The sequence below is a fragment of the Carassius auratus genome, unplaced genomic scaffold, assembly GCF_003368295.1.
Source record: "Carassius auratus strain Wakin unplaced genomic scaffold, ASM336829v1 scaf_tig00214714_1_2670353, whole genome shotgun sequence".
Lineage (NCBI taxonomy): Eukaryota > Metazoa > Chordata > Actinopteri > Cypriniformes > Cyprinidae > Carassius > Carassius auratus.
The window spans coordinates 2,430,260-2,574,438 of record NW_020527778.1 but is presented as its reverse complement, the minus strand read 5'-3'; the positions used below and the strand labels follow the sequence as shown (position 1 = coordinate 2,574,438).

The 144,179-nt window shown below is 35.5% G+C and overlaps 3 protein-coding genes across 5 annotated transcripts; 1 reads left to right on the top strand and 2 right to left on the bottom strand.

Moving 5' to 3' along the window:
• Positions 1-11,841: 11,841 nt before the first annotated feature.
• Positions 11,842-18,171, bottom strand: LOC113092650 (carbonic anhydrase 2-like). Its single transcript, XM_026258328.1, has 7 exons — positions 18,026-18,171; positions 17,022-17,219; positions 16,151-16,269; positions 15,966-16,058; positions 15,477-15,539; positions 15,215-15,370; positions 11,842-13,608 (listed from the first exon to the last, which is right to left on the bottom strand). Exons 1-7 carry the CDS (start codon positions 18,057-18,059, stop codon positions 13,489-13,491), a joined length of 783 nt encoding a protein of 260 aa, XP_026114113.1. The 5' UTR covers positions 18,060-18,171; the 3' UTR covers positions 11,842-13,488.
• A 1,251-nt stretch (positions 18,172-19,422) lies between these two features.
• Positions 19,423-20,544, top strand: LOC113092800 (uncharacterized protein C8orf59 homolog). Its single transcript, XM_026258538.1, has 3 exons — positions 19,423-19,789; positions 19,874-19,990; positions 20,213-20,544. Exons 1-3 carry the CDS (start codon positions 19,679-19,681, stop codon positions 20,279-20,281), a joined length of 297 nt encoding a protein of 98 aa, XP_026114323.1. The 5' UTR covers positions 19,423-19,678; the 3' UTR covers positions 20,282-20,544.
• A 6,414-nt stretch (positions 20,545-26,958) lies between these two features.
• Positions 26,959-128,861, bottom strand: LOC113092795 (RNA-binding Raly-like protein). Of its 3 annotated transcripts, XM_026258534.1 has the most exons (10): positions 128,593-128,861; positions 127,886-127,991; positions 71,846-72,108; positions 40,657-40,732; positions 37,896-37,943; positions 37,051-37,229; positions 31,383-31,496; positions 29,819-29,988; positions 28,465-28,500; positions 26,959-28,334 (listed from the first exon to the last, which is right to left on the bottom strand). In XM_026258534.1, exons 3-9 carry the CDS (start codon positions 72,099-72,101, stop codon positions 28,468-28,470), a joined length of 876 nt encoding a protein of 291 aa, XP_026114319.1. In that variant the 5' UTR covers positions 72,102-72,108; positions 127,886-127,991; positions 128,593-128,861; the 3' UTR covers positions 26,959-28,334; positions 28,465-28,467. The 3 variants fall into 3 exon arrangements, with proteins under 3 accessions (XP_026114319.1, XP_026114318.1, XP_026114321.1); XM_026258533.1 differs by lacking the exon at positions 127,886-127,991; XM_026258536.1 differs by lacking the exons at positions 37,896-37,943; positions 127,886-127,991.
• Between the last annotated feature and the right edge of the window lie 15,318 nt (positions 128,862-144,179).

Sequence of the window (144,179 nt, the reverse complement as noted above, 5' to 3'; positions counted from 1 at the left end):
AACATTTCAATTTTTCTAATAGTAATTTATGATCCAGTACATCAAATGCGGAGCTAAAATCCAACAACACTGTTCCTATTAAATTATTATCATCAATCGATACTAAACAATCATCTGTTATCTGTGTTAATGCTGTTCCAGTAGAAGATTATTCTGAAAGAAGAAAGTCACATACACTTACAGTAGGATGCTTCAAGGGTGAGTAGAAGATTTTAATTCTCAGGTGAACTAACCCTTTAATTTGTCCAGGAATGAGGATTTGGGCTATTTTGGAAATAATCCTTATACAAAGATTGATTTTTATCATTTCAGAATCCCCTCATTTCAGTGTCTCCATGTGTGTGATGAATGCACAGCATATGTCTTGCATGTGCCATGCATGTATTTTCTTGTATGTACAGATGTGGTTACTTATGTGGAAAATCTGAAATGATACTCTCCCCACTGATCTTTGAGGTGCAGGTCAGATGACTGCCAACAGGTGGTAATTTGAGGAACTTGAACCCCAAGCTTGTAAAGAGACTCTAGCATTGCATATCTTGGGCATATCTGAGTACAGACACTTGCTCTGTCTTGCAACATGCTGAAGAGAAGATAATAAGGTAGAAAAAAGATTAAAGACTGGGAAAGAATGAGAAAGGGAGATCTGAATGCATAATTTATCTTCATTAAGGGAATAGTTCACCCAAAAATAATTATTCTGTCATTTTTAATCAGCCTTGTTTCATTCCCAACATGTGTGACATACTTTCTTCTTAGGATTTTCTGGTAACACTGTGAAACACTATTCACAATTAACCAGTTGTTTATTAGCATGCATATTACTAGCACTTTGGTTGTTTTCAGTTCTTTTAAAGCCCATGATAATGCCCTTTTCTGCATGATAATATTTCAGATCCCTTAAAGGGGGGGTGAAATGCTCGTTTTCACTCAATATCCTGTTAATCTTGAGTACCTATAGAGTAGTACTGCATCCTTCATAACTCCAAAAAGTCTTTAGTTTTATTATATTCATAAGAGAAAGATAGTCTGTACCGATTTTTCCCGGAAAAACACGACCAGCTGGAGGCGTGACGTGTGGGCGGAGCTAAAGAATCACGAGCTAAAGAATCACGATGTTTACTTGATGTGCTTACGCGCCGATAGCTAAGTTAACAACACAGAGATATTTGAAGCAGTTTTACTCGTGCAGTTTGATGACAACATCGCATGTTGTTTACTTGATGTGCTTACACGCCGATAGCTAAGTTAGCAACACAGAGATATTTGAAGCAGTTTTACTCACCGCCTGCGGTTCCAACACACGATCGTGACCCTTTTCCGTTGGGACTGCATTATCCTTAAGAAATAAACAATGTGCAAATCCGGCATCAAACTGGGCCTTGTTTGTAAAACAAGCATCTTCGAAATGCAGGGGAACAAACTCAAACACTTGCACAACTCCGTTGATGCTCTGTAAAAATAAACTCCATCCACTGGTCCCTTAATGCTGTTTCTCTTTTGGTAATCTGTGCAGGGTTGTCTTGCCCTGGCAACCAAAAACATTTCGCGACATTTTGTGACATTTCGCGACGCTCTAGCTCTGATCAGTGAAGTCTGTTGTGCTCTCAGTGCTCTGCTATACGGGAGCGCACGCTCTTCCGGCAGACGTGCCCTCAGGACCCATATAAGGAAATTCCGCTCCATCTAACGTCACACAGAGCCATACTCGAAAAAAACTTTCCAAAACTTGTGACAAACCGGAAGGAGTATTTTTGGAACAGAAATACTCCTTCAAACGTACAACTTAATTTTTGAAACTTTGTCCATGTTTAGCATGGGAATCCAACTCTTTAACAGTGTAAAAAACTCAGTATGCATGAAATAGCATTTCACCCCCCCCCCCCCCTTAACCCTACCCAATGCCTAAACATAACTCCTACAACAACTAACTTGCTTACTATCTCTAAGCAGGAAAATAGGATCTTATTGAAGCTAAACTCTTAGTTATTGTTCCCTAATCTGAAGTGTTGCAAATTTAATAACAGTGATCCTTAGCAACTTATTTCACGTATTCTGAAGCCATGTGAGAGCTTTGTGTGATTTTCAATGAATAATGTATTTCAGACAAAAACAGATTAAAAGGGCATTATATATATATATATATATATATATATGTGTGTGTGTGTGTGTGTGTGTGTGTGTGTGTGTGTGTGTGTGTGTGTGTATATATATATATATATATATATATATATATATATATATATATATATATATATATATATATATATATATGTGTGTGTGTGTATATATGTATATATATATATATATATATATATATATATATATGTGTGTGTGTGTGTGTGTGTGTGTGTGTGTGTGTATATATATGTTTATGTGTGTCTGTGTATATACGATGGGTACAGAAAATAATCACATTTTTTTGCTTTGAGGCCAAAATGAAGACGTACACCATTTTTGTTTAATCCAGTTATATTTATATATATTTATCCAAATTATAACACCCAAGTGAAAGATATAACACCAACATACCATAACAAACAGTCAACAGCAACCAATAAATATAAAGTAAAACAAAAAAAACATCACAAGATTAAAATCCAACATCCAAAGGATAAGTAAAAACTTTCAGAATAAACAGTTGTACTAATTATAAGAAAATTACCTTTAAAAATAGAGTACCGGTATGTATTCTAGTTTAAATCTACTGATGCAAATACATAAAGAACAATAAAATAAACACTTATAATGGTGCTTACCACTGGTCTGAAACAGCAACAAATAGCAGGGTTTTTCCCACTAGTGTCTTGCTTTTGTGTGACACAGGTACTAATGCTCTGAATATACTGCATGACTCATGCAGGCCACTTTTATTAAACCTCTGCATTGCTATTTTTATCATTTATTTATTTCTTTGTAATTTTGTAGCTTGACAGCCCCAGTTCTTGTTCACTTCCATTATATTGAACATGTTACACAAAATCAGCTTTTGTGTTCTGCAGAAGAGAGTTTTTTCATATTTGATGCCACAAAGGATGAGTAAATAATGAAAGAATTGTCATTAATTTATGAACTTTTTTGTGTTCTATTTCATCTGCCTATATTCATTTTAGATTATGTGTTTGCGGTAACCTGCAGTCAGGAGCTGTGCGTTCATCTGTTTAGGGAAGGTGAGCAGTTACTAGGTGATCCATTTGCAGAGTGAACTGTAGTGTCTCAGGTGACACACTCTCCTCCTGTCACACTAACGCCTCTGTGCTCTTGCCAGGATGGATGGAGAGAGTGTCTGCTGAAACCCAAGCTCACATAATAACAAAAAGTAGGAAAGAGAAAGCTTGGCTGGTCTAGTTACACTGGCTGTCTGAGCTGATTTATCTTTATACTCAGAAAGAAGTTTCAAATTATCTAAATATTTAAATGAACATCCAAGGTTCCATGCAAGTCTGCTTATTAAAACAATTCCTTCACAGGAGATGATCCAACTGTAACTGTGTCACATCCACACAAGGAGAGGAGAAGACGGGTAAGTACTTTCGTGAAGCTTTATTAACATGGGATTTCAACAGAGCTGGTAAGTGTGGTCACAGACGGTGAATCTTCAAGCACTGATCAATAGGTGAGTTCAAGTACAAAGCTAGGCCTGACAACAAAGAGTCACTTCCCTTAATCGCTGTATCTGAATCTCCACAGAGTCACAATACGGTCCACAAGAAGCAGGCAGAAGATCCACAACGAGCGTCCATGTAATCTTGATTCCAGCCGGTGAGTGAATGAGTGAGGTGAGTATTTAAAGGTGTGGTGATTGCTGGTACAGGTGCAGGTAATCAGTATTCAGGTGACGGTTCACGTGAGCGGTGCATGGGAGATTGAGTGGATGGTGACTGGCAATGGTGACTGGGGCTAAGGGAACGAGCTGAGGGTGTGACACTACCCCCCGCCCCACGGGTGACTCCAGGCATCCTAGAGCGGCGACGGGGACGACCACGACCTCTGGGAGCCGGGCGGTCCGGGTGTTGTCGGTGGAAATCTTCGAGGAGAGCCGGATCCAGGATGTCATTGCGTGGTATCCACGACCTCTCCTCGGGACCGAACCCCTCCCAATCTATGAGGTATTCCAGGTGGCCGTTCCGCCGCCGGGAGTCGAGGATCTCTTGGACCTGGTAGATGTTGTCTCCGAGGATTTCGGGTTGGTCTGGAGAGGGAGGCGGTTCTGGTTCTGTGGAGGAAGGAGAAACTGGATCAGTGTGACGTTTTAGCAGTGAGACGTGAAACGTGGGTGAGATCCGGTAGTGTGGTGGTAGGTCCAGGCGGTAGGTGACGGGATTTATCTGAGAATGGATGGTGAACGGCCCTATGTAGCGGGGACTCAGCTTTCTGCAGGGCAGTCGGAGGCGGATATCCCGAGTGGAGAGCCAAACCTTGTCTCCAGGTAGATAGACGGGATTAGGCGATCTGCGTCGGTTAGCGGTCTCTGTATGCCTCCGAACTGCCCGCTGGAGATGGACGTGAGCTGAGTCCCACACCCTCTCGCTCTCCTGGAACCAGTGATCTACCGCGGGCACTTCAGAGACTTCTCCTGACCAGGGAAACAGCGGTGGTTGATAGCCTAAAACACATTGAAAAGGGGTTAAGCCTGTAGTGGTTTGGCGAAGGGAGTTTTGGGCATACTCAGCCCACGGCAGATACTGGCTCCAGGTATCCTGGTGTTGGGAGCAGTAAGTACGGAGGTACCGTGAGATCTCTTGAATCTTCCGCTCGGTCTGGCCGTTGGTCTGAGGGTGATATCCAGAAGATAAACTGACGGATGTTCCGAGGAGTTGGAAGAACGCTCGCCAGACCCTGGAGATAAACTGAGGTCCTCTGTCCGAGACAATGTCCTCTGGAGTGCCATAATTCCGGAACACGTTGGTGAAGAGGGCTTCGGCGGTCTCGAACGCTGTGGGAAGACCCTTTAATGGGATTAGTTTGCAGAATTTAGAAAAACGATCAACAACAACTAGAATGGTAGTGTACCCCCTTGAGGGGGGAAGGTCAGTGGCGAAATCCACCCCTAGATGGGTCCAGGGTCGGCGAGGAATGGGTAGTGGTTGTAATTTACCCACGGGAAGTTGACGAGGTGTGGTGGTAACGGCGCAGACCGAGCATCCGAGGATGTACCGGGTAACGTCACGAACCATGTTAGGCCACCAGTACTTCTGCTGGATGAGCGAGAGGGTTCGCCTGCTGCCAGGGTGTCCTGAGCCAGGTGACGTGTGCGTACTTTCCAGTAGGGGGAGTCGCTGGTTGGTGGGCACGTACATTAGACCCGTGGGTACCTCCGGAGGTGCAGGCTCCTCGAGGGTGGCGGCTCGAATTTCCTCGTCGATCTGCCAGAGGATAGGCACGAGGAAAACGGAGGGTGGTAGAATTGAATCAGGCTTGTTGGTGTCTGGATCTGGTGAGTACATACGGGACAGAGCATCTGCTTTAGTGTTCTTGTGACCGGGTTGATACGTGATCTGGAAATTAAAGCGAGCAAAGAAGAGTGACCACCGAGCCTGACGAGCATTGAGTCTTTTGGCATTCTGCAGATATTGGAGATTTTTGTGGTCGGTGACAACAGTGAATGGGAACTGAGCTCCCTCTAGCCAGTGCCGCCACTCCTCAAGGGCAAGTTTAATGGCCAACAACTCACGGTCTCCGATTCCATAATTGCATTCGGCAGGAGAGAGTTTTTTAGAGAAGTACGCACACGGATGGAGTGAGCAAGGTTCACCAGACCTTTGAGACAACACGGCTCCAATGCCGTGATTGGCCGCATCAACCTCTACGACGAACGGCTTGGACGGGTCAGGATGTCGAAGAATGGGTGCCGAGGTGAAGAGGTGTTTAAGATGGCTGAAGGCCTCTCGAGCTTGGGGTGTCCAGCGCAGCCGGCGTTGACCTCCTTTTAGAAGGGATGTTAGAGGGGCCGAGTGCAGGCTGTAGTTCTTGATAAAGCGCCGATAGAAATTGGCAAAGCCAAGGAAACGCTGGAGTTCTTTCACCGTTGTGGGCTCCGCCCAGTTGGCCACAGCATCTACCTTGGCTGACTCCATCTGAACTCCCTCCGCAGAGATCACGTATCCGAGGAAGGAGACGGTAGTGCAGTGGAACTCACACTTCTCAGCTTTTAGGTAGAGGTGGTGGTCTCGGAGTCGTTGTAAGACGTGGTGGACATGAGTTTGGTGTTCTTCTATGTTCCGGGAGTAGATCAGGATATCGTCTATGTAGACAATGACGAATTGGTGGAGATAATCACGGAATATTTCGTTCATGAAACTCTGGAAGATGGATGGACTGTTAGCAAGCCCATAGGGCATGACCTGATATTCGTAGTGCCCGGCAGGGGTGATGAAAGCAGTCTTCCACTCGTCTCCCTCTCGGATACGGATCAGATTGTAGGCACTGCGGAGGTCGAGTTTGGTGAACACCTTGGCTTCACGCAGTTCCTCCAGAGCCGCCGGAACGAGTGGTAATGGGTAGGCGAACTTGACGGTGGCGTCATTTAGCACTCGATAGTCGATGCATGGTCGAAGTCCGCCATCTTTTTTGGGGACGAAGAAGAAACTGGACGCAGCTGGAGATGTGGACGGTCTGATGAACCCCTGATCGAGAGCCTCCTGGATGTATTCCTCCATCGCCACCTGCTCAGGACGGGAGAGTGGATATATTTTCCCATGTGGTAGCTTGGCACCTGGCAGCAGGTCGATACAACAGTCCCAGGGCCGATGTGGTGGTAAGCGGGTGGCTTGTTCCTTGCTGAACACATCGGAGTAGGAGGAGTAAAGAGCAGGTCTTCCTATGGAGGTGGAGTGCAATTGAAGGTGCGGTGGCTCGGACTGTGAACTCTGGATAGGTGAACGGTGAATGTGACTCTGGCATCTCGGATCCCATGCCTGGATCTCCCCTGTGCTCCAGTTGATTTGTGGGTTATGTTGGGCCAGCCACGGCCTACCCAGGACGACGTCAACGGTAGCGCGAGGAAGTACGAGGAGGGCCAGTTGTTCCCGGTGTCCGTGGGGCAGAACGAGTTCCAGCTCGTGTGTCCTTCTAGTTATTTTGCCTCCCCCTAACGGTGATCCTTGGATGGTAGTGATACGGTAGGTGGTCTCATTCTGGGTGATGGGTATACGGTGCTTGGTTACGAAGTGAGATGAGATGAAGTTGCTTGCGGCTCCGGAATCCACCAGGACATGGATGGAAAGATTACGTGAGTTAATTGTTATCTGGGCTTTGATATGAGGTATGTGAGATACAGATGGGGTAATGGAAACTGTACTCACCATTGGGCGAGGCGGACGGACTGGGCAGGCGTGGATCAGGTGAGTGGCCTCGCCACAGTATAAACACAGCCGCAGCTGGATGCGGCGTCTCCGTTCAGAGGCATCTAGGCGGTAGGAGTCGGTGATCATGGGCTCCTCCTGGTTTCGTTGAGGCGAGGGCGTTCTGGCTGATGGAGAGATGGTATATGAAGCCGGGGAGGCACAAGCCGAGAGGTGCTGAGCAACATTTATAGTTTTTCTGATGAATGTCTCGAGATTGACATTATCGTCGTAAATGACCATTTGCTTTCTGATCTGGGGCTTTAAACCTTTACGGTATGCAGCTAGCAGGGCAGTTTGGTTCCAACCACTGGTGGCGGCTAATGTCCGGAAACGGAGAGTGTAGTCGTGAACTTCCGTGGCTCCCTGGCGGAGATTTAAGAGTTCATCATGGGTTGAAAGAGGAGTTAGAGCCATCCCGAACACTTCCTGGAGGTGGGTGGTGAAGGCATCGAATGAGGATAGAACCGGACTCTGGGAGTTCCAAAGAGCCTCCGCCCATTGTAGCGCTCGTCCGGTGAGGAGAGAGATCACAAAGGCGACTTTGGTGGCCTCATTGGGGAATTTACTGGTATTCGCGTTGACGAACAGTGAGCACTGCAGTATAAACCCACTGCAGCCACTCGGTTCACCCGCATAGCACGCGGGACGTGCAAGGGGCGTGCTGTTGGTGGTGGTAGCACTAGTTTCGGTGGGTGGTGAAACTGACTGTAATACTTGGCGGAGAGCAGTCACCATTTCGGTGAACGGGTCCGAAGCCGCTCCCTGAGCAGCAGCGTTAACATCCATGGGAGACATGAAGTTCTGTTTTCCGGGGCTGGAATCCTGTCACATCCACACAAGGAGAGGAGAAGACGGGTAAGTACTTTCGTGAAGCTTTATTAACATGGGATTTCAACAGAGCTGGTAAGTGTGGTCACAGACGGTGAATCTTCAAGCACTGATCAATAGGTGAGTTCAAGTACAAAGCTAGGCCTGACAACAAAGAGTCACTTCCCTTAATCGCTGTATCTGAATCTCCACAGAGTCACAATACGGTCCACAAGAAGCAGGCAGAAGATCCACAACGAGCGTCCATGTAATCTTGATTCCAGCCGGTGAGTGAATGAGTGAGGTGAGTATTTAAAGGTGTGGTGATTGCTGGTGCAGGTGCAGGTAATCAGTATTCAGGTGACGGTTCACGTGAGCGGTGCATGGGAGATTGAGTGGATGGTGACTGGCAATGGTGACTGGGGCTAAGGGAACGAGCTGAGGGTGTGACAAACTGATTCTAAAACTCTTAGATTATGAATTAAGAAAACTGGTTTTGGGTTTATGGAAATTGACAAACATATTAATGTCTACTCAACTGAAAGTAGGAGTTAGAGAAGTGTGAGGTGGGAAGAACCTATATATATATATTTAAACTTAAAGGTGCCAAGTGGGCTGACCAAAGTAGATCTCTCTAGATAAAGGAAGGTTTATGTGCCATATTTAGAAGATGAAAAGTGTCACAGTTATGATATGATATCCTATACCAAAAATTATTGAGAAAAACATTTCCATCAGATAACACATTCAGTGAGAAATTTCTTCCTTGTATGCTGCTATTTTTAAGGTCCAGTGCATTCACAGGCAGTATTATTGATTCACTGAACATGTATACTACTAAATAAGATAAAAAACAAGATATTTACATCAGCAACAGATGCAATGCTTGCAAAATATCTATCATGTGTCATATTTTATTATATTCTATAGTTTTCATTTTAATATAATTTTTAGTAATTTTGTTATATGTTTTTGTCCTTTTTATTACTTTTTGTTATTTAATATATAATATTATTTAGATTTTTTTGGTAATAATATTTATGCTTTAACTTACATTTATTTAATTTGACATTTCTCCTTTTTTATATTTATATTTATATTTATATTTATATTTATATTTATATTTATATTTATATTTATATTTATATTTATATTTATATTTGTTCAGATATTTTTACAGGAAAACCAGCCTGATATACTGATTCAGAACAGGAGGATTTGCACTGCACATTACAATTTCAATAGACCTGCTAGTTTGGTCTTCACGGTGTCCTCGAACCTTGTGGGCTGGTGCCATGTGAACCCCTTAGAGCAAATTTTCCCAAGCTCTCCATGACAGATTTATTGAGCAATTTACAGTATAGAGAGCCATAAAAACATCAAATGTGTTCTCACAGAAGACCTCTAGCCCAATTAAGAGGATTTACATTAGGCATCACAGTACACATTAACTACAGACAGTGAAATTCATTAAGTGCAACAGTAACAGCAACTACGTCTTTAAATATATTTCTTAATGTGCAATGATACGCCTGCTCTCTCTGAATCGGATTAGCATGAAATTAGCCTGCGGACATGGCTGTTCCTGTCTGAAACTGTGTGTGTGTACGTCCTTGACTGTAGGTCATGTTCCATGCCGCACTGCTGTGCACATGCCAGGATGCTCTTTGAGATTTACTGCAGTATAGATTAGCTGCTTGTTGGCGTGTTTGTGAGTGAGAGATTTATGCTGTTATTCTCATAGTGTACATAGTGTTCTTATGTAATCCAGCAATTCCTGGGATCCTGTGTCTGATGCCTTGTCATGAAAGCAGTGTGTGTCATAGTGACGTCATTAACATAATCTTGTTCCTTGTCTCTCACTGTGAACTTTAATGTCAGTGTGTGATGCCGCACCGGCAGGTAAATCAATGTTAATGTAAAATGAGATTGAATTATGATGCCCTAATGCTTGTGAATTAAAGAGTCCCCTGACTCCCAGCCCTGACTGTACCAATATACATTTCTGATATGGTGGATAAACACTGAGGATGGCATGGCATATTTGGTTTTACTAATGGCTTTATGATCCACTGGGAGTGAAACAATGTAATTAAATCATTAAAGGTGCTGTAAGCAGTCTCCAAATCCCAGGCCTTCAAAAAATATATGAGCAAACTAGCTATTTCATTGTTAAGTTATTTTACTATTATTTTTATTTGAGTATTTACTTGTTTTAGTATTATTTATATATTTTATCATTTTAATATTATATTAGAAATTTGTTTCTATTAATAATGTATTGTTATTTTTTTAAATGTATATTAGTAATAATTATATTAGTAATTCTTTTGGTAGTTTTGTTATGGGCTTTTGCCTTTTTTGTTATTTTTAAATATTACTATTTAAATTTAGTTTTTATTCATTTCCAGGTTGTAATTTTAGTGCTTCAACTTGAATTTCATGTAGTCGACAAGCTAGCATTTCAAAATTTCGTTTAGTTAAATTTTTCATATATTTACATTCACGTTTTTTATTTCAACTGTTTCATTTAATAAAAAAAAAAAAACGTTTTTTAATTGTTTTAGTTTTAAAGATAATAACTATGCAGCAAATCTGATGTTGCACACATGTAACCTGATGTGGCAGATCGCGTAAAATGATTTGTGATTGGTTAGAAATGTGTAGGCTGCTCTTCTGGCTCCTTTTCTACTGTTTACATAGCCTAGGGCTGTCATGATATCTGACCCTAAATATATTTTATTGTGATATTCCCAACATAAATCACTTACAGAGCCTATAAACTTAGCGATAACTCAGCATAGTTGCTAATCATTAGCTAGTCAGATAAAAAAAAGGTCAACGTCCTAGACTGCACTAGAATGGAAATGTTTCACAGGAGTGTAGGTTTTATTCAAGTTGTAGCCTCTATCAAAGTAAGTGGCTATTAATCTATCTATTAGCCTGTGCTTTAAATGTTACAGATATTTTACATATATAGCATTTGAATGACAATGAATTTGCGTTTCTTGTTTACAGCTGCGTGATAATGTCATCAATATCACGGTCATCATGGATTGCATTCGGGAGTGATCATTTGTGTAGCTAATTTCATTTAAATTGTGTCCTTTGTGCCAAATAGCAGTGATATGAATAGAACTTTTGGGCCAATTCATATTCAGAAAAAAATCATCTATATTATCTCTTTATTATAAATATTGATCCTTCACTGGGAGTTTGATTGACAGGCGATTGACTTTCTGTGGTTGAAACAAGATACCTTCTGATGTTCATTCATGTTTATTTTGTGCTATAATTATAAAGGGAAGAGACAATCTCTCACGACACATTAAAGAGCCACAAAACAGTATTCATTGTTTTAATTTCTTTCAGAAATTTGAAGCAGTCCTCTTTGCTCAACCATGTATTTTTCACTGCGTTCGAACATGATGTGTGGCATTATATGCCATGGCTTGTCGGACGAAATAACACTAACTAATTGAATCAGCATTGAACTTAATAATAACACTGTTGTCTTTTGTGGAGGGGCTTTATAGCAGAAATTGAGAGTATTATTTTCAAGTTTATGAAACTGCTTTGTATAAAACTTTGTATTGTGCTGTATAAATACATAGCTTGATGAGAATTAAGCTATATGCATTCCTGAAAAAATATTTTGGCTAGGATGCTTGGAGAAAACACATACTTATTCAATCACTGCATAGCACCTTTTTATTGCTGAAATTACATCATGTTCCCATATTAAAACAATTATCTTTCACATAGGTCATTAGTAAATCATCACAAAAACACAACACAGAATAAGCATAAAATATCTATACTTAAAATATCCTCTTTGAAAATAGCATGACAGAAAATGGCTGAACAATATTGCTTAACGAAGCACTCAAACTCAAGTAAAGTACAATAACAAGTGACACAACATATTTCAAACCTGTTGTCTTTACAAACACATAACTTAAGACTTGGTCCCAGTGCTTCAGATGAACTGATGGTGACCTCCTTGCTTAACCTGCAAGATTTGTCTTATTGGCATGTTGGCTTTTATTAAGACTCACTGTGTTACTTGTGCATCGCTTTGCAATACAGCTGAAGAGGTGAATTACTTGTAGTCCAAGATTAAAGCATAACAAAACTAAACAAAAAATTGCACATTAAGGAATTACATGCAGTTATTGCTACTGTTTTTAAACTGAAATCTTGTGCATGTTAATTGCTATAAATGACATCTTTCAGAAACACATGCAGAGAAATGCAATTACAATCTGAGGCAGAAACTCCAAATTAAAGCTGCTCTGATTGTACAGTATGTGCTAGATTTAGTGCGTGACTTCCATGCTTGCCGACATGGAAGTTTTGCCACGTGTGTTCATTTATCATAGGGGATTTTCTAGATCTTACAGCCTGATAGCAGTGTGCATTGGGTTTCCTCAAGCTTCAACACTGCTGAGACAGCCAGAGATTACAGCCTGGCAGGGAAGGACAGCAGCACAGATGGTATCTGTTCAGGAATCTACCGATCTGATTTACCTTTGTGTTTTAATCTGAGATGCTGGTCTAGGCTCTAGAGCAGAGGTGCTCAAACTTTCATACAAAGGACCAGAAATCAAACTTCATATATTGGCCAGAAGTAAAGATTATATTAAACACAACTATACAGAATAATAATAATAATAATAATTGGTGAGAAAACTATTTTTTCATAGATATTGCTACTGAATTTCCCAAATAAAAATGTCCTCAATTTATTTATTTTTTTAAGTAGAAAGAATGAAGTAGTATTTTCTGGTTTACAGTGTATATTATTTTATATAATTGTTTCATTGTAATCATTTTTTTTTTATTAAATTCACTACAGCATTTTATACCATGAATGCAATGTTAGTAATTTTGGATAAAAACATCTGCCAAATGCATACATGTAAGTATATAATATGGAGGGCCAAATCAAAGGTCGTCATGAGACAAATGGGTCCAAATTTGGGCATCTCTGCTCTAGAGCAATACAAATAATCCATTTACATATTAAATACCCCATTCATCTTTCTGTCTGTTTGTATATCACATGTACATCAGAGCATCATAAAAAGTTGCCACCATATTCTAAATCCAAATTATTTCAAGCATTTGCACTAATGAAGTAAAGAAAAAGAAAGAAAGAGTGATGAACAGTATAAATAAGTTTCCCTGCATAGCCTCTTTACTCTCCAAACAGAACATCATCACTGCAAGGAGGGTGAAGGTGCTTTGAGGCCCTTGTCCTGGGACCCTGCTTGCATATACTGCTAAAGAAGGGAGGGAAGGGGAGAAACAGGGGTTTGGGGGGGGGGGTCCTTCATTTGAAAGATGCACGGACCCCACGACCTTTCAGAGGCTGAGGAGGGCGATAGTTGTTCACCATGCAGCAGGCCTTCTCATTCTCTGCAGTAAAAAGCAGAGATCTGAATTTTTTCATCTGCAGAGGAAGAGATTGAAAGAGAAGCAATGAGTTTTCAGCATCTGCTACAATTTATTTAATAGAACTGACACTGAACTGACTAACATAGAACTGACTCGGGCTGAATTGAACTGAACTGATTCAACACTGAACTGACTCGGGCTGAATTGAACTGAACTGAATCAACACTGAACTGACTCAAGATTAATTGAACTGAACTGAATCAACACTGACCTGACTCAAGATTAATTGAACTGAACTGAATCAACACTGAACTGACTCGAGATTAATTGAATTGAACTGAATCCACATAGAACTGACTTGAGCTGCATTGAACTGAGCTGAATCAACATTGAACTGACTCAGGCTGAATAATAACATTCTGTAGAGGTGCTTAGCACATTCTGTAGAGGTGCTTGTTTCACAGTTGAAGAACTACACAGTAAATGAACTGAAATAAATCAAAACTAAACTGAGTTGAGCTGAAAAACTATTTCTTTTTAGTGCTGCTTTACAGCAGAATTTTAATAATTGATATTGTCCTCTATTACTGTAAAGCTGCTTTGAATATTTTTGTATTCATGAAGTCAATAATTCAGCAGGCAACTATGAAATGTGCCATGAGGTTATGTGCACATTTTAACCTTGAAGCAGTGTTCCTATGCAAACATTCGACAGGGTCATGTTCATTTTCACATAAGGGCTGGATGCCACAGAGGTTGAATGGAGAAAAAAAAACAACTGACTATGAATAGGTTTTGTATATTTGTTTACTATTTCTTCAGATGACAGCAAATGTTTAGCTGGTTTTGAAAGTGGAAAGCCTAAAGACTAAATAAACTAATAATAATGTAAATCATAATTGGATGTTTTTTGCTAGACTGCATGCATATAGGTAGGTTACATGATGTTCTAAGTAGTGATTGCATTATATAAATACAGTTTATATATATATATATATATATATATATATATATATATATATATTGATTCATATTAATTGAAATTAATTAATGCAGTTTCTAAACTTAAACTTAAAAAGTTGTATTGGTGCTAAAAAAATGTAATATATTTTAAATATTTTTTTAAATATTTCAACATACTTAATCATAAATCCTTCTAATATGCTGATTTGCTGCTCAAGAAACATTTATTATTATTACTGCTTAAGATTTTTTAGATTTTTTAGGATGCTTTAATTAAATAGAAATTTCAAAAGAATTTTTTGTAAAAAGCACTTTTGTAAAAATTGTTAGTCACTTTTGACCAATTCATTTGTTCTTTGCTAAATAGCAGTATACTGTAGATTAAAGAAAAAAATAGATAAAATCTTGCTGACCCCAAACTTTCGAACAGTAGTGTATTTGAAAGTTATGTACAATTTGAACCTAAAAATACTTACATTTTTAAGTTAAAAATGTGAAATAAAATTTTATGTTCACATTTTTTTTACTTTAACAAGCCTGTATTTTTTGAGTCAACAAGGTGTTCTTTGCTCTGCTTTAGAATGAATAAAATGCTCATCCAAATCTCTACTATGTGAAATACCATACTTCACTATTATGCACTTGACTTATAAATTCCACATCTATGCTTGTATTACTGGTATAAATTGTGTCAGGACCTGCTCTGCGCTGACACTGATTGGCTGCTTGCAGACGATCCATGTGACACTCTCGTGCAGAGGAGGGGTGGTCAGAGACCCCAGGTATGTCCAGTAATCCAGAGACTTCGGGAGAAGGACTGTTGGGTCAAAGTTTGTGAATGAGTCCTGCTTTCCCTACAAGATTACATACACAAATCGATCATGAATGAAGCAGAATTGATTTCAATATTTGGCATGAAGTAAAAATGACAACAAAATGTAAATTAATTGGTAGACATGCCTTGAACTTGATAGCATCCACAGCATCCAGAATCTTTTGAAGATTAGGATTTTTTGCTCCATTCTAAAAAAAAATAAAAAAAATCCTAAATATTTTTTTTTCTTCAGTCTAACTTTGTTCTTCAGTTCTAATTTGCAGGATGAATGTGACTAAAGTACATTATTTTATTTTAATTATTACAAAATATAATGAGAAAAACTGATGAAACAATTTTTAAAAAAGGCCTAAAATGAAAGACTTAATCATACAAATTTTAAAAGACTGTAAGTGAGGCACAATATTTTTTATTTTATTATATTTTACTTTGTTTTTGCGCAAAAACGTCATAAGCAAAAGTGATGCAACTATTTAATGACAAAGTGATTAGTAAATAGGTCTTAAAAATAGAATACTTCATTCTAATTTGAATTTTTAGTGAATTTGCCCAGTGTTTGCTTACAAATAGGCCCAAAAAACAAATAGGCCCTAAAAATGTACAACTGCACAGACCTCTAGAAAAACTCCGACCACAGCAAGACCATCGGGTTTACTGACTGCTTCCGCAATGCTGGGATATTTTGTGTTCCAGTGGACCAGATGGAGCTAAAGATGAAATGATCAGAAACATGAATGCTTAATTATAAAGAAAACATCTCACGTCTTAATTTTCCCAGCATGCTCAGAGAGCATAATACCTCAGCTGGGTAGCGTTTCCCATCGACTGTGTGCTCCGAGCCCTTGTCGTCACTGGCTCCCCAGTGGAAGTGGAACTGCTTGAGTCTGTATTTGCCTGAGATCGGGCCTTCCGTCAGAGCTAACGTGGACAAACAAAGATAAAAATAATACATATGATGTCAAAGTCTTACATTCTGTGTATACAGGTTACTATTGTTAAACGGGCTAAACATGGTAAAACTTGCTACACAAGTTACACACTGATCCTGTCAAAGTTCACATGAATGACACTTGTAACAAACCATTGACTTCTTAGCAGCTTAAGTTTATTTTGTGTGTATGTGTGTGTGTGTGTGTGTGTGTGTGTGTGTGCGTGTGTGTGTGATTTCTCACAATTTTAAGCGAAAGTAGCTGTGTCTCAGAGGACGAGATAGCTGAAGGGTCAAAGTGTTGCACTGATATTTTAACACATTCAATAAATTTTAGGCTTTCCACCTGCTTAGACATACATTACAATAATCTATAACCTATAAATAAACATAATCTATAAAAACTGTGCTAACTATCTATTTAAAGACTTTTAAACACTCTAGGACAGCATATTGTAAATTAATTTGTAACTATGTAGTTAGAAACCAAAAGCCAACTTTTGAAATGCTTTCCAACGCTTCTCGAAAAAGCATGTTCAGTAGTATGAAGTGATATTCATGATTAATAACGTGGGATTGCATTTTAGTCAGATGCAGCCTCAATATTCAATAACTTTTATTTCTAATTATTATCAACGTTAACACTTCAGTCGTTTCAAGAACCCTCTGCCTAAGTAAAGCTAATGATTAATACAAGAGTAGACGTAGCTTATTATAAAATATTAACAAAGAGGTCACAAACTTGAGCTGTCGACATCATCGGCGAAATTCACTTGGATAGAGTGTCCATTATTTAGGATGTCCAGTGAAGTGGAGGGGTCATACTGCAGTTTAAGCGGTTTTAGTGATTCGTCATAAGATGCTCCACTGGTTTGAATGTCTATTGGAGACTGGCGAGGTCCATTAGCAATCTCATAGTCTTTATACCATTTGTCGGGTCCTGCAGTGGAAGGTGATACAGAGGGTAAACAATATGTATCTGGGACAAAAATGCTTTTACAGGACATTAACTTTTATTTTAAAAACCAAATTCTGCACATTTAAGCAGGGCTATAACTAGCATAGACATCCCTCCAATATACAACAGTTGCTTAATATCCCTACATCCTTGCCTTCAAGGCAAAATAAAATAAAATAAAATATGTAAAAACTATTTGTAAAAGAGAGAGAGAGAGACAGAGAGAGAAACTAATGATATCTTTTTTCAAATAAATAATATAAAAATATATTTATGTGAATTTAAATTGCAGTGTCCAATGTTTTTTCTGCATTTCGGATTAAATAAAAATCCACAATTATGTGAAGAAGAAAAAATATCCTTACATCACTGCCTTTAACAATAATAATAATTATTAATATATGAAATATTTCATGTGCAATTTTAGAGCAAGAAAAATATATATATATTAATTGCACAGTCTACACAGTGTCTATTGCACAGGTATTTTCTGTATTTGGTATGAAATAGAAATCCATATTTGTGTGAAAAAATATTATCCAACACTAAAATCCTTATTTATATGCATAGTTATGCATATGATATACATAATATACGTACAATCTGTACATATTGCACTTGTCATTGATAGTGCTGGCTGTGCAGCAGCCAAGGTGAACATGTCTTGTCAAAGAGGGCAAAGCAGATAACGAGGCAAAAAAGACAGAATCTGTTATACATTTTATATTTACATAGTCTATGAAATCACACATGAATTATTAAAATCATAATTACATGGGAGGTCATACCGTTATGATCTGAATATCCCCATCCTTTATGCATTATGACAGATGCGCAGCAAGACTCTTCAAGTGTTCTGAAGCAAGTGTCAGTGTTCCTCTCACAGATGAGCTGGAGGTTTATATAGCGGCTTTCTGGACGCTGTTTGCCCACATGACCGTGTACTAAGTGTGATCAGCAGCAGGAGGAGCTACAGAGAGATCAATAATGCTCTCTCTCTCTCTCTCTCTCTCTCTCTCTCTCTCTCTGTCTCGGAATGCTGGATCTCTTCTGCTTTGATCTACTTACGTATTCTTGTCGTTCTATGATTGCATAAATAGATACTTGTGGCACTGGTTTTAATGGCAATAGTGCATCAATGATTCATCCTTCTGCAGAGCGAATGAATGGTGGTTTTGCGCAACCCTTGGCTGACACTTAAAAAAAAAAAAAAAAAAAGATATCATGACTTCAGACATATATATGCAAATATGTTGTTGTTTTTTTAAACGGGCTACCTTACTCAAAGGATGAGTGTAGTTCTGTCAAAATATTGCATTTAGTCTGCACGTGTGTAGCTTTATCACAAACGCCCACAGACAGGCTAATAATAGCGTAATTTGTGTAAAGTTGTTATTAAAAGCATATTACAATTATGATAACTGTCCATTATGCTCAAGAATAAACATATTACATTTTAAAATGTAACTAAAATGTATTCATTTTTAATATTAATATGGAAGACTACAGTGAAAATAGCTTGCAATTTCTGTAAATATTGACAATAATGCTATTTAATTTAAGTTAAGTGTATTATTTTAGTGTTTAATTAGCGTGTGTATTATTTGTAAATACATACATTTATTAATGTTCTAGATTTGTAAAGCTCTTCATCAATGTACTTGAATCTGAACTTGCAATATAAAATGATTGCCATCTGGTGGCCAAAAGTCGAAACTACTCTCAACCACGATATTTCTAATATATGAACAAACAAATGAGAACATGCATAAAGAAGGTCAAATGTAGCATGTATATTTGTCTTGTAAGTATATGTGTAGACCAAATATTAATGTATGTATTTTTTTTATGTAGGCTATGCATTATTCTTATAAATAATACATCCATATTAATTTATTCTAGATATTTTTGAACTGTATATATATATATATCGGAACCTTGATTGGAATCTTAAACGTATGTAAATGTATGTATGAATTCACTAATGCTTGAGTTGAATGGACAAATGAAGTGCAAATTCTCGATACTTCGTTCCAACATTTTTATCTCAATAAGTAGTGACCAGTGATCTATAATAGAGAATATTTGTAAAGCCTAGATCATAGATCGTTGGTCGTGACCACAGTTTATGGTCGTGACCTAATTTCAAGATTTTGTCTACTCTCCACATCACTAGATGGCGCTGATGAACTTGTGCGGTGAAGGAAAAGCAGCACAGTAGTCACAGCAGACACGTGGATGTGGAAAAGAGCTGTTGATAGTTGAAACTACGCTTTTCTATTTTTTTGTAATAGATGCAAGGATTTATATGTTGGCGTATTTTTTTTTTTTTTTTTTAGACACTATTAATTTATAATCGAGTGTAATCAAAGCGTCATCTCGCCATCTGTCGATGTTCAACGTCCACTTTGAATTGTCATCAGAAAGTCTACACGACAAATATGGCCAAAAATAAACAGAGAGGTAAAAAGCAGCAGAATGTATTTCAGGTTGCGAACAAACAGTCGAAACCCAAGACCAAAGCGAAACCAGTCAAGACCTCGCTGAAACACGTGAGTTCAGGTTTTCTTTAATTAAAGCCAGTGATCACAGTTTTAGAGGTTTTAAATACAAATAAGCTGATGTTCTTCCCACAGATAAACACTCTGAAAAATGAAAAAGTGGAAAGTTTAAATCAGATGTTCACAGAAGTGCAGCGAGATGTAAAAAGTATATCAAAATCAACATCCAGTGAACCCAAAAAACAACAGAAAGTGAGTGTTTTTTTCTTGCATTTTCCACTTTATTTGTAGCTTTAATTTTGAGGACTAGACATTCTGTAAATGTACTTTTTGTAAAATGTTTTTCATAAAGTCTTTTTGTGCTTCGTATCTAAATCTCACTGTCATGTTTTGTGATTAAGTGCAATGACATTTCATGTCTAAATCTATTTTGTAATCTATTTTGTCATATCTCACACAAACTATATATTTCAGGTGGCCAGAGAAGCTCCACGCGAAGCTGTCAATGTGGACAATGCTGCACAGCTTTTCTCTCAACTGTAGAAGACCATTTTAACATACAGACAATCCTCTAACAAAAACATTCATAATGATAAAAAATGATCTAATTATCAAAATCAACCTCATGATTTCTATTGCCCTCATTGGGCTGCTTTGTATGCAGTTTATTCTAATCACCCAACTAAGCTTTGTGTCCAGAAAATACATTAGAAGATGTCCTTGAGCACTGCATTTTGGGTTTTGAATATGATTTACGTTTGCTGAAGCATAGAGAATAAAGTCATTACAGACTGAATTCTAACAGAGATGTTTGGAAATGAGTGTTTCTTCTGTTATATTGAGCTGTAACAGGCTTTATACTCTTTGGATCAATGTTTGAACTTATGACCTAGTGGAAATAGAGATGCTACTCAAGTTTCTGAAACTGAGATCATTAGCTGGTGTTTTATTTCGTTTATAGAGGTGAGGGCTGAAGAAGTGGGCTCCCTTTTTTGCAGTTCTCAGCACTAAAGCAGGGCTTCAAAGAATCTCTTCAGAGCTTCATCATGACTCTGCTTACAGACAGTCTTGGGAAGGTTACTCTGGAAATGTAATAGGTTACAGATTACAAGTTAACCTATTTAAAATGTAATGAGTAGTGTAGCTGTTTCAGTTATTCTATTAATGTAATTGATTACTTCTTTAAATCTCTAATGTTTTCAGCTGTTAATCATTTCGATACATTTAAAGCAGGCTGGTTTATCCTTAACATTACTGCTCAACATTGGTTCCTCTCAGACTTTAATAATAGTTACACTTTAATAATAAAATACACAAACCCAAATAGGAAATAAAACAGATATCAAATAAACGTGCTATTCTGTGTCCTAAACTCCTGAATCATTGGTGTCTCATATTTCAGGGCAGTCAGTAAATATTCAGTTGTAACCCAATTTGTGATCTTTAACCTTTTCAGAAGTAAATAATTAAATTACTTAATTTTTATTTATTTTTGTAATAGATTACAGTTAAATGTATTAAATTATGTAGTAATTCTATGATGTATAAGTAGTTATTTGGAAACCCAACATGGTAGTTCTTACCCAAAATTTACTTATCCTTAGAACGCATGATTAAAATGGAATTCATTTTTATTTTCTAGCAATGGTTCTCCTTCAATTCCTAAATTTCGTTTTTGTGTCCTTCATTGTGCTGGATTATGATCACAGAAAAAAAAAATGAGTTTGAGAACAAATAAAATTGATGATCGATGTTCTATAGATTGTGAATTAGTAACTAAAATAAAAATGTATACCTTTGTTCAGCAAGGATGCATTACATTTATTAAAAGTAAAGATCTTTATAAAAGATTTCTGTTTTGTATAAATGTGGTTTTAAACTTTGTAAAAAAAAAATCCTAAATAAAATTTTCATAGTTTTCCACAAAAGTATGAAGCAGCACAATTGTTTTCAATAATAAGAAAAAAATTCTGTAACACCAAATCAGCATATTATACTGATATCAGAAGAATCATGTGACAATGAAGACTGGATGATGCTGCAAATTTAGCTTATAGAAAACTGAAAACGATTATTTAAAAGTGTAGAAGTGTTCTTTATTTCCGATATGCTGTGACAACAGCTCAAGACCACTAGAGGCCATACATTTATTATAATAGCACTTACTTGACAAATACTTATATTTTTCCTAAATATATATACACTTACACTTATATATACACTTATATAAAAGTTATTTATTGGCATCGATGGTTCCATGAAGAACCTTTAACATCCATTGAACCCTTCCGTTCCACAAGGTAGTGGGAAAAGGTTATTTAGATTATGTATTCTGTACACTAAGAAAAAAAAATGTTCTTTTTAGAACTGTTCACTTAAAGGTTCTTCATTGGCATCACTTCGAGACCCCTTTGGATAACCTTCATTTTTTGGAGTGTGGGTTTACACTAACATTTTTTTGTTTAAACCTTTCTCCAGTCCGAGAGAATGAGAGAAGTGTGAGAGTTCACTGGTGCATAAATGCCTTCCTGACAGTATCAGGGTTTAAGCAGAACATTTGAGGGTGTAGAGAATAAATCCATCTGCCATTGAGCTTTTAACTGAAAACTGGAATTCATAAACATAACAAAGAAGGATGAAAATAATGAACTGCTTTCTCGTTGTGTTATATTATTATCCACAGTAGCAAAATACCTCACTATTAAGAAAGTAAGCTTAATATCCATAGCTAATGCAAAGCAAATCATTTTCTCTTTTAAATTAAAAACAGAGTGTGTGCAAAAGGCTTTTTTGGACATACTTTTATGAATGATAAAAGTCTGCAGGCACTGATTTGTGAATATTAAGCTGTCAATATATGTCTCATGTCACTCAAAATTGAGTCACCATTTTTTATGTGCTAGGATCCATATTTTGTGCTTGGCTTTTTCAGCAGCTCTTTAGTTGTCTCTTGGAGCAGCTAGGCAGTGAAAAGCATACATGTATAATTTGACTGGTAAATCAGCAGCATCTCTTCAATGCATGTTCATTTTTTGCAAAGTCAGTTCCGCAGAAAAGCAGACGATTGCTTTCTAAGCACAATAACAAACAGTTGTCGAGCACTGGGTGGCCATATCTTCCTCAAACAGGAAATGGGGATTTGCTCTGAGGGTCAGGTAAGGAGTTAGTTGTGTGTGAGTTGAGGTGAAAATCCACACACAAACGGTCTGATGCTTTGCAGTGAGATTCTGAGCTCTGCACAATCTAGCGCAGCATAAAACTCGAGTCTGTCACACTCAAACACGCTCACAGTTCACAGAACTAATGTGTTAAGACTGTTCTTTGCCTCAGTCTTGTGTTCATTTGTCACATACCCACAGATGATGTCATTTCCAGAAGCCTGTTTTTAATGCGGGAAAGTGAAAAGATCTTTACATACAGACATTACTTATCGAAGGGAGCTGTCAACAATTTGGCTCTGCATTAGTGTAGTGAAGCTCAGCATTATCTAGGTCTCTCTGGTAATTTCATCATTACTGGTGCTGTGTGATGGAAAGCACCATGCACCACTGTTATTGCTGTCTGCGAAACCTTGTAGAGTTCTTCAGAACAGGTCAGATCAGCCACAAACAGCGAGATCGAGCTTGTATTGACGCAGTCCCCTAGAAACCAGAGCTGGATAAAGAGTCAATCAATGTTAATTCCTCAATAGTGCTTTGAAGTGCCCTGCATTGGCAATGAGATACACGTCCAGTTCTGGTGTAGCAGATGTAAATACTTGTATTTATGTCAGATAATTTGTGATCTTAAAGATGTCTTTCAGATGTTTGCACACAGCAGCTGCTTTCCAGATGAAGCAATCTTTAACAGACATCTTGCAGACATACCTGTGCTAATGGAAATTTCCAAAACTACACAGCACGAGACACTTAACCGGCCAGTAGAGATTGTTTGAGAAGCCTGAGGTAGAGCGCAGCTCACCGTGTGCATTTCAAGCTCTTATAGGCCTGAGTTGAGCTCATTTCACACACCAGCGACTCACTGCTCACCACAGACATTCATAATTATAGACCGTCTGGTGATTAACCCCACACCTCGTTATGCCCTGAATGCCACCAAGATGAAAAAAGGTGCTGCTTTTATTCACATTAAGACAAATTGATTTAGCTGCTCCAGAGCTCGTAAAGAAAAGTGTTTTTAATCTAAACCAGGGGTCTCTAAACTCCAGGATGGCAAGTGTCCTGCAGAGTTTCGCTCCAACATGCCACAACACACCTGCCAGAAAGTATATACCTACAGTAGTAAGACTTTGAAAAGTTGGTTCAGGTTCAAAGATACAGTAAACTCTGCAGGACACTGGCCCTCAGGGCAGAGTTTGGTGACCCCCGTATCTAAACCATAGCTGAAGTGAAGTGAGAACCTCATGTTCTCTTTTGTTTTTTGAACCTGAATTACCTGTACTACATACAAGCGTCTTTTTTTGGAATGCCTAATGCAAATAGTCTTAGATTTTATGAGCATACCGCTAATTAGATTGCATTTTCATAATCATCTTTCATAATCATGAAAAAAAAAAATTCATAGGATTTGAAATAGACTATACCGTTGGTAACTACCGTTGCTTTAATTATTCTTATTAAAATTATAATTATTTATACAAAGATCATTTAAACCGTTTTTAATAATAAAAATGGTTAGTGTTTTATTATTATTATTATTATTATTATTATTATTATTATTATTATTATTATTAATAATAATAAAAAAGTTAATCAGGATTAAAAATTATATATATATATATATATATATATATATATATATATATATATATATATATATATATATTCAGTTATTTCCATCCAAAGCTTTTGAACATCATGGGTCAACAGCTTTTATTCCTCAGATAATAGTAATTAAACTACTTATCCTGAAGAGTTGCATTAATAGTTGCATTAATAAATTTAAATGAATGGAGATTTAGATGGTAAGTGGAAAGACTTAAAAATTTAAGTTTATGTCTAACAACATTCTTTGTGTCTTTGGCTTTAAATTGCAGTTCACTTTAACTTACTGTAAATGAAACTTAAGTTAGCTTTAAAGGTTTACTAATACATTGAAAAAAGTCTAATATTTACACTCAGAAATTGCTATCGCTATATTTCGCAAATAATTACAAAGAGACGACAAGTAAGTTGAATTAAACATTATATTATGAAGTAGAAAAACTGAAATAGTATTTTCTTGTAAAACACACAAATAATCTGTTATATTTTAAACATTGAAATTATTTTTTACTGTGTACTTCAATAAAATCAAAAGTTATAGTTAATGTTAACAGAGATTACCAAATACTAACACATGTATTTCATGAGGATTAAATAACGGTAATTAATGACCTTACTGTGAAGTGTTACACTTAATAAATAAATAAATAAATAAATACAAAAATTAAGTTAAACAGATTATCGGAGTATATTTTACAAGAAAATACTATTTCAGTTTTTCTACTTCAAAATTGAAATGCTGCTTGTCACTTCTTTGTTAATGTAAAACTGAACAGCAGTTTCTGAGTGAAAGTTGTTTTTACATCTTATTCCAGAGATTAAGTTACACCTGAACCATTAATTTCTGAAGAAGGCCTTGACTTGTTTATCTGTTCCTCATTTTTCATTATAAGCTGCTCATGAGTGTGCAAAGATCATTTGATTAATTGAGCTTTAATTAATTTAAACTTTAATTTATAAATGAATAAATGTAATAGTTTAATTTCATATTTAGCTCTAATTGACCTTTCAAAACCCATTATTTATTTATATTTTTACATGGCAGTGAGAGTCATTAGAAAACTTTGCATATTATTGTCATAACAAACAAATTCATTTGAATATTTTTCAAATAAGGCCTGTAGAAAAAAGTGCATATCCAGCCCTGAGGTAATATAATATAAATGTTAATGAAGATTTGTGCAGTGAGCTGGGAGATCAGTATTATAATGCAGCAAAACCACTTTAACTTTTGGATATGAAATTCCATATTGGATTCCTTTTTTTGGCAGGAGGATATAGTAACACAGCTGACTGTAAAATAAATTAGACTGAGTAATGAACAACTTTGACTACTTGGCGAATTCCTATCAGTTTAAGGTGGTATGAATTCTGAAACCTATATAATTGTTTTCAGTCTTATTTGAGAATAGAAATGTGACTGGAATCCATCCAAATGCAAATGTTTCCCTCATTCATAATGCATCCATGTATAAAATCATGATAATTGGATTCGGAAACATATTTTGTAAACAACAATTTCTCATGCGATGTTGTGATTTCGTTTATGATATGAGAGATGAAGTCATTGCATATAAAAAATGTTGCTATACTTTTTCTTCGCTCAAGAGTTGTCTGCAAATATGACTGTCAAATATGCAATATGACAACATAAGGGTTTGTTTGGTTATTTTCTCCATTTATATTAATACAATAAATCAAATTAGTGCTTTCTAAACAGCTTCTTTCATTTTAGTGGTAATTGTCTCATGAATACTGCTGAAAATGAGATCTGGAAGAAGTTAATACAATGAACTGATTCCATGTGAAGTGGCCAGTGGCCCTAATTAACCCAAACATTTGGTTTTGATGTTGATGAATTGAGTGTGTTTGATTCACCATCTGCTACAGCTGCGCTCAGGTGCATCCAAACCCACGACAGGTGCTACGATCCCTCCTCCACCAACCTCACATACTGTATACACAATACCAGTACCACCTTAAGAAGATTCTATAGGCTTAATGTTACTCAAAAGTGATTAGATTTGATATTAATATATTAATTGACAGGCTGGAGTCGTGTGGATTACTTGTTGATTATTGTGATGTTTTTATCAGCTGTTTGAACTCTTATTCTGACGGCACCCATTCACAGCAAAGGATCCATTATAGAGCAAGTGATGTAATGTTAAATTTATCCAAATGTGTTCTAATAGAAAAAAAAAAAAAAAAAAACTAACTAACTCATGTACATCTTAGATGACCTGTGGGTGAGAATTTCACCATAATTTCATTTTTGGGTGAACTATTTCTTCAAGAAAACTTTTTTTTTTTTTTTTTTTTATTATTCTCCAATTTATTTACAAACGCGTCATCATCGTAATTTTCTAATTTCGTTCGACTATTTATTTAAAACCAATGCATTTAGGCTGAACTTGAATTATCGCATTTGGGTCTGCTCCACAATAAACACATAAGAAGAAAAAAAACATTTTTATTTTTTGCTAATTTTATATAGTGATTGTAATGGCAGTATTTTCTTAAACCACAATAGCCAGATAACAAATTAAACAACTGAAAATACATTAAAATAATTAACATGCCAATCATAAAAATATCTTTACAATAGTTTACATTTCTATACAATATTAAGCAATTCAGTTAAATTACTAGGTCTCTGAGCTGAGCTGTGAGACCAGCGACCTAAACCATATACACTTGTTTTTTTCTCAAACATGACACTGATTTCAAAATGTAAAAAAGAATAATCACATTTTTCCAATAGATCCATTTTCCATCAATCTTTTCTTTTTTTAAGCTATACACATCTTTACGCATTCTTTTTTAAACCAACAAATTATTTACAGTAGCAGAATGAAAATGTCAGCAGAACAAATATGAATATTCTGAAGCTGTTTCTGTAAATCTGCCATATAAAAATAGAGCTCATTATGACACACTCCATACTGAATGACATCATCGAGAACAGAAACAGTGACTACTACATGTCGCTCTGATTTACACACAGCTATGGATGATAAAAACTAAATACAGTGACAATGCACATACAATATCTTCTTTACAGTATTATTACAAATTATGACACGTTAAGACATACTGTAATTCGTTTTGTAGTGTTACAGTGGTCTGACAATATTCCAATCATTCAGAAGTGTGCAAGTATAAGGAGTCTGATGAAGCTGATGTGGCAGTACGGAGCTAAAATGCTTTCATTAAACCAAGTACTTAACTAGTTGATTTACATGATTTAGTCTGGGAATCAAAAAATGATATCTATTTTGATCACAATCAGATTTAACACAGAAAACATACTTTAAGAAAATGGGGAATGCAGACGCAAGAATTTTAAAACAATGAAACGTTCTAATGAAACGTTCATCGTCAGACCTCACATTTTTAAATATTTAAAATTCTAGAATTGTTTTTTTTTTTTTTTTTATTCTCTGTTGATGCTGAAGGTTTCAAACATGCCATGTTACATTTTTCTGACATTTAAGGCTCATTTTCCATACACGGACTGTAAAAAACCTTTTATATTTGCTTGAGGAAAGTTATCCTTGAGGGAAAAACCAAACTATAGTGTTTGCATGATAAACTTCTAAATTAAACATGAACTTACTTGCCTTTTACAGCCGTTATGCAAATCATGATTGAATGTGCCAGATGATATTAAATGAAAAACTGTGATATTGATTAGCAGATGCTAAATATTTTCTCTGTCTAATCAGCCAATCGAGATCCTTCATGTCCTCTTTAAGAAGAGACGTCCGTCTTCACAGAGTTTCATGTCTTCTGTTCAGTGCAGAGCTGATTTCATCTCAGAACGCAGAACTCTAAAAACAAGACTGCACTGCACTTACTGCATTCTATGATCAGTATATTTCATTAAAATGATTCAGTGAATAAATGCATTAAGAATACATACATCTATGAAATAAAATATACAGAACAGAACCTACTTACCTTTTAGTTGTCGATATCAGACACATGATTCTCCATCTGAAACACAAATAAAAAAGGAAATCATTTTAGGAATACAGAATAGCTCAGCAAAATCTGAACTCTCAAATCAAAAATGCACTTTTACAGACCCAATTTGAATAAAATGCTATCAGCAGTTTGTCTCTCATAACCATACCAGAATATAAATAAAGAATTATGTGCAGTAAATGAATTATATTCTTTTGAACTATTAAGCAGCACAACTGTTTCAAGATTGATAATAATAAGAAATGTTTCTTGAGCAGTAAATTATGAATGACTAAATGAAGACTGGAGTAACTGAAATTCAGCTTGGTCTTCACTGGAATAAATTTCACTTTACAATATATTACAATAGAAAACAGTCATTTTAAATTTTAAGAATATTTCACAATATTACTGCTTTTACTGTATTTTTGATCAATTAGATACAGCCTAACATAAGAAACTTCTTTTAAAATCGCACCAATTCCAAACCTTTGAGCGCGTAATTGTTTAGAATAGGAACTATTTCTCCACAGATGATATTATAGTGAAATATTACATTTTACATTCTGATAATTTGCAGTTTAGACCCATTTATGGCTTTTTTGTGCATAGAATTATTCAGTTTATGCCCAGAAACATTTTCTTCTAATAGAGGTACAGTATCTAACTTAATATTGAATGAATATTAACAAAAGCTGCAAAGCAGATGCATAATGATAGTCAAGGTCATCTTCATCTACTGAGAAAGAGCAGCTCAGGGTCTCAAAAGACCTTGAGATTTACTCGTTCAGTACTCACATTCAACATAATATATAAACAACCCTGTGACCTCAAGTTAGAAACATATTCCAGCTCCAAAATCACTTCTCTAGAGTTTGTTTTAAAAAGTCTAGCCGATTTTTATTTGGGTTGCTTGGGTATCTGCTAAACCCAGCTGTGCTGGAGTTCACGCTCTGACCTGAAATGTCTGAAACATGCTGTTGGGAATCTTTCCAGCGGGATTTTGCCTTGACGTTTCCCTCCAGTTTAAGAAATGTAGGAGCTCATTAAAATACAGTCAGCCCGTCTCCTCAGTGGGAAGCACATCCTAAATCTTAATTTGTCTTTGCTGTTGGTCGCGGTGCTACTGGACCTCAGTGTCTCCAGAGGTTCTGACTCGGTTTTAATTACAGAGATTGACAGGTGAGGGTTAAGAGAGCAGAAAGCAGCCCAGCGGAACCCTGTCAGCTTCTGCTCTCCCAGCCCTGCGTCTCATGTCGGCAGCCGTGAATAAATCTGCAGAATTAGCTTCAACGGGTCATTCAGAGCCTTTGCTGCCAGTAAGGCCCGCGGGGTGGGGGCAACGTACCAGACCAGTGCTTCCTTCCTCGTCGTAGTCATCCTCACCACCATCCGTCATTTCTCCCGCCTCCGCGTCCATCTGTCCATCTCCTCCCTCCTCTCCGGAGTTGTCTGCCGTCTCTGATATCGACCCCTCGTGCAAAGAGTCGCAGTTGTCCTCATATTTCCTGTGAGGCTCTGAAGGAATGACACGGAAATATTATAAGGATTATGCATTATACCACAAATATCAGTCATTACTTTTTTGCATAAGAGGAAAATTAGATATTTTTTACCCCAAAATGTTTTTTTTTTTTCAAAGAAAAATTTAAAAGCTGCCATTTAAAAATGTTTGTCATTGTAAACCCGTTCTAAACTAGACTTTCTCAAGAGTATGAGCAGAATGTTATATGCAAATATGATGCATTAATCCTTTAAAGCCTGACATATATAATAGTCGTAATAATTTAGTTTTTTTTTTAAACAGAACAGGTTTACTGAACTTTTAGAAATGCTGTACATTTAAAAAAAAATGCATGTTTTCTTTTTAGAGTATTATATTTAATACATCAGGTTGTTATTGCTCATACAGTTTAATGCAGTAAAGGAGGAAAAAGCACCTGTTTTCCCAAACGTACTGAAAATAAGCAATTTGGTGCTGTTGCTGATATTTCTATATGGCCAAAAAGTACACGGTAAAAAATATTTTTCAGAGTTGTAAATAATAATAAAAAAAAAAGTTTATCGGAGAATGTTTTAAAAGAAAATATTATTTCAGTGTTTCTACTTCATAATTTCACATTTCATTCTTACTGTTTCATTTATTAATCAATATGATCTTTACAAAAGTAATAAACAACGGTCATAAAATGTATATAAATCAGTTTTCAATCTATATCTCCTAATAATGTCTTACTATTATGGTATTTAAATGCTTAGTTTTATGATCAAAGCTCTATAGTTTTAAAAAAAATGATGCAATGCAATGACGATTTAAATGATCATATTTGAAACATTTTATGTATATTATATTATATATATATGTGTGTGTGTGTGTGTGTGTGTGTGTGTGTGTGTGTGTGTGTGTGTATGTATATATGGATAAAATAATGAATCTTAAATTGTTTCAGTCCAGTAAGTGTCTATATTGAAATTTCTAAAAATATACAAATTATTCTTACATTTACTTTATTAAAATAAGAAAGTTTTCATATTAAAGTCAGTCATATGGGTTTGGAATGACATGAGGGTGAATAAATTATAGATTTTCTTTTTCTTGAATCTGTATGGATTAATGAAATAGACGTAAAGTTTGACTTGTGAATGTGAGACGTTATGGCGTTCCTCAGCATGCCTGCTAGATGAAAACAGTTCTCTCATCTACTGGCGAACATAGCAAAATGGGATTTGCTATAGTAAAAGACTGCCTGTATAACAGTCCTGACAAATTGGCTGCTGTCTCCTCGCCGGTCACAGAGATGGATTGCGCGTATACACTCCCAAGGTTTTTTTCCGTACAGCCGATGTTTGCAACCCTGTCCCACTGGACTGGATTTTATTCCTGCTCTCTTCTAGTTCTCTGTCTGTCTCACCACACTCAGATCTCTGCTGTTTCTCGATCTTCTCCAGGCGGCCCAGAAGAGAGTCGATCTTCATCTTTATCTGAGTCAGTTCACGTTTGATAGTCTGGAGTTGATCGGACTTCACTGCAAGAGAAGAAAATGCAATAAACACACACATGAGACACGATCTGAGGAGATGGCAGCGTATCCATTATCATCCAATATATATGACCACAGATAGTTCATCTCTCTAAACTGAGAGTTTGTACTGCTGTTTTTAATTTACCTTTATCTCTAATCTCATTCAGACACACTGCTTGATATCAGCCATTGCAAGTAAGACTGCTTCTTGACGTGCTTTCATAGATACGGCCTTTATCAACTTAACAAGACCTGGTTTTAGCCTGATGGAAATACAAATGATCAAGTTTGAACTTTTTTTTTTTTTTTTTGCTGATAATTTACTTATTAAAAGAGTGCTTCTTTTGGAGTTATATTTGCATGCTGTGTATTGCATACTGGTAAATATATATTGAATATTTCACATACCATTTAAACAAAAATTTCAAATATTTGAAAAGTAATAAAAGACACACACACACAGAGTAAAAAAATATATACGGTATATATATTTGAAGTTGTAAATAAAGATTATAAGAGTATGTTTTATAAGAAACTACTGTTCCAAGTCATTAATCAAAATATATGCTATGTATAGAGAAAATGCAAGATCTTTCATTTATTTTTAAGTTTAAACATTTTACAATGATAAACTTTAATTAGCTTAGTAAAACATACTATTTGCTTTCTTTACAACTTTGAAAAAAAAAAAAAATCAGTTTAGATTGTTTGTCTTTAGTGGTAGCAGACCAGATCTCTAGCCAGGTTACAACTGAAGTCGTAGTTCAGCCCTAAATAAGAACTAGGCAGACAAAAACCCTACATTATAACCATTGAGTCATTTTAACCACTGGTCACCCTGAAAGACTCTCTCCAGCGATGAATCCACTACATCACATGGGATGAAAAATCCTGCTGGCTTAAAGCATGCTGCTAATTTTTGTGAATATTCATTGCTTTAAATAGGTCCACTGCTTTTTTTTTTTTTTTTTTTTTTTTTTTTTTAGATATGACAGCTGTCAGATTAATGTCCTTCAGATGACTACACCACTGAACGCACACTGAATCTAATAATCAGCAGGCCTCTCTGGGCAGACCAGAATGACCTTGGTCATAAATGAAAACCTAAATAGGCCAACATTGGATCACTTTAAAAATATGGAAATGGTTTTAGACATCTTTCAGAATTACTTAATGTAACTTCAGACGCATGTGGGTGGAATGTCCTGCTTTCATGTGGTTTGAAATCATAAAACATCACGTTATGTAGATCAGTTTGTATGACTCTTTGTTACACTTATAAGTGGTGGCTAGTGAGTCAAGGAATCATTCATCCAAATGACTTAATAAAAATGCTTATTAATTTTGTTTTAAGAAGGTGTCACTTCGATTCACTAATTCAACTCAAATTCAGTAGCAAAACATTGAATAATTAATTAAATTAACCGATCCATTCAAAAACTTTGAATTATTTGTTAACTAAACAACAGACTGTATGAGTGAATAAGTCGAGAATGAATTTAAGAATAATCTTTCATTCAACAGATTAATTCAAAAACAATAATTAATTCAGGTACTAAACAAGCGACTGTCTTTATGATTAAGTCATTGAATCATTCAATTGATCTGTTCAAAAGCATTCAGAAACTAAACAACACTTTTTTTTCTGAATGAGTCATCGAATCATTCATTCAAACAATTTGTTAAAAAATACTCATTCATGCAGGAACTAAACAAGTAGCTTTATGAACGAGTCCTTCAATCATTCATTCGATGGATTAATTAATTTTTCATTCAAGAGATTAATTCAAAAACTCAAGCGACTGTTTTTATGATTAAGCATTTGAATCATTTAATCGATCTATTAAAAAACCATCCTGTTTCATTCCTAAACCAAACAGTCATTGAATCATTCAAGCAATTTGTAAAAAAAAAAAAAAAAAGCGAATTAATTTGAAACAGCAGGTTGTCTTTAGGAGTCACTAGTTTGTTTAAAAATACCAATTCATGCAGGAACTAAACTTCTTTATGAATGAACCTTTGAATCACTCATTTAATGAATCTAGTTAAATACCTTTATTCATTCATAAACAAAACAACAGAGTGAAGAACATGAGTGAATCACTGAATCATTCAACAAATTAGTTTGAAGGAACACAACAAGTGACAGTCAGTCTTTATGAATTAGTTATTTTGTTTCACAAAACAATGAATCATTCAGGAACTATTTTCATTGATGCAAAAACTGACAAAAGTATACCTGTCATTTTTGTTTCTTACATCGAAAGTTACTGCTTTAATATAATGACACTAGAAAATTATTAGACAATGCAGTGTGGGTTGAATGGACCTCTATAAAAGACCTTCAGCAGCACCTCTTGACACGGAAAAACCTGCTTCTTCATGATACTTGGAGCTCTAGGATACATTTAAATGCTTGGTTGAAAAATTCATTAGTTTGTATTTTCCAGTATTTTTCAAGCCATTGCTCTCCTTGAGTAAGCTGAAGCTTGTGGTTTAGCTGTCACCGCCTTCAGCCCTGATAACACAGCGTGACCCAGCACTGCTGTCACACCGCTGCCAGCTTTTCCACTACCTCGCAAAATGGTGTCGCCTGCCATCACCCGCCCGAGGCAGAAAGCTCTGCTTGTGTAGGTGTTTAGTTGACAGTGTCGTATCTACTGAAATTCAATGAACATGTCTGTGTGCAACCATTCAAATTGCTCCAAAGCTCCAAATACAACACGTGTCCAGAAACTGCCTTCAAGCTTCGAACTCAATTCTGAAGGAGTTGTAATCTGGGCAACCTACAAAAAACTAAAATTAAAATGTAATGGAAAGTCTAGGGGAGACTGGGGCTAGTTGTCACAAGCTATATCTCAGTAATTTTAAGGTCTTTACTTCTAAGCCCTCTTAATTATAGCATTTTTTTTTGTGAATTCTGCCCTAATATCATATCTTTGTGTAAATGCTGGGTAAATAAGTGAACACAATGAAACACCCCCAACATATATTCAGAAGAAAAGTCAACTATATAGTGAAGGCAGACTTTAACCAAAAGGTTCAATTGTTTTTTCAGAACAAAAGCATTTTTCTAGAAATGTCAGGTTGGGGTAAGTCACATGAATTTTAAATGTTTTTTTTTTTTTTGTTGTTGTTGTTTTTTTTTTTTTTTTTTCAAAAAATGAGTTCTTTCCTTCATCAAGGATGCATTAAATTGATCAAAAGTGACAGTAGAGATTTATAATTTCAAGACTAAAAATAAATGTCATTAAGCAAAATTAAAAAAAAATTCATTAAGAATACTAAGTATTTAGATGTCAAGAAACATTAAGTTAACTGTTTTCAACATTGATAATTATAAGAATTGAAAAGCAGCAAATCAGCATATCAGAATGATTTCCGAAGGATCATGTGACACTGAAGACTGTAGTAATGTTGCTGAAAATTCAGCTTTGCATCACAGGAATGAGTGACATTCTAAAATATATAAACTTAGAAAAAATGTAATTTTAAATGGTAAGAAAATCACAATATCAGTGTTTTTTTTTTTTTTTACTGTACATTTGATCAGATAAATGCAGTCTTGGTGTGCATAAGATACTTCTTTCAAAAACATTTTAAAAAAATCTTACAGACAGAAATTAAACAGCATTGTTCTTACCCTGAGAATTATGCAGTGTAGTAAAATGTTTGACCACTAGCCCTGGTCAAACCTGGTCTATATCTTAGGTCCTGTACCTGGTTTTTCATGATTCTGAATTATATTTTTGCTAGCACTTCAGTTTAAGTGTTCTTTATAGAGTGACAAGTTAAAAAGTCCAAACATTCATGCAGGCTCATGGCAGTAATATGAGGCCACAAAAGCTTCATGCATAACAGAATTAGCAAAATCCTATTTAAAATATTGAGGTTACACTTCAGCAAGTCAAATTCACAATATTATTTCACAGCTATAGGCAAATAAAACAGGTTTTGCTATTCACGTCACACTAGTTTGGTGCTGACCTTTATTTGGGACAAAAATTGCAGTGTTTTCAGGTTTCCTCTACTATGTACAGTAGCAATCATTATGAAAAAACATCCCAATTATCATTTTAAACAGAGAACAGCTGCATTTTCATCAGCAAAACATGAAGCAGTTTTGAGAAAAACAGTCAAAGTAAACTTTTGGAACCTAATTAAAAGCTTCTTTTTTTGTAGTATAAAGCTAATCTCTATTTTGCACTGTGAAGAGAATTGAGAACTCTGATAAACAGTAGCACTTGTGTGTACATGCCACGGATATTTTTACTCGTGACTTGCACTGATATAGGAAAAGCCCCCGGAGAGGCCACAGCACTAGAGCTAAGAGCATTAGTGTCAGGGACCACGGCTAATCTCGCCTTCTGAGCTCCACGCTCGGAGGAGACGGCGGGATGCTGACAGATGCTGTGAAAGCTGCTACTTGTGGGTTAGAGATCAAATCTGAATTAGTGTTATGAATTCTAATTTACAAACATGACCACATGACGTTCTGTCTTGCCGTTAGGATCGCATTCATAGAACTAAAGTCTCAGTATACTCTGTGGTTACAAAAATCAATATGTTCTTGATTTCTTTTTGCTCCTATGAAATATAAAAGGTCTATTTTTCACTCTGTGACCTGTACGAGAGAGCTACTGACAATAAACCAGCAGTTGCCAGGGAGGCAATGCAAATTTATTTGTAAAGCGCTTTTCACATAGTTACATAGCAGCCTTACAGCTTTTCATGATTTTGTTAATGTTAATGGAATCTTAATACCTTCATGTCTTATAGTTGCATTTAGCAGATTAGAGCAGGGCGATAATAAAGTTTTCATTTTGCAATACAAACAATCAAGCAGTTGAGAAACTTCTATGTAATCGTGTTCCTGTTTGCAATAGTGCTACTGTGCTATAACAGTGTGAAAAATGACGCTACCCTCTTGTTCAAACAATCAAGCAGCTGAGATTTGCTAGATAAAATATATTGCTTTACGTGAGTATGAGTATACAGTATTTATGCAGACCAAACTGGACATACTCACATATCTAACTTTATATAAAGAGCAATGCAATAATATACTTACATTTTGTAAAAAATTATTTTATAATAAAATCAGGCAGTTAATAATACACAATATTAATTGTATATATTAATATTAATATATTATATATCAAACAATATAAATATATATTTGGATACCTGTACAATCAGAGTCCATATAAAGTATTGGACAGTTATTATATTATTTAAATACTGCAAATTTGTTAATTGCATTTTCTGCTCTTTTTAATGCCGTTTAAGAAAATTGAATATTTTGTTTCTGTACAGTTACCTGAAGTAGTGTTTGTTTATAACTGCATGTACTGTGATATTGGTTTCTGTGCTTTCAGACCGGCTGAGAGGAGAACAGGACAGAGTGTACTATTGTGAAGAGAGCGGCGCAGAATGTCTGCGAGAAATCTAAAATTGGATCTAAAGTGTTTACTAAATAAAATAATGAAATATATTGCAGTTATATGTTTTATTCTATAGACAGCAAGTTATTTTGTGAAATTGTAAGCCAGCTTACATTTCAGCCCAAAAGAGAAGGACGATGATGATGATGGGGGTCTTGAGGAAGAAGAGGATGAGGTTTTAACAGGGAATGAAGTCTTCCCGCGTCGAGTGGATGGAAGCACCACTCGTGAACGCTTCAGAGGAATCACTGCCCTCGGAGGAGGAGCCACCCGTCCGTGATAGTCAAACAGCCTAACCAGATAAAAGAACCAAAGTTTAGAACAACATTAAGACTCAAAACCAGGCTTTTGATTCTGAATTATATGGCTTTCCAAAGGTTTTACACCCTTGAAAACATTTCTGACTCCTGGTTTCTGGTTTCCTTGCAATTAGCAGAGCTACTTTTGAAATTCATCATCATGGCAGGCAAATTATTCAAAAGAATTTAGAGAAAAGAAAGGAGGTTCAAGAAAATGTCAAACAAAGGCACATGCCCTTGCTCTCGCATCAATCTCCCAAGGTTATCCACAGCTCTCCACCCAGCTGACATTTAGCAAATGTCTCTGCTAATGAAAGATGAGATTAAAAGAAGGAAATAAAACGAGGGAAATAAAACAGGGCTTTTTAGAAATTTAGCTTGTGAATTTGTATCTGCTTTCTCTTAAATTCTTTTCAAGGACAAATTGTAGGTGGTGTTTAAGATAAACGAAATGATTGATTCCTGGTGATGTCACATTTAATTGCTTTCATGTATTTGTACGCATCTTTTCACCAAAAACATAGATAAAAATTATACACAGATATTTGAGAAAGCTTCAAATAATGCTATTTGAAACCAAGAAAGATCATGCACAAACAACTGCTGAAGCCTTTCAAAATGTGTGCAATCAGATTAATGGTAAATAAATGCATACATACCTATTGTAGAAATCATCCCTGTAGTAATCATAATCAAATTCATAACCACTGAAAAAGACAAAACAAAGGCACAGTGTAAAGTGCAATTTGCTATGTCAGGATTTAAAGGAGAGCAAATTAGTCCTTTAATTTAGACTTATATTTACAGCTCAATTGATCTGAAGGAAATTTTAAACTTTGAACACTAATCAATTTATACAAGAGATTTAAATGTGTATAGAAACTAGTCAGACATGTGCATCTCAGATAATCTGATAAGAATCCCATCCATCAATGCGTTATTTCAAAATCCTGCTAACGGCCAAATCAATAATATCTTCAGCCTGCAGACAGCATGCAGATCTCCCATAAACACAGTTTCTCGTCAGAAATCAAGCAAACAGCTACGTTTAATAATTACAGTGAGAAAACTCCCGGAGTTAGACTTGGGCTTATTTTAGGTCCTGACAGTGAGAAAGACAATCTCCAGTTTGTGTGTGTGAACCCTTCAGAGCACCAGCAGCACCAAACATCTCTTTCAGAAGCCTTATAATAATAACTGACAAGGTAAGCAACAGGGATGTATTTTCAGTCATTTTTATTTCATGTACAGTGGAGTGCAATTGAAAATGCGATTTAGAATTCTTTTAGGGTTTATATTTTCAGCTTGACAATTTGAGCCGTAAGTTGGACTGAAAATCAATATGAATTTCAGAATGTCTTTGTATATATCATTTGTAAACAGCAGCACTGGAACCAACATGAAAAAACGAATTCCGTAGAATGATTTGAAAATGTTAAGAAGAGCATCGTGTGCTTCAGAAAGTCATAAAGGAGTTCATATGATAAGCTTATTTGATTAGCCAGAAATAGTGTTGTTGAAACGTACATATTTGCTTTTTACTGCATTTTTTTGTGCTATAGGCCGGCTGAGGTTAAACAGAAGTTTGCATGCTCTCCAGTGTTATTTACTGTAAATCAGTCTCTCATGAGAATCACTGCACAGTGCACACACTATCTATTCTTAGTCGTTTTATCAATCAAACTTCCAGGCATCTAAAATCACTTAAACCAGTCACAATCGCAATACTGTACAACTCTATACCTGACATATCATGGGACTTTGAAAACTTGCAGAGTTTGAAAAACCTCTCCCTGGTGGTTATAGCATGAATAAAATATATGAATATCGTACATACCATGAATAAATTCATGAACCAACTTAAGTTTTCCCCTTCTCCCCATACTATCTTCTCAACATTCCTCACACATACACATTTATCCACATATACATTAATATCTGTCAAACCATATACAAAATTATACATCCATCTCTGTCAGATCATTCAAAGCCATTATAAACATGTACATTAATTTCTGTCAAATCATTCCTTACACCTGAGGACTAAACCTGTCCCACATCTTCATCATCTTAGCTTACAAACATAACCCTTTAGCTCTCGTCCATCACACTCTCTTACATTACTCACAAATAAAAATAAAACATATTTATTATTTCAGTACATAAAATAAAATCGAACGAATATAAAGTGTTAAAGTGCTGATATATAAAAAAAAAAAAAAAAAAAAAAAAAAACGGTAAATATGTATAATTAAACAAAGTATAAAAATGTATTACTCTTAAGTTAATGTTGATGTTAATTTATAAATATATGATTTGTTCATTTATGTTTTTCTATTTTACTTTTTATAGAGGATAACATGCATGCACTAATGATTAATTATGTACAACAACATCAGGACAACAATTAGGGATATGAAAAAGGTCAAACTTAATGCATTTGTGTATTTTAATATATGCCGTGCATATTATGAATATCCTGTCAACTAAAGAAACTATTTCGGAACATCTAACTTATATTCCATTATGGACATCTCCTCATTTCCTTGACAATTTCATTCCAAACTAATTAGCATTTAAAGCTCTTCTTTGTTGTACTCTCCTAATTAAGCCTACCTCAGATTACATAATGGATTGGTTTGAATTAAAAATATAATGAGACCAAGAAATAAAGAATAAAAAATTAGCTCAAGTAAAATATAATCATATAACACAAAACAAAGAAAGAAAATAAAGCCCTTGGATAGACACTCTTTCAGGCTCATAGTAATTGAATGATTTTATTATTCTTTGCTAAGTGCAAATAAAAATGGAAAAAATCTATTTCCGTTACATTTATGGACAAAAACAATCAGCACTAATCCAGTGATTGTTTCACAGTCCAGTCACTATTTATTTTGCATTAGTATTTATTGTTTGTTATAAAAAGTTATTAATCTCTATAAAAGCTTGTCAATAAAGGAGTAAATGCCTATTACCCTTTCAAACATAGATTGTTCACTCATTTTCCGCTTGGTTAGTTTTCACTGATGTGTCTGGAGAGCTTTTTGCTTCCTGTAAGAGTTCACCCATCTAACCGAACCTGTGAGACACAACTGCAACTTCAGCAACTGAACAAATGTGCTGATAATTGCAGACCGCGGCCTGTTCTGTTATCTAACCCTGATAATATGACAAATGTGCTGACGGCTTCACTCAGCCACACCAATCAGACTTTAATCCGGTCTACCTCAGCTCTCCTAACAAGATGAAGAAAAGTAAAAGCATTTCATTTACACATGCAGTATTTTATCTGAGGTAAAATGCACAGTCAGAATGAGCAAACCATTTGTAGGCTATGTATAGTACATATAAATTTAAGTACAATGCCATGTTGTTTTTATCTACAATATATAACAGCATTTAACAGGAAACACGCACCTGTAGACAGCAGTCAGGGGTCGTTTGGATCCTGGTTTAGGCCTGTATGGCTTCGGCTCTCCGGCCATGTTAATATCTGCAGAAAAATAGAAGAATTCAGAATCAAACACCTGTAGTAATGAGTTCTTGTTGCATACTGAGGTTGTCGGTTTTGGTTTTCAAATCACACCCGGGCAAATAAATCCATGCTACTTCTCTCTGAATCAGCCTTTAATGACTCGAGTGTGGTAGGTAGAACAATGTGGTGCCTGTTTGATGTTCAGCAAATAATTTGTAGCACTGGGATTGTAAAACAGACACGTACATTAAAAAAAAAAAAAAAAAAAAAAACATATTCTGTATTCTAAAAATATAGCAGAACTTTGTTTTCCCAAATATTTGTTCTCTAAAACTGATTTTGTGCAATCTGATTCTTGAATAACAACAGAATCTAGGAGAAATGCAGTCCATTGTAAACACAATACACATATAGCAAACAGAATTTTTTAGAACTGAACATTCTAAACATTCATTGCATGCAAATTGTTGATAGTAGCAAGCCTTTAATGGTGCAGTGCTAGGTTAGGTTAATGTGGTGCAACTGTGTAGTGAATTTGTGTCATAATGTTTTAAACAATTCCAAATATATATATAAATATATATATAACAAAAAATGCCACTCGGTTTTGTATTTTGTTAACCAATGCAATGGCATTCATATATTTTTAAATGAACAGTTCACCCAAAAAGGACTGAATAAAGCATCATGATTAAAGAAATCCAAAAACAATGGTTTGAATTTAAATGTCTGAATGATTGTTTCTTACAAACAGGCAGCTTTTCACTTCACAAGATTACTTATTGTAATGTTTTTATCAGCCGTTTGGACTCTCATTCTGATGGCACCCATTCACTACAGAAGATCCATTCACACAATTGATTTAATGCTAAATTTCTCCAAATCTGTTCCAATTAAAAAAAAAAAAAAAAAAAGCTCATCTACATCTCGGATGGCTTGAGTGTGAGTAAATTGTAGTAAATTTTCATTTCTGGTGAATTATTCCTTTAAGTGTGGCTTACCTATTCAAATACTTTTTGTGGTTTAATTTCAATCAATTTTTTGCACTGTGTATGTCTTTCAAAGAACTACAGATGAAAACCTGTACTAAAACAAATGAATTTCACTGCTGCAGCAAAAGAAAGGGAAGGGATGAATAGGAAGATAAGGACTGCTGAAGCACTTGACCTTGATGCATCTATATACACATTAAAGCATTTTTTTTTTAATCAAACCATCATCCTTGAGCGATGGTACAAAGGACAGAACATCTGTGAGACTTATCTCAACTATCTGACCCCCAGCACACCTGTCTGCAGCATTAATCACAAAAACACTCCTTGCTGCAATTCAAGGGAATTCAGAGTGGAAACTCTGCTATAGAACAGCTTTAAGAAAAATGTGACATGGTTATAGTTTCATTTTATACTGCAGCTCTGAAATCTCACACTGATGGTTAGTAAAGGTTAAGCTGTGAAAATTATGCATCACTTGCTCACCAATGGAATCCTCTGCTGTGAATGGGTGCCATCAGTATGAGAGTCCAAACATCAAATAAAAACATCACAATAATCCACAAGTAATCCACACCACTCTAGTCCATCAATAGACATCTTGTGAAGTGTAAGCTTTAAATCATTGCCTCTGGCCAAAATACTAGACTATATTCCAATAATAACACTTCTTACAGAGAAAAAGTCGATCCCTCTGTTGTCCTCTCACTTCAAAATCCAACAATATATATGTCTGGAAATGTTTTGGCCAGTTTTCGCTTGTAAATGGTGCTTGATCTGTGCATATATCTCTCCAGATTCAATATTATGGATAGAGGACTTGTATTTTTGCTGGAAGCAAGATAAAATATTTTAATAATGGATTTTTTTTCTTACAAACACAGGTTTTCACTTCACAAGACATTGATTGATGGATTGGAATCATATGGATTACTTGTTGAGTAATGAGTATTATGATGTTTTTATCTGTTTTAGCTGTTTGGACATTCTGACGCCACCCATTCACTGCTGATGATTTATTGGTGAGTAAGTGATACATTTATCCAAATCTGTTCCAATACAGAAAAAAATATTTTTTGGCTGAACTACAAATACACTGAGAGAGAAAAAAAAAAAAAAAAAAAAACGTGGATGTTTTGTCATGTTTACAAAGCTTCTTGCAGGATCAAAATGAGAGGATAACATTTTACAGAAAACATGAAGCCTTTTCAGAAAGCATCTCCTTATTTATGCTGATCTGAGGAAAATGTTCAAGCACATCGGCTCACTAAATGACTCAGGCATGGTCTAGCCAACTTCACTTCTTCAAACAGCATGCTTTATGAGAAATCAGGTTCTGATTACCATTCAATAAAACATTTGTTTGCTTGCTTCAGATGTACTGTACGCAGTACCCATGCAAGGGCATCTGTCCAATAAAGTAGAGAGATGCAAGAGAGTGATGTCTATTTTTCATTTTTCACTGACTGATGGTAGGCACAGAGGGGATATAGCTCTGGCCACAAGGGAAAAAATTCATTTATTTGCATCTATTCGCTGGACTTCTAATGGTTGCCTGGAGACAGGCTGAGCAGAGAGGAGCTCTCCGTGGTCCTGAACCCAGCGCTGGATGAGGGGGGGAGTGGATCTCTTTCACTGTTTGGATCGTAGCACCATGAAAGCTTTCCATTGAGACGGGCACTCACAAAGAGACATGTGCGGCATCTGAAACAAGCCCTATTCAAGTCCTTATTCACAAACATTTGTTATTTAACATAAGAAGCATTACAGTGGTTCCAAAAAGTATTTGGATATCTCAAAATGACGCAGATAGCATGACATTCGATAAAGTTTTCAAACTGAGAGTTATGTTTTTTAAAGAAAGATATGGACAGTTTTCCAGCATTTGATAATAAAAATAGACATACTGTTGAAGGCAAAAAGCATCTGGTTGTCAAACGTTAGTGGAACAAGTCCAAAGATAATGTGAGGAAACTGTCTCCAGTGCAATCATTTTAATCTGACAGGCGACAACCCTCGAGAAGGAAAAGCTGCTTTTGATTTATTGTTTTGTTTTTGTATATCATGCTCCTTTTTTCTTTGTATAAAGAACAAACTCCATCTTACAGCACCTTGTCTGATCTCTTATCAGTTTGACCTTCCAAATAAACCACAAACATGGTGGTGTACATGCATTAAAAATAAATAAATGATAGAAGAAACTAGCACAGCATATCCAGTGAACACTGTCAGTTATTTCACATTTGTCTATATATATATATATATATATATATATATATATATATATATATATATATATATATATATATATATATATATATATATATATATATATATATATAAACATTCACACACAACTCAGCTGGGTGCTGATTTATCTTCAGTTGCCATCTGTTTTACTGCTTGCTAAACAGAAGAGCAAGCAGACTGCTGCTTTCAGCCAACCCTTCATTTTCTTCCACTTAGCACACTGTCACGTCTGAAAGTCACAAGCGTAAGGTACACACTCACAAACCTTAATATGGCGCACACACAAACACACTCTCTACCAGCTATACATATATGTCCATGTGGCGTCTATTTAAACCTGAAATTCAGCAGGTACACTGACAATTATGTTGATGCATCTGACAATATTACATGAAACGTAGCATCCATGTCCATCTTTCCTAGTGTTACCACCAGCAAAACACAGTATCTCATTCTTTAACTCATCTACTTTTAAGGTGCTATTTGGAAATATAACAAAGGATTTATGTTGTAAAAAACATGAAGGTGAGTAAATGATGATAGTTACATTTTTGCATGAACTAGACTATTCTTTTAGCACAACATGAAAGAGTCCATGGAGAGATTTTCCGTGGCTTTCTTATGCAAATTCCTTTACTGACCTAATTAAATATGGCATATTTGGCAACACTCATCTACACTTTACTTCTTGAAGTTGTACAGTTGCATCTACATAAGTTGGTCAGTGAAATGTTAAACCTCAGCACTGCAGGGACTTCCGACTGGCCTCATCACATCATCATACGAAGCCCTAACTCTTCTGCAGACAATATGATGGTACGATGTAAAGTTAAGACTTCAAGCATAAGCTTTTTTTAAATGAGTAAATAATGAAGCACTGCAGGCGCCTGAGGGATCAGGGTGTTAGCGGGCTTACTGTATATCCGGTAATCAGACGCATGCGGCGAGATGTGAGCAGCTAAAGCAAACATAAACATCTCCAGTGCGAGTTGGCTCTGATAATCCAGCAGTATGAAGCGATCATGCCTTTTGATGATAATCTGGCAGAATAATTTTTCTTTGCACTAAATTAGCTATGGCAAAGTACTCATTTAAAAAAATCCTGTTACCACAATTTGAACCACAGTTCAGCGAGAGGTTTTGGAATGAAACCACAGCACACATAGTCCAGCTAGGATTTAAAGACTCTGAAGTTATGATCGTGAGCTGGTTAGCAGTTATGCTGGTTTATGATGTGACACATAAGAAAAAAAAAGAAAGAAAAAAATATAAAAATGTTACCGTAAAAACATGCTAAATATTTTACTATGAAATGAACATATGCAAGAAAAGTATATTTGTAAAAAAAAAGTAATAATGATAATAATAAAATCACCATATAATTGATGGTGGAAATCTCTGTTATAATTATAAAGATAATCCTCTATAAGACAATACATGTACTTTTACAGTAAAAAAATGTCACCTTACAAAATTAAACACAATAAAAAAGATATCTACAGAAGGACTTGCATCAGTGTTGTTATTGTTAACTAAAACTCTTAAAAAGATTTTTTGGTAAGTGTAATAAAGTAAAAATAAAAATAAAATAAAACATAAATATAAGATTGAAAAAACTTTGTTTGCTTTGTTAGCTAGCTGAAGTACTAAATTACCAAAACTAAAATTGAAATAATAAAATATATATTTTTAATATATTACAAAACAGCATAATTACTAAAATGTAATTTAAAATTAAAATTAAAACTGAAAATTTAAAAGCTAATCTAAAATATTAATAAATATTGTAAATAGTATAGTATGAATAATAATAAAAGAATACCAACCTGCATATTAAATCACATTTGATTATTTAATATTTAAATACTTTAAACAATATGGTACGCATATTTGAGTTGTTAAGTTAGCTTGGCATTCAAATCAGTTAATGTAAATGATATATCAGATAAACCCCAGCTGCCAGTTTTTAATGTAACTGTAACTGAATTTTGTGGAAGTGCACAACGTTTTATAACGGTGTAATTTAGTTCATTAAAAAAAAAAAGAAAAACATGTATTTGAACTACAAATAAAATCAAGGGCCCTTGCATTGTACCTGTTGCTCTAAATAGCCTACATTCTGATTGGCTGGGATTACCACAAAATTAAGAGAAAGAATTGCAGAAACAATTAAGAGAAAGTCTTTGTCTTGGGAGAATTCTTTCTTTTAACATTTATAAACCAGGGGATACTTCATTTTTTTAGTGGATGTCTCATAAAGCTTTTCCACTCATTCTGTGTCTCCTAAGAAATGGTCTTTGTTTTCCTGTCACTACTGAAATAATCCATCTGATGTATCACTACAAGACATCTGCCATACACCCATCTGAAATTTAATGGCACCAAAAGGTATAACAGCTGGGCTTTGGGAATTTACAAGACTAGAGCAGGACACGATGAATTACATGATTAAGTGATGATGACAGATCTAATATAACTCAGTTTATGATGCAGCTCTGTGCTTAGATGAAAAAAAAAAAAAAAACACACAAACAACAATTAACTAGCAAGAACATCCAGTTTAGTCGGGATTAAACAAAATATACTTGATGAATACAAGCATTACTTTCCCATGCAATTTTGACTCTGTTTATATAATTTTCATTTGAGGCCAGAGGACATGCGCCTAGAAGGAATTCTTGTGAAATTTAAGCAGCGTTTGGGACCAAGTCCACATTCATCACTGTCACACTCACAGCCCAGTGGGATGACCAGGTCAAATCCATCCATCAGATGTGCACTGTGGATCTGAGATCTACGTATAAACTTGCAGTGACAGGGTTATCATAGACGACAGCCCAGAAGGAACTGTTATTCTGAACTGAGAGGTATCATATGCTTTTCTATTAAAAAATAGCACAAAAAAAATCTTTGTTCTTAGTTACTGAGCAATAACAACAATAGTCTTCAGTTTAGATCGTTTTCTTTATATGCATTTCTCCTTCTCCTCCTACTGCACATCTGAATGTCAAGAGGGATGTAAAGCAGTGTGGGGATGTTCATAAATTCAGACATTTCTACTTTTAGAATGTGCTAGTTTTAAGAGGCTTATGGGTGCTGTAGATCTCGAGATACAGATATGTATAGTGTCTGTTCAAAATAAGGTTTGCATAGATGATGCCTGGCTATATTCACACAGCAGCAGCAGAATACGGTTGTCATTCTGTTATCAGATGTTAAATATGGTCGCATTAACTCATTCAAACAGTCTTGCTTAAATTAAGGTACTACTCTGTAAAAAAATTAGTATTATCACAGGATCATATATTCAAATATACACTGTAAAAGAAAAATTCAAATTCGTAAATACATAATATTTTCAGAGTATGTTTTACAAGAAAATACTTTTTCTTCAAGAAAATATCCTTGCACTTCACAATTTTACATTTAATTAAATGTGTTTCTGGCTGTTTCTTTGTAAATAATTGTGAAATCTACTGGCGATTTCTTTTTGAAAATTGTTTTACCACCAATTTCTTTTTCAGTGTATATGAATATAGAAGATCTTTGATCGTTTTCTTTGATGATTTTTGATAGTTTATTTTAAATGGCCCCAAAGTGTGACAGGTTTTTAAGGTTTGAGTGTAAATGCTGAATGTAGTTTTTAAATTAACATGAGATCATTAAAGCTTCATGCTTAAAACATTACTGTAAAAAATCATAAATGTAAAAAAAAAAAAAAAGAATGAACATTAGGAACCAGCTATTTCTTAATCAAAATATAAGCAGACTATCCTCATAAACCAGTGTTATTTTATCAGTGATATAGAATTATAGATTGTATTATTTTTTTCAGTTAACATTTATTCTATTTTAGATAATAAAAAAATAATAATGATTTTAGTTTTAGTTTAATACAATAGCCCTGCTCATAACATATTTTATGGGCACAATATCATTGTGCAACATGCATCTAAAGAGGTTTAGTCGCAGCTAATGGATTACCTGCACCGATCTATCATTATGATGAGGAGGAGGAGGAGGAGGAGGAGGAGGAGGAAGAAGAGGAGCAGGACAATGAAAAGTACCATTAAGAGAAATCTCTTTCTGATGGACAAGTTTATCAATTGATTCTGGCTCAGAGTAACATTAGAGGAGAATCATGACACTGATCACACTCATGTTAGCTACGGAATGGCCAAGAATAACAAAAACCATCATACTGCAATAACACATAACAGAGTTGCCAAGGGATTCAATAGGAAGCAAATTCACATATCAGACCACTTCAAACATGTATTCAGCATTATGAGGATGTCTTAACTTTCATAAATAGAGCCTGGAGTCATGTGTAATGTGTATCACCACTCATGCAAAATACTGACAATTTGCCTACATGCAGCTGAACTGAACAGTTGAGACTGACAGAAAGGACATGCAAAAGATACAAACATTTATACCGTCCTTTACTATTACTATGTTTTCTATGACTAATTGCGAGCTTATGCAAATAATGCGAAAATGCACTGAATGCAAAAAAAAAAAAAACAGATTCTCAAAGTTACACCGACAGTCGTAAACTCACACCGGTGATTTCGACGTTTCCCTTTAAACATGGTCATTCTGTACGGCTCCAGTTTGACGGCTTGAGAATCCTGCTCGCGCGCAGGAAGAAGAGAAAGAACCACCGAACCTCAGCCGCGATTCGCACAAAGATCTGTTTTTCCGAAGGTGAGGAAACGAGACTCACTGTCACAGCAGACGCTACCAATACCGGTCTAGAAAGGGGCGCTTTTCTAGATTAGATACTGCTCCAACTACGGTAAAGGTTTTTTAATTAATATGTATGATCCAGCTGCTGCGCGTCGTCAGCACTTAATGCTTAATATTATAATAAGATAAAAGATCTTTGTCATTGGAAGGTTACTACGGAACGTCAGCACGTTCTCATTAATATTCATGAAGCCTTTGCTATGGTACGATTTGAGAAAAAAAAATAGCTACTGCATTACTGATACAATTTCTGCAGTTTAACCGAAGTAGATTATATATCTGGACGTTAAAATAATAATACCTGGCGATTTAAATTGGCTAGGTGCGTTTAGTTTAAAGTATAGTATCCAGGTATCGTTTGTATGCACCTATTTAAATATATGGACGTCAAAATAATATAGCCTGTGGGTGACTCGTCTATCTATCTATCTATCTATCTATCTATCTATCTATCTATCTATCTATCTATCTATCTATCTATCTATCTATCTATCTATCTATCTATCTATCTATTATCTATCTATTTTTAATATCTATAAATTAATTTATTACTGCAGCCATAATTACGCTTTTAAATACGCTTTTTTAATTTAAATAATTTAAATAATTAATACATAGTTTGAAGAAGTTTCAAAGAGTGTCTCATAATATGGAAGCATATTTGAATGCAATAATATTCAGTTACATAATTGCCTATGAGGATGTTCAAGAAAGGGAAAAGGAACAATCCCTGACAAATATCTAACAAAATCTCTGATCTCTGATTAAATATCTCATCTGAGTTTTACAGAATAAAGAAAACAAAGCTACCAGCAATCCAATTTCAGTTCAAACTGATATCACTCTCTCCTTACATTCAGGAAAATTAAATGTGATCCAAGCATTTCAATCTTAAATCCAAATGTAGTTTTTTTTTTTTTTTTTACCAGAATTTGCATAGATTTGCCTAAAGCCCTCAGGTTAGGTGCTGGGACCAATTGTGACACAATCATGCCTGCTCTTTCCTAAAAACACCCCACAATTTTCATCTCTGTGAACCATCTTGACATATTTTTATGTTTTCTGCTGCAAGGGACTGCATTGTTAAGGAGACAGAGAAAGAAAAGGCTCAGTTCTATCCTTCTAATGTGATTTATTTAGTTAGCTGTTAATGCATGGCTACCAGTGTGTGGGTTATGATGACCAAAATAGCATCAAAATATACTTTTCAAAATCTGACTGCAGTGAGAAAGATACCAGAACAATGCTGGCAATATCTGCATATGTTGGCTTACTTTAAACATCATCAATTACATGCTTTTTATAAGGCGGGAGTTGATGAGTTTATGCAATGTTCAAACATATCTGATGTTATTTAAAATAGCATTTTATATGAACATTTTGCGGACAGCTTCTGTTTATCTTTTAACAGAATTGAAAATACCTGTGACTTAAAACAGTGAAAAATAAAGAGGGGTGCAAATTAATGCATGTCTGGGCAAGTAAATGTTATATCTTGAGAAATTTCTTATTGCAACAAAGCGTTTTGTTGGTGTAATCTGTCTTCCATTAGTGTTCACAATTACATACATATACATATACGTGCAGACAATTGCTGTATTGTCCCAGTAGTAATTTGGAAACTCAACAGCTCCATCTTCTGGATAATGCAAAGTTGCTGCTCTTTTTTTATTTTAAGGTACTGTTCAATCCATGTGCATATATTAGATTGTATTGATGTATTTTAGTTAATTTCATAATTTGCTTAGCAAATCATTTACATATAAAAGTTCCCTCATAAACCGTTTTTTTTAATGCACTTAAATGTTATTTAAATTTATGCATTTAGCAGACGCTTTTATCCAAAGCAACTTACAGTATATTCAGGCTATACATTTTTACCTATCATGTGTTCCCGAGGAATCGAACCCCCAATGCTCTACCAATTGAGCTTCAGGAATATATATTTATTTATTTATTACCCCAGAACATCTCAGTTTGTAGCTTTTAAACTTTTTTTGTATATTCTATGTCATACTTCTTTCATGAGAGCTGTTTTCAATTTATTTGATATCTTATGTGTACAATTTTTTTTTTACATTTATTTTAACGACATCAAAACAAACAAATATGGATGTTATTGCTTTAGAGACAAAGCAGTGCAGTAATACTTAACATTCATATTCACAGTGGAAACGTTTGAAACGTCCTCTAAAAATAGCCTGAGTTTCTTTTGACTGTTTATTTTTCTGTGAGAACTAGAGACATTAAGGGGCAACTTAAATTAGCTTAATGGTTGTAAATGGATAAAGTGATGATATATAGCTGGTAATAGCCTCATAATGGGACAGAGAGTTCTATCTGCACAAAATTACATTATTAAACTGAAATGCCATTTAAACAGTCGTTGGGGTCTGACTGATTTAATGGAGTGTCATATCGCTTGCAGAGTCAGTCATCGGACCACACAAACACACACAACCACACACTCAAATACCCCAACAAATAATGACACTGGAAAATAGTGAAAGCATCAAGCATGGAATCTTGTTTGCTGAGAGGAAAAGGCAGCAGAGAACATTTTATTTCTCTTTAGGGGTCCTTCTCGATAACCTACATTCGTTTCCACCCATGCTTCCTTCAAATAATAGAAATCATAATAAAAACAGTATTGTTCCCTATTGCTCAGCTCAGTGGAGCTGATATCCAGCATGATGGCACACAGTCCTGGATTAATGGAGTGTGTTTGATGGATGGGACATTGCAACGCACTACAGTGAATGACCACAACGCAGAAGGACTGATGTTATGCTAAAATCAAATCTGATTTGGGCACATATATTCAAACTGCAGTGTGAGAATGTCTATTAAGTATATCTTGATGTTTATGAATTTGGATCTTTCGACAGAAGGCTCCGAGTATCTTAATGGACTGTCGGCAGATTAAAGTTAAAAGTTATTTGAGGAGATAGATGGTAGCATGTGACCTTTAAACAAAAATCAACTCAAGACTGGAATATGACTGTGAAAAGGCCATGAGAGATAGAAACTGTAGGTGAAAGAAAAGAAAAATAAGCGGTAGAGAACGGGGGAAATATTTACAGTATACTCCAAAGTGTGTTTGTCGCATTGAATATTAGAATGACTTCTGAGGCATCATCTAAAATAAATATTTCAAAATACATCAAATAGAAAACAGTTATTTTAAATCGTGATAATATTTCACAATATTACTATTTTTACTGTATTTTAGATCAAATAAACGCAGTCTTGGTGGGCATTAGTTTAGACTTTTATTATTTTATTATTATTATATTATTTATTTATTTTTTTAAAGACATTTATATATGCAATTATTTAAAATATTCAAATGCATTACTTATAAAATATTTAATTTAATATATTATACCATTTATAAATGTATTTACACTTCTGTCCTACTGATACCTGTATATTCAACCCAATCTCACGTCAATTCGTAAATCTTTCACAAGGTGGCTTATTCGTATGAATTCGTACGACCACACTCGTACAATTTCATACGATTGTTGCCAAATCGTACGTATTTTACGAGTTGCACAATTCGTATGAATTTGTACGAATGACCTACACCTAACCATCACTGGGGTTTAGACAAATCTAATAAAATCGTAGGAGTGAGGTCGTACAAATTCGTACGAATAAGCCACCTCGTAAAATAGGTACGACTTGGTCGTGAGATAGCGTTGGTATATTACATATATAATACAGAAATGAGTCAACATTGGGTATAATGGGAACTATGACGACAACAACAACACACACACACACACACACACACACACACTGGTTCTCTTATCATCATAGGGGCATTTCGTAGTAATTGTACAAACTGTATTTCTGATCCCCTTACCCTAAACCTATACATCACACAAAACTTTATGCATTTTTAGGTTTCTTTAGATTTTAGATTTTCAAAACTTCAGTCTGTATGATTTAAACGCTTGGATCAAAAATGTCCCTGCAAGGTCCAAATTTATTGGTATTGCTATACTTGTCAAGACATAATGTAGGGAAAACCAAATACACACACACACACACACACACACATCATGAAAGCAATGCCACCAGTCTCCGTCATCCAAAATAGGTTACATTTTCTTGAAAACTATAAAACATGTTCTCTTTTTATTTTTGGGTGAATTGTGACTCAGACTTGTTTTTGTGAGATTCAGGAAAAGATAAAGGCAACACTTTTCCACATGATTGAGTTTGGATTATGATTTTGGTTTTATGTGTGAGCCGTAACACACTAGTCTGGTCTCGTCCTTATTATGAGCTGGTCTGGGGCCAGTGCACTTATGGACCCAAACTCTGGCTAATCTAATTCAGGTCTCTCTGCTGAGAACAGACAGATCTGAAGCCTGTCATAAATTCAGACGCGGTCTTCCTCCTGCTGGGAAACGGGAAGGTGCTTATGGAGATAAGAGGGATTAGGGATGGTGGGAATGGTTTTACAGTCTTCATTCAGTAAAGGGTTTTACCCTTTTCTGATATCTATGAATCCAATTCATGTAGCAAGCTCAATATTAAGGTCACAATCAGACAGACAAATGAGATGTTACTTCAGAGATTAAATATGTTAAAAGCCGTAGTCGATGATCTGGATGGTCCGTTTCAAGAAAGACCAACCAACTTTGAGCTTCATCTTTAATTCCAATATCAACCACCGTGTGGCGCTCTAAGATCATTATAAATCAGTAATGCTGGCAAATGAGCATCAAATTCAAACCTGAAAACGTTTCAGATGTCTGACACACAATTTCACAAAGAAATTATCAGTTAATACGATCTGATTTAGTCTCCATCAAGAGTTATTCATCCTATCTGGAGACTGAATTACATGTGACAGCAGAATTGGGAGATGAGAATGGCGAGGAATATGGATTCATTTTCTTGGCTGATATCATATGAAGTGCATAAATCCAGCAGGAGCTTATAATAATAATGTCACCATGAGATCAGGTCAAGGGTCAGTTTGTTTAACACTCCAGACCGGCGCTGCTTCAATAATGTAAAGTAAGGATGTAGAATAGAAATTTCATTTTACAGTGTAACCTCTTTTTGTATTCACATGACAATGAAGGTCTTAATGTGATTTCACTTGACATGTCTTGTCCCCGAACACTCTGTAAGAATAATAGACTCTCCAATCCACTATAATTTTGCTCAGGTGTTGCTCGGATTTTCATATCTGACTAGAAAAATCTCACTTAAAAAATGTAAATAAATTACATTTTAAAATATATTAAAATGTTAATGATATGTTACAAGTTTAACATTCTGTTTGATCAAATAAATGTAATTTTGGTCAGCATACTGTAAGAAACTTTAATAAAAACGTTCAAAAATCACTTTTTTAAATGGATTTTAATATGCTTAATTATGAATACATAGACAATTTTCACTTTAAAGCTCTTTATGCATTTGTTTCCATGCTAAACAGTGATACTTCAAGATCTATCCACTAGTGCAAAATTCTCAGTTTGCTCTATTGAATTTCTCTATTGTTGTCTAATCCAAACAATTATGCTATTAAAGAGATCTAATTAGTGATTTCCCCTTCCTAGCCTCCAAATCACTAACTGCAGGTAAAGACTCCTGGATCAGCCTTGGGATAAGTGTTTTGCTCAGGGCCACTGCAGTGACAGGACAGCAATGGGATTTAAGGAACTCTGGGTCGCCCCTACTTGAGATTGCACCAGGAACCTGAGGCAAATCACACATTACTCTTTTTGACTCCTTCCTTCTATTGAGAGCCAGGGGAAGCTGGAGGTTGGACGAATCTCTTATTTGGCATTATACTGTATATTTGCAGTAAACTACCCTGGTCTCGTTTCCCTCTGGCTTCTCCTATATCCCCCCTCCTCTCCATTACTTTTCTTCTTTTAAATGGACCGTCTTTTATACTTCCTTCAGGCATCAGCAGGAGATCCTAGGTTTATGGCAGCTTCATGACAAACTTTGGTATAAAGACTGTTGATGCAACACTGATGGCTGTAAAGGCCATGGCAGTCATGACTGTGAACTTCCTGCACTTTCAAATCAGTTTTCATTTATAATAAGTAGAAGGAAATATCTCTCTCAGATTCAAGAACATTATGTCCGATTCTCTTCGAGGTGACCTGTGAATGACCCAATTCCTTCGCATCATTTACAGGGTATGAGTCATTAGAGCCAGCGCACTGATTAAAGACCCATACGATCACTTCTGGTGGCAAAAAGGAGAATAAGTGTGAGGAAGATTTGAGATTTGAGGTTTAAGATTAGAATGTAAGGGAAAGGATCCGAAATTTGTCAGACACAAGAAAACATAACTTTTTCTGAAAGCAAACAAAAAAAGAAAAGTTTTTAAACTAGACTGACCTCCTGGATATACAGTACTATCTCCTCCTCATGGCAGATCCATCTTAAAGTAAAAACTGAAGTGTAATGTTACTGAAGCTGGACTTCAAGTATGAGAAACTGAGGCCTTAAACATTACACCCAGCAGTAATAAAAGACAAACTTTCATCAATGATCATTCTCAGCACTTTTATATCAGTGGTTCATAATCAGTTTTGTCTCAGAAGCCTGATGGTAAAGTCAAAGTGATTCACTTTTCCATTTAATGTTCATGCATTGTCAGTAAAGATATTTTCACTGAAACTCTGACAGCACAAAACAACTGCATTTATTTGAAACAGGAATATTGTATAACATTATAAATGTCATTATAGATGTCAAGTAAATGCATCCCTGCTGAATTTAAGTATTTCAAAATAAAATAAATAAAAATAAAAATTAACTCCTTGCTTGTGTATACACACACAAACACACTATATATATATATATATATATATATATATATATATATATATAATTAATCATAAATAATATATATCATACAGACAGTCCAATTTGATTACAAGTTGACTTTAAAATCAAACATTCATTAATATTACAATGGACCACATTCTATTCTTGTATTGTTCATTGCTTTCAGAAATTAGGCCATGCTACACAAACTGTCCATGATGTCATCTGTTTAATTTGCGCCAAAATACCAAAGAGTTTTCTTGGAAACACAGTCTTTATTGTCATACACAAAAGAAAAGCGATTTCTCCTCCCATTTAAAGGTCTGTTTGTTTTGTTACCATATCTATGTGCAATTATGGTGAGAAGCATTTATTTATTTATTTTGCAAATAACTTTGTTTTTCCCTGCTGAATGTAAATATATAAGAACAAACTAACTCACAAAACAAAACTCACTAGTTGAGAACCTCACACTGTGTTCATCAGAAAGCAGAAAGAAATCCCGATAGATTATCTTCATTTCTGATGATGTCAATGAGAATGGCTCTAAATAAAGCTCAGGCTGACTATGATTTCCACAGCATTTGAAATAGCCATCTGAATATACAAAGGTGGTCGCAAATAAATGCTGAAATGCTCTCTGTCTCAGGGCACCCTGTGAGGCTTATGCATAATCGTCAGTTGTGTTGAGATATGTCTGAATGCATGCCACCGATTGTGTCATAATAATGCCGGTATCTTACCCCTTTTCTTCTCTTACAGATATTATTATCAATTAATGAGCATGTTCTGTACAATTTCAAGCCCTGCCGTCGCAAGATAACAGCCACATTGTATCTGGCACAAATGCATTTTATTATCTAGTCTCCGAACGGAGCGCTGGGAATGAAAACCTCACCTTTGACACACACTCATACACACATACACTGATATTTACCGCATGGATTTTTTTGGGCTCTGAGAAAACGTGGCCAGTCTCAGACGAGAGGGAAAAAAAGCACAGCATCAAAACAAACAGAGGGCTCAAGCTGATTCATTTTAATAGAAATGAAAGGCCTCATGTCCAAATCAGGCTTCTGTGTACAAACTCACCATGTTTGTTTTCAGTAAACCCAACACTTAGGAATTCTGTTGTGTTCTTTTATCACATGGCACGGCACAGTCACAATGTTTACAGGGCACAGGATAATGCAAACCGCAAACACACGCTAGACTCTTTTTACTGGAGTATGAGCCCCAGTGATATATCACTGTGCCCCAGTAAAATATTATTGATAATTCTGTGTCAATGAAAATTACAGTATACTGACATGAGAATTATTCTCATCAATCATGAGAATCAATCATTTGATCGAATTGGTCAAACAAGGTTTCTGCAGTTTTAAGGAGGTGAATGTAAGACTTTTTTTTAAGACCAAGTAATAAATATTTAAGGAAAACATTGAATGGAACACAATACATCTAGAAGGTCTCTAAATGTAAATGTCTTGTATTAGCAACACTTCATAGTTTGATACATCTTCCCAATGGTATCCATTACGTATTATTTACATTTACTTGATGACTTAAAAATAAATAATTAAATGAGATTAAAATAGGAACATATAACTGCCAATGAGCTCAGAAAAATCAACTTGATTTAAAGGGAAAATAACTTTTCAATACACATTGACAGATATTTGTGGTTGTTTAAATCATAAACTCATTTAATTTTGTCTAATTTCTGACAAAGCAACTCTTTATTGCATGTGCAGCTTGTAAATGTACTGCAGGGAAAGAAGGCACCATTATGATATTTATCATGCTTTAAAATGCTGTCTATGTAGGCAGCTTACTATGTTTCGGAAAAAAGCGGGTCTTCATCAGGTTGGCATCCGTGACTATAGGCATATGAAACCCGTCAGTTGGTTGTGTTTTATTTGGGTAATTCTGTAGACATCGATGTCCAGAATTAAACCCGAGGGGGCTCACGTGCCAAAATATGCTCATTACACACTGGGCCAGAGCGTCGGCGTGGGCAAAGCGAAATGGATTATCTGAGCACACTGTTAGGACAAACAGCTCAAATTCTTTGATTACAAATTAGGATTCATGTGCAAGGAAATTCCAAGCTGTAAATCGAAGCTGTGAATGGAAAATCCTCAAGTGCATGGCTGTCTGCTGTTTTCTTTGAAAGTGAAATCTGCATTCCATATGTCATGAAAACACATACAGGTCACAATTCTCTGGAAAATCAAAATGGAAATTGTGCTTTGCATTATTTGCATGAAGCCTATTTAATATATAAATAAATACTTATATATGTATATATATATATATATGCATGAAGGTATTTTCTTTTTTTATTATAATTTGAATATCATTAGACATTCACTAGACATTACGGTAAAAAGATCTTAAGACAAATGTGCTTAAATGTCATGAAAATAATGCTACATGGGCTTACATATAATTGTTTTTGCTAAATTTACATATTTATGCAAAAGAAAACCACAAATTAATTCTATTCACCCTACATAAAGAAATATATAAATGTGTCATAATTTCCACAAAATATGCAGCACAACTGTTTTCAACATTGATAATAATAAGAAAAGTTTATTTACCATTATATTAGAATAACTTCCAAGGATCATGTGACACTGAAGACTGGAGCAATGATGCTGAAAATTCAGCTTTGCATTACAGGATAAATAACATTTTAATTGCTGCATGGCTGTTTTTATTACTGTTTTTTTTTTTTGTTCAAATATACTAGGAACCTTGTGTGTGTACTGTCCTGACTCCACTGTCCTCAGTTTTATGCACGTATGTGTGTGTATGCATAGCTTGTATACAACCTGCACAACAATGTGAGAGAGTGCATCAGGGATTAATATCCTGCATATGAATGAGATAGCAATCATTGAACAAGACCGGAGCTGGATTTCAATTACATTTTCATCCCTGTTGTAATTTAATGTTTGTGAAGCAGGTCAGAATGACCTTGCGTGATCATAGCTGGAACAACACAATCACACTCAGATTTCAGCAGTACCTCAGAAGAGGTTATATCCCATTTCTCTCAGACTGCAACATAAGCCAGTGGACTACAAATCACAGCTAACGGGTTGTCAGATGAGGACGCTGTTTGTTCAGCAGTCACCTCGGTCTGCTTACAACGAGCAAACAAACAAACACAGGCAGACACACTCAGTCATTCAGGATGCATTGTGATCGCTCACAAGGTCAATGAGTGGTGAAGACAGATAGTCTAAGACAGACAGGAGCTAAGTGTCTCCCGCTGCAGATAGACTTCAGATAGCACACAATGATATCAGCTGGAGGATGAGATCTGCTCTACATGTGCCAATAAATGATTACAAATATTTTTTCTCTCATTCCTTCTCACACAAGAAAAAAGAGAGTTCTGTCTCTTTATTGCACCTTTAGAGACATAACAACATCCTTTATTGTTCATGTTGATCTATTATGTAGCGAACACAACAGTTTTGCAGTTAGATACACAATTGATTGTTTTTGTAGTGCATGTATGAAATGTAGGCTTTGATTCTCTTTAAAAACCTTTTTTGAAAAATCCATAGAAAAACACAAAAGATGCTGGTCATTTCTTTTCCAGTATATTATCTGTTGAGTTTAAAGACATTTCCTTTAATGCAATGAATAATCCAAGTTACACTTAAAACACCTGTGAAAAATCAATACAGAAAATGTATTCTTAGTAACTGAATTTTTGCCTTATTTTATTTTTTAAACAGAGGCCAAAAATTATATAATAAAAGTTTGTTTACGATGTTTAATAAATAGTTCAAATATATTACTGATAACAATAAGTTGGAATAAACAATTCTGCAGACAAGTAATATAGTTTATTCATCATCGTTCTCCCAGCCACCCCAACCCCCCATGGACCAGAATAGTTTGAGATCCTTTACACAAAGCAGAAGGGATGCAGAGACTATATTAAAAGTGAAAAGATGCAAGACAGATATTGAGGTCTCCTGGCTCCATGCGTCTGGCCTTTATAGTTGCTCTCTTGCCATGGTGATTATTTTTAATGCGTTTTCAGCCCATTCCTGTGTATTCCAATGTCACACACAATGACTGAGTGCTGGATTTCTGTCAATGTAATGCTGTTAACATGGATTTTTTCATCCGATTCCTGCCCTCAGTGGCGTCTGGAGGACCGATGCACCTCTTTAGACCCTGAGCTAAAACTGAGCTAATGTCTCAGCGATTCACCTGAACGGTAAATCCAACAAATGATGGATTCTCCATCTATCTGTCATCTACAGTTACAAAACTGATCGTCTTAAACATTTTATTAAAGAATGTAGATTTGGTTCTAACACTGGTAAATCATCACACAGTTACACTGTATTTCAAACTGCAAAAAAAAAAACATTGTATTAACTAAAATTCTAAATGACAATGAAATTTGTTTTACAGAATAGAAACTACTGTACTATTCAAAAGTGTGTGGTAATTAAAAAAATGTTTTCTTTTTTTTTTTTGATTTTTTAATAGAAAGAAATCTCTCTTGCTCAACAATGTTGCATTTCTTTCATCAAAAATGCAGCAATATTACGAAATATTATTACAATTAAAAATAATTATTTTCTATTTGAATATATATCTTACTGACCCCAAACTTATGAACAGCAGAGTATCTTGAATAACACTGACACTATCTGCATTTTGCAAGTTGCATGCATAAACCTCACAGATTATTCATAAGTCTCTTAACTTTGGTAGGAATACGTCCCTACTATCCAAATCTGAAGTCGTTCAATGCATGTGTATGAATTCATAACTCAATATTAGGGCAGCATCTCTAGATCCCAGTATGTCAAAGTAACATGTCACAAAACTCTGATTAGTCTGGGCCTGCTGAAACTTTGAGCATATTGGATGGGCTTCATACCACATCTGTGCTGTAGATATTCGTAAACAGACGTTTTTTAACCCAGGGTCCTGCTAGCTGTCTCCTAGAGGTGCTTCTCTCTGGAGATGTCATTAGCAACTCAAGTCTGACTGTAGCTGCAGGCGGGAGATTCTTTGTAGTCAACTAAGCAGTACAGCATCCTCAACACCACATCCAGGGAACACACTCTTATTGCAGTACCAATCAAGAATTTCTGCTGCCCTAAGGCTCCTCATCCATCACTGCAGCTCATCATCTTCACCACAGAATGAGGCCTTCAGAAACTAGAGCCAGGAACCGCATGCTGCTCTGTATGTTCTTTATCGACGCTACCAAAACCCTAGGTTTAAATTAGAAAAAAAAAACAGTTTTATAGCCTGATGTCATATGAGAACCTTTTAAACTATTCAGTTTTCCTGTAATTTTGAGTTTTCTTGTTGATCGAACAGTATGGTGCTAGCAATGCCAAGATCATGAGTTTGATTCCCAGTGAACGCAATGTAAAGTTGCCGCATGGAAAAATGTAAAAAAACATTCTGCCATCATTTACTCAGCTTCATATTGTTCCAAACCTGTATGAGTTTCTGTTGAACACAAAATGAATGAAACAGCTGACAGTAGCCATTGATTTCCATAGTATGGATAAAACAATACTATGGAAGTCAATGGCTACCAACAACTGTTTGGTTGCTAACATTTTTGTGTTCAACAGAAGAAATTCATACAGGTTTGAGTTCTGTAAATGATTAAAAAATTTTCATTTTGGGCAAATTGACCCTTTAAGTTACTTTAACCAGATAAACTAAAGATCAGTGAAATGTTTATCTTAAAGGGGTCATCGGATGCCTATTTGATATGATTCTTTACTGTGTTAATGGAAAGTCTATAACATACTTTGGTTCAAATTACCCAATGGTAGTTTAATAAACACCTTTTTTACCGTCAAAATGAGCTCTGTTTTTAGCAAGCAATTCTAGTCCGTGTTGCTTTAAATGCTAATGAGCTCTGCTCACCCCGCCCCTCTCTTCTGTGGGGTGATGAGCAGTACTGTCTACTTTAGCTTGTTTACTAGCACATATTAGGAAAGGCAATTTGCAAAGATTCATAAAAAAAAAACCTTATACTCACTTATTAAGATGAAGCTCTATCACAAATGATTTGCAGGAACATAGACGCATTTAGAAAGATCGGGGATCTGCGCATTCCCCTTAAAACGAAAGTAACGTTAATCCTCTGCGTCTTAAGCGGCTCAGATTTTGGGAGTAAATGATTACTGCTATCTTCATCATTACTTCCAACAACAGAACATCTCAATCTCTTAATCAGAGACTTGTCTTGCCCTGCAGCGGAGTAGACACAATATTGGACAGCTCTCAGCTCACTCAGGGCGTGTCTAAAGTAAGACGGCCTTGTCAATCAACTATCGTAGGAGGGGCCTGTGCAGAACTACATCATATTGACAGGAATCTCAGAACAGCCTGAGAAAGGCACTTTTAAAATAGAGATTTTAATAAATAAAAAAAACACTGGGTGGATTTTTATCATTATAGGATGGATGTTTAGACATACTTCCAACACACATATGTGTTCAAACAACAAAAATGAATTTAGCATCCGACTGACCCCTTTAATGCATGAAATTTAAATTAATATTTGTTGGTGTTAAGGGAAAGTTGTTTTAATATGACTAAATTTTTTAATTACTTTGACGACTAAAACAAATAATAAATACCGTTAACAATGCCATTATTGTTAAAAAACAAAACAGAAAAGGAGCCAGAGGTCCGTAGGCATCTCCTGGCATATGTGAAGCAAACATATGTGTGAATGGACACGGCACTGGGTAACACATGGAGATCTGCTCTGGGGTTCACTTCAGCACATTTATAGACACAGAGACCGAACCGACAGAAGGATCTTACACTCAATATGGAGAGGAACAAGCGGAAGCAGCCCACCGACAGAACAACCTCCACCAGCCTGAGGAGAGAACAGATCTTCACCAGAGGCAAACACACACACCAGCAGTACTAACAGACTTTAGCCCTATAATTCATTCAAAGCCTTCACATTAGATCATCTCATGAATAAAGTAAATATCTGCAGTACATCTTTCACTAGAGGGGATATTAAACTCTAATGAATTTGGGGTGGAAAGACTTCGCTTTTATATTCCAAGGGCCCTATCTTGCACCCAGCGCAATTGACTTTGTACACCGACGCATGTGTCATTCCTATTTTGCACCCGCGCAAAGCGCGCTTTTCCCTCCACAGAAGCACGTCGCTAAACTAATGAATGAACTTGCGCTCCCTGGGCGGATCAGCGCAAAAAAAGAGGCGTGTTCCGGCGCAAACAATCCCTGGTGCTATTTTGCTGTTCCATTAAGCAATTGCGCCACTGACCAGAAAAAACCTAGTCTAAAGTCAGTGGCGCGTTGCGCGCTGTTCATTATGCTATTTTAAGGGCGCATGTTTGACCTTAATGTATATAGCGTGCACAACGCGCATACACTTTGCTCATATAATCTACACAGATTTTTATTAAGATTCATAAATTGTTACACTAAAAAAATATTAACACATGAGATGACGGAAATCATTGTGGTGTGTCACGAAGATGTGAAAAAATAGGCATAAATCTTGCTTACAAATTATTCAGGCTAATTGTAGTAATTAAGGATCAGACCTGTTTGCCCAATAGTGGCAAGACATATATGTATATAAGGACATCTGACAAATTGGTTTGTCCGTCAAGAACCAGGAAAAAAAATCGATGAAACAGTTGTGGCTATTTCCTCCCACGCCTGTTTAACCGACGCTATTTTGGGTGGGTTTCTCCCATCCCCATACAACACAATTTCTCTGTCTTTCACTGCTCTTACAAGAACATCAGTCTCCTCGGCTGTGAACCGCTCCTGGCGTGCGCCTGGTAAATACGCCATAATAATAGCAATCCATAATGGAACTTGCGCACCTGCTTTTAAAGGGAATGTTGGATGACGCTCTGATTGGTTTATTTCACGTTACGCCCAAACCACACCTATGAATAATGAAGCTACTTCAGACCCACCCATTTTAGATTTGCGCCGGGCGCAAGAGCCATTTATCCCGCCGGGAAAATAGCAACAGCGCCGAGACCCGCCCACAAACTTACTTGCGCTTCGCGCTTTGACACTTGCGTTTCAGATCGTTAAAATAGGGCCCCAAGTCTTCTGAAGTCATACAACAACTTTGCGTGACAGGCCAAAATATTCATTATTCTCCGAAAAGCTCTCAAATAAAATATCGGAGTGATTTAAATTGGCTAAATGTTTCTCTGCATTTTGTGAACATGTGAACCTGATTGAAATTGTGCAATAACTCTTAAAATAATATGTTTTTGCATTGAATTTTAGTTTAAATAAAATACTCATTATTATAAATATGTATTAATAAATATAGTTGTATAATATTACAATAGCATTATTAATTTATATATGAATAATCAATTACATTTTGTCATATATTTTGTATATATATAATTTCTCTTATATATAAAATCTCGCTCTTCTGTGGTTATATCTTGGATTTTTGAGTTAATATCTTGCAATACTAAAATGCAAGAAAATGTTCTGAATTCTGAGAAATAACATTTAGAATTGCAAGCAAAATGTTTTAGATAAAAAGTTGCAATTACCTTTTTTTATCTCAAAATGGAAGCTTACACAGTAACATAGTAAACAGAACGATTCTCTAACGTAACGACATTTCTGCAGTCAGATCATTCTCAACATTTTCCCTCAAAGAAATAACCTTTGCTCAGTTTCTGTTATTAAGCAGGGATTAGTGTGCTGTGTAAAGACTGAGTATTAGAAACAGAATCAATACTTATGTTCCACGGCTGACACTAAATGACCGGAAAAGGAAAGCTCTTGGAAAAAAAACTGACAAAAGATATTGATTTCACTTTTAATTATAAAACAAATGCTGTACGATTTCCCATCCCTGTCTGACCCTTGAAATATTTGATCTGAAATTATCACTACATGGGACGCTCAAGGTGTTCAAAGACAAATCCAGTACATTGAAGCCCTTTCTTGAATGAATGAAGTAAACAACAGCCTCAGAAATACAATGCAAAATACGTCTTTCAGCAGCAGCAATCAATGGACTCTGGCAGTGAAAATACAGAATAACAGCTTCTTATTTAAAACAAAGTTACTGAATTATTATGAACCCACCAATGCGAATTCCATACACATCTCTACACAAACCAGAAATTCAACGTGAACTTTTGTTCTGTCATTAAAATCCCTTTTGCTTTTCCTGAGTTTACTTTTAACTGCCGTAAAACTGGGATATGAGCTATTCTGTCATTTCCAGATCTGTACTGACCCGCTATTGCCCTTTAAAACAGAGCATTGTGGGAAGGCACCAGGTAAGAAAAGGGGTAATTATACTTTTGTGGTTGCCATGGCAAATGAAGACAGAGATTTGTCACTTTTCATTTAATGTGCTCAATTTTGAGACCCTTAAGCATGTGTAAATTTGACCGCTAGACAGAAAAAAAAATGAAAATAAAAAAAGGTTTCATATGGAATGAGACAGTAGAAAACCTTCTTTACCGAATGAGGCTGAAAAACAATGTGATGTACAGGTACCTGAAAAATGTCTGATCATAATGAGATTTGACTTCCAGCTGTAAATACTCCCTGCACACAACTGTATTTTTTATTTTTTATAGGTCTTTAGATAGTGAGCATGAACGGAATTCAATAAAAAAAAATGGAACTACTAAAATCCAATTAATAATCAGATAAATTAATGATCTTTTATGTAAATTTAGGCATATACTTTACAAAAAAAAAATGTTACTTTTATTTTACTTGAAATAAAATAAAGATTTACTGAATTAAAATTATTTAAATAAAAACAAATAAAAAATTTTTTTTTCATGATTTACTAAGCCATCCATATGAATTTTTTGAAGTTTTAAATATAGATATTTTTACCACAAACACATCGATTCACTTTAGGGGGCCTTTATTAACCCCCTGGAGATGTGTGAAGCATTTTTATGATGGATGGACGCACTTTATTTTAATTCAAACACCATTCATTGCCATTATAAAGCTTAAGGATGAGTTGATCATGGGGTCATTTCTGAGTTAATTATTACTCTACTTTCAGCTAGCTGTCAAGGTAATGTTTTTAATTTAAATTTAAATTAAGCTGATGAAAAACTCAAATAAATAAAATTGAAATAAAATTAATAATAAAAAACTAGTAGTATAGACAAAAACACAACAAAATTATTAATCAGAAAATTCACAAATAAAAACTAAATCAAAATATAAATAAATCCATAATTATCTCAATAATAAACAGGCTTTTAAACATGAAACAATTATTAAATATAAATTATTAATTAATAATAATAAATAATAAATCACATTCATAAAAATACTTTTTTTATCTATTTTTAAGTGTTACATTTATGAAAACTGATTTATTATTTACAATGATCACTACTGATCACTATTTACAAAGTCAGTAAGAAGTATGATGTATGAAAATATGATGCCTAGTGTTTTAAAATCGGTTCAGATTTTAAAGTCGTGTAGTTTATTCCGGGCTTTAGTCAAATGTGGCACAAGTGACAACTTGCCCCGGTCTCCCCTGCATGTGTATATGCTGGTCAAGTCTCAATGGAGAATTGTGTCATGACTCAGCTTCAGAGAGAGAAAGACACGGATTTCAAAAGCAGTCTTATGAACTTCCATGTATAATTAATCAGGGTGTGGAACATGAACTTTTATCTCCAAGGGGAAAAAAAGAGGAATGAACAAGATTACTCTCAGGATGTTAATGTGGATCCTTCGTAGTTTCTCTTTCTCATGGAATATCCCACATGCACAAACAACAGATGAAGCTTGGCAGGCCATGAAATGTGTCTCTAATGTTCTCCACCTAGACTCTGTACAGCAGCACATGCCTGACACAGTCAGTTTAGAGAGTCAACACTCCTGTGGTGAGGCTGATTTGAGTTAAGAACTCAACTCTACACTTTATATATATTTATGTGTGTGTAGAACAATTTATGGTTTATTTAGTTATTTCATCTGGAGTGGGCCGTCGCATGGTTGAGATCACAATAAATTTACTTGAACTTGAAGAGTTTCATAAATATTCATATTGTAAATAACATAATATGAATATAAAATGTATTAATCTTGTCTTTCTGAATAAATACTTGGTAAAATGTTACTCAAAATACTTGTTTAAATTAATCAAAAATATCGTGAGGTAAAAAAAAAAAAAAATCCCCCTCAATGATTATATTTTTTTTTGCTTTGTTTGTTATATTTAATAAAATTCAATAACTTGCCCCCTAAACATATACTGTATAACAAGTGAATTACATTGATTTGATTATATACAACATTAAAGTGATTAAAATATATATATATATATATATATATATATATATATATATATATATATATATATATATATATATATATATAATACTAAATTAAAATGTTTACAATATTTTAAATACAATGTTTTATTATAATTTAAAAAAAAAAATCTTTTTTTTTTTTCACTTGTTTGATTGATATACGTTTGAGCATTTTTATACTGATGTACTTTTTTTTCTTTCTTTCTTTCTTGGTTGGTCTGTATCCCATTACTTTAACTTTGATATTACAACAAACTGAAATTGCTCACATGAGTCAGGCTTACTGATTAATCCACACCTTTCTGCTAATGTGTCCATTTATTGACATCAAGAAACAGCAATTGCTTTGTGGAAACTGTTGGAAAGCTCTGGCTCAAACCCAGCCGCTCAGCTGAAGTCAGTGCAGGTCTCAGCCTCGCTAATAAAAGATGTCAGTTCAGAAAGATGAGAGCGAGTGAGGATTTAATTGCCAATCAGGAATTTATTTTCCCCTCCGAGTTGAGATTTGCACATCTTCTGATAATAATGGTAGAAATAGCTTTCAGCAATACTGACCTTTAGCTGACCTTTAAAATGCTAAAACTATTTTAGATTCCTCTCACTGCTGGGGCTACATGAACACCTGTATGCCAGCAGATAACACTTTCTCTCTCTTTCAGTGCTGCGTCCGTCTGTCTGTCCATCACATTCTCATCTGGTATATGTTCTGATGAATGAGTTCAGAGTTCTTTTAAAATAAGTTGTTTCACTTGACAGCCAACGTGGCAGCATCCAAGACAAACTATGTTGTAATAATGCAAGTACATTACATCTGATATCTACTTGAAGGTAAAAGATCGATAACAACTAAACTGCTGGCTAAGTTTTGAAGAAAAAAAATTGTTTACTTACTTTATTTATACATTTATCTATCCATCCATCCATCCATCAAGTCCTTCAAAATGAGATAAACAAAAAGTAAAATAAAATAATTGTATTACTATATAATTTGCAGTTGTACTATTTATATAATATATCACACCTTTAAAAAAAATATATTTTTGTATTACTTATGTATTTTAAAAGCATATTATGTTAACATTATATGTATGCATTTGCGTTGCTATATATAAGCATATTGTGTGGACTAATAGTAAATGATCGTAATAGTAAATGCATACTATTTATTATTGTTTATTTGTAATTTGACTACATAATTCTACAATTATGTGGTTTTTTAAGCTTCTAAAACGTATTGGCCGTTCTGTGTCAAATCAACCAAATTTCAGAAATGTCTGCTAAAATTTTAGATTTTGTTAATATTTTATCTGTAGAAAGACAAACATAAATAGGGAAGAAAGCCAAAATATGAAATGGCATGGATGAATATTTACTGAGTAATCCACTTTTTGGTAGAGGGGGGTCAAAATGTCAACTCTCACTTGAGATATGGAGCAAAATTACAGGGGTTAAAATGACAAGAAAGATGGCAACATTATGTTATTTTTACTCAGAGATTGGTAGATCTTTTATTAAAATCAGTTGACTATCATATGCCAAAGGTGACAATTCATAAATGTCAAAAAGCACTTTTCCAGTTTTCCTCCCATGGTTTGCATGGCTGTAACAGATATTCATTAAAGAATTTAAAACTTTTCTTCTGGTATATTCATTTTTAAGGCCCATGTGTACATTTTTAAACTGTTCACATTTTCATTGGGTTAATTTGTATACAGCTCATACTTTTTCCTTTTAAAGAGGAATGTCTGAAGAACAAATAATGTTGAAACTAGAAATGTGGCTCCGTGTATTTTTGTACCTACAACACAAAAAAAATCAGAACAAAAAATCCATATTGATAATAAGATGCAAAATTCGAAATACCATAATGAACAATGCAGAACACAGACGAACAAAGCAATTCAATCACTGTCTGGTTTTTAAAAAAAACAAAAAAAAAAAACAACAACAATCCATAGGTTTTTGTCCTAAATATAATGCCAGAGATCGTTGCAGCCCAGTGTACTGTTCAGAAATATGTATGTGCGTTTATACCTGTGTATCCTTGCTGCTTATCAGTATGAAGTACTGGCCTACATTAATATGTAACATCCTGCAAGGCTCTCTCTCTCTCTCTTTCTGATGTAGATGTGCTTCCAAAAGGAGAGTGAGTCGCGTATTATCGCAGACGAGCAGAGTGATGCTATCTACAGCATTCGACTAGTTTCCATTAGGGAATTACTAGGTCAGGTTGGGGGGGTTGGGGGGTGGTGGCTGCAGAGCAGACTTGTGGTTATGAAGGAATTTGCCTTTCTTGTTCGGCCTACGAGGAGGTTAGGAAAGAGACTGGGATTGTACATCAGCATCTGTGTGCCGCTGACACAACCAAGAGATAGACCCGAGAAGAATCGCTGCAAAGAGCCTTTCAAAACAAGAGACACCTTGCATAGAGATGAGACTGTAGTCTCTGTGTTTGTACTGGCAGGGATTAAATCCAACTGTATCAGGAGGCAGATCACATGAGCTTCACTGTCTGCACTCCTATTGGCAGTCAACGGATCACATTGATGCTACTTTGCATAATACTTTATGGATAACTGGCAAGAAGCCTGGATGATGAAAATGCATAAATTCTGCATTCTATTTAATTCTAATTAACTCCAGGAAGCTGTATTTCAATGCAGCAATACAGACCATGTATAAGAAATGGCATTGCATTGTGCACTTATTGTAGACGTCACTTTTGTTTATGCACAACAACAAATTAAATTCAGCATGAAATTAAATTACAGAAGTAAAACGTATAATGTGACATTTATTAGTAAAAGATAAGGTGAACAAAAGAGTAAGGTGGGTCATTAAAGTTTAAAAAAGGTAAAAAGAAAATGTTAATGTTTGCACAAAAATACACAACTCAACTCTTTTCAATATAACAATAATATAAACTGTTTCTTGAGCAGCAAATCAGCATATTAGAATGATTTCTGAAGGATCATGTGACGCTGAAGACTGGAGCAATGATGGAGAAAATTCAGCTTTGCATCACATGAATAAATTACATTTTAATATATATATAAATAGCAAACAGTAGTTTTAAGTTGTAATAACTTTTAATGCATTTCTGATCAAATAAACACAGTTGAGCATAATAATAATTTTTTTCAAAAACATTTCAAAATCGTATCAATCCCAAAATTTACTAGTAATGTTATCTGTTTGCACCAAGTAAAAATAGCAACAAATAGCTTATAATTAGCATAAAGTACAAATAGCGATGACATCCATATTGCAAAAAAAAAATTCTATTCTATTTAAAAGGTAAAACATTGGCAAAGTGAGCTGTTTAGTAAAAATTGCATTGCAGTTTAAATAGCCACTGCCTTATTAACATAATGGAAATGGAAAAAAGATATGGACTGATGATGTCAGCGAAGTAACTAAACTGAGATGAAAACAACCAGTAACAAGTTAAAAAAAATAAACATTCAGTTTTGATTTCATGTTGAATTTAACATCTAATAAAACAGCCTCATTTAACACAAATCCCCAGTTGAGGATCAGTTGCACATGTTTACAGCTTGAACTCTTACATTTTATATTAGCAGGCCCTCTGTGGCCATTCCTAATGAGGGTCCCTTGGCTATATTTTGCATTATGTATAAAATGTTTTCCGATGCAAAAATAAAACTGTGTTTTTTAAAGCAGGTCAATGGTATAATGAGGATGGAGAAAAGCTTAAGTAATGTGTCAGGCCTCCTGTTTTAACAGTGCTGCTCCCAGGAGGTTACAAATATGTGAGTGTCAGAATATCAGAATGTTATAGTCATTTGACAATGCAAGTCCAATGGTTATTGATTAAACACACAATGCTGCACATGCTGTGATAGATTGAAGTCAGACATGCTGCTTAAACAAGCTCAGAAATCAAACTCTGAGAAGCAAATAACAAAAAGGTGGCATTTTATAACATTCAATGAAAAGTTGAGAGTGTAATGTCTGTCAACAAACAAAAAGGCTAAAAAAAAAAAATATTTATTTTCATTCCGTTTGTCATTGGTCAAAAAAAAACAGACAGCTCCGCCCCCAAAACTCACATCACTGGTTTCCTGTTTCTTGCTATAATATAATTATGCTTTTTTTCTATATATATATATATATATATATATATATATATAAATTTATTAGTTTATTTATTTATTCATTTCAGTCTTTCACAACGGTAAAATAAATTTAATTAATGAATGACAAACCAACCAATCAAGCAAACAAGCATTTTTTTGAAACAGCAAGATCAAATTTATTCATTCATTAATTCAATCAATAATCAAACAATAATTAAGCTAAGAGAGAATAAGTATTTTAACATTAGAAAAAACTCCACACTTTATCTTTAAATTTAATTTCAGTTGCATTTCAATTTCATTTGACATTTTCTTATAAATAAATGTGGGTTTTTAGAAAACAAAAAGATCAAAAAAGTATGTATTTCAGTCTTTCACAACAAACAATCAAACAAATAAATAAATAACCAACCAGCAGCCAACCAACCAAATAAGATCCTGCTGTTTTAAAAACACCACAAGGCCACAGTGTTTACACTCTTTAGGGAAATCAAGCTACAAATTGTTTAACTATAGTTGTCTAAAAAGTATTTTAGCATCCAAAATGAAATCATCCATCTTTAACTTTCTTGTTCCACTGCCACTTTTTCAAGTATCTTTACAGTAAAACCCAAAATAAAGGCAATGTCACTTCTACGCCACTGCAATGACATGTAGCACAGCGCTTTTCTGTCTCACCTACTGACAAAACACTGAAAAACACTTTGCATGTCCAAGAACCACAAAGTGAAATCATACGCACTCGGGATCCACCTCAGGCAACGCAGGCCCCTGTGAAGGACTGTCAGTCCGGCAGAGCAGAGCAAAGAAAGCGGTTTGTCGAGCACGGCTTTAGTAAAAGAGAAAGGAACTCACCCAGCGGCTGTCCTGCGATAATCCTGGTGTTCTCGCCTGCCACGGCCGCCCGTGCATTCCTTTCACTCATGTACTGGACGAAAGCGTAACCTTTATGAACCGAACACCCCACGATCTTGCCGTACTTGGCAAAGATGACCTCGATGTCGGCCTTCTTCACGATGGCAGTGTTGAGGTTGCCGATAAAGACCCGTGAGTTGAGGGAACGCGGGTCGTTCTTGTTAGTGACATTGCTGGTCTGACTCTTCCCGGTCATTCTTCTCCTGTAAAGCAGAGACACGATGGGAACGACATCAACAACACCTGGTATAATGAATGTGTGTGTAGCATTTAAAGGCTGTTTCACTAGAAAGGTTGAAATGTTTGATAAAATAGAATGTCTTCAGTTATGTATTTTGAGCAAAATGGAACCGCATTTCTTCCAAATAATTTTAGGATAAAACTGGTGTCAGGGATATGATTAGGTTTAAAGGCTTGAAAAATACTCTTGACATTTCTCTCTGATTTAGTTAAACATAAAATCACCCTATTTGATAATATATAATAAACCTTTCTGGTCTTATTGTTAGTGATTCATCAATACACAATATTGCAAAGATTTGTAGCCTTTGCATCCTTAAAATTAAGTTGTCAACTTTTATTTTTCAACCACTTCTCAGATATATATACGAAACCACTTTCATGTTCATATCACATCCAGATTATAGTGCAAAATCAAGTACCACTCAACTTTTTATACTAGCTGTAAATCCTAATCACTAATAAAAAAAAATACATAAAAATACATTAAACTGTTCAAAAGTATGAGTACAATATGAGTCCTCCATCCATAATATTGCTTTCTCCAGTGATAAAGTTGTCTTGTCTGAATCAGGTGAGAAATCTGCAGATCAAGTAACATTTACAAACAGTCAAAAATAGTTCTAAACCAATATGTTGGAGGATTTTGAAATGACAGGACATCAGGGGGTAGACCTTTTCATTGGAGAAAGTATTAGGTTTGAATTATTGTGATGTTTTTATCAACTGTTTGGACTCTCATTCTGACGGCACCCATTCACCGCAGAGGATCCATTGATGAGCAAGCACTAAATTTTTCCAAATTTGTTCTGATGAAAAAACAAACTCTTCATCTGCTTAGAAACCTGACGGTTAGTAATTATAAATATTTCAGCAAATGTATCATCTTTGGTGAACTATTCCTTTATATTACAACTATCCACCAAAAAGTGGGACAACCCCCAGCCCCCAGACCACATGAATATGAATATGTGAGAATATGAGTGAGCACTGGTGTGTGTACGTGAGAGATGCATGTGGTTATTTGTGTTTGTGTCTATAAATGTGCAAAAATATGAGCAATCTCTGAGTGTGCTGGTGTGAAGGTGAGAAAGCGAGCTGCACGCGGCTGAGAGAGAGAAAATGAAGGCCTCAGGTTTATGCAGTCTCTCTATTACTCAGTGAATACACAGTCAGTCAGTCTTCACATCAGAGAACGGCAGCGAGATCCTCCCATTGGGTGTCATCCAAGTCCCCTTCCCGCACACGCACACACATTCAGAGACAGTGACTGCTATTGTCTGAGACAGAGATGCATTATGTTCTGTCTCTCACGCTGTCAACGACCTACTCTCACAAGACAGCAAGAATGAACACGCAGCTCCACGGAGACATTAGCGAGACAGTGTGTCTGAATCAAACAAGCTGACCGAATAAGACACGTTAAGTTGCCCAAATATATACTTGGTATTTGTTGAGAGGCAGGAGTGTTGAGCTTCAGCACTGATAGGTCGTTCACACTGACAGTGATTTCAGTCACTGGAGGCCGACATTACTACTGTATTTCTGGATGCCATAATGTTAAGGTGGGCTGTGTAACCATAGCTTTCAGAAATCTGATTTATTTTTGGCAAAAGCATAATAAAAAATAATAAAAATTAACATTATGCAGCCAAGGGAAAGTGCTACATAAATTGTTGCTGTAAAAAGGAATGACTTCTGGTTGATGCAAACTGGCGTCAACACCCAAGAAGTCTATTCAACCTTTATTTATGATGAAACAATGTAATTGGTTAAGGCCAATTAGCTTATTTATATATATATAATATATATATATATATATATATATATATATATATATATATACATATATAGTATAAGTTCATGTGATTTCATCATATTTATTCATTTTTATTTTTTATAATTTTATTTAGTCTTAAATTTATTTGACAATTTTGTTTTAGTTTTAGTAATTTTGATACTCAAACTTAAACTCATTTCAATCAGTTGCCAAAGCAACAATTCTAATTTTAATTTTGCGCTAGTTACACACACACACACACACACACACAACCAAAAGTTTGCAGTCGGTTTATGATTAAATTTTTTTTTTGAATGCATTACAGTTTTGAAAGGAAATACTTATATGTAGTTCTGCACAAACAGCTGTTCTGCTTTTGTGTTTGGTGTGAAACAGGAAAACTCAAAAAATCATGTCACGTCAAGGTTGTATCTGATCATCAAATGACACTAGTTTTTTGTGTCGACGTCTTCAAATGCCTGTTAGAATTTAAAGCTCTCTAATGTCACTGAGAAATGAAGATTAGATTTATTTATCCCGGGGACCAAATGCTTGAATAATGGATCCAATACTCTGTAAATAGGATTAGTTGCCAAGGTTACCTGCATTGTGGGAATGGTGCTAGCTGAAGGCTCACACATTCAATCACACACACCGACACGCTCACAGACACACTCACACTCTCATGTGTGCAGTCATTCATGGAGACAGAAATTGGAATAGTGAAATATGCCCAAGCCAAGCCACAATGCAGCCATGGGATCAAAATATGAAATAAAAGTAAATTAAATAAAACTAAAAATAAAAAATTAGGGATCATTTCAGTGAACACGGCTTGTGCATTCCTCTTTTTCTAGCTTTCAACTTCATCTCTTTCACTTCTGCCCAGAGAAAGAAAACTATAATTATCCTTTGGAATCTACTGTAAGTTTTTTCTCCTACACAGAAATTAGATTGAATGGACTTTTAAGTGTAGCACAACTCAACTGTAGGGTCTCAACATTAGATCTTAACTATAAAGTTCTAAATTGTGACAGCGATATTTATCCTGAGAAAAAGACCTAAGTAATCTCACATGTGATTTTCAGAACAGATCTCAACAATGCCTCCAAAATTTGTAGGCACCAACATTTCCAGACAAAGGTCAGAGATTCACTACTGTTCAAAAGTTTGGGGTTAGTAATATCTTTAAATGTTTTTGTAAAAAACGTAATACATATAAAAACCTGGAGCAAAACATTTAGACAAATCTCTTTTACATACAGCTAAAAATAAGTAAATGTTGATGGTGTGTTAACAAATAAATAGCATTTTTTTATTGATGTTTCAACGGATGGTGTGTGGTTGAAGTTTTATTCATTTCTTGGTTTAATAAATTATGTTTTTTGGGGAATAATATTTATAATATATAATAGAATAAAAATAAAAAAAATTCTTTGCTTTATCGAATCAAATTTAGTTTTTATCATTATGCCAAATCCTGGAACAAATGAGATTTGTTGAGCTACAGATGAGGGAATTATTTTCAGAAAATAATGATAAACATTTTCAGCTTTTCCTCACTCAAAGCTATCGTACTTCTTCATAAAACGTGGAATATAGTACATATAAGTTAGTTTGGACAATTTTAATTTTTTTATCTTGACGGGTTCCTACTTATTTTTGTTGTTTGGAGAATTAAACCATACAGTATATTTACTTTGGTGCTTCATGAAGGACAGAGTCATATAGGTTTGGAAGAACACGAGGGAGAGGAAATGATGACAGGATTTTCATTTTCATGGGAATTATTCCTTGAGGTCTCCTGCACTGTGAAACCTTTGAGCAATAACATTCTCCTTTGGGTTTGCAGCTCTTGGGGGTTTCATGGACGATAAACTGTGGCTGAATCCAAAAAAGCAGTTCGACAGAAAACAAGTGCTGTAATAAACTATAGCAAATATACAACCTCTGTACCACCTGTCCCCTTAAAAACATTCCTGTGACTGATGTCCAGGACCAATTACAGTGCCATGAAGTTCAAGCTTTTACACCACCTCAATCTCTCAGAAGGACAGAGGACTCCTCTCCCTCCTCTTCTTCTTCCAATCGGCAAATCAGCAGCCTGTAATTTAGAGCCTTTGCACTGGCAACCGTATTGATGATACTGGACAGGAAGGCGATAGCATTCACAAATCAGCAAAGATGTGTTAAATTGCCCCTCTTATCAGATAAATCTCTTGTGTGGAGCGTTTGTAGATGATCATCCAGCATCTGTCAGCTGATCTCTCTCTGGCTCGTGTTTTACGGCAGCTGGTTTCCGGATTATCAATTGTCCTCACGATATTCTCGTTTCATGACGGATCTGATCACACATCTGCAAAGAATGAATGTAGGCTAAAGGGTGAATTCACTAAGCCCCTTATTTACTTCCTTATTCACTAACCACCCACAATCCAGTGGAGCCGGTCACCATCTGCGCTGATGTGACGCTGTGCTGTGGCTATTTTAATTCAACATAGAAAGTGCATGGAAATAAAGGGCTGAATTTTAACATCAAGGTGCTCTGGGTTTCAGGTATTAGTTGGATAAATGTACTTGTTGCTTCATTTAATGAAACACTCTGGAATATTTTAAGCTTCATGCAGCACATGCTGAAAAATACAAATACACAAAAATTGTTGTCAATAAAAAATTAAGGATGATCGCGTGTTAATAAATAAACAAATAAATAACATTTTAATAATAAATAATTATTTATAGTTGGTGTGTGGTTGGATTTTTTTAAATATTAAATTACTTTTTTTTGTATTCCAATTTAAAATATAATTTTTAAAATATTTTAAATAATTAATACATATATTCAGGTACAATATTAAAAAAATAATGATCATAATAATAATGTGTATATTATAAATAAATGAATAAATGAATAAATGAATAAATGAATAAATGAATAAATGAATAAATGAATATAAATATAAATATAAATATAAATATAAATATAAATATAAATATAAATATAAATATAAATATAAATATAAATATAAACGAACGCATGGACACACAAAAGCACAAACGCACATATATACATACATCTTAATAGTTCTAAATATTTTCCTTATCTGGCCAAAGGCATCAAATGAACCAGAACTGCCCCCTCAAAACAGATAGGTGTGTGTATGTGTTACAATATAAACTGCATGTTGTAAAAGCCCTTTACAGTACAGTAGAGTCCCAGTTACAGCACGTCTGGATCTGAGTGCAGGCTGCTCAGGAGCCACAAAAGACAAGGATTTAAGTTTAAAAACCTCCACGCTCTGTGAGCTCATTAAAAGTCTCTGAAAACCCTCCAATTGACATCCTGTGTGATTTTCCAACTCAGTGAACGTGTGTGTGGCTGAGCCGAGACCCTGCCGTGCAACACTAGAGAACTGAGGCAGCAATCAGCCCGAAAACCCCCTCAATCACACGCAGAGAAGACAGGAGAGAGACTCCTACACCTCGTGTGATAGTCTAACACACTAACTGCACAGCGAGCAGACACTCAGGGTTAAAACCATGTGACTGTTACCCAAACACCCCAGGTGCTTCCTCAAACTTCCGGGGTCTTGAGTCACGATCACGATCTGGCAGGAATACCCATAATGCAGTTGGGTAGAGAGAGAGAGACGAGTGTGTATGCAAGATTCAGGCAAAACTATACGTGCTGTCTCGATATCAAAATATAAAAAATACTTAGCTCATGAATATTTAATATGTTACGCACCGCATTTTAATATGATATTTTACTGTTTTTATGAATGTCTAATTCACTGTCTGGGAAGATTTGCATAGCACCACCCAAATGTATACGCAAAGAAAGAAGGCGTTTAACATTATAAAATGGATAATTCTAGTTCAAAAATCTGATTCAGGCCACGTTTGAAGCTAAAATGCTGATAAAATAAACAGAGCTGTGACTAAACAGTTGAATTTTATAGAGGTTGCCAAATCATGCATCAATGTTTACTTGTGAAAGTTAGTAAATCGTGCTGCTTGTGCTTTTGCTCACTTTATGATTTTCAATTTGTGAGCAACAAAATGGGCAACAAAAATCCCGTAGACTTACACTGAAGAAGAGACCCAAGCCATTTTTCAAGACCAGAATAATACAGTGATTTGAAGGTCAGCACTTCTGCATTGGACCAATAATCAACCACCCAAAACCACAAAGCAACATCCTGGCAACAAACCAAAACACTCTAACATCACAGTTATGCACAGGCAAGCAGCACTCATATTGGCTTATTGCTTTTGCTACAGCACCATCCGACCAGAATGCATGGAAGTCCTGGCTTCATTCGGTCTTCTCTACAGCTCTCTGCACTTTCCAGATACTAGTTCAGAATCAATCGACATGGAAGCAAATGACGCTGTCCGTCACTGGGGGATTGATGTCAGGGATGGTCGGGGATTGATTTAGGAGGTGGGATTGATGGGGGGAATGACTGTCTGTGGTGATGGAACTTCTAAATGCCCGAGAGCGCTCTTATCAAAAGGACACTGAAGAAATGCTGTCAATGACAGGACTTAATTGCCTGGCTTGTGTTTCTGACACACTGCAATGACATTTCTGGGAAAATCCACAAACAGGGAAATCTGGGGAGAGTGACACAAAAAAGATGGATTCAGTGTGACAGGAAAGAAGTCAGTGCGGGTCATTTTAACAAAACAGTGTCATCTTTGCCCCATTTGTGTCCCCCGTGACTTTTAGATTTTTTCTTTGTTCCCCCATCACAAATAACAGGCGATTTTCTTGTTCTAGTTCTGCAGTACTAGATATATATATTTATATATATGTGTGTGTGTATATATTTTTATTAAAACATACACAAATAAATCAACAAACAAATATTTTTTTAATTCTATATTTAAATTAGCAATAAAAAAAATCCTGAATTTCTTTTCCATATATGGCCCTGTTTCCTGAGATTGACCCAGCACCATTAACGCTAAAATTATGTTTAATTTATTAACATTTAAATAAATAAATAAATAAATAACATAATTATTACTTAAATCGTATTAAATACATATTATTACCAAAATGTTTGTTTCTAAATTTTATTTTAATTAAAAATATTTTAATTTATTTTAAATTATTTTTAAATATATTCCTAAAAATAAACAATTTAATTTGTATCTATTTAAAAATACATAGATTTATATTAAAAATCATGCTTTTCCACACATGATACTGTTTCTGAGAAAAATAATAGCATTTTTTTATGAAAAAAACAAACACAATAAATATTTTTTATGTTGTATATTTAAATTAAACAATTAAAAAATCTGACATTCTTTTCCACACATGGTCCTGTTTTCTGAGATTGACTCACCACCAATAATATTAATCTTTATTTATTTACATATAAATTAAATAAAAAACAAACACAAATAAATAAATTAATTAAATAATAATACTAATTATTAATGAAATATTTTAACTAAACAGTCATAACTCAAATTATTTAATTTGTCATCTTTTGTTTTATTATTATTATTTTTTAATCCAGATTTCGTTATTTATTATTTATTTATTTTTTTAACTTGGTCCTGTTTTCTTAGATTTACCAACCACCACTTATTTTTGTATTGCAGGAAAGCTTCTTCGTCTCGGTTGTGTACCTGAGACAAACAGACATTAAACATGGCACAATGACTTAATCACATACAAGGAGAATAACAGCGAATGTTTCACAGGATCACGCAGCTGTTTGATGTCTTGTTCAGCACACTCCTGACTCATTTATCACAAACTTGTTACTGCAGCCGTCTGAAATACAGGGGAATGCAAAGTAATCACAGAGAATGAGTTACAGCTTGTTTACATTCAGCTCTGCACGTAAAACATAATCGCTGTTTATAATGAGAACATTCAATCCTCACAAACACCCACATAAAACAAGTTACTTCTGATTCAACAGCTATTTCATCATTATTTAAGAACTATTTAAATTATTTAAAACTATTAAACACTGAGCTACAGACTGAGAGTTGAGAAAAAGGACTGTTTTCTTATCTCTAAATTTACAAAATGTAGGACAAAGGACAAAGTGTGACTTTACAATCATTAGAATGCACTAAAGAGTGTATATAAATAATAAAATATAAATATTTGAAAATTGACAGCGAAAGATGCAGCTGCTCTCTCATATGACCTGCCACTCTGAAAGTGTGATGACATGTTTGTTATCAGCTGCTCTGATTGGAGAGAGGAGCAAAGGCACTCTGAGATAATTTAGTAAAAATTCTGGCAGTAGAAAGTGGCTCACAGGAATGACAGCCATGCATATTAAAAGCAAAAATTCAAAGCATTTCAAAGTGACAGGTAAACACTGCTCTACAGCCTTAATGTTTACATAAAATGTTTTTTTTTTCTTTCTTTCTTTAACCCTTTATTTTACATTGTTAATAGACTTGGCCTTGAATATACTGGAATATATTTTTCAAGCCAATATACTGTATGTATGTATGTGTATATTTATTTATTATATGGATAATATAGATTTATTAAATAAACAAATATAAATATTGTATGTATCAAACAATATATATTTATTTATTTATATTATTATTTTTCCCCATTGCCGATTCCTATTGTACCCTATTGTATCTGGTTGTGTGTGTGTGTGTGTGTGTGTGTATATATATATATATATATATATATATATATATATATATATATGTTTGTGTGTGTGTGTGTGTGTGTGTGTGTGTGTATTTAGACACACACACACACACACACACATATATACAGTGGGTATAGAAAAGAATTGCCTTTTAAAATAATAACATTTTTTTGCATTGCAGACTGAAGTTAAAAATGGACACAGTTTTTGCTTTATCCAGATATATTTTTACTCAAAGTGAAACATCCAACGGTGTTTAAGTCTGGGCTCTGACTAGATGCAACGACATTCACATTTTTTTCCTTTAACCACTGTGTGCTCAGTTTTGCTGTGTGCTTTGGGTCACAGTCATGTTGGAAAAAACTTTCTTTCCACTGACAACTTCCTGGCAGAGGGCAGCAGATTTCCCCCAAGAATTTGACAGTTCTTTGCCTCATCCATTTTTCCATCAATCCTGACCAGTGCTCCAGTCCCTGCTGCAGAGAAACACTCTCATAACAGGACATCACCACCTCAGTGCTTTACTGGAGGAATGCTGTTATTTGGATGGTGAGCTGTATTGGATTTCTGCCAGACATATCATTTATTGTTGAGGCCAAATAATTCAATTTTAGTCTCTTCTGCCTCAGAATCTTAAAGGTGTGTTTTGGCAAAGCTCAGTCGTGACTGCGCTTGGCCTTGCTTGAGGAATGGCTTTTTTCTTGCAGCCTTCCCATACGAGCCACATTTGTGGAGAAAGTGTGATATTGTTGTCACATGCACACAATGACCACTCTTTGTAATGAATTCCTGCAACTGCTTCAGAGTTGCTGTTTGGCCTCTTGTTCACCCAGACCAGTTTTTCATCCAGTTTGGAGCGACGTCCTGATCCAGAAAGGGTCTGTGTTGTACCAAATACCTTCCACTTCTTAATAATAGACTTCGAAGTGCTTCTAGGCATTGATAAAGCCTGACCACAACTTTATGCTAGAGATCTTTTGACGGTTCCTTTGTTACCTATAGCCGATTGTTTGCTTTAGTTGCACTACCAAGGACTGAAATGCTTTAGTAAAGCTGTGATGATCACAACGGTAAATCATACGGCTTTGTGTTGAGAAGGTGATTAGCTATGTGACAAAGTTGTTATTTTTTTAAGGGGGATGATTCTTTTCTATACCCACTATATATATATCAGATCAATACATTTGGAGCTGGGGAAGGCGGAGGGTTTCTGGAGCATACTACAACTGCTGCTACTAGCTAGCAAGAATAGCCAAGTATTTGAATGTTGTGCAGCAAGCTTATTGGCAGTGTATGTGGGATAAAAAAAAAAAATCTACTGCACCATGTGAATAATGATATCAGACTGAGTTAGAACATTTTGGCCTGCATCATCAAGAGTTTGTCTATACATGTAAAACATACTAGTAATAGGAAGTTGTCAAGTTTCCTCAAAGACAGAAAAGCAGCAGGAAATACCACAAAAGTACTCCAAATGACATGTGAAGTCATCTTGAATCATATGATAGCTTTGTGCAAGTTACCAACTACAATTGAAGCTGTCATTCATTGAAAATCTTCCCTACTGCTGTTTTTTGTGTGTGTGTGTGTGTGTGTGTGTGTGTGTGTGTGTGTGTGTGTTCTGAGGAAGTAGTAAAGTCTTATGGGAAAGTATATGATGACATGATTTTAATTTCTTGTGAAATATTTCTTTACAGTGTTACTGGGAGTGCAGCAGTATGCAGCGGTACCCTACTGCTCTCCACAGCTAAAATGAATGGAGTGCAACAGGGAAGTGTGTGTGTGTGTGTGTGTGTGTGTGTGTGTGTGTGTGTGTGTGCGCGCGCGCTTGTGTGGATATGCATACATATTTATGTGCAGAACCTGCTTTATACTTGCCTATGGATGTGTTAGTTAGACAAGATACTCTTGCTCTGTGTATGCATAACGAGTAAGGGGTTTTAAAACTTTTTGCTGACCCTGAAATGGGATGATACCCCCTCCTAAAACAGAAGGGTCCAGGCACGTATACTTAGGGTTGGTAAGATTTTTTCATGTTTTGAAGTCTGATCACTAAGGCTATATTTATTTGGCCAATGTAAAAACAGTAATATTATGAAATATTATTACAATTTAAAGTAACTGTTTTCTATTTTAATGTATTTTAAGCTATTTATTCCTGAGATGCACAGCTGAATTTTCAGCATCATTACTCCAGTTTTAAAAGTGACCTGATCCTTCAGAAATCATAATATGCTGATTTGATGCTCAATAAACATTTCTTATTATTAAAAATTCTTAAAACAGTTGTGCTGCTTAATATTTTCGTGGAAACTTTGATACATTCTTTTTTTTTTTCAGGATTCTTTGATGAATAGAAAGTTCAAAAGAATATAATTATGTAATACAAGTCATTATTGTCACTTTTGATTGAACACAAATCCCAATATTTTTTTAATTGTTCCTGACCCTAATAATAAATATTATTAAATATATAATTATCAAAGATAAATATATAAATAAACGTCATAAATATTTAAATATAATTAATACATAATGTCTACCTTCCCTTGAAAAGAAAAAAATATTAATATAATATATTCATGAAATCAAATAAGTTTAAGTGTGTGATTAAAAGTGATTAGTCTCACAATTTACAACCGGTAACTTCAATAAAATGGTAATAAAAACTAGATTTTTATACTAGCGAAGCTCTGCAAAAGTCAACTGTGCTATTACAGTCCTGTTCCTCATGTACATACTATGTACTTATTATAGTGATTACAATAACTATGTAATAACTAGGTACTAACCCTGAACCTACCCCTAAACCTAACACATGTAGTTACCTTGTATTACCAGAACTTTCTTAGAGAAATACACTGTAAGTACACTATAAGTACATGTTAGTACACGTACTGTAGAATAAAGTGCAACCAATGTTTGGATACAGGCCCAAGTCAAAATTCGACCTTCACTTCCTATTTTCAAGCCCATTCCTGTTGCCCAAACATTAGAGAATGGTGGTACTATAGCAATGCAAGGTCATGGGTTAGTTTCCAAGGTAATGCATGAACTGGTAAAATGCATATCTTGAGTGCAATGTAAGTTGTTTTGGATAAAATTGTCTGCCAAATACTATACATTTTATTCACCATTTTTCTGTCACTAACCCATATGTGCAATGGTAAAGGTGCAGCTTTCTTTGGTAAATAACACTAACAAAAACTGTATAACGTAGCTGCATGCTGTGCCTACAATTCTTAACAAGAACAGTCTGTCCTCTCAAACACCGTCCACAAAGACACATAAATGATAGACGGAGCACAGAGATGCACACATAATGGAGCAGGCTAGTGTTTGAAGGTCTGACCTCAGTTGAACACATTAGTGGCTCTGAGTGACTGCATGAACCGAACATGAACTTGAGTGGAAAATGCGCGGACAAAAAGGTCTGTCCATAGACCAAGTGCCCCTACATTTCCCAAAGGATATTAAAAAATCTCAAATGGGAAACATTTCCAATGACAAGTCCACTGTTGGCAGAGCATAACGACAAGGCCATGTGCTTTCTTGCCCTTCAAGAAACCACAAAAATGTTTGTGATGAGAATGAATGAATGAATGAATGAATGAATGAATGAATGAATGTCAGCCTGACAGAAGACACTAGGATAAATACAACTGCCAGGACGTCCAAATCACTCAACCCAGTGTGCAATCACAGGTTGAGACCTGACATTAAAAGCTACTTGTCATTAACATCCCCATAAATATCTGATTCCAGCACAAAAACATCTTAATCACTAACCGCCCACAAAATGTAGTTTAACAAAGCACCATCTGCACTGATAGGTTGTTGTTTGCATATTTAAATTAAGTCGCTGTCATTCTTTCTTTGCTCAAACACACATTCTTTATATGCAAATTAAGCTTATTATACATTGCAGTTTATTTTCAAAAGTCAGCACGTAATGCTTGATGCAATTAATGTACAGAGTTTCATTTAAAAAGGATTGTTTGCATAAATTCTCTATTGATTAAGACAGCAGTAATCAAATAATGAAATGGAGAAAAGCGGGATTTTCTATTAAAATGTTCATTTCATCAGAATACCTGGATTCTTTTTAATGGGGAAAATAATGCAAGCAATGCATGTAAATTAACAATGCTATTGGCGGTCCAATAATGAATTGAACCTGAATTGAATCGACCAACACCCATCCGGCCTCCGTATTCCCACAAGAACATCTTCTATTCTTTATTTCAGATAGTTTATTCCAGCAGCAAGTCACTCTCGTCTTTCTTTAATGTGATTGATGCCTTCAGCTATTTGATGTTTCAACCCTTGAGATGTTTTTCTGTGATGAATAAAAGGCAGGACTAGGAACGGCTCTAAACAGAATGTCTTGTAGAAATCCTTTTCTCTCTCTCTCTCTCTCTTCAGATTTCAATCGGAGTAAAGGTTTTTCTTCTGTGGCAGGTCGGAGTGTAGATAAACTTCAGTGATATTACAATCATGTTACATTAAATGCTCCAACTAAACTAGTTCACCACTACAGCTCCTAATTAGAAGGCATGATGCATGCTTAGACATTTCACTCCACCACAGAGAGGACAGTAATTGCTTCAAAGCTAAATATTCATAATGGCTCTAAAACAGGACAGTGAAAGCAATACTCAACCACTCTAAAGATCCAAACAGGTTTTCAGAAAAATCTCATTTACACTTTAAATTAGGCAAAACATATTCACTATTAACTAAGAGTTTTCCTTCAATAAAAATAGCCGCTTATTGAAACTAAGTAAGATAGTTGCTGTGGTTGTTATGTTTAGTTATTGGATTGGGTTAAGAGATCTAAAATATGGTCATTAATAAGTGCTTTATAAGTACTAATAAACAGCAAATATGCTAGTAATAGTAAAAAATAAAAAAAAATAAAAAAAAGTTAATAGTACACTGTGTTTCCTAATCTAAAGTGTTAACGCAATCTGTTTGACTTTTTTACTTTACTTAGCATTTCCCAATTTCCATCATTTAAGGTCATGGTATAGATATAAATTAGGCATCTGCTAGAAAGAACTGCATCCACTGATACACTGTTGTATAAAATGTGTTAAATTAATGTGAAAGCAAATGCAGATGCTTTACCAAACTGTATTTAAATGTTACAAATTGAATTAGTTTAATTCAGAATTCATTCAGTTTATTTCTTAATTTATCTTAACTAAATACTTCACATTTATTTTGAATTCATAATGTACACTTTTACAAATTATTAATCAATTCATTTATTTGCATGTGCTGTTTGTGTTGTTGTAGTAGTCTGTAAATATAAGGAGATTTTCAAAATCCTCATGGAAAAAGTCATGGAAAAGTAATAAAAATTGTTTTATATAAAATATTTGTATATAAATTAAAAATAAAATTAATTGTGACAGACAAATAGCGAATTATTGAGTGTATGATGCTTAATGCATACAGTTAATTATAAGCATGGTTAAATGCTGTAATATACTAACATAGAAAATGCTTAGTTTAACTGGTATGTGGGTGGTTGGTAAATAACACACAGATTTTGCACAACTGTTCCTCTTATTTTCTCTACTTCATGTTCTCATTATCTATTATTTTCCCCATTTCTCATCTTCAACACACACCATTCCCTGCATTTAAGCTTGTGGTTTAGAAATACACAGAGCAATTGGGAGACAAGGTCAGTCGTAATGGACTCATAGCCTCGACATCAACCTCTACTACTGGATCAGTTGGCCATCAGGCTGACATCATTTACGCCAATTTAAGAGCCTGAAGGGGAAATTGCACATTGTTTGGCTCTAAATTATATGTTGTGCTTCATTTCTTAATTAGATCCCTGAGCCAGGCGGCTGTATTTACTGGTGTAGTATCTCTCTCATCAGGCTTTCAGGATTACCACAGCCATAAATATATTTCGCTCATGCGAGTAAAACAGAAATAGACCTTGATGTCTCATAACCCAACCGGACATAGCAGAGCTAGAGATGAATCTATTAGTTGAGGTGGATTCATTGATGGCTACAGGGTAATTCAAGGCTAGAGTTAAAGCACAGGATAATGAAAACAGAAACTGGAGGAAATGGACAACCTAGACAGGCTCATTGGAAATACGTGCCTGTGCCTCCATTTCTGCAAAACTCTAAAAACATACCCATACATCCAATTAAATGCAGTTTCCAGCTGAAATAACCACTAGTGGCAGTAATACACTAGCTTTTATTCCCTTTACACATAAATAATGATTATGGCACAGATTGTTGATTAAAGACTTATCTTATTATACAACTCAAAACGTTTGTAAATTAATAGCTACATTTTGATGTTTGCATCACATAACCAACTGCATTTGTATGGCTTTTTGACATTGTAAACTTGCTCAGTAGCACACCTGGTATAACATTGATGGTACAAATTACAAATTAGAGCTGTAATCTTGCCATAAGTGTTAGGGCCGACAGGACCCGAGCCAGACAAGTACATTTTGATTGACAGCTTTTTAAAAGCCCGAACCCGTTTACAGCCCGACATTATTCAAATGTGCACGCACACACAGCTCTTTTGCCTTTTGTCAAGAATGAGTCATTTATACATGTTTTAACATAATTTATTCATAACTAACGTAGACTAGACCACTTGGAAGTTGGAATAAAGAAATGAAGTCTGTGACATCTTACTTCTCAGCACTCTAAACAGTCATAGGCTCATTAAGTCTATAAATAGACCAACCCACCAATAAAAACGAGTCTTTTTTAACAAATTAAATTAAGATAAATTCTAAATTAAGATGGGTATTTGGCAATAACGAAATGAAGATAAAAGCTCCACCTGATTTGCTTCGCCACTAGCAGCTGACATTTAATAAAAGAATAATGCCAACATTAGCGTAAATACTCTGTCCACATTATGCATTTGCGACTCAATGAATATTTAGTTATCATTTGAAAAACCTTTACTCACAGAGATTAGGCCAAGCCTACATGTTTTTTGGAGGAAAATGCGTTCCTGCGCTCACTAATGGTGCCTCATTATTCATTATTCTCATTATAAGCATCGTCAAAACTTTTTCACACCTCAGACCTTGCTTTAGTTGCTGGTGCAACCAAAACGTAATCACCAGAGGCAAGCCTCTTACACCTACTCAACATCCATTTTCGCATCTTTCTCGCGCTAATCGAAACACATCACATGACCGCTTGTTTACCTTGCAAACCGGATTGCAAGCCCGAGCCCATGTAAGATTATATTAATTAAGCCCGAACCCGACCGGGCAAAGATCTTCAGCTCTAGTACAAATTTTCTGAAACACAGGTCACAATCAAAAAAGTTTAAAGACTTGTAGAAACAAGCAAAAATGGCATGTTTGCATCATCAAATGTGTGTGTGTGTGTGTGCTCTTGTTTTTGTGACATATCAGGACACAACTCTGTATAATGACATGGGTATAACACAGTGTGTGTGTGTGTGTGTGTGTGTTATCTCATATTTGCCTTTGTTTTCATCATTAGGTTAAGGGAAAGGTTTACTATAGATGCTACATTATTTACAAGAGCAATTTTATCACCTCTCACCAGACACATCATTTCCAAATTGCCAAATATGTATAACAATGTAAAATTTAGCAAGATGCATGTTCATTTGTTTGTGATAAAACTGAACTCTTTTTAGTGTCACTCACTGGACATTTCACTTTGAAAATGTAGATAGATGGAATGATTGATAGACAGAAAGATTGATGAAATGATATAAAGGGTATAAAAATGGCATATTTTAAGTATGAAATTTGATACTGTACAAAGCAACATGAAAATGTACCACTACCAGATTCACGTACATCTGTTTAGGATAAAATTGAACTCGCTTCTACCAGAATTTAATGGACATTTCACTTTGCAAGTGTTGTGAAACGTGCAAGAAACTATGCAATATTATTTTGCTGAAATGTTAACACAGCATGTTTTTTTTTTCCAATGAGCCTGGGTTGGATATGGAGGTAGAAGGAAGCATCAGAGAGAGAGGAAGGGAAATCAGAAAGGTCAAATTAGATGAGGCTAATGAAATAAGAAGCTTCTCGCTGAGCTACATGTCTCTCCGTTTGTCCTTCAGAGAGTTTCCAGCCATTCGGCCTGTCGTTTAGTCAACTTTTTAGCCATAAATGACAGCGCTAATTAGCTGCTTTTCCAGCAGCTGACCAAACACAAATCTTTTCAGGCCAGCAGTAAGCTGTCAGCTTGAGACAGTCTGTGATGCCATTCCGAGCACTGCAGTGCCTGGAGGGGCCCCTGGTGGCCCGCGAGGAAGCATGAGAGGGCCCTGTGGCCACATCATGCTAATCTGCTCATTGCATTACCCCAAAAAATGTCCTATTGGCAGAGTGAAGCTCTTCAAACTCAGACAAACGGGTCTCTTTAGTCTCTCTCACTCTTCAACTCACTGCACAAGAAACATTTTCCCTCTCTTTGCTCTTAAATTATAGCCCTACATTCCCCTCTCTTGTTTGTGTACCATCACAATCTATTTTGATTCTGCTTTTACTGGTCCCAAGAGACAAAAAGTTTGGAATCTGCCTGCGAAGTGGACTTGGAGACTTATGATGCACATTTATAAGTAGTTTGCTAAAGCAGCATTACTATGGCTGAATTCGGAATAGGGTACTAGCACTCTTCTCTTACTATTTCTGCCAGATAATGATAGGTAAAAATTGCATGAGCACTGTATTATAGTATACTATTACAAATTCAACCTATTGGTATTGCTATTGCTAAAATTGGTGTAAGTATTGCTAAATTTACAGTGAATTGAGGTAGCAAGCAAGATGTAGAAATGCAATTCTGATTTGAATGCAAGGAAGTAGAAGTTAAATGTAATTATCAGCTGTAAGCCAACAGCATTTTTATCTAGAAAAGCAAAGCTTGTCAAATTTCAAATGTTTACTTGACAGAATCTTGTTTGAAGGTAATAAAACATCAGATAGAACATATAGATATAACAATAGAATGACGGATAGATAACAGAACACAGATAGATAGATGGTCAAATTAGAGCAGTTAACCTGAGCTTCTGGAGAACTGTATGTTCTAAAATACGGATGTCCTTGAGCTGGTTTCTTTCATATCTGTCAAATAAACAGCAGTAAAATTAAAAAAATAAAATAAGAAATTGTTATGGGATGAGTTATACACCACAGTTTAAACCTGGAAGAACATTTTCATCTCTGTTTTAACTTGATCACAAATCTCAATACAGTTTCAAATGTCAAAGTAGAATCAAATCCATGACCTTTAGAATGCTATCGTATCATACAAGTGTTTTATAATCGTGGCATTTAAGCGTGTGAATCTGTCATCCACACCTACTTGAGCGGAGTAAGCAAACTGCAGCCAGTCCAGATGGTCTGTGACTAGGGGACGGAGCTTCAAGACCAACCTATCAACAACATTAATGATGTGTGAAGGAAGAGCAACTGGTCTGCAGTCTATAGGGTTGTAAAGATGAACACGACAGGAAGTCTTCCAGACCTGAGGCACCTTCTGCAGACTTCAATGGCAGGGAAACGAAAGCCTGAAACACTCAACAGAGCTGACTGAAGCGTATCTCCTACACCCCGGGGCAGATTCCTGTGTGAAGATTACCCAAGTCTCTCCTCACCTGGTCGGCTGAGATAGGGTCGGACCACTGACTCAGAGTCGAAAAACTGATTCAGCTAATTAGCCTATCTGCTATCAACCTGTTTGTAGCCAATGATGGATGATTCCTCTTCCCTCACAGAGAACCTTTCGCTCGGAATTCATCTGCTCTTCATGTTTTATCTCCAGACACAAGAAGGTCGTCGTCTTCTTTTTAAGCAGGACCCTTAGGCCCTTCATGATTTTAATTCCATTCAAGTTTATTTATATAGTGCTTTTCACATTATATATTGTTTAAAGCAGCTTTACAGAAAGTGCATGTTTCATTGTTAAATACCGTTTAGAATCACAAAGGAATAAGATCAATGTTGTGAAAGAAAGAACTTTGTGAGCTATAGAGCTGTGCAAAATTCAGAATTAAAGTACTGGTCCTCTTTCAGTTCACGAGTTTGAATTTCAATTCATTTGGCCACGACACATAGGAATTTACTGAATAACAATTTAACATTGCCATGCATTCTGGGAAATGAAGTGCTTGTTTACACAAAACTTACATTTAAATTAATTAAATTATAATCAGATAAAACTGTTTATTTCTTTACATTCAAATTTGAATTGCAATTCTGCATCCTGTTTGCTAGACCAATTCAAATTCAGGAATTGAATTTTAAAATCCATATGTACTCCCATACATACAAACATTAACCATAACTGTGGTGATGCCGACTTATGTCGTATAGCATAATAACACAAGTGTACCAAGACTTTTGTTATGTATATTAACAAATTAGGCAAATAAACAAAAGTCAACTAAACTAACTGAAACAATAAAAATGGTTAAAATAGCCAATAATCCACCCTGATGATATGATTGCTGTTTGAATTGGGGTGGATTGAGAGTTACAGCACTGGGGTGAGATGAGGTTAAATGCCATATCTCACTTTGGGTTTTTTTATCAGGGAACATGGCTAATTAGGGGTTTCAACATGACTAATTTAATTGAGCATAATTTTCTCTTTAGATCCGCAGGCAACATACCAAATATAGATTTAATAAAAATGTAACAGCACGTATTCATAGGAATTACACGGCACTAAAAGGGATTTAAGACCTCATCTGATGCGCCGCTGAATATTTCTGCCATTCTATAGCACTGTACTGAGTTAAAATAACCGAAAAAGAGCTCTCTTGAGGAAACTCAAATATCTCCTGCACATTTCAAACTATATTCTGGAAGGGTTTTGTTGTTGTTGTTGTTGTTTTTTTACAAGTAATCAATTTCATTTCAAGAGATTCAGTCTCTAAATTCAATCATAAATTGCACTCATTTCAAATGCCAATATTTTGGATATCTACACGAAATTAAATAAGCAATGTGCACTTCTTACAATATTTATTATGAGAAATTATTCATATCAGAAAGAAGCCAGACTGAATGCAAGACATTGCCTGGTTATAGTTATTTGGCTTTTCTCTAAATTAGTTTTTTTTATATATATTTTAAATGCCATGAACCCCCAAAATATTATCATACTGGTGAAAAAAATCCTAAAATTTAAAAGGTAGCTATATATTTTCATGCATAAAGACTAAATTATACTGTGAAGGAAAGAACAATATTATAAATATGTTTAACATTGTGTTTAATTTATATAATAATTTTTCATATTTTACATTCCATTATTTTCTACTTGTTATGTATTATTTATCTATTGTTTTAAATAAATGTTCATTCAATTTGTTAGTTTAATCTTTATATATATAAATATATATATATATATATATATATATATATATATATATATATATATATATATATATACACACACACACACACACACACACACACACACACACATTTGGTTTTTTTTAAAACCCCTGGTCTAAATGATCCAGTATCCCATGCATCCTATGTGACTAAAAAAATATTTATTGCACAAGATGCAGTAAATGCACCAATGAATCTTTCACAATAAGACCGCAAATGTGCATTAAGAAAGTAAATATCGTCAATTTTGATTTCACTTTCACTTTAAGTGAGTCATAAAATCTAGATAAATGTCAAGCAGCCGTATTTGTTTCTAGCACACTGAGACAGGTCACAAACAGACACAGGATATAAATAGGCTATGAATATCAAGTTAGACAAAATGGCATCTCTGTTTTGATAAATTTTAGCAGCAGGAATCCATCTTGGGGGTTCCTGTATGGGTACACAACACCCTCCGACGCATGCTAAATGCAATTCCTCTGCATTTTTTCCACCTAATTAAGATGTTACAACAGAGGACAATTCCATCAGCGGCTAAAATGAGAAGATACATCAAGAACAATCCAGCATCTTGACAAGATGGTGAGACGCAAAGGAAAAAAAGAATTGAATTTTGGGTGTCTGATTATGATGGAATAGGCCAATCACTGTTTCTCCCACACACACACACACACTTTACGGTACACACATTTATATTCACATTCATACTGCATACGCATTTGTACTCCTCTTCTACTCAACATGTAGACCATCTCTTTCTCTGATCTGTGTTATACCCATTGAAAAACCTATGCAAACATTGGATTCTGTAAAAATAACATGCTTCATGGTTTTTGTTGGTGCATAATTGAGTGTAAATGAACCTCCATTTGGCAAACACAGTTATTTTGCCCTGTATAACAGAAGTGCATCATGTGTTTGCAGGTGGCTGTAATGAGGAGCTGCTGTGAGCTCCAATAGTACCACATCATTAAAGCTTTGCTTGCATTGATATCCAAAACACCCAAGCACACCAAACCTGAGCCAGCAACTGCTCGTTATTAAAGACAATTTATAGAATATTTCGGTTAGCTGACAGCAAGACAAAATGTCAAAAATAATAATATTCATCTTAATATTTTAGTCTAAATATATATATTTGATATTTTTACAGAGTAATATATATATATATTTAATGCCTTGGTAGTAGTAAAGAAATGTTAAAAAAAATCTCTATATAATATGGAGTAAAAAATAAAGAAAGTGGAAGAATTAAAATAAATATAAAAAGAAGTTTGCCTTTTTAATTTTTATTTAAACACAAGAAATACTTACTAAACATTATATATATATATATATATATATATATATATATATATATATATATATATATATATATATATATATATATTGTGACGAGTCAGCTGCCTCCTCCCTGATTATCACCGGCACCCCGTCCTAAATCGCCGCCCTTCACCAGGCTCCCGACTGGAGTGGGTGTGTGAGAGGAGGGGCGCTGGACGAGTCAGGGCTGGCGGCGTGTGATGGGGCACACCTGAAGGAAGTGGAGCCTCATTACCGCCGCTGTTTAAAAGCCCAACGCGCCTCTCCTCAGGAGACCGGTCTCTTCCCCGTGCATGCACACTGGTGTCCTCGTGGGTCCAGGAAGGGTGCGTTGAGGGACTCCCGCGCCACCAAGACGTGAGCTGCCGGACCCGCGATCCGGATGGGAACCGCACCCGTATACACGGCCGACGGGCCAGGATGCCGGGCCGTCCATCCCCTACCAGCGCCGCGGCCAACGAGAGAGACGCGGCCGCTAGGAGAAGCCGCCGCCCCTCGCGCCCCGGACCTAGGAGGGGGAGCGCGTGCGGCCGCCGGACTCCGCCCCTTGCCTGGACCCTTCCTCAATGAACACTGCCCAACCTACACAAGCCCTGCAGCACGACGAGGACACCAGATCCCCTGTTATTTTGGACACTTTCCCCCTTTGGCCACTTTTATTCCCTTTGTTTTATGATTTCTGTTAATAAAAGCCTCTCCGAGGCCTGACGCCACGCCCACTGTGTCTGTCTTGTGCTCCTCCCGTGACACTGGTGGAGAATGCGGGCAGGCGGAGCCTAGACAGCGCAGTTGGGAAACGTCTGGTGACGTCACTCCCTCTCGCTTGCAAACGTTCGTGAGAACCCAGACTGGGACGGAGGAAAACTGGGGACAGCCTCCCAGCCACACAAGGGGTAAGTGACTTTTCCATTGTCCTTTTACCCTGTGGTTGGTTGAGGCTGTCACTAAAACCCGGTTTCTCTGTCCCTGTTCTGGTGCGCTGCGAGAGGGAGGACCGCCCGGAGAGGAAGCCCCGCCCACTCCGACCGTTTGGAGCCTGGTTGAGGATGGTAGCACTCCCGTGTGGGCGGCGCCCTGATGACGGGGATGTCGCTTGGGAGGGGGAATGTGACGAGTCAGCTGCCTCCTCCCTGATTATCACCGGCACCCCGTCCTAAATCGCCGCCCTTCACCAGGCTCCCGACTGGAGTGGGTGTGTGAGAGGAGGGGCGCTGGACGAGTCAGGGCTGGCGGCGTGTGATGGGGCACACCTGAAGGAAGTGGAGCCTCATTACCGCCGCTGTTTAAAAGCCCAACGCGCCTCTCCTCAGGAGACCGGTCTCTTCCCCGTGCATGCACACTGGTGTCCTCGTGGGTCCAGGAAGGGTGCGTTGAGGGACTCCCGCGCCACCAAGACGTGAGCTGCCGGACCCGCGATCCGGATGGGAACCGCACCCGTATACACGGCCGACGGGCCAGGATGCCGGGCCGTCCATCCCCTACCAGCGCCGCGGCCAACGAGAGAGACGCGGCCGCTAGGAGAAGCCGCCGCCCCTCGCGCCCCGGACCTAGGAGGGGGAGCGCGTGCGGCCGCCGGACTCCGCCCCTTGCCTGGACCCTTCCTCAATGAACACTGCCCAACCTACACAAGCCCTGCAGCACGACGAGGACACCAGATCCCCTGTTATTTTGGACACTTTCCCCCTTTGGCCACTTTTATTCCCTTTGTTTTATGATTTCTGTTAATAAAAGCCTCTCCGAGGCCTGACGCCACGCCCACTGTGTCTGTCTTGTGCTCCTCCCGTGACAATATTTATATACACACACACCAAAGGACAATACTTACAATACTAAGTTGCAATATTTAATAATATATAGCATAATTTAAAATTTAAAAAGGTAACATAAATGGCACATTTTTAAGAGTTTTTTTTTTTTAAGGATTTGATCGAACTGATTTCAAATGAAGTAGTTCAGAAATGCTTTGAGGAAGTAGTAAAATACAGTAAACATTGTATAAATAATAATAATAATAAAATACCAAGCCATGTTCTCCACAGTTTTATATAAATGAACACAAGACAAAAAAAGATTTACATTAGAAAAAATTGTTTATATATACTATAACAAAAATCTAAATATATGTACCATTTTAAAATCATAACAATACTTATTAATGAACTGCTATATTTACAACATAATTTAAATAAAAATGCTACATTGTACAAGGTTTTTTTTTCTTTTCTTCTTTTTTTTCAATGAAATGGATCATTAATGGTTTTAGGAAGATTAATGACAAAAGCAAAATGTGTTAAAACCATAGAAAAATCACAATATTGTTGAATTGTACTGCCTATACTTCCAACATAATAATATAAAGTATATTGCAAATATTTAATATATCACCCAGTCCATTATTGTTATCCACCAAATATTTGACATGTTTTCACAAGCAAGGTAAAAATGCTTTGCAAAAGCTTATATGGCATTCCATATTTTCAATTTCAAGTGTTTTTGCTTTTGTTTGTGAAAATACCAGCTAAAATATTGCTAAAAACAGCTGCCTAGAGCAACAGCAAAACAGACTGAGAGAAATAAAAGTGATGTCAAAGATACAAAATCCTCGTTTGATGGGATTGTGGGTAATGATGTTTGTTTAGAGGCCGTGTGGCGAGTGAAGCTGTAGTTTAGCAGCTGGGTAATGTAATTACCACGGTGCCGTCAGAGCACTCTTGATCTCATTTAAATAGCTTGTTTGCTGTCACAGAAGCTGTTGACTAGAGTCCGTTTGTCTAAAATCACCAGATTTGATGGACATCTCCTTTCTCTGCATTTCTTTTCATGTGAAGCCAGAAGAAACGATGTTGGGAGTTAAAGACGAAAACAATTTGGCAACTACGAGCCTGCAAACAGCATCAATCAGAATTAGTGCTGTTAGTGGATTAGATCCTTAGAAATACTAAATACTGTGTCTATGCCACACCAGAAACTAAAGTTTGGAGGGTCACAGAGATGGATGGAATAAAGGAAACAAAGAGAATTATGGGAACACTTGAGATAAATAATATTTATGGGGGTCACATCAGGTCGGGATAAGGAGGAAGGCCCTCGGGATCATTTATAATTAAATTGCTAAGACACACACGGTACGTTTAAGTGAACACTTTCTTTTCCTCTGGGTATTGTGGGTTTCTTTTGTCTTTTTTATTTATTTTTTTCTTGAAAAAATATTGGTAAGTTAAGATGCCAAAGTTCAAGAACAGAGGATTTTACACTCAGAAAAAAAAGGTACAAAAGCTGTCACAGGGTCAGTACCTTTTCAAAAGGTACAATTTTGTACCCCTTAGGTACTAATATGTTCACTTTAGGTACTATTATGTACCTTTAAGGTTCCAATATGGACTCTTCAGTTACAAAGGTGTGCCTTTTGAAAAGGTACCACCCCAGTGACAACTTTTGTAAAAAAAAAATTCTGAGAGTGTAGAGACCTTAATGGAAATATAAAACTGTATTAGAGGAAAAGCTAAATAATTTTCTGTATCAGCTCAAGCTGAAGTAAAATGGTGCACAAATCAAACTCAAACATATTCAGGTCTGGTTTTGGTTTGAGTAAGAGAACTATTTCATTAACCACCAACATTACACTATTCAAGAGCTTTTATCATATAACAAATGCTAATAAGATTTATGAAAGGCAAAACATATTCTACACAAGTACGTATAGCATACTGTTTTAAATGTGTTTATAAATATTCTGAATGTCTCAAATCTAATTTTTCTGATCAAAAATGCAGTAAAAGCAGAAATATTGTCAGATATTATTATAATTTAAAGTAACTGGTTTCAATTTGAATATATTTTAAAATGCAATTTTTTCCTATGATAAAAAACTGAATTTTCAGCATCTTTACTCCAGACTTCAGTGTCACATGATCCTTCAGAAATCTGCTCAAGAAACAGTTTTTGTTATCACTGTTGAAACCAGTTGTGTTGAATATACTTCTGTAGAAAACATTATTTTTTAAAGCTTTTCAGGATCCTTTGATGAATAAAAGTTTCAAAAGAACAGCATGTATTTAAATTATAATTGTTTTGTAACATTATAAATGTCCTTACTCTCGCTTCTGATCGATTTAAATCATTCTCGCTAAATAAAAACATTAAATTATTTTTAAAAAGATCTATTCTAGCTACATGAATAACAACACATTTGGCCTAATGGCATTTAAAGGGAACTTTAACACATCTTTGTTAACACAAGCACATACTATGGGCTGCATTCCACATTTGCATACATGCATAAGCATATTTCTAGCCATAGTGCCCAATGTACTGTTTCCTCTCAAGCTCAAGCATGCTCACACACACTCGCTCACACACACATATACACACAACTTGATTACGATACTGCAACCCAGCATATATTTACACAGACCTTTCATTGTGTTCCATTCAGACATGCACAGCTTAATCCCACAGTCTGGACAAAAAAGCTCACATGTTTCTATTGTTAAGATGAATTTGGAGGACGTCTGCCAGGGCACGCTGAGTTTAGTGGCTGTCATAAGCATTGGAGCAAAGAAAGGAAACCAAATCTGAAGACCCTTTCATGTTTCATAAGCTTCTGAATAGTAACACTGGCAACAATGGTAGTGTAACTTGAAAATTGTGGAGCTGTGAGTCTAGAAGACCACAAGCATTTGATTGGATGAAAAAAAGAAAGACATTTTGTGTTTCTCAGTCTTAATTTTAATGTCAAAAAATTGAACAAAAATGAAAAATCATAATTGCTAAAGTTTAATCTCTTTAGAATGCTTAAAAATCTAAAGGATTTATCCTAGAAAACCACATGATGCTAAATAGACGATTAAGATGAATCAATTGGTTGTAGAAACTATTTTACTCAGAAACAGGCTTATAACATTTGGATGCAAAAGGTTAAGTATTTAATATAAGTTTTTATTTTTAGATTTTCTGTTTTCATTTTAAAAAATTTTGCTTTAGTAATTTTGTTGTTGTTTTTTATAATAAAAAAAATCCATAAGTAATTTTTTATTTCAGTATTAGTTATTTTAGTACATCGAGTTTAGTACATCAAACCAAATGAAAATGAGAAATGTTGTTGTTGAAAGTATTTTCTGGTGAAACATTTTATTCTATAATCCATTTTAGAATATTTTCAATAAAGTGTACACTATTTACAGCAAACAAGATTCACACTTCACATGCTGCACGTCAACAGTTGACTCATTTGTGTATATTGTGTCTTTCAGGAAAAAAAAATTAGAAGAAAAAATCAGAATCCACCCTAATGATTGGAACAAAACCATGAGAACTCCATTCAATTTCCTTAGCTATGAAAGTGCACACTCAATATAATTCTCATCTGGCCAGTTCTACTCCCCTTTCTTTCTCCAAAGCGCAACCTTTTTCTCTGAAATAACAACTCGTCCTTAAAGACTGCACCAATTATCTGTGTTTGTGCTGATTACAGAGTTAGAAGCAGAATAGCAATGAAGAACAGCTGCTGACTGAAAGTGTGGAATGATTAGGCCGCAGTATCCTTGGCCAGGACAAGGGTGAGACGGGGTATCGTTTTATGAATTTATTACTGGTAAGTATGAGACTCCCCTGTCCCTCATTATTCAGGCTGGGCTAGATATGAATTGGCTTTCTCCAGTAATTAATGACTCTCTGGAGCAGTTTTATAAAGGATATTACCTGTAACTGAGAGGATGGTGTGGATGGCAAAGCAACTGTAATTTTTCAGTCCACAGAAAAAGAAACAAGAAATGTTTTTAAACTGTATTTGAAAGAGTATACAGTTGCTATAGGGGAAAATATACCACATATATAAGAAAATATTAACAAAATGTAATTTTTTTAATGGTGCCAAAGAAGCTGATTATTATTTCATATTAAATGATAGGTGGAATAACCAAAGAGTTGCTGGTATCCATTGACTTACAAGGTATGGTGGAAACAAAATACTATGGAAGTTAATGGCAAACAGCAACTGTTTCGTTATCAATATATCTTCTTTTGTTTTCAACAGAAGAAAGAAACTTATACAGGCTATTATGAAGGTTTCATCCAAATGAAAAGGCTGTTTTAACATGCATTTCCATTGAAAAATAAAGTATGTATATACAGATTTAGTCCAGTTTTGAGCTTACAGATGTTTAATCTGGAGATCATAAACATTCAGAGATGTGCAGCTTCACCATCTCCTGTGCATACAACCTCAAGCTATGGCAATGTGCACCAGTCGCTTCCAGTGTAGACACAGAACAAAACAACTCTCAGTAGATCATTCCTAAGAGATGCTTCAGAAAGTACAGATGATGACTTTAATATTTAGTAGTGCTAATAATAAATGAGATGCACAACTGTATAAAAGTACATAAAAAAACCCACTCAATTAGTAACAACAACAGGGTAACAACAAGTCCTTCTTCTCTTTTTAGCAGTCTTTCTGAGTCTTACTGTAATCACCTCAGTGATCCACGTTTTTCCTCGCAGTATGTGGCATGTTTTGTACTGGCTTCACAATCCAGATGTTTTTGTCCGTCAGAACACTCACCTCATGCAGGAGCACCACAAGAACAACCGCAGCTCTTCCCCAAATGCAGTGCCTTTGTGGAGACCATTACCGCTCTGTTTAATTTGATCATTTCAATGGTTAAAAGCAGCGGGGGCTGCAGCAGGATTTGAATAGGCCAGATGTGCTGCGCTGCTCTCAGACAGGAGAAAAAAGGCACATCAGGTTCTTTTGACAGCGGAAAGACTCAAGGAAAGTCACCAAACTTCACCTCAGCGATATCAGTGGGGCTCCAAAGATGTGAGCACACTGATCTCATAAACTTAATCAACCCTGAGGTCATATTAATAGGGTTTCAAAGGAAATTAGGAAAAGTAACACGGACAGTAAATGCATTATATTTAACTGCTTTACATTCGAGTGACATAGTAATTATAGTAAGCGGGTTTAATGATGATATGCCATTTATTCCATATATGATCCTGTGACAATAACTGTATAGCTGTGGACTGTGACAACCACAATTAAAGGGATAGTTCACCCAACAACAACAAAAAAGATTATATATATATATATATATATATATATATATATATATATATATATATATATATATATATACATATGTATATATGTGTGTGTGTGTGTGTGTGTGTGTGTGTGTGTAATTTTTTCAGTTACTTATAAACATCTAAATGGCTAAAGTCTAATCTCACTGTAATCAGCACAAACTGGGCTTTAATAATATGTGTGCAGCATGTATGTACATGATTGTGTTTTTGAGAAAAAAAATGTTATGCGTGGTTATTGAAATACTAAAAATGTTAAATCACTTGAATAAGTCCATAAAACACATACAGAACATTGGTTCTCTGGACTTTGGAGAAATGGAGTTTGTAGCCTAGAATTTTTCTTTCTAAATTATGTGAAAACTATTGTTTATTCACTGACAGAAAACAATATAATGATTTAAATTTTCTAAGAAACTTTTTTATTGGTAAAGGTCATATGCGAGTAGGCATCAACTACCATGAATATCATTGTGATTTACACCTGAGAAGACAAAGGCCCACATAATGAGCTGCATAATGAGCCTTTCAGTCAGGTTTGTGTCTGAGAGGGAAGAGTTACAAGAAAGAATGTGAGGACAAAATAAATGTATATAATTTTATGTTTGTAGTTTATTTATAATATATTAGATAATCCCACAACATTATTTAATATTCACTTACGAGTGAAGATAAACAGTTTGTTAGGAACAATCAAAGCTGACTTTTAAACTGATTGCAATTTTTTTTTTCATTAATACTCCAGTCACACAATCCTTCAGAAATCCTTTTAACAATCTGATTTTCTACAACAACAAAAAAACCTTTATTGTTATTATTAACATTATTATTTTTATTATTATTAATGTCTGATATATACACAAAACTATGAAAAGATGTGAATTCTGATGTCAGACCATTCTAATGTTAAAGTAGCACAAGTTTAGAAAAGCCCTAATGAAAGAGTCGCTTCACAGACTGTCAACAAGGCCACTGCTGAGTCATAGACATTCAAAATCTGCTTCATTACTCAATATTTATTGAGTTCTGGCAAGTGGAGGTCTGTAGGCCTCAATCCCCACGGTCCGCTTGTGCTGCAGGCATGCAGATCAGCAAGTATATCAACCGGGGCGCATCTTCTGGTGCTTTATGAGCCGGCAGACAGAATACAGATACACTCAGTAGACAAGCTGGTACATGCACACACATACGCTTTCACTCAGTAATGTGAGTGCACCGCAAATATAAAAAGAGAATGTACAAAACAAAGCAGATGAAAACACAGGGATGCTCACATACGGAGCTTTAAAGTGGTGTTTGAAAATGGCAGCTTGTGTAATTGTTGTCAATCTTCTTCACACAGGGACACAATGGGCCCAATCAAACCACTCAATCCAGCCCGACCACCAGGCGAGCACTTACTGCTGTCAGTCACAGCACAGAGCGGGAAATGGCTTTGGATGCTTCGTTCGTAACGTTTTCCTTTCAGAGCTCCACCGTGGACAACATCTTCTTTCCTGTGCTAATCAAATCTCCCAGATCATAATTAGCTTGCAGACAACTCAAATTAACAACGATGCGAGAACCTCAAGATTAGTTCAGAGCTGCTCAAAGAACGTCAATACTTTGTGGCACAGTTGCAATCACTCCCACTTTAATAATATTTACACTTATGGCTTCTCTTGGAAGATGAAAGCGAACGCCCCGTCTGATTTCCATTTAAAGATTCAAATCCTCTTAAGCTTAACGTGGGATGCCGCATTCCATTACTGAGCAGCTCTGAAATTGCAAAGTCTGGCCGGTTGTTTTCTGGGTATATCGACAGTTTTGATAATCTCATAAATGCAAAAAAAAAAATTCCACTTAACGAGCATGGGATAGATGTGTCTCAAGGCCATGAATCCAATTAAACATCTTTGCGTGGCAGAATGGTCAACGATGTGATGACACCTCCGGCTACGTTTCTAGCCGTCAAACTCTTTGACCGACAACCTTGCAATTAAGAAAAAAGCAAACGTGCACTGGTGCGGACCCAGTTCTGATGGGTCAAAAGAGTAATTAATTTTGAGGAAGCAATCAAGTTGAGCTGTAAAATTCTGTTTGAGGAGCAACACTTTCACAGCATAACCAATTCATGCATTAACCCAAATAAGGCTCAATTAGAATACATATCCTGCATTTTCAAATATGATAATAGCCACTGCTGCTTCACAGATACCAAGTGAGTCTTAAAAATTATTAACATATGCGTTTCTGAGCTCTGTCCATCAACAGTGGCGTGACTGGAATTACTCTAAAGCAGCTGAGGCCAGTTCCATGTCAAGTGAGAACATGTTTCCATTACAACCCCATGTCACGTCACAATGTTAAATTTCAAGACATACAGATGCCCAGTTGCTCTACATGACCTCCCGAAGAAACCACTTTTTTCATTTTTTAATGAGAATGACAGGAGCAGAATAAACCCATTAGAAGAAGTTTGTAAAAGCAAGTTGAGGAAAGCCTTTAATGCATTTATGTGCTTTGTTATGTGTGTGGGTGAAAACCCTGCAGTGGTGAATATATTGACTAATCTATTTTCTTATAGTAGACAGTTTGAACCTGTTTCTCATTTAGAGAGCAAACACTGTGTGTTCAGTTGCACTGTCAGCCAGCAGCTTAGTGCAGAAAGATTCAATTATACTGGAGGGAAAGTTTAATAGGCTAATTTAATTAATGTTATTATTGCCATACTTAATATTGCTCATACATTAGCAGCTGTTTCGTTGAGACTGTCGATTGCATGTTCTCTAACTTCAATTTCTCATTAAAGGTTATTGATGTGACAGACACTGTCAACAGTCATTGTGACAAAACAACAGTGATAATTCCAATATTAACGATGTATCTGTATTTGTGATGTAATTCTAGTTTTCTTCTTTTTTTTAAATCAATGTTTTTATTCAGCAAAGACACATTAATTTGATTAAAAGTGACAGTAAAAAATTTACATTGTAATGAAAAACATATATTTATATTTTCTATTTTTTTATTTTTTTTAACTTTAATAAAAAAAATATGTTTTCACAAAAACTTCAACATTGATAATATTGACAATAAGAAATTATTTTTGAGCACCAAATCAGCATATTAGAATGCTTTTTGAATAATCATGTGACACTTGAAGACTGGAGCAATGATGCTGAAAATTCAACTTTGCATCACAGGAATAAATTATGTATTGAAATCGATAAAAACAGAAAACATATTTTAGATTGTTATAATATTTCACAATATTATTGTTGTATTTTTTGATCAAATAAACCCAGACTATTTGCCTATTTGATCTTAAAACAAGGCTTTGTCATTTAAATATTTACCTTTGCTAATTTAATTTAAAATTGGGTGGCGTTGGCGCAGTGGATAAGACACATGCCTTTGGCGTGAGAGACCTGGGTTTGAATCCACTGTGAGACACCAATGTGTCCCTGAGCAAGACACTTAACCCCTAGATGCTCCAAAAGCATGTGACCTCTGACATATATAGCAATCGTAAGTCACTTTGGATAAAAGTGTCAGCCAAAATTCATTAAGTTAAAATTCCAATTGGAATTCTGCATCCTGTTTACTAATTCTAGAACTTGAACTCATATTAAAAAGGCATTGTAAATTCTATATCGAATGAAGCACAAACCTGGGAGAACAAAAAAACTATTCTTGACAGTGAAAACTTGCCATATCACACCTGGTACTGACAGCGAGACACGATTCAGAACTGAAACTGTCCAGCTAAAGTCACACATATTCAGAGCAAAATATATCTACAAAAAATGTCCTCGGCTGCCAATCGTGGACAGTTACTTTGACAGAACCTCCCTGAAATTTTAAACAAATCTATCATTCTTAAGACTCTCTACTTTCTTTCCCTGCACCTCCTCTCAACATCTTCTCACAGGGTGGGTGTCACATCCGTCGATCTGTCTGCTTAAGAGAGAAAGTGTATAACTAAATAACATGTGTGTCTGCAGTAGAGTGGATTGGCAGGAAGGTTGTTGCTGTGGGCAGGAACCTGTCTGGAGATGCCTGAACACCGCACACTCCGTTCTGATTTGGTGTCAGAGCACATTGCGGTGCAGAGATTAGGTTCAGATTATCAGTGACCCTCTACACTTATCTGGATTCCATGTAATATATATATATTTATATATGGATATATACTCTTTTAAAATAGAAAGGACATTGCCATAACAGAGGTTACAGCAACTCTGTTTTGGTTATTTCTTCTGTTGACTTACTGGAAAAATGAGCTTGATACTAGGAAAGCCACACTATAATGAAAACAGATCCTAACTTCCTAACACTTGTTCAAAGGGCAACAGCATATATGAGAGGAAAAAAACTACCATGGCAAATCTGAAAAATCTGAAAAAAACTACCATGGCAAATCTGAAAAAGCCCGAAAGACCTGTCAGAGGTTCTCGAATGTTAAGTCTTCTCTGACAGCAGGGCTTTCGCTTTGAAATGTTCCTTCCACTCAAGTAGAGTTTAATCACATGAGTTTGCTCATGCTACTGAAACCATGCTGGATCAGAACACATGCAGTGATGCTGGTAAATCTGACAGCAATCACAAGGCCCATTGTGGTTTGAAACGCTTTTTTAATTAATCTGTCACCGTAGATCCAGAAACACAAGACAATGTTCCTGGTTGCTTCGACCTCATCGACAAAACTTCAGCACCACACGGACAAATGTGGACATTTGAGACATTATTCACTAACAATTTGCACTTAAAGCTATCATATAACTTCAAAAGACTAGCGATATAGAAGAACAAGTTAAATTTTTCTTTAAATTCTGGCTCCGTATTACTACAAGCGATAAATATCCACCTCCATTCATTGTTAATTATGTTCCAAGTATCATCACCCTGTTGTGCACAGAAAAGTTGGTCTCAGTGCTGTTGGTCAGATACAACAGAGCCTGGGGAAACACTTTCACCTCTCGTGTCTGACACTTCTGTCCATCGTGGCAGGTCTAGACCGCAGAACTCTCATTTAACTGGCTATTACTGATGGTGGCCAGCGTTAAAAGGTGTGGAATTCAGCGCTCATTAATTCCTCGAGGAAGGAGGAAATAATGAGGAAAATCAGGCCTGACTGCTGCAGATAGGCACAATGTCATTTTTCCAAACCTCTCACTTAAACTCCAGTTCAGAAAATGCTGCGGTTTTCCGCATCACACGAATGATACATTCTCATGATCTCACTAGAAAAACACCCATTTAGGTGAAATCCCACACATAAAAATCGATGAATCCTACAACAGCATGTTCAGGTCACATTCAAGCATTCAATTTTCATTGATGGACATTGTCATTTCTTGTTTCTTTCTTTTGATTTTGTGGTGAAATGTGGCCTAGACGTGTTCCTGACAGGTTTTGTGAGATTCGTCCATACAGAAAACCCTGAATAAAAAATGAAATCTAAATTCATTCAGACTACATGCAATTTGTTGTTCATGCTTACTGGGTGAGTTTGGAATCACTGTATCTTATGAGCAATGAAATAACAAACACATCTCTGGAAATTGTATGTTTTTTATGATATGGCATAATATGAATTACATTTGGGTCTTTTCAGGCTTTTCCTCAGATTTTGCATGCACACACACACACACACACACACAACTGAATGCTGTCTCCTCCTCTGTGGCACTAGGTGTTATCGTCTAGAGCAAGGTGAGGTTCACAAAAGACATTCACCAGAGGTCACCTTTCCCACAATTCTCTGGGGCCTTCTGAACCCCAATCTGGCATGTCAACAACACGGTGACCGGATGGACTCCTGACAAGGGAGAGATTAAACGAAAACAATCGGGCTAAAATTAGAAAGAGACTGATCTGCTGCTATTAAGTGCCACATCTACCCAGAATTTGACCACAAGCGAAATGAGAAAAACAATGCTGCCCTGTAAATTACTATCCAATTGCAAGAGATCAGATCTTAAATAATTTGTTAGCAATAATTGCATTTATATTTGGCAGATGCATTTATCCAAAGCATTCACGGCACATCTTATCAGTTCATGCATTTCCAAGGATCAAACCCATGATCTTGGTGTTGACAGCACTATGATCTACTATTTGATTAACAGGAATGCTAGATAATTGCTCTGTAAATGTTTAAATATGATCGTATAATGTATTTCAGATAAAACCCACTCTAGTCAAGAGGTAAAAACAGAAGTAACCAAGGTAATATAACACCTACTAAACCGTAAACCTACTGTAGCACCTACTATACCTAACTGATAGTCTTACCAGAAGTAAATATGAGATTAAAAACACGTTTCCTGAAGAAATAATGACATTTTAGCTCGGTTGTTTGAGTTCTATGCCAGTGCTGTACCAGGTCCAATACTGGTTAAGTTTACTACATCAAAAAAAGCCACAAATATTGAGCTGGTTATGTGATTCAATCATCATGGCGATTCAAAGGTTTCAATCGCCATTCACAGAAATCCACAAAAACACACTGTATTATGCATCTCAGGCCAGTAGTAGGCCAGTAACACTACACACCTTTGCACATACACTAATAGACTGAACACATTGTACGTATTCGCATGACCATTACCATTTTCACCAATTCTAATTTTCGTCTATATGTCTATTAGTGTAGACCTAGTCAGTGAAACAAGGATATTAGAGCCAAACAGAGACATATGTGCAACTAAAAAATGTACTGAATGCTGGAGGGAGAGAGAAACACATGGCGAATTAACCCAGCAGCCTATGCCTGCTTCATTCCTGTGACCTGTATATCTCTTTCCTTCAACCCAAGAGCCAATCAGGATCATCTGTTAGACTGTCAATCTCCCTTACCACCCACCCACACACACAGCACAATTCCATCCCAGGCAGCGAGCAACCTTCTCCTTCCCGCCACTGGAAAGGTTGCAATGCTCACATGGCTAGCCAAGCTGCTGACATTTGTTAGTCTGTTTACGTGGAAATAGATAGTGCTATTACAACGAGGTGTGCTGCTCTCGGCCCAGCTGCACCGGCACAGCTGCTGAGCCTCCCAGAAAAACAAAAGATTAAAAAAAATGGGGGAAAGGAGAGGAAAGAAATAAATGTCACAAGATAAAAAGCCAGCTGGCATTGAAGGCCTTGCACTCCTGCCTGGGAGAGGATTTAGGAAACATTGCCAGACGACCACAAGCATTCATATATTTTTTAAATGCACTCTTTCTGTCTTTTTTGCATATGTGGCACCTGAACCTTTAAATTGGCCTGCCGAGGAATCATCTCCACACATACCAATGACTGATCGACAGAACAGAAGCCAGTCATGGAGCTTGGCATTTTCCGTCAACAAATAGAGCTAAAAAATAAAAACATCCCTTTGGGAACTGCCATTTATTTCCCCTGGTAAAGACGTTTTGTGTTGTGCTGCACATTCAGCTTATCGCTCGCTCAGGCTGACTCTTATCAAAGTCAGTTCCTGTGGACAAACGGACGGAAAAGTGGGAAGTGACCACACAGAATTCAAACGATGTAATTTTCTTCTCATAACAGTCAACCCTCGCAGACTTTCAGAAAGTGTGTTTGACCTCCAGTTTGAACAGTATATCTAATTGTTTTATAATTTTTAATATTATTTTCTTCCATTAAAATACATACAAATTGGTTTGAAATTTTATTATATAAGACATTTCAAAGTTTTCAAATACTCTTTGTGGCCACTGTATCTTTTCTGAACATTACACTGAACAACATTGTATCTTTGTCTTGTAACACCTAAAATAATCTGTATATACATAAATATTTTTTTAATTATTTGAAAAAAATATTTAATATCCTCAGGCATTGGTAAAATGGCTACTTTATAATTGGGGTCCGTTAGGTTTTATTTATTTTTTGAAGAAATGTAAACTTCTATTTAGCAAGAATGTACTGAATTGATCAAATTCTTTTTTATTCTGGTTTCTACAAAAATATTAAACCCAACAACTGTTTTCAACATTGATAACAATAATTAATATGAAGAAGTAATTATTCTTTCGTACCAAATCAGCATATTAGGATCAATGAAATCACATTTTAAGATATATTAAAGTAGAAAACAGTAATTATTTATATAATATTTTACTATATTAAAATAATGGAGATTCAATGCATTAAAGCATTAATAAAATATCAGAAAAATCTCACAGACATATACCATTTGCAACTTTGTTCATGTACAACTTAAAAGACATTAAATTAGGTTTTGAAGGTTAAAACTACAAAGATCAAATACATGTTTTTTTAAGAATTCTAATTAATTAAACACGCAAAACTTAACACCCAAAAAAGTGTCCAATAATACTTTCCTTGATACTGTCACATTTACACTAGCAAGACTTGGTCTATAAAACTAAAAAACAAAAACACTAACACAATGTGCAATGAATCAATGATCATAAAGTAATGTAATAATTAAATTAAGTACCGAGATTAAGGATGTCATAAATAGCAGCATAAAAGAAAGGAACAGGATGAGCACAGTTTCTGTGAAAGCAAATCCAGGTCTGCAAATAAATATGGCTCATGCTGTGACTCCCGTACGTACACAAATGTGAATATATCAAACCTCAAACCAAGGCATGTGAATTCTCCACATTTGTGCTCTCAGAAACATGAAGCATATAGTAAAGAAAAGATAGACACTTTTGGTTATAGAGAGGGAGCAGATATCAAAATCCCACACAAGATGTTTATTTTTGAAACGGGTGTGCGGCTCAGTGCAGATATGGTAAAAGCACACTGTGAACCAGTCACGAGCTGTTTGCACTATTCAAGAAAATTCAAAGAAACCAAAGTCGTGCAAAGCACTCTGGGAAGCAGATTTGCCTCAATTATTAATTCCATCCATCTCAGAGCATTTTAGATCTGAGAGTGGATGAGTGGATGAACGTTGTCTGCGTAATACCAGAATTGCACTTTCGGGTCATGACCTTCTGTAGCAAACTGGGACGACTGCATCATTTATCCATGCACTCCAAATAAAATAACCCATACAATCTCACGTTCACAAGTAAAAACACGTTAACCTATGATTCAACAGATTATAGCATTGTGGTTTTAAAACTATGCAATTTCAAAATCAACAAGTCTGAGGGACTAGTCGATCTTAAAGAGATGCTCAAAAATAAAAAAAGATGATATTTTGTCAATAGAAGTGCATGTGCTCCAACATTGCTAGGTTCCCAAAATATCATATTTTGTATTAAGCAGAGGAAAGAAAGTCGTACAGGTGTGATACAACATGAGAGCGGGTAAATGATGACAGAATTTTCTTTTTTGTATGAAGTAAAAAATAACAATTAAATGTTTTTAGAAAATAGATAGGCTGAACTTCAAAAATGTGTCTGAAAAAAAAATCCTTTTTGTTTTGTTTTTTAAGGGGGGGGGGGCATTATTATTCTTTTAGTCAGCTTTACTAATGATTTATTAATTGCTGAAAATTAATTTAACTTGCATTTCAATTGCAAAACTCCAATTTTCTATGAAAAAATTCAGTAGAATTCTTTTAAAAAAACGTTGCATAGTTTAGTTTAATTTATTTAAAATTGGACATTCAATTAAATGTTTTATACTCAAAAGATTTTCACAAACCGGTTTCTCTTCTTCTTTCAACAGATAAGAATGAGTGAGTTTTGTACGACCAATTCGAGACCTCATATACACAACATCATATTGATTTTCAAAATTATAACAGTTTATACCTTGATTCAATAGTGGGTTTACCTCATACAGTTTGTTATGTATACATTCGTTCCACATTTGCCATTTATAATTAATGTACTGAGTCAATATGGGTTGCAAGTCAACAAGATAGAAAATCTAATGCTTCAATAAACTTGATAACATTAGCAATAAAATAGTATAAATTTAGCTTCTTCAATACAAATCATGGTCCAGATGATGTGGATGCACACAAACTAACTCACATTAAATACAATTATCTCTTCTTTTTCCATAAATATTTCAACCAGAGGTCCATCTCCTCCCCATTTATACTGTCCCCGGTGTGACTCTGATTCTTAGATTTGAGCTGCCCTTGAGTCAGGCACTTAACCTCCGTGAGAACTGTTCCAGTAACCAGCGAAGTGTAAAAGCAAACACTTTCACATACGTGTAGATACAGAACTCACCCAAACACACTGGTGGTAATCGGCTAATGTGAAAGTCACAGAAGTGAAAGGAAAACAGCCAGGAAAATGGAATGTAGTGATGAACCCCACCTGAAAGAACACGAGACCTGTCAATCAGCGATCCCAAGGCATTGTGTGGGATTCTGACAGAAGCAAAGCCTGTGCTTAGCGGCCTGCAAACGCCTGAAATGAGATCTCAGCCAATCTGATTGAATTATTCTGGTCTCATTCAGTCAGATCGACGCTTTGGGCTCCAACACACCACGATGATAAGAGGAGAGAAGAGAATTTACCTCCAAGACTGCAAGACATGATGGAATGTGGAAGAAAAGAAAGAAAGAAAGAAAGAAAGAAAGATAGAAATGGCATCCTATAGAGTTTTTTTAGTTGTTGAAATAAATGTATAGTTTCATATACCGTACTAAACGTTTTTTATTTCAAATAAATGCTGTTCCTTTGAACTTTTTATTTATTACGAAACCTGAAAAAACGTATCAAAGTTCATACAACATTACATATATCGCAAAAACATTATATTATATGTTACAAAAATATCAACATAGATTATAATAATAATAATTTAAAAAAAATAAGCATCAAATCTGCATATTAGCATGATTTCTGTAGGATCTTGTGACACTGAAGTCTGGAGTTATTGGTTGCTGAAATTCCTGAAATAAATTCAAAAATTCAAATACAAAATACTTATTTAAAATTGTAAAAATGTTTCACTATAATAACCTCGCTCTTTATTGTAACTGTAAATGCAGCCTTGGAGGCTATAAGAGACCAACAGGAGTGTAAGTGATCATTAGGTCTGGTACGCTGTGAGACTTACTGTCTTTAGAGAAAATAAACTGAGGAAACGAACGCTGAAGCATCTGCCAGCAGTCATCGAGAACAATCTTCCAGAAATTCAATTCACACATTAGTTTGCTAAAGGCATTCAATATAATCTCACACACTCAATTTAATCTTCATCAAATGGAGAAGTGATACACTGGATGCAGAAATGAAAACAAGTGAATTAATTTAGAGTGATGAAAATGCACAGACAAAAGCATTCTCTGCCACATAATACATATTCAGCAACATTAAAGGTGATGCGGGTATGAAATATGCTTTTTAAATGGAAAAAAGCTTCACTGTGGCATATGCTTATCAGTAATATCCAAATGATAGGAGAACTTGGATTAGGTCAAATGAAGGGTCTTAGCACTCAAGCTAAGTAGAAACAGGACTGAGATAGTATTAAAGAGATGAGAGTTATGCAGAAATAGTGCATTTCCTGTTCACCCACTCAGGAAACAGGCTGACTGGTCCATTCTGTTCAGTACAAAGAGTGTTTTATCATGCACATTTATCTTTCTTTGGTGCATTTTGAGTTTTACTGCAAATTATTATTTTTAGCCACAATCCTAACTACTATAAAATGCATTTCTAAAAATGCAGAAAAATACAAAATGCCCCTCACAATGCATGTAACTTTAGTAGGGAAGGATTTGATTTTAGCCATCAGATAATTCTCTGAAACGTTCTGAAATACATTACCATTTAAACGTTTTGGGTGAATGTGATATTTATGTTTTTGAAATAAGTCTTTTATGCTCACCAAGAATGCATTCGATTTTTTTGTTTCTTTTTTTTTTTTTTGAAAAATACAGTAAAACAATATTGTTACTACAGTACAATTTAAAATAATTTTTTTCAGTTTGAATATATTTTGAGATGTATTTTATCCCTGCAATGACAACACTGATTTTTTTAGAAGCCATTATCACGTGATTATTCAGAAAACAATTGTGTGAATTACTATTTTGTGGAAACAGTGATACATTTCTTTCAGGATTCTTTGATGAATAGAAAGTTTAAAAGTATTTATTTTAAAGTTTACAGCAATTCTTATCATTTTAAAACAGCACTTAATTGAAATATTTTGCAACATAAATTAATTTATTGTCACTTTTGATCAATTTATTATGTCCTTGCATATATATATATATATATATATATATATATATATATATATATATATATATACATACACACACAAAAAAATGGATTTAAGTCATTTGGAGACAAGAATATCTTTGATGTAGGCTTATTTGACAGTAAACTATAAAAACAAAACACCCACCCAGTACACTCTAGCAACTGTAACAGGAACCACCTAGCAACACTTTGACAACGAGCAATGATAAACCAAACACGCTAGCATCTTGGCATGCTGAATTCTTCATTAAGAAAAAATGAATTTGGAAGTGAATCTATTTGGTATATATTATTTTCTTGGTTACATGACCAAAACAGAATAGTTTCAGAAGAAGAAAATATTGCATTTTGAGCATGTGCACTAAATTATGCACACAACAACCAGGGCCAATTATCAAGAACGTAAATAGGGTCAATTTTCATTTTATGTTTTTAAAAGTAGATATGAAAAGAGTTGGTGCACTTAACGCACACAGTGATGGGTTCAGCTCATTAGAGACTGGGTTTATTTCAAAACAAAAGCCCACTCCCAATAACAAGGGCTTCATACATTATTTATATGCATTCCTGCAGAAAGCCCACAGCCTATCCTTGCATTAATGCATATGAATCACACATGTGTGCCAAAATCACTTTCGTATTAATTCGAGATTTGCAATAGGTTTTCTGAAAAAATGCTTGAATGTGGATTGACTTTCCTAACTAAGCCTCTGATTCTCTTCTTTTGTGTATAGCTGCCTAATTGCAGTGACTCATTTCCATAAATATTTCAGCGTATTGATAGTAATTAGCTTTATCTCGTTCCTAATGAGTGTGCTTAGTTTGATCCTGATAGCAGACATGCTGCCAGTATCAGATACAGACGCATCCAGTCAGTGTTGGAAATATGCTGAAGCTCGTGATGTACAAGAACGCTGAAGATTATAATGAGCTCCCAAAGACCTCTGAGAAGAGCAGATTAGGTATAAAGAGAGGAACCTCTGACACTCAACTGACCTTTTAATTAAGTATCATCGCAAAACATATGCGGCAAAATAATTGAAAATCATTTTAATCCACTCACACTGACTGGTGGGCATCCTTTCGATAAAAAAAAGAGCGTCTAAGATTAGAAAAATTATCTTTTGATTCTTCATACATAAGTGTACAGGTCTTACAAACAGATAATTTTCCCTGACTAATGAAACAAATGTACATGATTCTCAGTAAGTCTAGGAAAGTCAACATGAAGCGGGATTCAAAACCCCGCTTTGGTTCCACATAATGTGATCTGTTGATAATATGAAGTGCACCAGAATATTCGGCAAGAAAAATCACTTGCAGTGGTTGCTTCTGGAAAAAAAACGCTGGCATACACATTTTATGAGGTTTTTTTATGGGGATTGAAGGTCAAATTCACCTTTAAGAGCATCTCAATTATAATGCATTTTTATATCTATCATTATATGCTTTTAAATGAACAATAACTGGCATTAACTGCTGGCAGGATCTTGGAAAGGAGGCATTATGATTCATAAAATCATTCAATTATGTTTAGACGAACAATTTTTTTTTTTTTTTTAATTGCATTCACTGATGACTTCTGCCTATAATGTATATTAAGAAAGTATAAAATAGGGTCAAATTTTATTTCATGTTGACTTTGAAGGCAAAATACTGTCCAGTAAGCAATCTGCACAATTGTGAAAGAAAATTAGGGCCCAATGTGACCACTTTCAGAAAAAAAAAAGTGTGTGATTAAATAACTGGTTGTGTTCAGATAAGTTACAGGAATCTTGTAGTAATTCAATGAGACATTTACTTCTGCTACTGGACTGCTGAGTAGAAATGTGGATATTTATGGGTTAATGACAAACCAAAATATGGAGATAATGGAAAAGAAAAATCTTTAAAAAAATATGCAGTTTAGAAAGCATATTCACATTCTTAGAAATGTACTTCCTTATACCTTAAGTGCATATAAATATCAGGGGCAATTCCTCTGAGGAGTCAAGGGAGGCAGTGCCTCTTCAACATATTGGATGAGAAAAAAACTTTGAAGTAAAAAAATTAAATAAATAAACACATTAGTATTACAAAATATAACATTAAAAAGTGCATAACTTGTTTTTCTAAAAAAAACAATAACAAACAAACAGCAAAAGTAAAGTAGGTAAAGTTGGAGTCCAAATCTCTCTCCACATCTCTCTCGGTAAGCCCCGCCCCTCTTATTTACTGTTGCGAATTCTGACAAACAAATATATGAAAACCTTGTTCCTATATCTTTTTGATAATTTTTTTTGGACACAGAAGCACCACTATTCGAGTGGGACTTAAATACTATATGCCCTGGAGGGACATGTAGAAGATTTTAAAATAAATATTGTGGGAATTAATTTGGAAGTGAGGGTTTACAAAGCCCAGTGCAAGCGGGAGAAGTCTCGTAATGTTCGTAGTAATGTTAAGTAATGTTCGTCAGGATCGCAGATAACAATATCCCGGATTACAACTGCTCATGTATCGCAGGCTATGGTTAAATTAATTTACATTTAACCAGTTTATATGATATAATCGAGGGGAGGGGCTTACCGATAGGTCAGTTTTTGAGAATGAATGGGGAAAAGTCACGTTAGAGGAGGCAATGCCTCATTGCGATATGATTGGATATGAATGGTTATGTACAACTGTGATTGGTTCATGCTATAAATTCATGTTCCTCACGGTCCGCTGTTGTGCCCAATTTCGACTCCTGACAAATTATTACCCCCTCATTCAAATCGCTACCTGATTGCCTAATCCTAACCCCTCAGGTAAAATTTTAAGTAAATCTTTGTGTCTGTGACCAAAGTTAACTATTAAAAAGAATACTTCACAAATAAAATATTAGTTTAAATTGTTAATGCCTTGGGTTATACTTTTGGAATAAAAGTAAAATGCTTAAAAACACTTGGCTTTAATAAATAGATTATTGATTATATTGTTCATGTAAAACACAATTTTGTTTCTATAGAACTGGCACATATAAATAATCTCGTAAAACAGACGCAAATCCAGCTGATTGGTGGCTGTGACTCTTTATGGCTGTAAAATATTAATTAGAGAGAAGGGATGAAACAGTAGTGAAAGAGAAAAGGACACACGACTGAACACAGTAACATTTCACAAAGCCGAACCTCATTTCACAACATCAATGTCAACATGGGAAGGGAAGAATCAACAATCAGGAGCAAGATGAGAGTCTCCACTGTCATCACAAAGACAGAGACAGATGCTGATATACGAACAAACCCTGCACGCGCACACCAGCAACACGCCTGCCATTTACGGATAGAAAAGGACAGATAGAAAGGTTAGTAAAACTGCAGTTTTTATCAGATCAGTGCCATTTCCATTCAGACATTTAGAAAAATGATCTGAAATGCTATTGCCAGGCCTGTCATGCCTGAATGTTCGTTATCTTTTGTGTGAAATGTGCATGCATACTATCTAATATAACACACACAAAATCTGACATGCATAAAAAATGCATAGGATCCTCCGAGACTCTCTCCCACAAATCTCAGAAACTTGTGTTGAAAGATGAATATACTACCCTATTCTTCTTTTCAGCCCAGCTCTTTCTTTCTTTCTGTTGCTCTATAGTACCAATGCAATAAAGCTCTACAATGACCACTTTTTTTTTTTTAGCAGCCTCAGTTCTGGAAGTATTTTTACCAATAAATTTTCTCAGTGGGGTTTTCAAACAATTCCTCGGTAAAGAGTTCTAAGCCTTCCCAATCTTTTACGTCTTTTATAAACTCAAACAGCCCCATAAGTAAGTCTTAAAGGGATAGTTCATCCAAAAATGAAATTATGTTTAATTAATGACTCACCCTCATGACTTTCCAAACCCTTAAGACCTCCGTTCATCTTCAGAACACAGTTTAAGATATTTTAGATTTAGTCCGAGATCTTTCTGTCCCTTCATTAAAAATGTATGTACGGTCTACTGTCCATGTCCAGAAAGGTTATAAAAACATCTTCAAAGTAGTCCATGTGACATCAGAGGGTTTTTTAGAATTTGTTGAAGCATTGGAAATACATACACAAGAAACTGGTTTTCTTAGGGACAAACTTTAGGTGCTCACAAACTTATGGCCATGAAACATTTATGATTGACAGAGAAACTTGACTATCCTGAAATCAATGTCAATCATTTTATCAGATTAGGTCGCTATGAAAGCATTGCGGCTTTTTGAATGGCTTGTGTCAGAGCTGGCACACTATCATGCACATGCACACATATCCTAACTTACATCCGCTATATCCACATCGACCTAAAACTTTGAAATACATAACAACACATTCATTTATTGCAAAAAAACATTGCGGCATGCATATCGTAAATTTCGATAATTCCGATGTATAATGCAGCCCTAATTTTCACTCAGAAATTGCTAGTAAATGTATAAAAAAAATAAACAGGAAGTAACATTTACTTAAAGGGGGGGTGAAATGCTATTTCATGCATACTGAGTTTTTTACACTGTTAAAAAGTTGGATTCCCATGCTAAACATGGACAAAGTTTCAAAAATTAAGTTGTATGTTTGAAGGAGTATTTCTGTTCCAAAAATACTCCTTCCGGTTTGTCACAAGTTTCGGAAAGTTTCTTTCGAGTATGGCTCTGTGTGACGTTAGATGGAGGATGGAGAATTTCCTTATTTGGGTCCAGAGGGCACTTTTCCCGGAATGAGAGGCTGAGCACAGACAATCACTGATCGGAGCGAGAGCGTCGCGAAATGTCACAAAAGGAGTGTGTTTTTGGTTGCCAGGGCAAGACAACCCTGCACAGATTACCAAAGAAAAACAGCATTAAGGGACCAGTGGATGGAGTTTATTTTTACAGAGCATCAACGGAGTTGTGCAAGTGTTTGTGTTTGTTCCCTGCATTTCGAAAATGCTTGTTTTACAATCAAGGCCTAGTTTGACGACGGATTTGCGTATCGTTTATTTTTTAAGGATGATGCAATCCCAACGAAAAAAGGGTCACGATCGTGTGTTGGAACCGCAGGCGGTGAGTAAAACTGCTTCAAATATCTCTGCCTTCTTGTTAGTGCGTCCGCCTCCCATGCCGAAGACCAGGGTTCGAGCCCCGCTCGGAGCGAGTCGTTGCTGCTGCTGCTCTCGTTCAGTTTCAGCCTCTGGATCTGATTCTGGATCATAAATAAACGGCTGAATCTGACTTTTAGCCATGGTTTGTTTTGGATGATGGTTTTTTCCTCAAGGCAATGTCAGCTTCCAAACGCTCTCAACTCAAAAGCCTACTGGGGCTCGTGATTCTTTAGCTCCGCCCACACGTCACGCCTCCAGCCGGTCGTGTTTTTCCGGGAAAAATCGGTACAGACTATCTTTCTCTTATGAATATAATAAAACTAAAGACTTTTTGGAGTTATGAAGGATGCAGTACTACTCTATAGGTACTCAAGATTAACAGGATATTGAGTGAAAACGAGCATTTCACCCCCCCCCCCTTTAAAACATGTAAACCTGAAAAACTGAAATAGTATTTTCTACAAAAAATTACTCCAATAGTCTGTTTTATTTACAACTTCAGTTATTTATTTAATTATTTATTTATCACTTATGAAATGTAAAATTTCTGTTACACGCTTGCAAAAATGCAAAAAAAAAAAAAAACTATAAAAATAGTAATCTATTTTTCCCCTTTTTTCTCAATTGTATTCTGTTACCATGGCAAAAGTTCACAGATGCTGGTTGTAAAAATGTGCTATTATTGCTCCTTTCTATTTATGTGCATACTGCTTACAGTTTCCTTTGACCTCAATATTGTTTCAAAACCAAATTTTCATCTCAACCTTTGTTAGTAAACCATTTTTGTCATACTGTCAGGATCATTTAACGTTTGCATTGACCTAGAACCTTTTTTAACAGAAAAGCAGCGGGTTCAGATTTCAAGGTGAGACATCTCATCAGCTCACATCATTCATCAGATGTTCCCATCCACATTCAGCGGACCCTCATGCTTCACTCTAAACCATCACATCCTCAAGCAAACCCTGGGAAATTTTGTACGAGCACTGCGTACGCTCTCTGAACACCTCAAAGCCACACACATGCAAATACATTTTTCATCCCTTTATCTTGGTCTCTCCTCATGTGAAAGGAAGAGGAAATTGAGGCCACGCTCCATTAGAAACTGATCGGCCTCGGATGCTCCCATTGTGGCTGGTAGAGTAGTGGGAGCAGGACGAGAGAAAGATTGTCGGCTTCGGAGCGTGTTTGGGTCTGCCTCTTATAGAGTCTAACCAGAGTTGATGCAACCCTGGAGAAACTAGAGTGACCTGAGGAGAGCGATCCCTTCTCAAGAAATCCAGTCTAATGACACTGAGCTTGACAATAAGATGATGTAAAATGGGCAGCTCATGCAGGGGTTGATACCACTGTGCAAGTCTGTATTGCTAACATGGGCCATTGAACGAATTACCTTCCTACAAAAAGAAAACTAAATAACATGATTTCTTTTAAATACTTAAAACAAACGCACATTAGGAAGAAGAATAAATGCTAAATAGTGATGCAGTAGATTAATATTTAGTAAATAAAATATCTTAGATATTTCTCTTTTTGGTCCATTGTTTAGTATTATAGCAATATGCAGTATAATATTTAATTTGTTTATTATCCTCTGTGTCATTTCAAATAATTAAATTGTATGGAAATGTGAAGTAATGTTTAAAAAAAAGTAAAAAATTAAATAGATTTGAAAATAAAGGAAAATCAAACTGTTTTGCATTCATAAACATGTTATTAAGAATTCAGACCCTGTCTAGAGATCTAGAGACTGAAAGGTGATATGAGTGCACAATAAACATACTTATGTTAAAAATGTGGGAAAACATAAATATAAATTAAAAGTAAATAAAAATATATAAACATCGGTATTATTCACTAATAATTATCAATTATAATAAGTCATTGCAATATTTATTTTGCTGTAATTTATGCAGATGAAAAATATATATATTTAGGTCTAAATAAAAAAAATCATGGTATTACCATAATTTCATTATAATTTATTATTATTAAATATATTATTATTTTAGATTTTAAATTTAATCATGACCAGAATGTTTTCATGAGATTTACCCTGCATTTGATATCTCTGGCCTGAGCATACGGTTCCAGTAGGTCCAGGCGAATTTCAGCTGCTCTTGGCTTGACCCAGCTGCAGCTGATGTGAACCATATGTAGGAGTAGTGTATTCATCACTGATGGACATTTGGGTGTAATGTTACCCAATCTACCAGCATCTGTCCAAAACCACCTGCTCACCAATTTGGACCAGCACATACCCAGACCCATACTCTGCATTTAATTTGCATCCAAAGCGCACACACACACAGAGCAGTGAACACACACACGGAGCAGTGGGCATCATTTATGCTTCAGTTTGATGCTTTGCTCAAGGGCACCTAAGTCGTGTTATTTCCGGCCCGAGATTCGAACCCACAACCCTAGGGTTAGGAGTCAAACTCTCTAACAACTAGGCCACGCCTTACCCTTTGAAGTTTGACCATGAGTGTGATGAGGCAATAACAATAAACATTCTGATCTTAACCATCCCCATTTGCTGAGGCCTAAAAAGGATCACAGCCTTGTATTTTTACTCTTAAGTAAGCAAATCTCTTTATCTTCCTTCTTCCTAACATTGACTAAAGTGCAAGCGAATAAAGTAACATGCGAACAGTTCGTACTAAACGTACTAAATGATTGTGTAACCAACAGAAAAAGTCAGTGACTGAATGTAAACAACCTCTCACTGGGATGAATCCAAAAAACAACCACTTTCTTGCAATTAAGAAATTGTTAGCTGCTAAAAATTGTTCTATGTATCACTGTTTTCCAGTGAGCAGGTCTGGATCTGTTGACTTAAATATCTCAGAGAGATGATTGATTCTCTTGTCTCGTTAACACGTCTGGAAGAGCCAGAGGAGCGTGTGGGAGGAGCCAAACTCTACTCTAGTAATACATGAGGAAGGCTGATTACAGCTATTACAGTTACAACACACACCGCAAGACCGCAGGCTGAAATAGAGAGACAAAACACCAGTGCAACAGAGACAGTCAAAAAAAATAGAATATATATATAGAAAGGCTTTTCTTTCAGTTCCTTTAAAAAAAAACTCTTCAGAAACACACTCATAGGATAGAATGCCTCATTGGAAAAAAGGGTGTAAGTCTATCCCGTGGTAGGGAGTAAATAACTAAATGTAGCCACTGCTTTTTTCACTATGTGACTTTTGAACAGCAGCTTTCAATACTGCATAGCTTTGTAAAAATAAATAGAAATACAATTAGAAATAACTATTATTTTAAATCATAATGATATTTTAAAAAAATTATAATTATGTACTTTTGATCAAATAAATGCAGCCTTGGTGAGCATTAGACACTTCTTTTGAAATATAAACAAATCTTATTGACCCGAAACTTAAACAGTAGTGTATATTTAAACTACTATTACTACTCCTATTAGCTATAGTTAGCTATAAAGTAATAATAAATAGCTATAAAGTATAATAAAGGTATATACAGTATATACCATGCTTTCACAGCTTTGTCACAGTATAACTTAAAGTCAACAGCTGATGGAGCACAGCTCTCCCTGATGCTGGCAAGCCGAGAGATCTGAACTTAATAGAGTTCTGAAAGGTGCTGGTCTGCCCTTAATAAATAACACACAGCCATATAAGATGACTGTGATTGTGTACGTGCAAAAAAGAAGGTGGGAGCACTGTAAGACAAACCAGCCTCGCCTCACTTTAATGCTGGGGTTTCAATCATATGCATTAATGAAGATTTTATGCAGGCTGATATGATAAACAGAGAAGGATAAATATATTGGAATAGCTTGTGCATCCCAAGCGAGACAAATAGTGGGGTAAAACGACATCTGTGGGATGCGGGACACAGTGCCGCTGAAATAGGCTGTGAAATTGATTCCATGAAGTGAATCATGATTTAATCTGCCACAGACAACCAGGTATACATTTTTGCCAGTATGAAATAAACATTAACACTTATGGCATTTAGCATATAAACACGCATTCTCAAGGTTGCATTATATTTTTATAATGTTCCCCGGTTGGAACTCCGTGACAAACAATCAGCTGGACTGAACTGTCAGAATAAAAAGTAAAGTAGGTCTGCAAACAAGAAGTTAGATAGTAGTCAGACATACTCTCTGAGCTGATATTAATTAATCGTGTGAATGTCTTCATTTAATTATTGGGAGAGAAACCAGGCAATTAGTGCAGAGACCCATTTGAAAATGCAAACTTGGACACACTTACTCACACTTATGGATTATTTCCTCTCATGGTGCCGGGTCTTACTGTAAGTGAGCGCTAAGAAGACACATTCATAGAACGGAGTCTTCAGCAGCGAGTAAGTGACAGGATCAAACCACAGATCAGATCACACGCTTATTACGCCGAAGCCCCTAAGAGCCAGATCTCTCAGTCCAGCCCATTTACCTGCCATCAGCCAGAATAAAGAGTAAAATAACTCTTTCTGTGGTAGAATGCAATCAAAAGGCTCTGAGACTGCGCTTTGAGTTCACCAAATTAAGACAGAAGAAAAATATTACGATAAATTCCATGATAAATTATTGGATTAATATTTAACAAAAAGTTAAATATGCTGAGTGCAGTTCCAATAAAATAATTAAAAAGACTTGATTTCATGTCTTAAACTGAACAAGCAAGTTTTTAAATAAAATCAACATTTGCCGTCTGCTTTACTTTAAAAACATGATGCATATTCACCACCTTCAAACGTTTAAATGGTAGTATTTTTTATGTTTTTTAAAGTCTCTTCTGCTCACCAAGGCTGCATTTATTTGATAAAAAAAATACAAATAAAATAAAATTATAAAAACAAACAGTAATATTGTAATATATTTTTACTAATACTGTTTTTTTTTCATGTATTTTAAAATGTCTTTTTTTCGGTGATCAAAAGCTGAATTTTCAGCCTCATTACTCCAGTCTTCAGTGTCACATGATATTTCAAAAATCACTTTAATATGCTGAATTGCTGCTCAACAAAAATTTCTTATTATTTTCATAAATGCTCAAAAATTGCTTAATATTTTTTAGATAACTTTTTTAACAATAAAGTTATTTGAAAGTTACTGAAATTCTAATTATTTTTTAATTTGATAAATTTAAATCAATCCTTTCTGAATGAAAGTAATTTCTTTAAAAAAAAAAAAAAACTTTGACCCCCAATACTTTTGAACAGTTGCGTATATGAGTGAAACAGGAAAGGAACTGATTTGATTGTTTAAAAAAAAGGAAAGTGAAAGTTTGAAGGGAAAGTGTTAAAAACAACAGCCAGGAAATCATTAGGGCAAAAATATAAATATGAAGACAGATATGTATTGATAAGGTAAACAGGGTCAAATTTAAATTCATGTAGTCTTGAATTGCTCCCTGTGCTTTGTAGCTGGTTAAAAATTTGCACAGATCTGATTGACATTAACAATCTCTGGTCTGATAGTGTTAGTCAGCTCAATTTAATGATTGGCTGAAACTCATAATATCACTTAGGTTAACAAAACAATTTAATTGGAAAAGTTGGTGTAGCACATGTGACCGAAGAGATTGTGCTTAAGGACTGTATTATAACTCGAATGCTTTAACATGATTGCCACTTAAAAGCTCTGCTAGATTGCCCTTGTTCTTGAGAAATGGGATTGATTGTTCAGAATATGATTATTCAATGAAGAATCCTCCCATTTATCAAATTTACAGCTCTGAAAAGGGAAACGGATTCCTGCGAGCTTATTAAAGCCCAATGCTCATCGCCAAGGGTGAGCTGCTTATCTGCTCAGGGGTACATGAGAGGTTAGAGTCCTTCAGAGGGAGAAACTTTTATCTAATTACGCTTAGTATTAAGATATGACCATTCTAAGAAATAAGCTCATTGTGAACTCAAAAGCATTTATTTCCTTCATCACTGTGATTTTTTGTTGATTAGAAAATGAGTCTAGGAAAGCAATGAAGTCTTGTAGTCATTAGAATATCATTTAGAAATTCAACTGTTAAAATGTCTGTTAAATGAGGCAACACTGTCAAAGAAGACACTGACGAAGTCTTAATTGTGTGCTTGACTTTTAAAAGTCAACATAAAATCTAAATTTACTTTCAGAATATATCAACAATATTTTGTGCCCAATTAATAATTGCACAATATTTGAAAGACAAAAATAAAAAAGTCTGATGAATTGATTTAATCTAAATTACTTTCCACTTCATCTGATGTCATCTAGGCCGTGTAGGTGGAGTATAATCATGTTAACTAGTGTAATATATATTTCTTTTTTTTTTTTACTTCAAAATTTCATGTTTAATTCAATGTGTTACATGGCATTTCTTTGTAATTGTTTGTGACATTTAGGGTAAATGTATGTATTAAGCTGGCTTCCAATTCTGAGCTCAGATTATAAATAATAATAATAATAATAATGTAATATCCTACTTGATGTCTTAACCAGTTGTTGTGTTTCTTACTATACACCTCCTTTTTCAATTTCAAGTCAATCAGATAATTGCACACTGTGATATGGGTCTCCATGTGTTCACACTGTCTGGTGGCCATATTTAAAGCTGTCTGAAAACTTTCACCAGAAGAGGAGCCCCGTAAATTTGATTTGATTTTAGGGTAAATTCTTCATCACAGGCATTACTGACTTGTGCTTTTAAATCCATAATATTATAAATTGACAGTTCATTGCTGGTCTGTGGTTTTACAGTGCTGTATTTTTTTTAAGATTTCATATTATTTTAAGGTGATCTTAAAAATCACACAGCATCAGTGTGAAATCAGTAAGAAAAAATATAATTCAATAGATGTTGCTAATAATAGTTTTTTTAAATAAAATATGTATGAACTTGATGCATAACCTATATTATTTATTTTGCAATATCTTGTCATTTTTTTATTACATGAAATGTATCAAAAATTGTTGCTGCTCCAATTAAGCTCAATGTGCTCTCTTTAAGCTCTTCCACACTGAACTCTATGTAAATAGTTCATAAACACACTTTAAATATTAACTGATGGTTGTCTCTTTAAGTTATTATTCATAAAATGATTAATAACTTATCTTCACAGCTTTAAGATGACAAAATCTAGACGCAATTATAGTTTCTGCCCAACGATGAAAGAGGCATGCCATCCATTCAAAGAAAGAGCCATCAGAAATCTGTCATATCTGTCCAGAAAAAAAGCAACTAAAGGCTGAAATAAAATACATGACTTTTAAAATTTGAACAGATTTTTAAAACATCAGTGTAAGATATAATCCTCAGTTGTTTAGTGTATGATTGCCATATTTCTTTTGTGACTATTTACAAGTCACAAAGGAAAACTGTGCATCATACATAAAATGACTGATGATCATACCACTTCCAGGCCTTCAAGTTGTTCCGATCAAAACAAACTCATCCAAAAATGTGTGCACTGTTGCTAGAAAACACTTGACATGAAATGATAAGGTTTTCTAAAATCTGCTGAAAATATCAAACATGTTTGATCTCCTATGACTGGATGGAATCAAAGTCTAAAGCTAAAAAAATGCCATCTGTGACCATCATACACTATGTGATTTTCTATTAAATATGTCTGCTCAAATCTACACACTGGCTACAGAAGTAAAATGTAAAGTTGAAAAAGAATATATGTTCATGATTATGTTATTTGGAACACAAAAGTAGATATTAAAATCTTAAAACAAGTCAAAATATGTGTATTTTAGTTTATACAATGAAAGTGAATGGGGTCCAACTGTTGAAACACAACGTTCTTCAAAAAATATTCTGTTTCATAGAAAGAATAAAGACAGTCAACAAAAGCCATGAGTAAGTGATGACAGAATGTCCTTTTTGGATTGAAGTATGCCTATAGAATAATCAACTGATAATTAATCTAACAGTACAAAAGTAATTGAAATCAGCTCAACCGAATCAAATCTCCATCCCAACGTTTCCTATGCCAATAACACCAACACTAAGAGATCAGCTAAAGTCGACATAAAAACAACATCCCAACTCATTTTACTTTCATAACATGATGCGTATACACTACCATTCAAAAGTGTGGGGTTGGCATCATTTATTATGTTTTTGAAATAAGTCACTTATTTTGCATTTATTTGATCAAAAACAATGTAAAAAGAGTAATATTGTGAAACATGATTACAATTAAAGATAGCTGCTTTTATTTAGTAAATTTTAAGATGCCTTCTGTGTTCCACAGAAAAAAATTAAGTCATACAACGATGTGAGCAATTGATGAAAGAAGTTGAATTTTGAAGTGAACTATCAGTCAAAGGTAACTGAAACAACTCAACAGAATCAAACCTCTGTAGTTTCCATCCCAACATTTCCTATGTCGCTAACAGGCCCTGTTTATTCCCTCTGTGACAGATCAGAGACTGTAGTTCAAAGGGGTTTTAACTCTGATCCTTTACATCCTGTTGCTTTGGCAGTGTGAGAATTTTAGACCAAGACATTCCTGCAAATACTTCTGGGTACAGAAGAGCATCTGGCTGTAACGTCTGCAAGAAGACAACTGATATAAATAACAAAGCAAATCTTAAGTAGATCAGGAAATAAAAATCAACTAACAAAACGTGCACCAAAAATTATAAAGTAGAGCCAAGTTAGCCAGCCAACACACACACACAAAGTCCAGCTCTACTCAGATGGCGGGCACATGTCCAGCGTAAACAGTCCTTTACTAACGGAACAATGTTTTATTCATGAGTGCAAAGCCATCTCCACACATGAGCTATTATATTTCTCAACCCTCATTTATAGCTCTCATGTGCGACGCCCAGATAACAGGGGAAAATTGCCTGGAGGGCTGAGACGACACTGCAGGAAGTAACGCCGGCTATCATAACACCCAGCTGGAAGGATGACAGAGAAAGAGACATTTATCAACACAGCAGAGGCACCTTTCAACACACGCCATGTACATCTCAATGCAGCGGCGCACCTTCACAATCACTACAGCGCCTGACATTAAGACAGAATCTATAGATATTCTGGGGTCTAGCTGGAAAAGGTGAAGCTTAAGATGAAAAAACAAAGCACAACAGCGGTTATTGCCATGCCCACCCACCCACACACACACCTTGCTGTGTCACTGATCACTGCTTTTAGGAGCTGTGGGAAAGCGTGTGCAAAGAATGCTTTCAGTAAAATACATGTTTAGAAAGGAAAATGTTAATGACATAGTTCACCCCCAAAATGTTTAATCACCCTAATGTCTTCCCATACTTGTATGACTTATTTTTTATTATAGAACACATATTTTGAAAAATAATTTAAGTGTTTCTGTCATTGCAGTGTCAGTCAGTTGGGTCTAAAACAGCACAGCATTTACTTAATAAATGATTAAATTATACACATTCCTAAAACACACACACACACATTTTGTGTTCCACAAAATAACTTAGTCATACAAGTTTGGAACAACATGAGGATCAGTAAATGGATTTTAACTCATTTTTTTGGGTGAACTATCCCTTTAAGCAGACAGATCTTAAAATAAGCTTTAGATGCTATAAAAGCTTTCTTGCTGTACATAATAGATGCCATGAAAAAGTTGTCTGCGCTTGCAGAGTGCTGAAATTCTATGTGTGAACCCATTCGCTATCCATGGTGCTGAAAGGAACAGCATGCTGGATCTCTTTGGAGATTTCAGTTTAACATGCTCATTAGTCTTTCTTTCCATTTGTGAGACATCTACATGTGTTTTTAAGCCTTTTATTTAATGCTCTCAATTAAATTTACCTGCAATAAAATGTCCTATGTTGGTCAGTAGATCCATATATATACCGTATATGTTCACCAGAAATCATCCAACCTCACAGTGAGAGTATTTGCAATCCAACACATAGTTACAGTCTGAAACTGTTGAATATTATATCTAAAATACAGATAGCAGGACCAACTTACCCAGGCATATGAACAGGCATAAAGTAAATGACATCTGGGATGAATCTTTTAAATATATAATTATTGAGTCCACATAAGGTGAGGGAGACATCCACTTATTGTAATTTATACAATGATAAAGGTATGCTTTACAGAGGTACCACTTAGTTTCACATTCACTTACAATGTGGTTATGCACAAGCACAAATACAGATGTGTATTTGGTGATAAACCCCACAGCCAAAGAATACATAATTCACAGATTAACATTTCAGAATCGCCTTGCTTTTATTGCAAACAAACATGTGCTGTAAGGTTTGATTTCTTGTCTTTATATACCTGCAAAGGAGAGTCTGTTCATCTTCGGCGAAAGCAAAGACGCACTGATTGATATTTTCCCAAAAGAAACAATTATTCCCTTCATAGTCACCTTAATCTGCATCATCTACGTGAAAAATGAGCACATCCAAAAATCACTTCACCTTAAAATCATCAGCAAAAGTATAAGGCATTTAAAAATGAAAGAAAAACCAGCAAAAATAAACAAACGTGACAGCTAAGCTGCAAGAAAAGTTTCCATTAAAACGTCACCAGGTCTGAAAATGACTTTCGGGTAAAGAAAAGACCAAAATAAAAGCAAATGCTTCGCTCGGTGACATCAAAATCACAAAACTCTCATGAACAACAGCGCAAAATACAAGCAAAGCATATCTACAGCAAAAGTCTATGGCAGAGAACAAAAAAGGAAAAAGGGTTCAAAACAAATATCATCGTGCATACGTAAAAATAGAACTGCCAAGGCCATTTAAAAACCAGTTGCATGATTTCACACGACTGCAAGCACGTACTTGGCCAGTGTCACTCAGTACTGAATAGCCCCGATAGGAATCACTGCATACTAAAAACTTGAGGATCGAAAAACGCCTCAAAACAACACTTTTTCAAATCTCAACGCTCAAACCCCAGCAAAAGGAGAGAGAGAAAAATAAAAAAAGAGCAAGTGAAAAGACAAAAAGGGTTACAAAAAGGCCTGGAAACGTACTCACCGAGTGGGAGTAAAATGTTGCGAGAAAAATGCGTTATGGCACAAAACACAGTATGGCGAATGAAGCGCGTTCGTTCTCTCTCAGTCTGTGAGCCTCGCTGCTGTCACGTGACCGCTGCTGCCTCGAGCTGACAGGAGACGCCGTTAGTTAGTCGTTATCATTCCACAATGAGAGCCTTCTGTGATTCTCCCGTTGTATTTTTTACCGTCTCTTTTAAGGTTGCGGAGCTCCCATGATGTCAGACTCAACGTAACGTCTAAATAGAGCCTCTCAATGCCGTCTTTGTTGTTCTTGCCGTTTCTTTTTTTTATTTTGCGACGATAAACAAGTAAAGTGAGGTGTGTAGGAGATATTACATCTGGGATGATGTCGTTAATAATGGCATGAAAGGCAGTTTTAGTTTCTCGCTTTTTCTTTTTTTAATTATTATTATTTATTTTTTTTACAGACGTTTATCTGATGCAAATAGCATCGTGCAGCATTAGTATATTCCTCATGTAGCATGTATCACGTCTAAATGAAAGGGCAGCTTTTTAAGCTACAGACATATTTTCATGTTTTCTAGTCTTTTCTATATGGGGTGGGGTGGGGGGTAATTAAATCGTAATGAAAGGCATGCAATAGAACGTTTAAAAGATCCCAGATAATTGGTATTCAGATGCCAAAAACAATGTCCTCATATAGCGTAAAAAAAGAAAACATTGTGTTTTGTGGTAAAATATAGTGATGGATAGATAGATAGATAGATAGATAGATAGATAGATAGATATGCAAAAGGTTCCCAAAAAATTTGAAATTTAATTGATGTTACTAACTACATAAGCATTATGCTAAATTTAAATGACATAGACTGAATAGGAAAGGTGATTTTGTACGTTTTGTAAAAACAACAGCAATGTTATAGCCACAACAATATGGCACTTGTGAATATAGCTTCATTTTTTTCCCTGTGTGTACCGCAAGTTTTATTATTTGCATTCATTTTAATTCAAATTCTGTTTTATTATTAGCATTAAGCATTGTTATTATTCCTTGGCTTGCCACCCACCAATTTAGATCCTAAATTAATTGGTGATCTGATGTCAAAACCATTGCCCACACAGAGAGAGTAAAATATATAGTGTTCTGTAGCACTAAGAGTGTTCAAACAAACCTGGACAAGTGTTCAAATTATTTTTCTGATACTGCTTGTGCTATCTTGATACTATCTTATGCTTCTGGACATTCAATAGAATGTGAGAAAAGATATCATTCTGTTAATGTGATTTTAACTAGAATAACACTATTATTTCCAGTTTCAGATGACACATATATCAACAGACCGATCAATAGTGTGTAAAAATTACTTTGATAAATATTGAGAATAAATTTAGCAATGTGGGACATGGTCAACCACAACATCTTTATGCACAGTGCTATTTTGAGGCTGAACAAACCATGTATAATACAAGCACTGTGATGATTTTTTTTTTTTTTTACTGAAGTTTCCGGAGTCTGAGTTGCCCTTGAGCATTTACTCTGATGGCATTGGTCCAAAAGCCTTTTTTTTTTTTTGAGGACCAAGCCAAGAAACACAGCCTTCGACTGTGCAAATACATCCATCGGTTTGATATTTTATTAACTCATTGCTGGATGCAAAGCACTGATGACCATCCACACATTCCACAGCTCATTAAATTAACCTTCACTTTGCCAATAACCACAAGTGTCATTAGAGGCAGTAAGAAGCACAAATTGTTATTAGCTGTAATAATATACTGTCATATTCAATTGCAAACAGTCAATGGCAGGAAAACACACTGGCCAGAGCCGATGTTTATCACACAATGCTTTATTGGCCTGTTCAAGTATTCCTCAGCAACCTCCACCTAGTGAAATATTAATCGATAAATGTGTATGCATTATTTATCAGCTGATTCATAGCATTCAAGAAATCAGGCATCTTTCAGCGGTGCGTGTGCTGGAGTAAAATAGAAAAAGTATAAATATCAGGATAGAGGAAAGCGCTTTCTTTTGTGCTTTCTGTGTACACTGTGTTCACTGACAAATCATAAGTTATTGTATTTGCTCTGTTGGCTTTATAACAGCGATGCAGCCCAATCCCACGATTCTTTGTTTTAAATCAAAGAGTGACCGGATGCAAATCTGCAAATATTTATAAAATCTTTTTTGTAATAAAATGAACACAACGCCTGACAGCACAACTACAGCACATGCTTCTTATTTCAATTCATTAGAGAAGGCTTTATGCTTTCTAATCTCTATTGTTCAGAATCTTCAACCAGATGAAGATTGGCGCTTGGGAATATTTCTAGGCAATTATTTCAGAAATGCGATGATCGCTGCATATGCATACATAAGAGCGAATTTTAGCACTAATACTCCGAGGTGCCAAAGAACATAGCGGGTGACACTGAAGCTCTTTGGTCAGCGTTTTTTATTGTTTCATGGTACTTTGAATTTATCACCGCATTTGAAAAATAAGTCATTTCTGTAACGCAATTCTCTGCATGGCCAAAGCCCAGTTGGTGGCCTACCTGGAGTAGCCGGATGCTTTTCCTGCACTGATTTATATGCAATATGGACTTCATTTCCTTTATTGCCACATAGGTGGATTCTCATTTACATTGCCTTTCAACACAGTGTTGGAGTCATGCAACTGTTTACTACAGTTTAAAAACAGATTGATGATTCATTTTTAGAAATGCGTGCCTAGCGCAGGCAGATGGCTTCTTCTCCACAGGGATGTTTTTGTTTGTTTTATTTTTTATCCTGCTTACTGAGTTGCTTTTTCTCACTTAAGGGAGTTCTTCACTGTTGGCCCCATTTCGCTGTTTTAGGATTAAAGAAATAGTTCACACGAAAATGAAAATTTGCTCAAAATTTACTCACCCTCAGGCTATCAAAGATGTACATGAGTTTGTTTGTTCATTGAAGCGAATTTGGAGAAATCTAGAATTACATTATTTGTTTAACAACAGATCCTCTGCAATGAATTATGTGCCATCAGAATGAGAAAACAAAAGCGTCCCAATTATCCACAACACTCCAGCCCATAAATTAACGTCTTGTAAAGTGAAAAGCTGTGTGTTTGTTAGAAACAGATCCATCATTAGGATTTTTTATCTTTAAACCATGGCCAAAATGCAAGTCTATAATCTATAATCCATAATAATATTTAAGTGAAAAAGTTAATCCCCTATTGATCTCCTGCACAAAAATACACCAACATATTTGTTTAGAAATGTTTTTGACTATTTTCATTTATTATCAGTGCTTGATCTGTGCATATTTCTCTCCTGATTTAGATGAGACGACTTTTTCACTGAAGAAAGCAATATTATAGATAGAGGACTTGTATTTTAAACAGCAGCAATGGTTTGAAATTAAAAAACATCTTAATAAAGTATTTGTTCCATACAAACATGCAACTTAAAAAAAAAAAAAAAAAAAAGACGGGATATGTGTGGATTACTTGTGGATTATTGTGATGTTTACATCAGCTGTTTAGACTCTTATTCTGACGGCACCCATTCACTGCAGAGGATCCATTGCTGATAATGTGATGTAATGCTACATTCTCAAAACCTGTTAAACATCTATAACATCTATATAATTCACTATACCTGTGATGTTGCAGGTTTCCTGTAATGATTCTTAGTGACAACAGTATTGTTTAAAGCATTACTTTTTAAAATCACAGTCAAAATCCAAACAAATAATTTTTTTTTTCTTTTTTTTAAAATAGGTTGCCTGTGGGTTCAGGTAGTTGGTGGAGGACAATAAAGCAGGTACTAGCTGACTTAGATGAGCATCACAAAGTGTCACGCATGTGACAAATGAGGGCTGCCATCACCGTCACCTTCACCTCCCCTTCCACATGGCCTTGAGATCAGCAGGGTGATGTTTCAAGAGCTGACTACACTGTATTAAACATGGATGCTGGCAAACACACTGCAGTGAAGAGAAAGGGCTTAGTCCTCTGTCTGTCTGATGGGAAAAAAGCATACGTATTAAATGTTAATAAAAGACTGCAAAGACACAAGCCTGAAGGCATCTCCCTAGAGCAGAACGAACAAAGCCAATTATGTCCGCCAACTCAACCTGCACCACTGGACCATCATGGGAAATTTCAGTGACTTGACCCTTCGATTGTCATTTAACTTACACTTCCTTAATGGACTCATAAAATGTATCTTATCTGTTAACGGCCTATTAGTGCCATGAAATAGAACCTTGAGGGAAAACACGTCTGAATGCACCAGGATAAAATGTTAAAAGTTTCTTTCACAGTTCAAACAGAAACATTTACTATACAAAAACTAAATAATCACCAGCTTACCCATAACGTTAGTTTATGGAGTTGGTATGCTATATGAAGGAGAGTCCAGGATTGTGACATGCAATATTAATCAAATAAAATTATTATTTAACTTTCAATAATAATTATTTTAAAAAATACAATGGTTAAATAAAACTATGCAGGTGCTGGTCATATAATTAGAATATCATCAAAAAGTTGATTTCACTAATTCCATTCTAAAAGTGAAACTTGCTTATTATGTTCATTCATTACACACTGACTATATATATTTCAAATGTTTATTTATTTTAATTTTGGTGATTTTAACTGACAACTAAGGAAAATCCCAAATTCAGTATCTCAGACAATTAGAATATTATTTAAGACCAATACGAAGAGAGGATTTTTAGAAATCTTGGCCAACTGAAAAGTATGAACATGAAAAGTATGAGCATGTACAGCACTCAATACTTAGTTGGAGCTCCTTTTAACTGAATTACTGCAGCAATGCGGCGTGGCATGGAGTCGAGCAGTCTGTTGCACTGCTCAGGTGTTATGAGAGCCCAGGTTGCTCTGATAGTGGCCTTCAGCTCTTCTGCATTGTTGGGTCTGACATTTCGCATTTTCCTCTTCACAATACCCCATAGATTTTCTATGGTCAGGCGAGTTTGCTGGCCAATTAAGAACAGGGATACCGTGGTCCTTAAACCAGGTACTAGTAGCTTTGGCACTGTGTGCAGTGCTCTAAAACTTCCTGGTATACGAAACCCATGTCTTGCATACGTCTGTGCTTAGTGGTTCTTGAAGCACTGACTCCAGCTGCAGTCCACTCTTTGTGAATCTCCCCCACATTTTTGAATGGGTTTTGTTTTACAATCCTCTCAAGGGTGCGGTTATCCCTATTGCCTGTACAATTTTTCTACCACATCTTTTCCTTCCCTTCGCCTCTCTATTAATGTACTTGGACACAGAGCTCTGTGAACAGCCAGCCTCTTTTGCACCTTTTGTGTCTTGCCCTCCTTGTGCAAGGTGTCAATGGTTGTCTTTTGGACAACTGTCAATTCAGCAGTCTTCCCCATGATTGTGTAGCCTACAGAACTAGACTGAGAGACCATTTGCAGGTGTTTTGAGTTAATTAGCTGATTAGAGTGTGGCACCAGGTGTCTTCAATATTGAACCTTTTCACAATATTCTAATTTTCTGAGATCCTGAATTTGGGATTTTCCTTAGTTGTCAGTTATAATCATCAAAATTAAAAGAAATAAACATTTGAAATATATCAGTCTGGGTGAAATGAATGAATATAATATGCAAGTTTCTCTTTTTGAATAGAATTAGTAAAATAAATAAACTTTTTGATGATATTCTAATTATATGACCAGCGCCTGTATATGCATAGGTGAGCCTTATATTTGCATGCTTACTACTGTTATGCAGTTAAATATTTTCAGTTAATTATACTCATTATCACTATTATATTAACGAAACTATAATCTTACTATCTAACAATAAATCATTTTTTTATCTCAAACATTTTTTGTTTGCTGCAAAATCAGTTATTTTGGGCTGCAATAATCAGTTCTCCAAGATCCTGTTGGGACTGAAGTCATAATCTGTCCCAATAAAGAAGATCTGGGATGTGTAGCTTGCATCAGTATTGTTTTAATAAGTGTTACCTGGAGTAATCTAAACATGTAACCTTACAAACAAGAGGATGGGGTTGGTGAGATGTGGCCACACTGAATGAATGATTTATAAAAGCTTACAAAGAGTAAAAAAAAAAAAAAAAACAGCACAAGCCAGTCTTAAAAACTCTTCTGAAGTGCGGTCTACTTGCAGTGCAGTGCAGCAATTGACTTGTCCCTCCCTAAACTTGCACCTGAGATTGCGACAAGATAGTTTGAACCTTCTACAAGAAAATCCTCATATTACATTCAAGACTTTCTAAGCTTGAGAGCCCCTCCAGATGTCTGACTAGTCACACCACTCTCGTACGCTAACACTGACGCATGCTTCTGCCCAACGCCGTGCTTTGGCCCTGAGATTCAACTGAAAGACATCATACTCTTAAGCTTGTAAATTAGAGTGCTCTAGTTATGGCAGTTTTCATCAGACACGTCACACTAAATTGCAAGTGAAATGTGCTTGATGGTCTTCACTTTGCTTCTGGTGGAGATTATTCCACCCCAGTGAGTTCTCTCTCTCTCGATTGACCCCCCTGCCTCTCTATTCTTCTTTCGTCTTCTTTCGTCTTCTCATTCTGCCAGTCTCTCCAGCTTTGCTTTTTTCTTTCTGACAGATGCCATTCTTTGCTTAAGGAAACAGGTGACCCGCTCTCTCATTGCACTGCCAATCAAGCAGTGAAAGATATGACAGATTTTTTTCCTTGCAATCTATTTTTTTTATCATTATTCAATTATTTACAGCATTTTGATGAGCACTGTAGTTAAATGTAACTGTTTAGTTGAATAGCAAATAGATGATAATTTAACATAAAAAATGTAAAACAACTGTGCTTACATTATGAAAGATGCAGGGTTTTCTCCACTTTTGACGTCAAAAATATAAGAGCTGCAAAATCATAAAAAGGTCTTACTGTCACTGTCCCACCTGTGGGATGCTTGGCGTTCTTTATTTCGTTGTCTTTTTACCCCATTAAATATTGTAGAAATCATCATAAATTCTATATCATTTGAAAGCCTTTGGCGGTCTCCTCCCCCTTAGTGGAAGGAGTCATATAACAAATTGTATTAGTGTCTTTTAGAATCAAAACTTTTTATAATCTTGACCATATACGTAAATTTTTTGTTTGCATCAATGATTGTTTGACTTGAATTTGTAACAAATGCCATGGTAGGGCTGAGAAATGCATTGCTTGGTGCTCTCCTGGCACATATCTGATGCGAGCCTTTCTTTGATGTGCATATTAGAACATGCATTAGACCATTGGAGCAATGTTTCGCGGACCAATTCAATACAAACGGGATCCTAGTGAGCAGATATGTTCACATACATACCTAGTAGGAATCAGGCAAGACTCCACTGACATTTAAGCAGACTTTCACACTGGAGATGTGTTGTAATTAACGAATTAGTTGGTAGCTGCTCCATGCATATCCTGCCTCGTAAACCAATAAGATTCCTCTTTTAATTGAAAATAAGCAGTAAACAACAGCTGCTGGTTTTAAAAGACACTTGGCTGATGCTCAGTTTAAAGGCATTTCATTGTCTGAAGTTCAGAAGATGATTAAGACACGCAAACGCTACTGTAGGCTCTGCAGGTGTTCAGTCATCAACAAAAGACGTCTCCTGGCAACCAAATTGCTATGCATGTGTACTATTATCAACAAAGAGCTTCATTTACTATGTGACTCTGGAAAACGTTTGCTAAACGGATTTTGTTTTCATGTCACTTGCATTTAATTTGCCTAAAAGTGAATGTTTATCCTTAACTGTGCGCATCTCTCTGGGTACGGCTGTGTTTGCATGTATTTTTCTGACTCTCACTTTTGTTTTTTGGCCAGAAAGACTTTTCTAACACTATTTTAATGAAACTCTGTGAAAATCTAGTACTCTAAATGAAGTCATTTAGTTTACTAGACAAGTTTGCCATAATTTCTGACTTGGAGTACGCACACCAAGCTAAGGCCAGTTATAGTTTGATTAACTTGCTGGATGTATGCTGGATGAAGCCAGGCTACATTTACATTATTTATCTAGGTCGTTTCATCCAACGTCTAAAAAAAAAGGCTGCATTTCCCAAATGCAATGAATGCCAAAGTAGACAATAGAGACCACTGCCACAAAAGGCCTCGATCTACAACCTACTTTAGCTAACAATGCTTTTGAGGAAATGCAGCTTAGACTTGTACAATTTCAATCAGGCTAAAGTAGTCACATTTTAAAAAGGCAAATTCCTGTTCAATCTGACTGAAATTAAAGTTTTAATGTTCATACTGTATACTGTAAATGCACTTACTCTTTTGTATTAATCTGTTTACCAGGGTGATTATAAAACTAAATCCATTAGAAAAATATTAAATAAATAAATACGCAAATAAATAAATTGCTACTTGAAAAAAAAATACTGGCATAAAAAAAGCTAGCATTTAAAATTATCTTTTTTTTTTTTATAAGTCACTGAACATTCGATACCTGCAGTTAAACTTCCCGGTTCATGCAAACTTTTATGGCAGCTCATGTAAAAGACTACATAAATATCATTCCCTTGAATGGACACTGGACATAGTTCATTATTAAAACTTCATGCATAGGTCTTTCCCTTGATCCACTTGGATGGCCTTGAGAAAATGGCTTATAGAGATGTAGAGACTCTCTCAGAGATCTACTTCATGAATAAGCCTGTATATTATCAGAATGAGTCCGGCTAAAGGGGACATGATTATTGGAGCAGAGGAGTGTAGAGTTCAGCGAAACCTATTTCCTGAACAGATGAATATGCCGCTCCATTTTTTTTGTTGGGCATTCAGGCTCGGCAGATTTGGTGCCTGCTCCTGTGCACTTTTCCAAACGGATGGCACACAGAAACACATCATTAAATCGTCAAGCCTGCAGACTGGGAAGTGCATGTTAATTTCCGTGAATAATCATTCATGAGGAGTTACGTGCTTTTGACCTCTGGTGTGTGAGAGCATGTGGCAGGAGTTCTCCACTAGACACGCAGAACAAAGCCATGAATGATGGGCAGGAGCTGTCATTTTCCTCCATTCTGGGAAAAAGAGAGAGCGAGAGAGAGAGAAATCTACTATTTTTTTTTTTAGCATAAACTATCTGTGCTGAAGGAGTCAAGTTATCAGAGCTGTTCTACATAATGCCTTTAATTTTCTTCTTTACCAGCCCATAAACAGTCAAATCAATCTCAATTAGCAATGCTGAATCTTTTATTAGTTGGCACTGTCCATTAACAGAGTACAAAATTAGGTCATAACTCCTAAAGTATTGGTTTTATTTCAGCAAATGATCAATTAAAAAGTTTTGCCTTTAGAAAATCTGGATGTGTGTATATATATATGTGTATGTGTGTTTATATATATTATTTTACAAATTTGTTTATGGGTTTAAAACCCTTTTTTATAAAAATTAATATAATAAAACACACAATAGACAGAAATATTTAGACGCAGAACATGTCTATTATACTGAGAGATGATCCTTTAAATATCTTTATTGGGAGGAAAATCTCCCCATCCTGAAGTCTTCAACACCTCATTCTCGGGTTTAACACTCGAGAACTGAACTTAATGACTAAAAGCAGTAATATGTGAGACTGTGAAACCTACTATAAAAAGGCTCTGGATAATCTTTGCATCTCACAGGACACTCTTAAAAATAAAGGTCAGGGCATCTATGGTTTCATGACGAACCTCTGGCATTTATGGAACCTTTAGCACAAAATGTTCTTCATAGTAGTGGAATGTTCTTTAAATTATAAACTTTTTTTATTTTCTTTTTTTTTACACTAATAAGAAGAAATTATTCTTTTAACAACCTTTAACTAAAAGATTCTTTTTGAAATCCAAAATGGATCTTCTGTGGTGAAAACTCCTTTTGGGACCTTTATTTTATTTTGAGGAGTCAAGAATGTGGTGCTTAAAATGAATATGGATAGTTATTTGGCCTGGGAAGAATTTGATGAAAAATGTTTGAGTTCATATTGAGATCTCTTGCTTTGATGGCAGACGTAGTATCTTGGTAAATCTGAGCAGATGTGAGATCTGTTCTGAAACTTGAGGAGATAACTAAAGGTCAACAGCTCATGCACTGGTCAATATTGAGATTTTGGCCTATTTCTTGTTATAAATAGCCCAAAATATCAGGCTTTTCATTAGATATTTTTAGACTTGTGGAAAGAAATTCAAAATTTTCTTTAAAGTGTTATTTCATTGCACTTACTCAATTTGCATCTGTAGATAACAAAACATACTACTGTATCTTTACAAGCCATATTCTTAAAATCTGTTTTTTTCCCCCTCATGCACCGAGCAGGAAATCTTCACTATATTCTGAAGGTTTTGTTCACATTTTATACATTTTATTCCAAAAAGCATTCATTTTCTGGCTGTTGACAGTATTTTTTGATTCATGAAATAATAAGAGATATTCAGATACCCTTCTGTAAAAACCTCTAATATGTCAACAACATGAATTCTGAACCCGGCTTTATACGATGTTTATTAACTTTATGCAAAACTTAATTAGACAGCGCCTCATTTGCATAGTTTAAACATTTAAAACGTGTAATACAAAAAGGGAAATATTGTAATGTCAATTAGTTAAAAACTTGGCGCTTTTCTAAAGAAAGAAAGAAATCAAAAGTTCTTAGTTAAGCTATGAGGGTCTTTTGGATTCTAATTGAAGGATTTGTGGGTTCTTCTCTATAGGGTGTGAGGGGCAGGTGAGATGGGGAGGCTGGATGTGATGGTTTGAACATGTAGCCTTTATTAAAATTTTACCACTCAGTGTCAGTGGGGCTGTAAACGATGCCTGCATGCATTTCATCCCATGCATAAATATTTATCACATGGAGCAATAGAGAAACTGAAGGTGTGTGTGGGGTGGGGGGGGGGGTGGTAAAAAATAATGAGATGTAGTGATGAAGAGTCCTAGAGAGTGAACGCTGTTAGTTTGTTGTGCTCAGGTCACTGTAATGACTGTGTATGCTCAGCAGCGCTCAGAGAGAGATGAACTGGCCACAATCAGATGGCTGCAGACATCTTTTCTCACACATGGTCTGGCATTATCCAAAACAAAATGCACAGTGCATTATGGTGTCAATAAGGAAACCAAGCACTAAGTGTTCTTCTAAAGATCACCATAGCCAATATTGTTTTATCTGAACACCTCCCACCAGTTCTGCGGACAGTAAGGACTCCCAGACTAATCTTGATCAACACATTTGGAGACTGGCAGTGAATGGATACAGATAATCAGAACTCTTAAATGATTTGTCTGTAAAAACAGCAAGTACTGAGTCAGTCTCTGAGGTTCAGTAAAGCACAGATACTATTTCTAAAGAAGTAAACACTGTACACATTCAACAGCCCCGACGGAGCTCAGACAGTAACAGCCTCATATGTCAAATTAATTGAGCTGGTATACTGAGACGCATTGTGGGTTAGCTTCGGCTTTAGCTCATGTCTACATGCCTACATAACTGACCCATTATTTTAAAATGATTTAAATGCAAAATATACAGTATATAAAGTAATATATATATATATATATATATATATATATATATATATATATATATATATATATATATATATATATATATATATATATATATATATATATATATATATATATATATATATATATAAATTAATTTAATGCAAAAATTATGATATAATAATGTACACACAGAAAATACTAATTACAAATAAATAGAAATTTAAAAAGAAGTAGAAATGGAGAAGAAATGGAGCCATTAAAATTTAAAGACCAAAAATCATTCAACTTGTTATCTGCATTTTTTATTATTTTAATAAAATGACAAACTTGGCCTGAACCAGTTATCATAAAGAAAACTCAAACTACATTAAAGAAAATAAATTAAAATCCACTCTTACTATAGCTGCATGAATGGATGTAAAAGTCTTACATGTTCTATCTTTGATGTCTGATCTCAGATTAGACATCAGTGCATTACACTGGTGCAAAAATATAGTTCACCTGCTGCAATAACTCTCTTTTTTAATCTTAATGCATTTTAACTAACTACACTATGCAAAGCAATAAACGCTGGAATCCTGTTGCTAGGTTGAGATTAGGTTGGTAAGGTCTGTCTCTCTCTAACAGTGCTTATTAAAATCAAACCTTCACTAAAAGAAATCTCGGCTGGCTCTGAGAAATGAAAGAAAACAGCACTGAAGTCCCAGCATTCCTCCAGCTGAGGGTCAGTTACTCACACCAGCGATCTCTCTATCTCCAAAGGATCTGCCCTTCACAAACAAGCAAACATGATGCTTAGGACACTCGTCCATCCGTATGCCACTTCATTAATGAGCTTCCTGGATTTGGCCTCATGTTTCAAAACTCCCTTAGTCCAACAATGCAGCACCAGTGATTCTGTCATGAACATATTTTGTGCTCTTATCGCTATTGTCATATTGGATTATGATACCTTCAACTGTATCCCTATATACATGCTGATAGTGGGATTTCCTTTCTGTGAAACACCTCTTCTTTGGTTATTGAATTCAAAAGGACACTGTTTAACATGCTGGTGTTGAATGAGAGTAAACATGATTCTCCCACCGAACTCAAACAGAGCACACAGGAAGGAGTTTTCTTTTTTCTTTTTTTCTTTTTTTTTAATACAGCATATTTAAAGCATTTGTTCTGTAATATTTATGCTAAAATAAAATAATAATATATAAAGCAAATTATAATAAAAAAATATTTTAAAAAGGGACAGTTTGACTAATTCTAACCAATCTTACAACAATCAAGATGATACAAAGTATGTTTACAGGATACTAGAAAGAGACATATAAAACTTTCCAACAAATCCTATTCCAAGAAATTAAGTAAAAAAAATCTATAGCAGATGGTAATCACTATAATCGCAATTGCAAAAATGTAAAGAGAGACAAAACGAGACAAAAATAAAATAAAAATAAAACAAAATGTAATGTAATTAAATAAAAAACAAACACTTTTTATAATATTGCCACAAAATGTATATATAATATATAATCAGTATATATATATACAAAGATTTGGGCCCAATGAAGTTAAGACGAAGTACTTAAACATATTAATATTATGACATTTAGACATTTTTGACTTTCCAAATAGAAGATTGTAAATTTAATTGATTGAAGTTAAAATAATTTCAATAAAATTAAGAAATATATTAGTCTCATACTATAATATATACTAATATATTATTAGTCTCATAGTATAGTAATATATTTTAGCTTAAATACATGCATGTATATTTGTCTGTGTGTGATTTGTGTTTTTGCAGAGACTTCACTCTGATTTCACTGTTTACAAAGGGATGTTAAAACATATGTTACATGGCGCAAAAATCCCGTTTCTAGAAATTAAGTAGTTAATTCAAAACTGGAGCAATTCATGTTCTCGTCTATTACTGTAACCACAAAAACTGAGGAGTCTGAGATTTTTGCAATCAACATTATATCACAAATGCTTCTGATAGAACTTAATATCTCACATTAGAGCTGCTACTGCATCTAAAGAAGGTAAACTATAGCTTGTATCAGCACTTTTCTCTTTGTCCTGCCCTGCTCATGCAGTGAAACCCCTCCTCCTTCCCATCAGGTACTGCTTCAACCCCCCTCTTCAGGTATGCTCCAGAATGGCAATTTATTGTCCCCGTGCCATACTGCGATTGTACAAACCCATTCTGCTTCCAATTAATTAGGAAGAAAGAATACTGGAGCAAAAAAGCAACTTCTGAGCACGGGATTAATTGAAGTCAGCCACTGACACGTGGAATTTCTCGAAATAACTCGCAATGTCACATTCTGATGAGTAAAATAATTGGATGTAAGGAAGGACTTGAGGTAAACAAATAGGGGAATGGATATCTCACAATATTTCCATGGAAACTACATGACAAAAGCAGGACAGGTTGCCAAAACAGAGTGTCATGAAGCCAGTTTCTGCTCTAAGGCTTTTATGTCCGTCATCATCAAGCTAATTGCTGTATCTGTGAGCTAATGTTCTCATTCAGACATCCCTATAATAATCCTTCACTGTGGCAGTCCAAAAAAAAAAAAAAAAGATTTGCAAAGACATCATTAGAGACAGGAAGGATTCTTCGTGACCTGTGTTTTCTTGATACCTTCAAGGCCACTTCATAAAATTCTATTGTTTATGCTTTTTTTATACAAGTGCATTTAACCTTGTGGACATTAAATAATACATTTTCTTGCACATTTTGTATACCAGTTGAATAATGCATACTAACAATATACAAAGGTGTATGCATTGCTAAATATCTATTTTTTCAGAAGTAAAAGAAATTAATTTCCACTGCACATCAACTAATTTATTGTGTTAAACAGCATTCCGATAATGACATTTTTAACATTTCTTGAATAAAGTGACTGACTCCTTTGTATTGCTATGGTTAATTTTACAGCTAGAATTGTACGTATCCTGAATAAACACATTTTGTACAGTTTTTGCTAAATTTGAGGGAAAAAATACAGCTTGGAAATAACAATACAATTTTCTAGTCATATTAACCTCAATTGTTCATACATCATGCCTTCATATTTCACCTCCATCCTCTTGGAGGAAAGTACTTAGTCAAAAAAAAAAAAATAGATGATAAAAATATATATATATATTTATTTTTATAGAAAATACAACACAACAAAACTTTTTTAAAACTAGTTCTTGCTAATTCGTTTGATTCACATTAAATTTTAGAGAGAATACTTGACATTGTACTGGAATGAAATGTATGTGTTTAACCTCTTTGACTTAAAATATTCAGATCTCAAAATAATATTTCAATAATTTAACCACATATTTGCATATTCACAGTTCTTTAATGTCCATTAAAGGTCACATGACATGCAGGCACATAAAATATTAATATAGTACTACAGTCTTTTTTTTAGAAAGTGTGTTTTACTTGCTTGTTATTTAAAAATTATCATTGTTCTTTTTTATGATTTAATTATCAGTTTTTCACCAACTTACGAATGTCCCATCATAACTTACTGATCTGTATCTTGTGAGTGAAAAGTCGAAACTTTGTAAAATTTGCTACAAATGAACAATAAGACATTCTTTGGATGCATGACAAATTTCATAAATTTTCGATGCTAAGTGGTGCTATAACCGAAGAGAAATCTAAAAATGATTTCAAACTATGTTAAGCTAATTTAACTACATCAGCAGGCCCTGTTCTATTTTTGCTTATTTTCTCCATCTTGATAACGCCTTTCACTATAATATAATCTTGTTTGTGTAGTGGCTATGCGTTGTGGAATTTTCTTGCAACCTGGACTCCTCCTGTCAGCTTCGCTGCTCCAGTTGCTCGCCAACATATGGTGCACAGCGCTCTTCAGAAGGAAGTAAAACATCCACTCTTGGAAATGCAGCCTTACTAATCACCGATGCCTGGTCGGGGTTCTCAGCGGCTGGTAAAGTGGCAGGTCTGCAAGTGTTTTGTCTGATCAGAGAAGCATGAAATTAGTCCAACTGAAACAAAGTGGAGATTAATTGGGCGTGGCTACACAATATTGTTCCGCCAAGTTTTAATATCCTCATTTAG

What these genes read in the sequence shown, in the direction of transcription:
- LOC113092800 (XM_026258538.1), top strand. Translation starts at nt 19,679, where the DNA reads ATGGCCAAAAATAAACAGAGAGGTAAAAAGCAGCAGAATGTATTTCAG. An exon ending in TCAAGACCTCGCTGAAACAC is followed by an intron (nt 19,790 to 19,873) that starts GTGAGTTCAGGT and finishes TTCTTCCCACAG; the next exon opens with ATAAACACTCTGAAAAATGA. An exon ending in AACCCAAAAAACAACAGAAA is followed by an intron (nt 19,991 to 20,212) that starts GTGAGTGTTTTT and finishes TATATATTTCAG; the next exon opens with GTGGCCAGAGAAGCTCCACG.
- LOC113092650 (XM_026258328.1), bottom strand. Translation starts at nt 18,059, where the DNA reads ATGCATAAAGGATGGGGATATTCAGATCATAACG. An exon ending in GGGATATTCAGATCATAACG is followed by an intron (nt 17,220 to 18,025) that starts GTATGACCTCCC and finishes CTTCCACTGCAG; the next exon opens with GACCCGACAAATGGTATAAA. An exon ending in CGATGATGTCGACAGCTCAA is followed by an intron (nt 16,270 to 17,021) that starts GTTTGTGACCTC and finishes TGTCCACGTTAG; the next exon opens with CTCTGACGGAAGGCCCGATC.
- LOC113092795 (XM_026258534.1), bottom strand. Translation starts at nt 72,101, where the DNA reads ATGACCGGGAAGAGTCAGACCAGCAATGTCACTAACAAGAACGACCCG. An exon ending in ACAGCAGAGATCTGAGTGTG is followed by an intron (nt 29,989 to 31,382) that starts GTGAGACAGACA and finishes TCATTCCTTCAG; the next exon opens with AGCCTCACAGGAAATATGAG. An exon ending in AGGAAGGAAGCACTGGTCTG is followed by an intron (nt 28,501 to 29,818) that starts GTACGTTGCCCC and finishes TTTGTGTTTCAG; the next exon opens with ATGGAGAATCATGTGTCTGA.